Source organism: Protopterus annectens, chromosome 7.part0, assembly GCF_019279795.1.
Source record: "Protopterus annectens isolate FY-2018-M chromosome 7.part0, PAN1.0, whole genome shotgun sequence".
NCBI lineage: Eukaryota > Metazoa > Chordata > Ceratodontiformes > Protopteridae > Protopterus > Protopterus annectens.
This window is the reverse complement of record NC_056739.1, coordinates 1,365,269,224-1,365,413,402: the sequence shown is the minus strand read 5'-3', so window position 1 is coordinate 1,365,413,402 and position 144,179 is coordinate 1,365,269,224.

Genomic DNA, 144,179 nt, shown 5'->3' with positions numbered 1-144,179 from the left:
GGTACCTGTAGCCAGTATTCGCAAGCTCACACATACCTTTGTGTCCACTGGGATGGGCTCCCCTCTGTTGTCTCTTGTTCTCAGGCGCGGCCGGCACAGCTCCACTATTTGCTGTAACGTGTCCCTGTCCACCCTGTAGCGCTCTACTATCTCCAGGTCTCGCAGCCCCTGGTAGGTCACCCTTGGTCTGAACACTCTCCGTCTCCTGTGAGGCCTATGGTAGTTGTCGGCACCACCCTCCACAACTCCGTCTGTCTCTGCCACATACCTATGCATCACGGCCGCGGCGGCACCCAGCATATACATATTAAAAGTTCCCCGTCTGTTTACACCCTACGGTGCGGCATTTGGGAAATCGCGCTGTGTGTTGTGTGCATTCACATTTAATACTGTTGTGCTGTATACCCGGTGATGTCATTGGGTGTGTCTGTGCGGCCGTATCCACGGATTATTTCCGTGGTTTTACGCTTGCAACTGCAACGGTACTGCCTGTAGTGTTACATTACGGTTGCCTGCATTGCCTTCGCCTGGCATCTTACATTACTGCATCCTGCAGGCACATGGCATATGATGCATTTTATCTGCAGCCGCAGTTATGCTACCTCTGTACTTGGCTGTGCTATTTCGGTTCTTTGCTCTTTGCATTTCTACTACATCCCCTACTATCTTTGCACTCATATGCCTCCCTTTCCCGTTATGCAGGAGTCTGCATGCAGAGTTATCAGCTGCCGGCGTTTGCCCTTCCTGCATTGATTGGTGTTAATTGCTCATTACGGATCCTTTTACACTGCTTCCGCATTTCCTCGTATTCTCCGCATTACCTTCCTATATCCGTGGTTGTTGACGGTGAGGCCGTCACATGACTGGTTTAGGGAACGTAGTCATCCTCGTGCACATGCATTTGTACGCGCATTCTGTACTCTCAGCGCATCTATTTCCTAACACGCCAGTCCTGATGCTGTGATGTGCATTGTACAGCCCAGAATTGCTGACCTCCAATATCCTTCCTCCTACAGTGGCACACCCCTCTGTGGTTGACATGTATCTCGTGTAGGCCACTCCTCGGTGTAGTACTGCTACGCCGTTTGCTCCATCCTTACGCCGGCGCCGTTTTTGCGATTCACTATTATCTGCCTCATTTGCATGGAATTGACTACTAATACATGGTTACGGCGGACACCGCCACCACTCCTTGACAACCATTGCGCTGGGGTTGCAGCTTTACATACATACTATGGTGTGTGGTGGCTGTGCAGCTGATTTGTGTTCTACTGCTCTTTTAGGACATTGTCATATTATTTCATTGCTTTGCAACTTCTGTGCACATATCCCGGGGGTCTGCTGTTCTTTCTACATACGTGCCATTTATGTCATTTTTTACATTTTGTGCATATTTTCTTTGGACATTCTCGGTGCCTTTCCACATTGGCATATTGCACCTATATGATACCTGACTTTGACAGCCTTCCGTTACTCCTCCGGTATGTTTGGGTAAATGTAAACCGTTTTTTTTTTGGTTTACATTGCCGTGCCCTTACACTACGCCTGCGATCGCTATTTGCCCTCATTTGCATGGTGCAATACCGCACACAGTGTGTTTTGCATACCTACGCCGGGGGCGGAGACGGTCTGGCGCACGCCGGTAGTGCACGTGGAATTCATTCATACCTGAATCGCTAAGCAGCCATATTTGGCGTTATAACACCGACGCTATGCTGGCGCCTGGCGCAAGGTTCATGAATCCCGGGGTTTGTGTTTTATTGGAGACAGAGGAGTTGATCCAGGTTAGGGAGGAGGAAGATATGCTGAGATAAGACAATCCCCGGGTGAGTTTATGATGTGATACAGTATGAAATGCTTTTCACAGGTCAAGGAAGACTAGACAGAAGATCAGTGTTATATCTATTAATTTGTAAGGTGTTTAAGAAAGAAATTAATAGTCTGTACTGTGTGAAGAGAGAAATCCATGTTGAGATTGAAAGAAAATGTTATTAGATAGAAGATATTGAAGCAATTAATTGTAGATTTTTTAACACTTTTGTGTTATCAATTGAGACACAGGCAAACTTACATTTATGTAAACTTAATCAAACCATATTAACATATTTCCATTTTCTAGTAATTGCTTTTTTGGTATCCATTAAATTAAACATAACAAGGTCTTACTATGGCTTGGCAGTTCAGATTCTATATCCCAGCTCAAAAAATAATAATTTCCTTAGTTACACTCATTTGCTCACCCAGTATTACCAACACAGTACTCTGTATGGAGTTTTTAAAGTCTGCCAACTCATTACACTCCAAGAACATTTGTACTCAGGTATCCCTTTCTTTCCCATTGCACCTTCAACATTTGCCATCTACCTGAGGAAAAATTATTTGGAGTCTGCTTGTGGTATAAAAGTACCTATGCAAACACTTCCAGGCAAAAATCCTTAATGTTTCAGTTTTTTTTTTTTTGCATATTTGGGACCATAAGCATGTCTTTCCATTATTTCTTTATAATTTACGTATCTAGTCTCGTTTTCCAATCTTTTCTGACCTCATCTTAATGATTGCTATAGTTAATGGTGCAATGTTTTTATGCCCTACTAATTATCCCTTTTTTAACAGCAGCTTCTGCTCAATATTCAACTAAAAACTCAACGAATACAGGTTTTTCATTTAGGATTCCCCTATCCCTTTTTGTTTACCTATACTCTGATATCAATACCTGATAGAGAAGGCAATTTCCAGCCTGCAATCCAAATGTTTTCTTGGTCTCTTCCCATTCTTTTAACTTTCCCTCCTGAATTACTTGTTTCCAATACATTTGTTTCTTTGCCAGCCCCCTCTAGGAAATTCTAGTGTACTCTTACCTATTCTCTGTATCCCTAATTGCAATCATCCCTATCAGCAGAATCTCCTTTTCATTACTGTGTTGTCTTAGTTCTTAGCATACGTTCTGCAACTTTCTGGATATGATATTCTATATGAATGTTATTCTCCTTAAGGATCTGCATCTAAAATCCCACTCTTTCCCACTCTTTCATTATTTCTTGAATTCCCCCCTTACTTCATCATCACTCTTTTCCACTTTGAATTGCAACTTTTTGCTTATGTTATGGGTGACAGCCTTAACTGTGCAACTCTATAAACATCCCTTCAAATCAGGTATTCCTAAACATCCTTGTTTTTTTGAAGGTGTAATAATATGATGAACCCATTTAACCTGGGGCAATAACTAAGGAACCTCAATCCTCACCACTGAGGTAAGGGAGCGTCACTGAAAGCAGAGATAGAAACACATAATTTACCTAAAGAGTACACTGGTAACAGGCTCCAAACCTGGGACTGGATTTTATGCTTCACTCTAGGTCTCCAAATGAGTCTTCACATCAACCACTGCAGAGCATTGTGTCCCAGTTGTAGGCATTTGACACACTCACTTTTAAATATTTGATATTCACTCATGCAAACATTCTTGGGAAAGACTGGTACAGATTTACCTGCTATATTCTCTTTCCCAAATTACACAGTAATGGTTGCCACAAGTCAAAATGCCACAGTACTCTGCAAAAGAAGTGTTCAATAATATTGAGTAAAATAAATATAGATATAAAAAGTTAACATGCAATCCAAGCAGTAAGGCTTTTTGGAGTGGCCCTGGTGTTATCACAACAAGCATAAACACTATTAGGTTACTAAAATTTCTTTCTAAATAACCATTTACAATAGAAAGTAATAAAATACTTCATAAATAAAATGATTTAAAACATATATACACTGAATAACTGATTCCAATAAATCATAGCGTTTCACACACAGCAATTAAGAAAATAACACTGTAGGATAGGTTTCACATTGATTGAAGAAAGGCTCTAACTATCTAACTGTAGATCCCTAACTGTCTAAAGATTAACTGTCCCTGTATAATCTAATTAACTCAGCAAGGCAAGATGATATTCTTACTTCTGCAAAGCAAAATAAGAATATATGTCCACTGTTCAGGCTGTTGTCTGGTCCTCAGTGACTGGAATAGCAACTCCTACTATTTCTTTGAACAACTTTGGAAACCTCTGAGTGATAACTACTGATATGGAAAACAACTGACTACTACTACAAAATGCAAATACTGCTACAGCTACTGAACAACCGAACAACTACTGAACAACTGAATTTTGACTCAGGACCTGCTTTTATAGCAGAATTTTTTAAAAGTCACAGAAAGTCATTAAGATAATTTTACTCTCTCATATCAGACTTTAGAAAGTAAACAAAACAGCTGCTGTGGAGATTCCGATCCTTTCAACTCTGGCACATGATGACATCACATCTAGGTCAGCTGACTGACATAACCTACATTCAGAATTCTTTAAAAAAAACATGTACATTTGGTCAGCCAGAAGAATGCTGTTTAATTCAAACATTTTACATAAATCAAAGTAATAATCAAAAAACATCAACTTATTTTCAAAATTATAGCTAGTCTTGCTGGAATATATAACACAGGGTAATTTACAATTATTTACAAGTATTACAAAACCAGCCAGTCATTCTAGCACAGATAACAATATCTAATATCCTCACAAAAGGATCCAATTGTCCCACTTGAGTCATGCCTTCTTTCCTTCCCAGATAAAATCCTTCAAACCTTTATTAATTCCTATCCACAACTTTTTCTCTGGTTGATAAAAGTATAACTGACCTGTGTATAAATTTAAAGGGACTAAAAGCATTTTTAGTGCTTGTATCTTGCTATCCATATCTATAGGCAAGAATGTCCAGTTTCTCGGTTTTTTAATTATCTTTTGTTTAGTCTCTTCCCACATATCCTTAGCTGCCATACCAGAATCCTTTTTAAGTCATAATCCTAAAGACTTCATTTTATCATATCCCCCTAAATATGGGTATTGTTTAATATATGTGTGGGCACAGTTTACAGCTATAACCTTAGTTTTATCTTCATTAATTTTATACCTCCAAAATTGGAACTGTCTTAGAATCTTCTACAACACTGAGATGTCCTTTTCTAGGTCTATCAGGTGCAAAATAATATCATCTGCAAATAAAGCCAACTTTTCTTGAATACCATACAGTTATACCCTTGAACGTCTGAGTTTCTTATTTTCTTTGCCAATGGTTCTAAATATGAAACAAATAACTAAGGGGAAAGAGGTCACCCTTGCCTGATTTCTCTGTTCACACAAAACTTATTAGAGAGGAACCCCCCTTGATATTTGGCTCTGATCCCTTGTAAATCCTCTTAATTAACCTTATAATTGGATCAGGAAATACAAATGCTTCCATTGCCCTACTTAAAAATGTCAGTTTACTCTGTCAAATGCATTCTCTGCATCACGTCTCACCAACAACAGAGGTATTTTCTTACATTCTGCTTCCCTCTGGATCATCAATGTTCTCTTAATGTTGTTGAATGCTTGCCTCCCCACCACAAAGTTACACTGATCAATATCTATCAATTTTGGCATAACTTTTGCCATTCTTTAGCCATTATAGACATTAACACATTATAATTGTTGTTTAATATTGAAATGGGACTATATGAAGCTGAATCTGATGGTTTCTTACTGTCTTCATGTATTACAGCCACCACAGCTTTTTCCCCAGGATTTTGGTGCCGCCCCCTCCTTTTAAAATACTGGTAAACAAAACCTTCAAGATCTTTAACATTTTCTTTCATCCGAGCTTCCAAACATCCACTGAAATACCATCTATTTATTTATTTTATTATTTATTTGTCTTTTTTTGACTGGGAAAAGTCCAACTGGGTAAAAACAGGGTAATGAAGGCCTGGTGAGAAAAGATCCAAATTTAAGTTACACATGATGCACATTTATAGTTGCAGGGTAAAGCATGTGTACTTGAGCTTATTTAAAAGTTTTTAAATATTTCTTACATGAACATAGCATTTTAAAATAGAAAAGAGAGAAATTAACATATTAATTATGTATTGATGACTGGAGGAAAAAGATCAAACTGGGGTGCTTTTGAGGCTAATAATTTATAGACAAATAAGTAGTAATGTAGTTTAAAAGTTGATGATAAGAGAAATATAAAATGAGAAATTATGGAAATGAGCAGGAGGATAAATGGACAGAGGAGGAATTTTACTTAGTGGTGGGTTGTGAGAGAAGGAGGAAGAGTAGGCATTTAGGAAATTAGTGTAGCATGAGGAGGAATGATAAGGTACAAAAATTGGGAAGCAGAATGGTTGTAAGAGTTGGAGAAAAGTAATCTGAGTAAAGCTAGCCAAGTGAACACAGCCATCTTTGACATAGATGCTGTTTAAGCAAAGCTTTGAAGCTATTTAAGTTTTCTATCTGTTTTAACTGTGTCAGGATTTCATGCCAGACTTTGCCACATAATGGGTGCAGAGAGAAAGAGTCCCCAGCACTGTTATGTGCCTTACAGATTCATTGGAAGAGTTTATTGCTAGAGTGAAGGTCTGTAGTAGGTAAACAGTACAACAGAGTATTTTGTAATGCTGGACATTTGTCTGGAGAGTACAATACATTGTAGGAAATGATTAGTTGTGAGTATGCCAAATGGTTTGGGAGTTCAACCCAGTTTAACTGTTTTATTGCAAAACAGTTGTGTGTTTTATAAAGTTGGTTAGTTGCAAAATTAGCTATCTTGTCATTATTGGTTCATACATTTTGTTTCATTGCTTACTTGAAAAATGTTCAAAACAATAAATGAAAAACATGCTCTAACAAGTGTGCTGTATTATACAAGGAACATCATTTAATACAATCAGGAAGGTGAATCAAAGAACACATGTATGTTTGCACAGTCTTAAATATGCGTGCAAGGGACCTAAGATTTGAAAACAGCCCAAAGGTAAACTTTATCTGCCACTGGCCAGATGCATTTTCTTTGAATGTGGGTTTCAATGGTGTTTCAATGAATGTGAGTTTCAAGGGCAGAGAAGGTTTAATGCTAAGACTGTTTTCATTGTGAAACTGTATTGGTTTGTTTAGCAGATGTCTATCAGTGTTTGTGCTATAAAATTTAAAATAAAAGTTTTAAATGAAATCCAAATAATCATTATAGAAGTAAAGCATAAAGCAGTATACACGTTCCACTCTTTATGGTAAATGGAGTAAAATACCCAAGTAATGGGACACTGGAATGGCTCCAGGGGGGAGGGCTGTGTATGGAGGGACCCATTTGACCATGATTTTGTGAGTACTTCTGCTTTTATGTAGGGTAGGATCATTGATTGTTTCATGCAGTAAGGTACGAATGATTTTTCTATTGACAGGTTTATAAAGATCAATATGGGATGAATATAATGTCTGCAGCTATTTTAGGTGTTTGGGTTGATGGTTTACAGGAGTTATTATGGCAATTTACAGTTTAGAAACAGATCAGAAAAATGAAACTAGAAACTTCAAGACAAAGTCCACGGCATCAGATGCAGGACAGCAAACAAATCTTTTAATTCAAAGAGCACTTTATTTGCAGAAAAATAATAAAATAAGTTGATAAAATAAGTTGAATAGCAGCAATAAATCAGCAATAAATCAAACGCTTTTGTCTCTGTTCATTCAAAGACTTTTTCAAGATAAAGCACACAGTCAACAGTCCCTTTTTTAAAATAGTAAAAGACAACCCCCTGATTACGCTCCACCAATAAGTTACATTCATCAATTAGAATCTCATAAATTATTCAACAGCTGGATAATTCTTTTTTTTTAAAGTATAGAAACTGTATAAATTATAAATAACACTCTCATTGTAAACCATAAAATGCATGATATGTTGCAATAAAAACATTCACCATCTAAACATTTAAAATAAACTGTATGTATATATATATATATATATATATATATATACATACACACTTTTCTTTTTATCTATTTATCTATCTAGTGCCTTCAATTTGAGAAAACACGCTAAAGACAGGGCATCATTTATACCTGGCCAACTTGTTGCATTCATTCTAATTTGCCATATAGCCTACTGTTTTCTAATTGTAGTGTCCATGGGCCACCCCTTGGGTCAATTTCAAGTCCGTCCAGAATCATAAACTTAAAAGTATGGTCAGGGAAATCATTACAGTGTTTTGCAAGGGAATTTGTCTCTTTTTTCAATCTTACATCTCTAAGGTGTTCATAAATTCTAATTTTAAGCTTCCTTTCAATTTTTCCAATGTAGTATGCTGGGCATTTCATGCACAAAGCACAATATACCACTCTCTCAGTTTGGCATGAACCTTTCTTTTTTAACTTTATCATAGTCCCACTTATTACACAGGATGGTCCCTTTAAAATGTGTGTACACATTGTGCATGACCCACATTTTTTCATATAGCCTACTATAGGTTTCTTAATTTTTGCATCATGAATATTTTTGAGGGTTCGCCCCCTCCTTTATACTATGTTCGGTTTTTCACCCACCCATTCTCAAACATCGTTGCATGATGTAATAATAGCCAAATTCTTATGTACGATGTCTGCAATCATTTTACTGGACCTATTATAGGCTATAACCAATGCTGACCTGGAGTATGCTACTCCTACGGTCTCAGTTTCCAATGATAGGCCATAGCATCTACCACTCTAGCATCAGTTACCCCTATTGTCTCAGTTAATTCCTCAAGCTTATCTCTCTGTATATCCATTAAGGTCATCCATCCCTATAAGTAAATGTGTTTAATTTATATCCTGGTTAAGGATGGCTTTAAAGTGTTCTGTTCTCTTTCTCTTTTATTTACTACATCAATAAGTAGTAACTCATTCACTATACTAGTAGGATAACCCCTTTTAACAAACATTTCTTTCAATAATTCACATTCTCCAAGGAATGTTTCAATGTTTCAAAACAAGTAATCATGCAGGCAGCTCTTACAAATTGCCCCTTTACAACGGCCTTTTTCTGTTTGTAGGGGTGAGCACTGTCAAAATGCAGGAAGCTATTAGAATACATTTCCTTATGGAAAATTTCAGATTGGAACACACCTAAAGAGCTATTCTTTACCAATCTAACATCCAAGTATGCATGGAGAGTAATCAGGGGGCTGTCTTTTACTATTTTAAAAAACGGACTGTTGACTGTGTGCTTTATCTTTCTCTGAATGAACAGAGACGAAAGCGCTTGCTTTATTGCTGATTTATTGCTGCTATTCAACTTATTTTATCAACTTATTTTATTATTTTTCTGCAAATAAAGTGCTCTTTGAGTTAAAAGATTTGTTTGCTGTCCTGCATCTGCTGCCATGGACTTTGTCTTACAGTTTAGAAAGATAGGAACATATGCTGAGGTTGTTATTGGCTGCCTTCTGAAAGAGTGAGTTTTGCTATTGGCTAAGATGGAGTTGCAAATGTTGAGTGAATGGTCAGAACTGTGAGAGGAGTTATGTTCTGATACAGAAGTAGCAGCATTTATAAAGAGGGGAAATGAAAGTAGCTGTGTTACAATTGAAGATGTTAGGTTGAGGGTTTGGTTGGGAAAGGTTTTCTGGTTTTAATAACTGTGATACTGATAACCAAAATTATTTAGGAGATTTATTGTTCTGATCTTGATGGTTGGAAAATGTGTTTGCTAGTCAATGTGAACCTGGGATTTAATAACCTTTTCTGAGATGATGGCATGTTTGGAAAATCACATTAGTTTTGTTGGCTTGCCAGAAGTACTAGGGTGTGTCTCTTTGTCACAATTTTGTTGTAGCTAAAGACAACCATTTGGGTAGGTTTTGATTTAACCTGTTTTCATTGGACTAGTGTGTCTGCTTTGAACAATGTTTAGCAATGCCTGAATGAAGTATTATACGTCTTCATTTAGTGGTAGAAGTTTTTGAGGAGTTTAAGCTGTAAAGGCTAAGTGATTCATTAAATCTGCTAAAATTCGAGAGATTTCAGATGAGATTATATAGCTTTGGTTTAAGTGAAGTAGGGTGTGTATACCTGGTGAAGATAGGGTGGTAATCACTCTCACAAAGTACCTGACTGGATTATATTTTCAATATTGTTCATTAGGATCCATTCCAGAATAGTTTCATTCTCTCAATCTTTATTAAATCTAATGGCAGTGGAGTTTAGCTGTGAGAAATTAAAAAGATTATAAAAGCTGCAAACTGGTTGGGGAGGGGGGTTCAATAGTATAAGTACCAGGATTAGAAGAGTTCCAGTTAAACTTCGTATCTCCTAAGATGATTGTTTCATGAGATATATTGTTAAATATTCTTAAGATAATATCTTTCAGTAAAGGTATATTACATTTTTGCCTGGGAAGAATATAAAGTGCAATTATGTGTGTAGTTTTTGAATGTTAACTTGTAAGGTAGAATGAACAGTTTTGCATTTGAGAAATAAGGAATGCTTTATGGGTATAGGTGTGTTTCTGGGTTATTTGGGTATGCAACTGCCATGCCTTCAGCTCTTTTGTTGGGGTGATCTAGATGGAGGATGCTATAACCTGGGGGCAGGAGTTCCTCATTAGATACTGATGGTTTTAGTCAAGTTTCAATAATATAAAAATGCCAGGTAAATGTTGGTAAGTCCAAGTATGAAAAGAAATCATTTTACTGCAGATGGTATGGATGCTTAACCCTAGGATGTTATTAATATATATATGTGTGTGTGTGTGTAGAGTTATAACAGTGATACAAGTGTCTAAATATGATGATGGGGATGGAGGAACTGAAGTGTTAACTTATAGTAGGGCCTGGGTTAGGATGACTGTCCCACGTATTAAGAGTAATATGTGCTTATGGTGATAAAAAGCATAGAAGTAATAGTTTAAGTTACTAGGGGGGTAAGGGGTGAGGGGTGTAATTGACTTTATTATTTATGTTCCTGGGATGATTGAGTTGTAAAAAAAGTTAATATTTTAATGATCTGGAGAAATTAAAGGAAACGGAGGAAGATGTAAGTATAGCTTGTGCAAGCAGGGTTTAGTAGGTGAGGGTTGAAGGGGAGTGAGTGATTGACAGGTTGATGGGACAGATAGTTGTGAATGGAATGCTGTAAATAGTAATGAGTGGATCATGATAACAAAGTGTAAGAATGAGGACAATGCTGGTGGCTTAATAGGTAGAATAAATGCCTGTAAAGGAGGAGCAATTGAAGGGATGGGGCAAGACTGTAATGCAGGAGGATATAACAGTATTTTTGGGGTAGACAGTAAATTAACTATATACATTACAATTTAGTAGGATGAAGTTGGAAATATTAGGGATGTGTGAAACTGGATTAGAGCTGACAGGACAATAGAAAGCTGCAGTGTATGGAGTGGGGTTAGTTTTTCTTTGGGTTATCTTTGAAGTGTCTGTTGCACTAGTGTGTAATAACTGCAATTGTATGTAGGCAGATCTTACTGCTATAGTGAATATATTATTGTATGGTTGTTAAGAATGGTTTACTAGTTGTACACGTATTGAGCAGTATATGAGGATAGTCTATTTAAAACCCATTAAAGTAAATATAATATTGTAGTTGTTACAGCAGAAATTTCTTGTACTTTATATAGCATATTTAATTTTACTTTAATGGGAAACTTGGAGTGGGTAAGTTGTGGGAGGAGATTGTAGTGTTTAAAGTGGATGAACTGCGTGCTAGTTGGGGAATGGGGGCAGGAGGGAAGTAAAGTGGGCACAGATGCACACCCAGAATGGGAGACAATCAGTTTACACGTACACACCTAGAACGGGAGATAATCAGTTTGAAAACACTCAATGTGGGAAACTAACCCCCGGATTTACTATTCCTCCATGCAGGACTAGCTTAGTCCTGCACGTAGGTGGCCATTTAAGAACAGGATATCAGCGTGACATGCATATTAATGAGGCACGCTGCCTGAGCTCATAATCTTATACAGAGCGTGTAAGAGTGCAGGAGGTGTGTCTGAGAGCAGAGCTCTCAGAATGTACACACCTCCACAATGAAGAACAGCAGAAAGGGTTAAGAAATGAGTGAGACCGCTCATAGGAGTCCGCATATCCCCACCAACAGTCCCACTTGTGTACAACAAGTATAAAGAAAGAAAATGAGCAAACCCTTTTTTTAAAAAATCCGATTAAAGTTAACCGTAGGTGCGCGGGTGTACCCATCACTTAGCTATGGTTAATGCAGCTTAAATGGCTGAAGAGGATAACAAGGAAGATATAAGCAAATGAAGCAGCATATCAATAATGTAGTGGGTAGAGCATTCGCCTTATGAGCAGGCATTCCCGGTTCGAGTCCTACTGCAGCACATTCCATTTTCCATGGCAAAGCATGTTATGACTAATATTTATGTTGCATAACCCACTAAATAACATATAGTAATGAACTGGAATACTCCAGTAAATGCACATGTGAGGTGTCAGTATCATAATGAATAAAACACTAGTAAGCAGGTTTAAGCACCAATAAGCAGTAGTAAGCATATTTAAGCACTGGTAAGCAGGTTTAAGCCCATTTGCACGGGGGTAAGCAATGTGCACACAGGTTAAGCAATTTTGAAGCTAACTCTCTGTAAGCATATGTAACCAGAGGTTAGCATTGCTTACCCTTGCGCAAACCCGCGCAAACCCACTTACAAATGCTCAAAAATGCCCTAATCACTCTGTATCCAACGGCCCTTGTTCTGTCCATCAACAAAATAAACAGCCTTGCAGGTCTTGAACCCAGGACCCTATACACTATAGTCACAGTAGTTAACCACCAAGCCATCACAGAAGTATAGAAGAATGAGGTATCAGCAAACAAGTCTTCACCATAGTAAAATCAAACTGAACCTGTGAAAGGAATCAGTATATAGACATATGTGCCTCAACCCACTACATAGCATAAATATGTGAACTGGAGTACAGCAGTAAGCCCATAAGTCAGGTGTAATTGTAATAGAGTGTTGAAGTCCCCAATAAAACACAAGGACCCCATACAGTGTACATACACATGAATCATGGATACCACGCATACATATAAGGTGTAATGAATAATAAACCAATGCCAAAAAGGAAATATAATGCAAAGTCTAATATAAGCAACACTAATCATTGTACAGGCCAGCTTAGGCAGTATAAGCAATGTGGTAGGCTAGTTAACTCAGTGTGCCAGAGGTATACACCTTTAAACAATGCCAACCCTAGGTAAGCAGGTTTGCCCATAGCTTAGTCTTTTCAAAACCATCCAATCACGGAAAAGTGTGGGAAATCAACCCTACTTAAACCCAAGAGGTGGGAATACATCACATAACTGGTTGTAGATTCCCCTTGCAGGCACCCTGTCAGGAAGGGGAGAAGGTGTGCGTTTTCGGGAGCAGTGCTGGTGCATCCAGGATTCCAGAGTCATGGCAGGACTCCTTGTCAAAGACCATGATCAGAGACTGCTGCAGGGCCAGTACCAGGGCTCCTGGGACCATCTCGCCTGTGACCTCACCAGTGCCACTGGCATACCCCAAACTGGTGAGCAGATCAGGCATCACTATGCTGACTTGAAGCAGCATAAGGGGGACCTCTTAGACCAGTGGACCCAAGAGGCTAGAGTGGAAGGGGATGTCCCAGCTGTATGTATCACCCCACTATGTGTGTAATAATTGCCAGTTCATGTATATCATGGATAGGTATGGATAAATATTCCTCTTATGTCCCCCACAGCTGCAGTGGAGCAGGCTGCGAACCAGGAGGCCCAAGTCAGTTGCCTGGTGAGGTTGCGATGTGAGGCAGGTCAGTAATACTCATGTATTTACTGTCATAGGAAATAAAACTAAAAGTATTAGTAAATTACTTGCCTGTATAAAACCTGTATTGTTCAAGGCAAGTACTGCATACATCGGAGAATATGGCAGGAAGAGTCTCATGTAGTTTGTATGTAAATAAAGTGTAATAGTCTGACAATAACGTTCTAACTGCGGGACTGCATGTGTATACTCTGGTATCATTTGGTAATGTAGAGTTGCAATCATGTAATAGTACTGTTGTAATAAGCACTGCTACCCACACTGGGAACCATAAATAGAATGTGTAGGAATGCCTGTATATGGCTGGTGTAATCCCCGGAGACCAGTTAGTACAACTGAGAGACACATAGACAGAAAACAGGGAAAAGGCAGACAACAAAACCCAAATAGCACATGCAACTGAGATGTGAACTGTTATATTTTTAGCTCATACAGCCATGGTTCAAATCCTGGCATTTGGAGTAGTCTGCATACAGAATCATACCCCACAACTGTACTGATATGTCCAGAATGTCCAGTAAAGTGGCCCATATCTGGTGCCTGTCAACCTGTCCCCCTGTAAAATCAGTGGGATGATCCCAGACATATAGGCAGTAAATAGGAAATACAACTGATTGACACACATCTATGAGAACAAAGCTGGCACACTAGCAACTCCCTGAAACCATATGAGAGTAAGAAGCCACGTATGTCCCATTTACACCCCATGTTGTCAGGCTGTGGCCAGAGTGTGTACAGTAACAGAGTGAGATGTATGTGCATATTAGTAATGTGTAATTGCGTACTGTGTAAGGCAACATTCAGAGAGTGCTAACGAACAGTTCTCCCACAGGTCTGTTGGATACCAACACTGTGCACAGAAATACAAGAATGTTACCCTGTACTGGTACTGTTTACATTGGTATTGTATGGCATTGTAAGTGATGCTGTTGCTCTGAATAATGAGGTAGTAGTCATCACTGTTGCCCACACTGTCCTACAAAATATAACTGTCTAGGATATCTCTATAAGGGTGTTGTAATACAAGGTCAGAATGCCAAAGCACATGAGAATTATAAGACAGAAAGCAGATAGGAGATATACAGCGATATCAATATAGCACACATAACTCTGATGGACAGTCTTTAAGTTGTAGCAGACACAGCCATGGTCTGAATCGTGGGAGTGGAAGTAGGCTGCATACAGAATCATACCCCACAACTGTACAGATAAGACCAGGATGTCCAGTATATAGGCCCATATCTGATGACTGTCCCCTGGGAAGTTTGTGGGATGATCCCAGATGTTTAACCAGCCAACAGGGAATACAAGTGATTGTCAAACATCTATGAGAACAAACCTGTCACTGTAGCAACTCCTGAAACTGTAAGGAGAGTAATAAACCAAGTATGTTCTATCTACACCCCCTATGTTGTCAAGCTGTGACCAGAGTGTGTATAGTAACAGAGTGAGATGTATGCGCATAATACTAATGTGTAATCTGGAATTTTGTGCGGCAACAATCAGGTAGTGCTAACAATCATTGCTTCCACAGGTACGTCGGATACAGACACTGTGCCGAGAAATAAAACTCTTCACACCCTGTACTGGTACTGTTTACTCTGGTATTGTAAGGAATAGTGAGTCTTGCAGTTTCTCTGAATAATAAAGTATCACTGATCACCGTCACCCACACTGTGCTACATAATATAACTGTGTAGGAAAGCATGTATATGTGTGTGTCAAGTCAATAAAGGTTGAAGAGGACAATATGTCTACATATGTCCCGGTACACCTGCATGTGGTCAAGACATGGCCAGAGTCTGTGCAGAAAGAGTTGGATAACTATGTGCACAAGATCAACCTGGAATCTGGGGGTATGTGTAGAAGCAGTTAGTTAGTGTTAACAAACATTTCCTCTACAGGTATACCAGGTAAGAGGTGTATACTGCAAGTAAAACCAGTTCATGTATAAAGATGACAATAGCCATATCACTGTCCAAACTAAGGCTATAGGGTAGTGTAGTAATACTTGTAAGGTACAGATAACAGCACTGACTAGGAAAGTAATGTGGACTACAGGAATATACTAGTTGTTAATTGACATCTTTCCCCCCACCATATCTCCAACAATAAACTACATACCCACCCCAACCAGTATGTAATGTCTCCTATGTTTTGATTATGCCATATTGGTTAATAAATATTTAGATTGGTTTCCATGCATGTGCTATATTGAATTATTCCAACATTGGTGGCATGGTGCCATCAATGTACCTGCATGCTGTTGTTATTACTACTGTGGTCCCATATATGCATGTGTTCTGTTTGCTATGTAACTGTTCCATATCTGGTGTCTGGGTTAATGGGAATATCTATGCATGCTGTTATACCTAACCCTGGAATGTGTTGGCTATTACTAACCCACAGATGATGATAAAATCTAAACACTGTAGCACTTTTTGGAAGGCGGGTCCCATTGGACCCGCCTGTCCCACCTCAACTGGCCATGGCACCGGGCACCAGCATGTCTGGGAGCCAATCCAGGACCTCTTTGTCCATTGGTCCTTCACCACCTTTGGGTGGAACTGCCTCAGGGGATGGAGCTTGTCCCCCCCGGGAGTGGGCATGGACAGGTACCTGTCACTCATCACCAGGTCAGGGTTGTGGTGCATAGAGAGCTCAACCAGCAGCTTGGTGATCTTCTACACCAGCTCGAGGGCTGTGTGTTGTGACTAGAGCATCAGTCTGGCTCTGCAACTCAGCCCCCAGCACAACCACCATTGGGGCTGTGAAGGTGCAGTGGTGACTGTCCATGGGTGGGAACCTCAGTCCCACTGTTTCCACTAGGGGGCTCATGGGCTTCCGATTTTCTAACACCCATCCCCAGCAAGGTGTTTACCCCCCACATGTGTCATATACCACCCCTGTATGCATCTTGTTTGTCTTGTCTGTTAACCTACCAACCTACCTCCCCACATATACCTACTACCCCTCCCCAACATCCCACTCTCACCTTAAAAAAAGGGCAATCTGTTCCCAAAAAAAAAAAATCATGCCCCATACATAGCTGTCCATTTTGCACACATGTCCACTGGACACATGTAATCAGGTTTAATTGTCATCACAACATATTATTGTTGTCCTCACCCCTCTCTCAGGGGTTTGCAATCTAACTTCAAATTCAGTGTATATGCACAGCTGTTGCTGTAGAAGAAATGGGCAGCTATGGACCTTCCCTACACCCTTTCTGCACATCTCTAGCTATTTTTTAACTGTCTTTCCCTCTTTGTTCCCCTTTATCACTACTTTCCTATCAACCCTTTTTTCTTTTCTTTTAAAGAAATTAGCATGGGGTAAGCGGGAGTAAGTACTTTTAAGCAGCAGTAAGCGGGTTTAAGCCTGTTTGCAAGCAATGCCTACACAGGTTAAGCACTTTAGAAGCTGAATATAAGAAACTGTAACCGGAAGTTAGCAGTGCTTACCTCCATGCAAACCCATGCAAACCCACGCAAACCCGCTTGCAACTACTCAAAAGTACCTTAATCACTCTGTATCCAATGGCCCTTGTTCTGCCCAGCAACAAAATAAATAGCCTCTGCAAGGCTCAAACCCAGGACCCGGCACACCATAGCCAAAGTGATTTACCACTAAGCCATGTCAGATATACATATGCCTAACATTTATATGTATTATTTATTAAGATCTATTTATTGAAGGCACAACATTCTATGAGAACGTATACATTATGTTAATATGGTTTTAAAGAAAGTTTTAATATTCATGAGCTTTGTATTAACATTCATTGGTTCTTTTAAAATGCACTTATCTAAATTCATTGGTTCTTATTAAGTAATTGTAGTATAAATGATTAATTGATTCAAACACTGGTCATCTGATGAAGTCTTTTCTACTGAGACAAAAATGCGAATTTGATGTGTAAAAGCGTTTATGGAGTATATCTGCTGCATGGTGTGGATTAAATAAAAGAATTTTATATACCTCGTTCGACTTCCGATTTTACTCTAGCACTCTTTTACTTGCTTTATTGGTTATTTTGAGTGCTTATCCACAGCATTGTTGATTTATTTGGTTTATATTGTGGATTGGAGATGGAGGAGCTAACCCCTCCTGAAGGAAAAGGGTAGGATGAGGTAGGCCAATCACGCAAATTGATTGGCCAGCTTACGGAACTGATTGATTTATTGACACCACTTAGCCAATCCTTAGTAGGGCTTTGTGGCAATCTTGTTAACCAACATCTACCAGGAACCGAAGGGTTTAAATTGTTGAAAAGTATTGGAAATAAAGGAGAAAGGGAGCTTATTGGTGCCACTAAAGATGCCGGCGACCCTAAGGAAGTAATCGGAGGGATTTTTAATCCTGAAGCTACACCGAATATACTAAAAACTGGTGAAATTGCCACTTGCTCTACATATGGAGACATTCAAAATATAGCACCAGGTCAAAAACCACCGACTTCTATACAGGCAGCTGCAGGTACTTTTAAAGCTAATAATATTAAGGAAACCAGAGAATGGTTACATACTAAGTATTTTTTAAACTAAATGGTTCTGATAATAAACAACCACCTATCACTGATTCATATCGTACTAAGTTGGACAGACTGGCTAAATTAATGCTAAAATACAGAACTTTGGACATTGAAAATGAGTATTTAACTGAATGTATTTCAAGGGAAATAGTCCCTAAGGGACTACGTGTCTATAAATTCCCTAATAATGTGCAAATTGGTTCTGTATTTTATAATGAACTGATAGAAGTTTTTAATAGATGTGGTTTAGATATTTTAAGGCTTATTATTAAGGAAAATATAAGATGTCAGGATGATTTACAAAAAAGTATAGATGACCTTGACCAGTGTATTAAGGATGGCCTAATATTCACTATTTATGAAGAAAAAGAAAAGTATTTTAATATAAGAAGAGAAATTGATGACAAATGTGGTGAAATTGTAAATAGAAAAATTAAAAAATTGGAAAGAGATGTTTATGAGTATGAAAGTAACACCAGTTACCCTAAACCCCATTATGGATATAATAAGAATATGATGGAGAATAAACAGACTAATGAATTCTCCAACCATGATAATGACTTAAATTATAATCACCATCATGAAGATGTTGATAGAGATTATGATTAAGCCTTTCCACCTTTATGTAGATCGGAAAGACTGATGAATAAGCAAGAATATCAACAACCAAATTTTCAATGGAGGGGGAGAGGGAGATACTAGCTTATACCCATTCCACCTTTAGGGACCAAAATGTTATTTTAGTTGATGGGGTAAAAAACACATACAAAGATTTTTCTATATACAATTTTAGTAACATAACTTTAAAAAGAGAACATTTTGACCTACTTTCTAAAGGTTTAAAATTCATTCCATACAGAAAAGGGGACTTAACAAGATCATTGTTGGATGTTAAATTATTTTTAAGGAAGGTCAAATTAAGTATAATGTTTCCTATGGATAACATACCTATAGACCAAGGATTAAAATGAAAAAACATTTATAACCCCACTTTGCACCCGCAGTTAAAAATTTAGAGAGAATTATTGAGAAAGAACTTATAAATGAACAAAGTAAAACTAAATATAGGACCAATCTAAGTAATAAGGAAAAAGAAATATTAAATGAATTAAAGTTAAATTCTAACATAAGAGTGATGAAACCAGATAAAGGTGGTGGGGTGATAATGGATAGTATACAATATGAGGGTAAGATGAATCAAATATTATGGGATGATTCAAGATATTCTAGTGTTTCGAAGAATGAAGTGAACATAGCTTATAATAAAATAGATGTAATCTTAATGATATGTTACAGGAAGGTCTTATTGATCAAAAAATTCATACATATTTGAAGGTGGAGAAACCCAGGGTACCAACCATCTTTGGAATCCCTAAAATTCATAAAAATGAGAGGGACCCACCATTAAGACCCATAGTTTCTGCCGAAGGTTCTAAAACCTTACATCTAGCTAAATATGTGGATACCAAATTAAAACATATATGGGTTGGAAGAAAAGCTATATTAAAAGATTCATGGGACCGGCTGAGAGAAATTTCTACTAGTTTATATGATGAAGACCTTTTATTTGCAACTATAGACATTATAGACTTGTTTTCCTCTATACCCTATATCTCTGGGATGGAAATGTTTGAGGAAATTGTTTTTGAAGACCAGGGACTAACGCATAATGAGAAATTAGTAAATGTTTGTTTAATGGATATGGTTCTAAAAAACAATTTTATATATTTCAATGGAGAATTCTTCCAGCAAATCCAGGGAGTGGTTATGGGAGCAGCGTGTGCTCCCACTTATGCCAATTTGGTTTTGGCGAAATGGGAGGAAAATTATATTTTGAACTCTAAATTTAGTTTCTGCTGGATTCTTTATCGAAGATTTTTGGATGATATAGTCATTTTTTGGACAGCAGGTAAAAAGAAGTTTGAAGAGTTTATGAAATATATGAGTGAAACTACTAATTTTTTAAAGTTTACTCATAAAATATCAAATGAAACTTTGCAGTATCTAGATTTAGAAGTATATAAGGTAAATAATAAACTAGAAACCAAGATATATAGAAATCTACCTTTTGTAACTCCTTCCTTCATTATCAGAGTGCACATCCCCTACATTGTAAGAAAAATATAGTTAAGGGGCAATTTGTAAGGGATGTCGCATGACTAGCCTTGATGCAGATTTTCTAACAGAATGTAATTTGCTGGAAGAAATGTTTACTGAAAGAGGTTACCCCCTGGAATTTATTAAGAATATTAGATCTGAGGTTGAAGAAGGAAGAAACAATAGATTTAAACCTATCCAGGGGCATATGTAAGAAAGCAAAGAAGGGGATAAATATATGGAAAATAATAAAATAAATACTATTAACAACTATCAACAAGCAATGATCTTGGAATACAATACTTTGAACGACAACACTAGAAGAATTTTTCAAAAAGAATGGGACAGGTTTGTGTCCCTTACTGATTTGGATGGTGTTTCATGTTTTCCATTCAAGGTGGTATATAAAAACTCGCAGAGTATAAGAAATATTTTGGAAAATAAGAATAGGAAGGCTAACACTAATAGAAAAAGGTTAGGTACATATAAATACGGACATTGTTCCCAATGTACTTATATTATGAATACAGACAAGTTTTATTTAGAGAGTATAAAGAAATGGATTAATAGTACTGATTATTATAACTGTGAAACAAAAGGAATAGTTTATTTAGCCACCTGCCTAGTTTGTAGTTCCTTCTATGTCGGGAAAACAGAAAGAATGTTGAAAAGAAGGATCTATGAACATATTTATGATATGGCAGTTGGCAAGGAAACTAGTGCTTTGTTTAAACATTCAAAGGTATGCACAAAACCTAAATTCTCTTCCCTTGTGTTGGAGCAAATTAAAAATGATATTAGGGGAGGTGCATGGGAAGAGAAGATAGAATTTAGGGAATTATGGTGGCAAGTCACACTTGAAGCAGGAAATTTTCCTGGTTTAAATGATTATGTTTCAGTATTGCCACTTTTGAAATTAAGGTCTGTCAAACTCTGAAAGGTGTGGAATGTAATAATATATTTTGGCCAGGAGATGGCATTGTTCCCTTGTTTTTCCACAGTAGAATGCTATATAAAACGAACGGTTAAATTTTTAACTTATATATATATATATATATATATATATATATATATATATATATATATATATATATATGTATATATATATTTTATATTTTGTAAATAACATTTATTGAAAACTAAGTTTATGCCTAACATTTATATGTATTATTTATTAAGATCTATTTATTGAAGGCACAACATTCTATGAGAACGTATACATTATGTTAATATGGTTTTAAAGAAAGTTGTAATATTCATGAGCTTTGTATTAACATTCATTGATTCTTTCAAAATGCACTTATCTAAATTCATTTGTTCTTATTAATTAATTGTAGTATAAATGATTAATTGATTCAAACACTGGTCATCTGATGAAGTCTTTTCTACTGAGACAAAAACGCGAATTTGATGTGTAAAAGTGTTTATGGAGTATATCTGCTGCATGGTGTGGATTAAATAAAAGAATTTTATATACCTCGTTCGACTTCAGCTTTTACTCTAGCACTCGTTTACTTGCTTTATTGGTTATTTTGAGTGTTTATCCACAGCGTTGTTGATGTAACCGGAAGTTAGCAGTGCTTACCTCCACGCAAACCCATGCAAACCCGCGCAAACCCGCTTACAACTGCTCAAAAGTGCCTTAATCACTCTGTATCCAATGGTCCTTGTTCTGCCCAGCAGCAAAATAAATAGCCTCTGCAAGGCTCAAACCCAGGACCCGGCACACCATAGCCAAAGTGATTTACCACTAAGCCATGTCAGATATACATAAGCCTGATGTTTTCACAAACATATCATCCAGCCCAGTCATTCAACAGTACAGGGAATGTATTCTAACATGTATGTGTGTGTGTGTGTGTGTGTGTGTGTGTGTGTGTATATAGATATTATTATCTAAATAGATATAACATATATATATATATATATATATATATATATAGATATAATATAGAAATATATATATATATATATATATATATATATATATATATATATATAGACATATATACATACAAATGCATACATCTATAGATATATATGACTACATCTATATGTCTACACATATACAGAACGTTTTTATATATATATATATATATATATATATATATATATATATATATGTGTGTGTGTGTGTGTATGCAGATATATGTATCTGCATAGGTATATACGGACATACATCTGTAGAGAACAATGGGAACCTAACATAAACATATATGTCCACATGCACCATTACTGGGGTTGAGAGGCCTCAAACAACATACGTCTTGTACGATTAGGTATCCCCCCCTCCCCACAGTCAAACACGTCTGCCCTGCAATACACTGCCAACTGTTGCAGCCTCGATAACCAGCACCTGATACGACATGGGCACACGATGCTAACAGTACTCCATCCCACCTGTATGATGTCAGGCTGGTATCAGTAACATATCGTGCAGTACAGTCTGGCTCCCATAGGGGATGTACAATGTGGTAGCAATCAACATCCCTAGGATACATATACACAGACACATATATGCAGATACAGATATACAGATATATATATATATATATATATATATATATATATATATATATATATATATATATATATATATATATATATATATATATATATATATGTAACTACTCATACACACGTATGTAACTACACATACACACACGCAGAGATTTGTAGAAGGTGCACACAATATGGAACAGCCACTATTTCTACAGTTACCACCTTACCAACTGGAGACTGTATGAGCCACCCATACAAATGACAATCATTGCCTGCAACATATACCCACAGAGAGATCAAAGGATATAACACCACACACAGGTTTGCATAAATGGGAAAGCTGTATTTGTGTACTATTACAGTTGTATATGCCATGTCATATAGCTGTTTAGACACGGACATCCATATGAACTGAGTAATGCAACTGTGAAACAGTTATACTAATACAGTAGTCTGAAAATGTTAACAGATATTGCTGTCCAGGCCAAGGCCGTCAAGTAGTACAATAGTAAAGACAGACTGGGCCACAGGATACCAAACAATCAACAGTTAAGTAATGCAGTTGTATAGTTCAGCAGCCTCTATCTACACTCTGTAGACAATCCCTAGGGGGTAAAGATCTCAGTTGACACAATGGGATGTAACTGTTACATAACAAAGCATAACTGACACCATCACAAGCACACTGACAAATAGAACAGTCTTATGGCAGGTGGCAGTAGGCCTGCATTTACCCAAGGTGGATTGAATGGTAATGTACATCCATATACCTTAAGACAGCTCACCCCTGATGGTCTTCAGGATTTGGGCTTTCAGGATTCTGTAGCGCTCCCATATATATATATATATATATATATATATATATATATATGTATATATAGATATATGTATATGTATATATATAGCTATATATGTATGCACATCCTATGTGTACAGATATGCCTAGTTATGTTGGTATATATATAGATATCAATAACTATATATGCATACATATCTATTCTGATATACCTACTTCTGTCAATATATATGTAGATATCCATATGTATATGTACATATGTATCTCTATCTGTATATGTGTAGACATATATTGCTCTGTATATGTATATATCTGGGTGTTTATATGTATATCTATGTACATATACATATTGATCTATGTATGTCAATATGTTTATGTGTATGTCTGTATAGATATCTGGATAATTATATGTACATATATCTTCACCATACGTCCTGAACATGGAGTGTAGCCCTACCTCAGCCCCAATAGTCCCAACTTCGTAGTGCAAGGGGATGTCAGGTATGTATAGCAGGTATATTTGTAGAATATTGCTACTGTAATAGGGAGTGTCTTCACAGACATGGTGTGTGTGGGAGGTCACATCTGCATTTAACATATGCGCCATTTGCTACTGACAGACATCTTAAGGACACCATAGTACAGTACCACTGCTAGCACGTAATCCTCCTCTGGACTACAGCAGAGATAACAGCCAATATATGTGGACAGTCTGACACACTCTGGATGACAGTCCAGAGGTATGTACACAACCCCTTAGTGCAAGACATGTGGACCAATCCTGACAATGTGGATGTTAACAGCCATGTAGATGGGTAACACGTAACTACTGGTATACATGTGCCCCCATAGGTTATACATTCACACATCCCTTTCTGTCCTGCCACATAATAACCGCTGGTACAGAGGTGCCATGGCCAAATACTACCCACTAGATATTGACATACATCTGTACAGCATTCCACTGCTCTGTCTGACATACATGACTGTTATGGTGGTCTGGCAGCAGTACATCTGGCAAGTATCTGGACATTACATCTCAATGGGTAAGTACACTAAGCTGCTAGGCATGTAACAAAGCACTGTGCAGGCTACAGGCAGACCAGCTGAACACTGGCCTACATTTCCTATGGGGGAATGCACATGTACCTGCATATATAGCAGGCTCTACAGGCATGCCACAGCACAGAGTAACATACACCCGTGTGAAAGTGCATAACCACAACCAATGTGAGCACAGCCACAGCCACATATGGTATGCTAGAGTAGTATTGCAGTATATGGACTATCTGTTCAACATCAACCTCATATGTGCCATTCACACACTAACCCTGCATATACTGGGCCACTACACAGTGTGGTCCAAGGCCTGTCTGTGGTATGGGACATGTGCATGTATGGTCCTACAAACATGTAAGCCGATAGGGTAACATACAATGGAACAGCATGTAACATCAGATAGAACAGGACCAAGAACAAGGACACTATGCTCCAGACCAGAAGTGTATCCCTCACTGGTAAGATCAGACCATAAACTAATCTCACTGGATATTCACATCCCGACCCCACCCCCTGCCCAAAAAACCACAGTGAAAAACTTCTCTAAAGCAAATTTCACACGCCTCAAAACCGAGGCGAAATCCTTCAAAGCCCCCGGGCCTGTGGAAAATACGGCCCAGACCGCAGAATCCTTTATAAGCATTCTATGAACACCTTCAGGAATGCATGGATCATGTAAACCAAGACCCAATCCTCCAAAGGCAGACGTCCTGTCTGGTGGACCCCAGCCATAAACAAACTATACAATAGAAGGAGGAAGCTACTACATGACAGAGCAAAATCCCAAAAAGGAAAGGCATCTCTGATCAGTATTAGCAAAAACTACGGGCACTCATAAAATCGTCTAAGGCCAGCTTCGAGAGAAAAATTGCACAGGACACTAAGGATAATCACAAGGCTTTCTTTAGTTATGTTAGGAACCTGGGTGGGAATTCCCAGATAAGCTCAGAATTAGTCCAAAATGACAAAAATACACCGAGCCCACAGACATTGCCAACATCCTAGCTGACAGGTTCAGTGCAAACTTCTCCCTCTCCCCACCAAAGGACAAACATCTATCCCAACAGAGTGCTGCCCCTGACATCTCAGATGCTCAGGTAAGAGCCGCCTCTCCAAAGCAAAAACACAGCATCAGTGGGACCAGATGGTGTCCCGGCTCGCCCTACATGAACTCCAAGAAGAGCTAAACCCAAACATAAAACTACTGTTCAATCTTAGCCTTACTACAGGATATGTACCCAAAGAGTGGCGTACAGCAACAGTGGTCCCTCTCCACAAAGGTGGTGCCTCAACAGATCCTGGAAACTATCGCCCCATAAGCCTGACTAGCTTGGTCTGCAAAGCTATGGAAAGGATCATCATGGACCTCATAAATAAAGATATTGGGGACCTACAGACACTGGATCCCACCCAGTTTGGCTTTGTTAAGGGCAGATCCTGCCGCTTAAACCTGGTCGATTTCTTTGAAACAGTCACCAAGGCCATTGACGAGGGGAAGGTGGTCCACACAGCCTACCTGGACCTCGCAAAAGCCTTTGATACAATACCCCACTCGGGCATTATAGATAAGCTCACCAGCTTAAATATAAACCCCTATGTCACTAGATGGGTTGCAAACTGGCTCAAGGACAGAACCCACATGGTTAGAATTGCTGGAGCCATGTCAGACTCCAAACCAGTTACAAGTGGCGTCCCACAAGGCTCAGTCCTGGGACCTCTCTTGTTCGGTATATATTTCTCGGCGGTACAGGCCAACACGGAAGGACTGTGGCTGACCAAGTTCGCAGATGACTGCAAACTGGGCGCCATAATCAACTCTCCAGCCGACACAAGCATCCTCCAAAAGGGCCTCATAGAAACAGACAACTGGTGCCAGAGCCATGGCCTCAAGCTAAACGCCAAAAGTGTATAGTCATCCCTTTGGCAAAAACAAAGTGCCCACAAATTACCACATAGGTGGTAATCCATTAAGTACAGAAGAAGTCATTAGGGACCTGGGGACCCAAGTTGATAGCAATCTCTCATTTGACAACCACGTGGCCAAAGTGGTTAGAAAAACATTTTATATAGCCCACCTAATCATGAAGGGATTCACATCTAGATCAGGGGAGGTCATCGTATCTCTTTACTCATCCCTCATCAGGCCCATAATTGAGTACAATGCCCCTTTTGGGATGTACTTTACCAGACACCTGCAGCAACTGGAAAGACCTCAAAAGTACCTCACCAAGAGGATCAAAGGGCTCAAACAGATGCCATATGCTGCCCGGTTAAAGAAACTCCAGCTCTACTCAGTGGCATACCGCCTGCTCAGAGCGATCTGTGCCTGACGTATAAAGCCATGTCCAACCCGGAATTAATGGACATGCTGCACCTTAGAAAATCCAAATCCCATCGAGCTACAAGCTCGAGAGACTTGAACCTCAGCACTGAAATAAATAGGACATGCTGGAGGGACAGATTCATAACCCAGAGGCTCCCTTCACTCTGGAATAAAATCCCAGTCCAGGTTAGGCAGAGTCCCACATTGACTCTCTTCAAGAGGAATCTTGATGAGTGGATGGGAGATCGTAGGTTTACCCTGGCTATCACTTCTGTGTCACTGTTAGACAGAGGCACAGTATACTAACCTCAAAAAAAGGCATAGCAAAATTAATTTAAAATGGGTGGCGAAAGCCAAACACACTCTGGCTAGGCTTATAAATGCCCTAGGGCAGATAGCCTAGTATGATCCTATGAACCTATGAACCTATGAACATCTACCACAGTCTGTACACAGGCCAAGGTACATATTAACAATACACACACTGCCGACAATCACCATAAGTACACAGACCTCAATGCTGTACGCACAACCACAGAATGTCCAGGTTATGTCATCAAATATAACCCCTACTATACATAACATGTGTAGCAGTCTGATATCTCACTGGCTTGTTATCAGATATGATGTCACTAAGTATGGTGTACAGCACATATGCACTCCTTACTGCATGACATATGTATAAATGTTGACAGGATTGTGGCTGGAGGCACATACACAGGGCCAATATTGACATGTTGCTGTGATAACCTCATACATTTACTGTAACAGGGTTTGTTGCAACATATGTCTTATGAAAGATATGAAGTCAGTAACTCTCAAGGCTGCCACCATCTACAGACTGCAATCCTCACACTACCTTCTGCAGTTCACAGATAGGTGCTCTGTGGGTAACACCTGAAACAAAAGGCTCCACACACTGGCCAGTCTGCAGATGACCCTACAGATGGGTGTTTCCCCATAAACATAGCACTGACATGGCAGGTATTAAAACATGTAGGACAGCTATATCCACACACACCCTGTTAAACCAACAGTATTCCAAATGCAGTATAGCAGCACTTACAGTCTGTAGTCAGGTCAGGCACATCCCCCTCCTGTGTGTTGGCCTGTTTCCACAGTGTATGCTGTTAGAGGTAAATCCCCAGTCCATCTGAGATGCTGTTTGACAAACAACAGATCGAGTTCCTGCTCACAGTGAATGAAAGGCCCAACACCAACATGATGTTCCTAGAAATTGGAGTGTGTTTCCATGCAATTGGCTATGGGAATGTTACCACAGCTGTTCCACATGCAATCAGCTAGAGGAGGGCTGCAATTTGTGCAGAGGCCATAAGCTGATCATGAGTTTCACTTAAAATACACATGCTGCTGCCTAAGCAAAGCAGGTGTAAGTCTCCACATCCATAAGAGAGGGAGTGAGAGAGGCAGACAGAGGCAAAGAAAAGCCAGGGAGGGGTGAAAGAGTAAAACTTAAGCATGTTTGTGTCACACACCTACCAGTACAGGGTATCAAACCCTGATGACTATGTAGTGCTATCACATGTCCATACAGTTATTGGATGCACCACATAGGTTACATGTTGAGGAGCCCTCAGAACGTATATGTGATGGTGAGTGACATCTACAACAGGAATATGGTAGCTATGCGGTAGCTGTAGTACATGTGCCTGTCCGCATGAACAGGTGTCAGCATCAACACAGCCACACTCTCACATGGATGCACACACACTGACACACTTGGCAGGGCCAGGAATACAACTCATCACTAGTGGGATTGCCACAACACAGTATTGTGCAGGTATCCAACTGGAAAGGCCTCAGAAATACCTCACTAAAAGAATCACAGGCCTAAAGCAGATGCCCTATGCTGACCGCCTTAAAAAACTCCAGCTATACTCTGTCGCATATCGTCTACTCAGAGGCGATCTCTGCTTAACATACAAGGCCATGTCAAACCCAGAGCTGTTGGACATGCTACACTTAAAGAAATCTCAATCCCTCAGAGCTACACGCTCCAGGGATCTAAACCTTGTCATAACAATAAACAAAACATGTTGGAGGGATAGGTTCCTGACCCAGAGACTCCCCAGACTCTGGAATAGATTGCCCATACATGTCAAGCAGAGTGCCTCTTTGGACCTCTTCAAGAGGAACCTTGACGATTGGATGGGAGAAAGGAAATTCACCCCAGGGATCACGTCAGTCGCCCTGCTAGACAGGGGTCCAGGAAAGTAAATAATGTGGGAAGAAATATTCAGGGAATTGTTATGGCTAGGCTTGTATAGGCCCTAGGGCTGATAGCCTAGTACTAACCTATGAACCTATGAACCTATGAATCACATGCACCACAGGGGTCATATGGAGGTTATATGTGCAGAAGGTATGTGGAAGTGTCTGACATCAGACAGCAGGTTTCAGTATGCCAATGGAGGTTGTAGTGAGTGTGAATGTGGTCATATGCATCATCCAACACACACACAGTCAAGGGTCCCAGTACTGACATACATGGGTGCACTGCTTCACAGGTGTGTTGTGGTCGATGGTGCCATATGACTATACAAGGCTAGGTAATGGGTATAACTTGGCATCAGGCCACATGACAATGGTCTGCATTGTGGCTCAGGGGTGTAGTGTCTGAAGTTGCCCACACAGGTGGGTATTGTATTCACCATCCAGTCACCTGGGTGACTATTGCATGTGGCCAATGCTGTGCATTGCTTGCCATGTATGTGTTCCTTAGTCCATGATATGGACAGTGTCTGGGATGTGCACACCTCCCACATGCATGTACAGTGACATGTGAAGCTGTACCTGGGGCGTCTGGCCCGTGTTGTGTACACAGATTGTTATAATCAGATGTGCCAGTCCTGGCCTCATGTGATGGGAACTGTTAATGGACAGCAGGTTGACCCTGGACCTACATTGCTAACATGATACCAGTATTCCCTGGTGTCAATGGCATCTGTACATACAGGGCTTCTGTTTCCAGCATGGTATGTCCTTTGTGGGTCACATTTGATGGCACTGCAGGTGTTGCAGGTATCCAGTGGGGAACATGGGGGAGGTGCTCTGTCGGCATGTACATGCCTAGTGGACTGATGGACAGGGTGCCATGCCCTCTGTAGCCCACTGCAATCACACCATGGTTACTATCAGTGGGCAATATGCAGGGTACTACCAACATAGCGGCTGTTGCCTAGGCAAGTGTGTGTGTGTGTGTGTGTGTGTGTGTGTGTTTATGAGACACTGGTTGAGAGTGTTCCCTGGGTAATACAAGGGTTGCTAATGTTGTTCAGATGGCATTGATATCACATTTAAGGATATGGATCTGCACCCCAGCCTCTCGGCTATTTCACATCTATTATCCCTGTACAATGGACATTGTGATATATATTTAGGCCACCGTATAAGAAGTTTGCAAAACCCACTCCACATTGAGTCCAGTTGTTACACACTCACAACCACCTCCACACAGGATACGAATGACAAACACAGATACACACACACCTGTCATGTCTGGGATTAGAACTCCTACCTAAGTAGTATATTACACTACAGCACTATGCAGTTATAGGATGCACCACAGAGATTACTGGAGTACTCCTTCCCCAAAGGTGTATTTCACAGTGAATGACATCAGCAGGATTGTGAAAGTAGGGCATTTGAATTGTACTGAGTGTGACTAGCCTAAAATGCATTGTTCCCTACACAGACATATAAACACACACCAAACATTCATATCTGCCATGTGTGGGAATAGAACCCCTACCAGAGTTCTATATCACACTACAGCCTGATGCTGTTATAGGACGCACCACAGGGATTGCTGGAATGCCCCTTCCCCAAAGGTGTATTTCACAGCAAATGACATCAGCAGGATTGCCAAAGAAGGTCATTTAAATTGTACTGAGTGTGACTAGCCTAAAATGCATTGCTCCCTACACAGACTTAGAAACACACACAAAACATCCACAACTACCACGTGTGGGAATAGAACCCCTATAAGAGTTCTATATTACACTACTGCATGATGCTGTTATAGGATACACCATGGGGATTGCTGGAATGACCCTTCCCCAAAGGTGTATTTCACAGTGATTGACATCAGCAGGATTGCCAAAGTAGGGCATTTGAATTGTACTGAGTGTGACTAGCCTAAAATGCATTGCTCCCTACACAGACATAGAAACACACACAAAACATCCACAACTGCCATGTGTGGGAATAGAACCCCTACCAGAGTTCTATATCATACTACAGCATGATGCTGTTATAGGACACACCACTGGGATTGCTGGAGTGCCCCTTCCCCACATGTGTATTTCCACAGTGAATGACATCAGCAGGATTGCCAAAGTAGTGCATTTGAATTGTACTGAGTGTGACTAGACTAAAATGCATTGCTCTCTACACAGACAGAGACACACACACAGTTGCCATGTCTGGGATTAGAACTCCTACCTAACTATTTTATTACACAGCAGCAGTACACAGTTATAGTATGCACCATGGAGATTACTGGGCTACACCTTTCCCAAAGGTGTATTTCAAGGTGGATGACATCAGCAGCCTTGCCAAAGTAGGGCATTTGAATTGTAGGGAGTGTGACTAGCCTAAAAAGCATTGCTCCCGACACAGACAGAGACATACACACATACACAGTTGCCATATCTGGGATTGGAACTCCTACCTAACTAGTTTATCACACTACACAGTTATAGGTCACGCCACAGAGATTACTGGGCTACAACTTTCCCAAAGGTGTATTTCACAGTGGATGACCTCAGCAGGCTTTTCATAGTAGGGCTATGGGGAGGGCAGTGTGTGTGCATGGGCCATAACCCATTCATCTAGAGGTTGACACACCACATGCAGGCGCACGCAGGGTCATATTCCACAGCTACTTGTATACAGCTGCTAGATGACTACTTCCTTGTACAGTCATGTTGCACAGCTAGCACTTGCACCACAGAATCGGTGGCTAGTATCTACAGTTAGTGACATCTGAACTTCATGTTGCTGTGGCCCTTTGGCTGTGTGCTGGGTGGGACAGGCCTAGATGGCTCCTTGTCACAGTCACCCTCTTACACACATCTATGTACGTCTACTTTTAGCTTATTATAGTGTGTTGTCCTTAGATATATATCTTTATTCCTCTCCACTGTGTGTGCAAAGCATGAGTGATGCATACTGAGGAGTGTCTGCACTAACATCTGCGACTGCCATATATGTCTGGTCCACTGGTGTTTGCAGACATGGCCTTCATTTGTTTAAGTGTGTGAGCATACCCAGTATGCCAGTGTGTACTGAATGTGTGGATCGAGTCCAGGTAGTTTGTACTGCAGTGCAGACCTTTGTGCTATACACCTACAGGTAGCATACTATTTCTGCAAGGTATCCATCGATCATTTGGCAATATGGGGACAAACTGTGCAGGGGATAGTGTGTACTGTAGGTGATTGTGTCTGTGCTGCTTCAGCTGCATATTACTGCTGTTAGCAGAGATATTCAGACGTGTACTGTTATACACAGTAATGCTTTCTGTCCTCATGTACTGTCAGGTGGACATTCTTGCTCATAGTGATGTCTTGGGGGACAAGGGTGGCTGCAGCTGTGCCCAGTATTGTGGGCAGACACCTACGGATTCATGGTAAGTTATGCCATTCTGGAGGGGGAGCTGCAGACACTTGGTGCTAGGTTTTTGTATCCGGTTCAGCACCTTGGTACAGTGCTGGCAGAGGATCCCATACTTGTACTCCCATCAACATGACAGTATGAGCTTAGCTTGCTGTGGCAATGCCTCACAGCTGTATAGATTCACACAGGTTAGCCAGGGGCATGGGTCATGGGTCAGGACATTTACCCTATTGTGGTATAAGGGCAGGTGTGTAGCCACCCATGTATGTGTTTGCAGCCAGGGATAGTGTGTGCACACAGCTTGGTGTTGGACCTTGCATATTCCATGCTGCCCATGCTCCCACCCCTCTCTTTTATTCTAACCTCTTCCATACATTATGCATACATTCTCTGATACTTTCCCCTAAGGTATCACCCCATCAAAGGTGCGTGTTAGTGTTGGTCCACAGTTCATGTAGTGGGACATAGTGGACATGTTACTGTGGTTTGTCCACACGGCCTTGCATATGGCTTATGTGGCGTGTGTTATGTTGTTTGGGTGTCCTTGACATAAAATGCACTGGCAGTACGTGTGAGACACAGGCCTTTGACAGGTGCCTGTGGGGGATTAGGTGTTGCTGCATGACAGATGTAGCAGGTCATTGCATTCTGTCAGTCCTACAGTCCCAGACCACCATACAGTATATTCCCCTGGAGTGACAGGGTAGGTGTGATCGGTGTTCATGCCAATACCTCCTAACAGTCTTACTCAGGTGGTGTGGATGCTGGCAGGGTGCTACCAACAGCTAGGGACACACCTGCATGGGACACCTGCACAGCATGCTGCAGTCTTCCACTATTGCCATATACAGGTGGGGTGTTACTGTACCCATTCCTCACAGCAGGGATATGACCAGAGAGGTGTATGTGGGTGGTGTTTGCATGAGCTGGGTGCATGTGTGCTATGGACACTACTTGCATCTGACACACAGATATACATTGGGCATTCCAGTTATGCTTGCATATGCAGGTACATCAGCTGTTTCCCAATACATCAGTCCTACCTCCTTTGTGATCTGCAAGTGTTTGGGCAGACAACACCAGTATCCCCTACTACAGGACCAGATAATGCGATGCATACCTGTATGTACTTTTCCAAGGGTGTGCCCATTTCATAGTGACACAATATATACTGTATGTCTGGGGCACTTTCCCCTGTGTACTGCTTGTATATCTAGCCCAACAGCCATGCCATGTCAGTCTTTCAGATGGTGACACATATTACCACCATACATTTGCAATGGTTTACTGCTAGCTTGTGTTATACTGATGGGTATTGTGTATGGCACTGCATGCATACATACTGACCACTCTCACACGATATGAGACACACACCGACCTAACGCACACACATACCTGCATATTGTGCAGATGCTACAACCTATCCTGCTACCTTGGCCACTTCTGTGCATCTGTGCTCCACTGGTATTATACCTACACATACATGTTACTACATTTCTACATAGGGTTGTGGGGGGGCACACCTGACTGTTACAATGTGTGTACATCAGATTGGGGGGGCACACCAGACCATTACTACATACTTAAGTAGGGTTGGGGGGAGCACACCTGACTATTTCTGCATTCCTACACAAGATTGGAGGGGGCACACCTGACTATTTCTACATTTCTACACAGGATTGTGGGTGGCACAGCTGACTATTTCTACATTCCTACACAGGATTGGGGGGCACACCTGACTATTTCTACATTTCTACACAAAATTGGATGGGGCACACCTGACTATTTCTACATTTCTACACAGGATGGGGGGGCACACATGACTGTTTCTGCATTCCTACACAGGATTGGGGGGGCACACCTGACTATTTCTACATTTCTACACAGGATTGGGGACGCACACCTGAATATGTTTAAATTTCTACACAGGATTGGGGGGGGGGCACACCTGACTGTTACTACATTTCTACGTAGGATGGGGGGGCACACCTGACTATTTCTACATTTCTACACAGGATTGGGGGGGGGCACACCTGAGTAGGATGGGGGCACACCTGACACTTGTACACATTTGCTATGACTGTACTGGTATGTCAGGTACTCCATTTCATTCTGTATTTTAACCTATCATGCTGACTAGAGGCATATCAGTGTACTACATATCTTAGCTTTGATTGACCTACATATTAGTTTCTGACTTCCTACCCTTCAGAACTAACATCCCACTGCCTGACCGGCTGTAGTCTGTATGTGTAGGCCTGGGGGGAAGGTTACCCATAGGCATCATTCAGAGGCCATAGTCCAGCCTTTGTTTGTGTTTGTCTACACCTGTCCTACTGGCTGTGACTGTTGTTGGGTATGTGATCCCCCCTGACTGGCTTACCTTGTGGGTGTCCCAGTATTGAGGGTGGTGCTGCAGGGATGCCTATGTCAGATGCACATAGTACACTCCCTACACATGATTGAACACAGGTAATGTCATGTTTGGCATCCCTTTTACTGTATGTGAGAGTCAGAGAGAGGTGTAATTCCCTGGGTCCATCATGTGTCAGTGTATGTGCCATGCATTGCCTCTTTGCCAAGGCCAAGGCATACTGGGCACACCTCCTTCTGCCTACTGGGGCAGGATCAGGTTGTTCCTCCTCTGAGTCACTCTGTGCCTGTGCAGGCCTTGGCAATGGTGGGGAGCTGTGTGGCCCTGCCCTGTGCTTTTCCTGCTGCAGCTGTTTCTGCAGGATCATATTGTGTAGAATGCCCATACGATGACAATTTGGGTACATGTAGCTGGTGAGTGCTGCAAGGCTCCACCGGATGTGTCCAGGTACCGGAACCATGACTTGAGCATCCCAAACACACACTGTGCTATAATTCCGGTCTGTGTGTGTGCCTTATTATGGAGTTCTTGTTCGGGTGTGTGTGCATTTCAGATGGGTGTCATCAGCCATGGCTCCAGTGCTTATTCAGCATTCCCCACTAGGTGACCATGAGAGATGTCCCCATTGGCAAATCTCTGGTGCAGCTGTGTCAGATGCCAGATGTGGGAATTGTGATAGCTTCCAGGGCAGCCAGCACACACATTCATTATTATGCCCTGGGTATCACACACAACCTGGCAGTTGATGAAGGGGAAGCCCTTGTGGTTGATGTAGACCTTACCCCGCTCACCAGGTGGTGCTTTGATGCATATGTGCATGCAGTCTATAGCACCCACTACCTCAAGGTATTCTGCTATTTGGTGGAACAGTTGCATATTGCTGGCCAACACCTCCCGGATGTTGGGGAAATATAAGTGCTCACCAACATGTGCTGACATGGCATCCAGGAACTGGTGGAGTACCCTGGGTGCTGATGCCTGTGAGATCCCCATCATATCCCCAGTTGGCCTTTGGAAGGTACCTGTAGCTAGTGTTCTTAGGCCTACACATACCATGGTATCCACTGGGATGGGTTCCCCTCTGTTAGTTCTGTGTTAGGCATGGCCAGCACAGCTTAACAATTTGCTGTAAGAGGTCCCTGTCCACTCTATAGTGCTCCACTATCTCACTGGTAGGTTACCCTGGGTCTGTACAGTCTTCTCCGTCTCCTCACTGTAGGTTGGTCGACAGCATTCACATCCTCACCGCCCTCAGCCTCTTCCACATGTTGTTGTATGATAGCTATTGCAGCCCCTATCATTTTGTTGTTGTGTTTGTTAAAAGTTGCCCGCTTGTATACACTGGTGGTGTAGAGTGTGGGAAAAAACAGATAGGAAGGTGTTTGCATAGTTTATAGTAGTGTTCTGGGCTAGGCTGGTCTGCTGCCTGTGTAATTGGCTGATTCTGATACATTTCACCTGCCATTTATGCTAGTTCTCCTAGATTACCTTTCTACTGCTGTTTTCCTTTCCCATTGCCTTCCTGTTTAAGCCCTGGGGCGCACCATGCAAAAAGAGTGCTCATATGTGCATAGAGCTGCTATTTCCTGGTTTAACTTTTTTTTCCTTTAAAACCTGGTGCGCAGCGAGCACACCCGCTTAGGCAATGTAAAGAGTGCTAGGCAGACTCAGACACACCCCCTTGCTTAACTTGCTAGGAGCAAACCTGAGCCACAGGGCTCTAATCCGCTTACAGTATGGCTGACACCCCCCCCCCCCATGATGTCAGCTAATTCCTAGGCTTGCACCAAGCTATTCCTGCTCTTACACTGTTGGGACCTGACTAGCATGCTGGGGGAAACTGGGATTCACTATCATTCCCCTCATTTGCATAGGACTGCCTGCTAATGCATAGTTACATGTCTCACACTGAGCCTCTCCCCTTAGCAACCACTACTCACTGGCCATGTTGTCTTCTGCCTGCCATTGACTTTAATGGCAGAATAATGATTTTAGTTAGAATGCTTATTTTAGGTTTATTTTCTTATTTTCCCCCAGATCCTGTTCGTTGCCCTACGCTTAAACAACCGAGATCGGCTAAAAAAAAAATTAAAGTTGATTTTTTTATTTTTAAAGATGTTTTCAATGCCAGTAGCCTTATACTTGGCCATTGGCATACTTCCTGACTGATACACACCCTTTATTTGGAGCTGTCATCGCTCCATTTTGGAATTTGCAGAAATGTACTTGGTTATTAACAGAGTACATTTCTGCAGATTACACTAGTCCTGCAAGGCCAGTTTCCAGTTTCCTGGATTGCAAATTCACCTCATTTGCATGGATTTCTCCTGCAAATGGGGTAATTTGCATACAGGGGGCTTAGTCCGTGCAGGACTAGTGCAAGAGAGCTTCTGCACGCCCCTGCAGGCTATTCCTGGATCGCACAGCAGACATATTACCTGCTGGAGCTCCTGTACTAATGCTGCACGCTGTGCAAGGCTTGCAGAATCTGGGGGTAAGTCTTTTGGTGACAGATCAGATAGACTGGTAAGTATTAAAAATAAATAACTTGCTACTGAATTCACTCTCTGTTGATGGTACAACTTCTGTTTCACTTAAATTATGGTGTATAGTGACAAGAGGTGTTCAAACAGCCATAGCAATATACTTTTACATGATGTAGTAATGCACACTGTTTTAAACAATGCCTACATGATGCAGGCAGTACTATATTTTACTATTTTGTGTGTACACACACACATACACACACACACACACACACACACACACACACACACATATATATATATATATATATATATATATATATATATATATATATATATATACAGGTACAGGTACAGCTATAGCTCAATATATAACTGTAGACTGATAGATAGATAGATAGACAGATAGATAGATAGATAGATAGATAGATAGATAGATAGATAGATAGATAGATAGATAGATAGATAGATAGATAGATAGATAGATAGATAGATAGATAGATAGATAGATAGATAGATAGATGAAGTTATTGACAGATGTATGGCTAGATATTGATTGGCAGTCATCCAACTTGGAAGATTACTGCTCAATATCTGAGTTGTTTGGCTTCTGCTACATACCTACAATCAACTGCATTACTACCTGAGTTAAGTACAAACTTGCAGTGTTAAATATTGCACTGCATTTTAATTTTTTTTGTCTATTTAATTGTTTCATTGAATATTGTGGTCTGTGTTTCTCTGTAGTTATTTATTTTTCTATTTAAATGTTTCATAGAATACTGTGGTCTCTCTCTGTCTCTGTGGTTAGTTTCCCACCCACCCTTCCTGTTCTTGCTCTGGCATTAATCTTGGTGGCTTTGGAATTGCCCGCCCCTCCTGTAAATTGGTCTATCTCATTTGCTCACTTAGCCGAGTACAGTGAGATTATAGTTTGACTTCAGACACTCCTACCAGTCCCATCTGTTCAGCTCTATCCCAGCTCTATTCCAGTCTAGTGTCACTAGCTCATTCTACTTAATACATAGAGAACATTTGTGAAGGGCAAGCCACTTAGATCCTTAATTTTGAATTATCTTCTGTTTCTCCTTTCTCCCTTTCCACTTTCCAAAAAATAAAAAAAATAAAAAAAAAATCTAAGCTTGTTTCCTGCCTTTCCTGTAACTAGTCTAGTCCAGATACAGATTTGCTGTAACCAGGACTGTTTGTAAGCTTCTGAGCCCCCAAAGCCTTTCTGTGTTGGAGGGAAGCCTTCTAGCTTATCAGTGGGAGTGGTAAGCACTAGGTAGCCTATCTACCACAAGAGTGGTTTCTGGCCCAGAAATTGTAGTTTATTGGCCGTTTGGGCAATTTTTCCATCTCTTTCAACTTTCTGGTTTAAAAGCCTGTTTTTGCACTTGTTTCCCACCTTTCCTGTAACTAGTCTAATCCAGATACAGATTTGCTGTATCCAGGACTGTTTGTAAGCTTCTGAGCCCCCAAAGCCTTCTAGCTTATCAGTGGGAGTGGTAAGCACTAGGTAGTCTATCTACCACAAGAGTGGTTTCTGGCCCAGAAGTTGTAGTTTATTGGCCTTTTGGCAGTTTTTCCATCTCTTTCAACTTACTGGTTTAAAAGCCCATGTTTACGCTTGTTTCCCACCTTTCCTGTAACTAATCTAGTCCAGATACAGATTTGCTGTATCCAGGACTGTTTGTAAGCTTCCGAGTCCCCAAAAGCCTTTCTGTGTTGGAGGTAATCCTTCTAGATTATCAGTGGGAGTGGTAAGCACTAGGTAGCCTATCTACCACAAGAGTGGTTTCTGGCCCAGAAATTGTAGTTTATTGGCCATTTGGGCAGTGTTTCCATCTCTTTCAACTTTCTGGTTTAAAAGCCCATGTTTGCACTTTTTTCCCACCTTTCCTGTAACTAGTCTAGCCCAGATACTGATTTGCTGTATCCAGGACTGATTGTAAGTTTCTGAGCCCCCGAAAGCCTTTCTGTGTTGGAGGGAAGCATTCTAGCTTATCAGTGGGAGTGGTGAGTACTAGGTAGCCTATCTACCACAAGATCCAGGTACAGATTCTTAGTTTTAGCACTTGAATTTGCTTATTTGTGCTCAGCACTTGTTCAGAACTTGTTATCACTAAATAAGCTACAAATTACTGCAGCACTCAACCTTCCTCTTTACCTAGAGGAAAACAGTTTTTGTACTTACTTTCCTCACTTGCTTAGAGAAAAACAGCTCTTATACTCACTTTCCTCACTTGTTTTGAGGAAAGTATTTTTTTTATTCAGGCATGTCCAAGGGTCAGCTCCCAGTGTTCTCTCCTGTCTATCTGATGAATCTGGGCATCTTGGGGCAATGTAGCAATTGCCTCATGTACACAGACAGCTCTCTCCTCCTACCACCCAACACCACAACCTGTGAGAGATGTACTTATCTATCCAAACTGAAGGTAAAGCTCTCTCCAACCAAGACTGAACTTGATAGTCAAGAGGAGAAGATAAACATGTGCACCACACCACACTCATCACATAGTCCCACTAAACCTACACCACCAAAACCCACACATAGAAACACAAAAACATTCACAGAGGCTCTCAATAATAGTCTGCTCAAGCAGCAGAGACCTCCAAAGCAGAAATGCAAGCAACCTCCACCCCTCAACACAATCCAAATGACACATAGCCCACAAACTCAGTGTGCCCATAAGGCAAAACAATGTACCCAACACACTAGTCATAGGTGACTCTATAGTCAGGCACACTGATGTCGCACTCACCAAGCTAAACAAGGAGAAGGTTACTGTCAGCTGCCTGTTGGGTGCCAGGATCCACCACATAACCCACACACTCAGGTCACTCCACAACAAGTACAAATATGACTCTGTCATTGTCCATGTTAGTGTGAATGACCTGAGACATACCTCCCTGGACTACATGAAAAGAGACATGGAAGAGCTCTCTGATCTTGTAGCCTAGGCAGGTATGACCCTAGCCCTGAGTAGCATCCTGCCATCACCCAGAATGATACCGCAGTACAAGGACAAAATGATTGACTTCAACAATTGGCTAAGCTTCTGGTGTCATTCTAAGGGGATCCAGTATCTGTCTGCCTGGGATGATATGGTCTATAGACCACGATGCTTTGCCAGAGATGGCTTGCACCTGTCACACCTGGAATTCTGGATACTGGCTAAGGGTCTTGCTGCCCCTATAGTGCCTTTTTTAGGCAAGGTTCAAATGACACATTCACCACCATAACAAGAACAGGCAAGCAAAAACTGAGGGTAATGCTACTCAATACAAAGTCCAAATCTCAAAATACACTCACTTGAGGCACTCCTTAAAATGGAGAACATCAATATCTATGCAGTGACTGAGACGTGGTTCAACGCTCTAGGGAGTACCCCTGCATTACCAGCTATAACTCATACCACACTTTTCGGCCATCTAACCTGGACCAGAACACCAAAGGTGGAGGTGTGTCCATATTCATTAAGGATATCCACACCTCCAGGCTAGTTGCGCAGCATAATGCATCTGAGGTTATCCAAGTGCAAATAACTCTGGGCAAAACTGCAATCCAAATTGTAGCTTGCTACAGATCTTCCCACCATGTCCCAGGATTCCCACTCCTCTTTTCTTGATATACTGGAAAATATTAGGGTTCAACCAAACACCCTAATAATGGGTGATTTCAACTACCCCACCATTAACTGGGAAAACTACTCATGTACCAACTCCTTTGCTCAACGCTTTCTGGAATTCATAAATTCCAAAGCCCTGGATCAACATATCCACACTCCCACCAGGGGCAACAATATCCTAGACCTAGTCATTACCAACACGAATGACTGGTGTTCCACACCTGAAGTCAACTCCTTGTTGGTCAGATCCGACCATAAGCTAATCACCCTAGATATCCACATCCCACCCGCACCCACCATTAAGGAAACCACTGTAAAACATTTCTCCAAAGCCAACTTCATGCTTCTTAAGACAGAAATGGCAAACTTCCTGACACCCATGCAGATGGAAAATACAGTTGCGACTGCTGAAACTTACACAAATGTACTCTATAAGCACTTACACAAGTGCATGGATTGTGCTATCCCAAACAGAAACAAGACGCTATTCTCTAAAAAAAGGAAGCCAATCTGGTGGTCCCCTGCCATAAACAAACTCTACAACAGAAGGAAGAAACTGTTGCAAAAGAGAGTAAAATCCCATGAGTGGAGGAGCTCCCTGGTCAGCCTCAGAAAGAAGCTGAGATCCCTTATAAGATCCGCCAAAGCTAGCTACAAAAACAAAATTGCCACTTATTCTAAGGGCAACCATAAAGCATTTTATAGCTATGTTCATAGGTTCATAGGTTCATAGGTTCATACTAGGCTATCTGCCCGAGGGCATTTACAAGCCTAGCCCATAGTTTTGTGGCTTACGCCACCCCTTTAGTATGGGGAACTATACCCATTATTTTGCTGTGCCTCTGTTGAGCAGTGACACTGAGGTAATCCCTGGGGTATATCTGCGATCTCCCATCCATTGGTCAAGATTTCTCTTGAACAAGGCCAGCGAGGTGCTCTGCCTCACATATACCGGGATTTTATTCCACAGCATAGGGAGTCTTTGGGTGATGAATCTATCCCTCCAGCACGTCCTATTAATAGCCGTGTCGAGGTTTAAGTCTCCTGCCCTTGTGGCTCTGATGGATCTAGATTTATTGAGGTGAAGCATATTCATCAAATCTGGGTTTGACATGGCCTTGTATGTTAGGCAAAGGTCACCTATGAGCAAGCGTAAGCGACTGAATAGAGCTGGAGTTCTTTCAGTCGGGCAGCATAGGACAGATGTTTGAGACCCTTTATCCTTTTGGTGAGGAACTTTGTGGCCTCTCCAGCTGCTGCAAGTGTCGGGTCAGATACATTCGAATGGGGCATTGTACTCAATCATTGGTCTGATGAGTGATGAGTATAGGGAGACTATGACCTCCCTTGATCTAGATGAGAATCCCTTCATGATAAGGTGGGCAATGTAGAAGGTCTTCCTAACTACTTTAGCTACATGGGTGTCGAATGACAGACTACTATCAACCTGGGTCCCCAGGTCCCTGTTAACTTCTTCTGTACTCAGTGGATTGCCACCTATTTGGTAGCTAGGGGTAACCTTGTTTTTCCCGAAGGGTATGACTATGCATTTTTTGGCATTTAACTTTAGGCCATGGCTCTGGCACCAGTTATCCGTTTCTGTGAGACCCTTCTGAAGGATATCTGTGTCAGATGTGTTTTCTACTATGGCGCCCAGTTTGCAGTTGATCAGCCATAACCCTCCTGTGTTTGCTTGTACTTCGGAAAAGTAGATGCCAAACAAGAGTGGGCCCAGGACTGAGCCCTGTGGTACACCACTTGTGACAGGCTTTGAGTCTGACATGGCGCCAGCAACTCTGACCCTGTGGGTTCTGTCACTCAGCCAGTTTGCAACCCATCTTGTGATGTATGGGTTAACATTTAAGCTGATGAGTTTTTCAATGATACCCGAGTGGGGTATTGTATCAAAGGCCTTCGCCAGATCGAGGTAGGCTGTATGGACTGCCTTTCCTCATCAATGGCTTTGGTGACTGTTTGAAAAAGTCAACCAAGTTTAGAAGGCATGATCTGCCTTTGACAAAGCCAAACTGGGATGGATCCAAAGTCTGCAAATTCCCTATGTCTTTATTTATGAGGTCCATTATGATCCTCTCCATGGCTTTGCAGATAAGGCTTGTCAAGCTAATGGGCGGTAATTTCCAGGGTCGGTGGAGGCACCGCCTTTGTGAAGTGGGACCACAGTTGCAGTGCGCCACTCCTGGGTGCGTATCCAGAGGTAAGACTATGATTAAACAGCTGTCCTAGCTGTGGGTTTAATTCCTCGTTGAGTTCGTGGAGCACACAGCCGGGGACACCATCAGGTCCCATGGATGCTGTGTTTTTGCTTTGGGAGAGCAGTTCTCACTTGGGCGTTGGAGATGTTTGGGGGCTGCAATCGCTTGGTATAGATATCTCTCCTTTGGGGAGGGGAGAAGTTTGCACTGAACCTGTCAGCCAGTATGTTGGCAATGTCTGTAGGATCAGTAATCTTCACATCATTTTGAACTAGTTCTGAGCATATCTGGGAGTTTCCTCCCAGGTTTCTAACATAGCTAAAGAAGGCCTTATGATTGTCTTTTGAGTCTTTAGCTATTTTTCTCTCAAAATTTGCTTTGGATGATTTTATGAGAGCTCTTAGTTTTTTACTTATAGTGATCAAGGGTGTCTTACCTTTTAAGGATTTTGCTCTATCTTGTAGTAGCTTCCTCCTTTTGTTGTAGAGTTTGTTTATGGCTGGGGTCCACCAGAGTGGACGCTTGCCTTTGGTACAAAGAGTCTTTGTTTTGCTTGGGATTGCCTTATCCATGCAGTCCTGCAGGTGCTGGTAGAAGGCATTTGTAAGTGATTCAGCGGCTTGAGTACTGTTTTCCGTCGGCTCGGGGGCCTTAAAGGAGACCACACTAGTCTTTAGAAGTGTGAAGTCGGCTTTCGAGAAGTTCTTTACTGTGGTCTTTTTTATTTCAGGTGGGGGTGGGATGAGGACCTCCAGCGAGATTAGTTTGTGATCTGATCTCACCAGTGAGGGGTATACTTCCGGTGTTGAACATTGTGCTCCCATGTTCGTGATGATGAGATCAAGTATGTTTTCTCCTCTTGTGGGGATGTTAAGAATCTCAATGGCAACACCCAGATCTGCTCTGAGTTACAGCACGATGGCACAAAAATTGCAGACCCAACTGATATTGCCAACATCCTGGCAGATAGGTTCAGTGCTAACTTTACCCCCCTCTCACTCCCTAAAGGACCCATATCTATATAGGAAGAATGCAGAGTCCCTGTAATCACATATATGCAGATAAAAGCAGCATTCTCTAAAACCAAAAACACAGCATCCATGGGACGGACAACATCCCAGGCTGAGTTCTGTATGAACTTCAGAATGAACTGGCTCCCCACCTAAGCACCATGTTCAGTCATAGTCGCACGTCAGGCTTTGTGCCCACTGAATGGCACACAACAATGGTTATCCCACTCCACAAAGGGGGAGCCACCACTGATCTTGGGAACTATTGCCAAATTAGCCTGATGAGCCTGTCTGCAAGGCCATGGAACATATCATCATGGAACTCATAAACAATGAAACTGGTAACCTCCAAACTCTGGACCTCACCACGTTTGGGTTTGTGAAAGGCAGATCATGACTTCTGAACCTGATCGACTTCTTTGAGGCAGTCACCAAAGCAGTAGAGGAGGGTGAGGTGGTTCACAAAACCTATCTTGACCTCTCCAAGGCTTTCGACACCATCCCCCATTCTGGAATTATAGTTAAACTCACTAAACTAGGTATAAATCCCTACATCACAAGATGAGTTGCCAACTGGCTCACTGACAGAACCCACACTCTAAAAGTTGCAGACTCCAAATCTGACTTCAAACCAGTGACAAGTGAAGTACCACAGGGTTCAGTCCTGGGACCTCTCCTGTTTGGTATCTACTTCTCTGAAATACAGGCTAACACAGAAGGCCTTTGTCTAATGAAGTCTGCAGATAACTGCAAACTAGGAGCCACAGTTGAGTCCCCAAATGATGTGGACATCCTACAGAAGGGCCTCACTGAGACAGATGCCTGGTGTCAGAGACATGGCCTCAAGCTCAGTTCCAAAAAGTGCACTGTCATCCCCTTTGGTAAAAACTCTGTACCCATGAACTACCACATAAACGGCAGTCTACTTAATGCCAAATGTGTGATGAGAGACCTTGGGACCTAGGTGGACAGTAGTCTCTCCTTTGATAATCACATCGCCACAGTAGTCAGGAAATCCTTCTTTGTGGCACATCTCATCACAAAAGGTTTCTCATCCAGGAAAAAAGAGGTCATTGTTCCCCCCTACTCAGCACTCATTAGACCCATTATAGAGTACAACACTCCTTTTGGAATGTACCTCACAAGGCATTTGCAGCAGCTGGAAAGGCCACAGAAGTACCTCACAAAGAGGATTACTGGCCTTAAACAGATGCCCTACACTGAACCTCTCAAAAAACTCCAACTTTACTCTGTAGCATATCGCCTACTCCGAGGAGATCTCTGCCTAACATATAAAGCTATGTTAAACCCAAAGCTGTTGGACATGCTACACCTAAAGAAATCCCAATCCCTCTGAGCTACACACTCTAGGGACCTAATCCTTGTCAGCACAATAAACAGGACATGCTGGAGGGATAGATTCCTGTCTCAGAGACTTCCTATACTCTGGAACAAGTTACCCATCTACGTGAAGCAAAGTTCCTCATTAGCACTCTTCAAGAAATATCTTGATGAGTGGATGGGAAAAAGGAAATACACCCCAGGGATCACTTCTGTGGCTCTGCTCGACAGGGGCACAGGAAATTAACTTTCTTGGGTGGTGTAAGCCAGGGATCCTTGTTGGCTAGGCTTACTTAGGCCGTTGGGCCAAAAGCCTAGTACCTACCTATGAAGCTATGAACCTATGAAGAGAAAGGTGTGAGGACAGATAAAGAATCAGGAAATGGAATACCAAAATCAGTTTGTACCTGCAGCTTAGATAACAACAGATGAGCAGCAAAACCAAGACGTGACAAAGAAATGTAAGCATAATGAATTTTATACCAAGAAATTTGTTGATCCGAGTAGCCTGTTAGTTTCTCCTCCAAATGACTAAACTACAGATTTTACTTAAACAGCGTTGTTTTCTAAAATGCATCAGTAGAATTTAATACACCTGTTACAAACACTATTGAATGTATCTGTTTTTATTTGGCATTTCATAAAGACTGTTCAAGGTATCTGCAGCTTCTTCTGTGACAAAAGAAAATTTCTACACACAATGTTTGAGCCATTCCCTTATCTCAGCATACTGTGCCTCATTTTATATTTTCTTTTCACAGTGATAGCACATTCGTAGATTTTCTCAGAGTTTGTTAATTCTGTTGAATATTTCTGCCTTATTCCCAGTCTCTGTCAGATGAGTTCAAGAAGGTGTTTAACATGGCTGTATCTTAAACTCCTCTTCAAAGATATGCACGCACGGCAGTTTTCCAGTGTCATCACCGAACTTATATCTTTGCTTTCACTTACTGGAAAAGTTCATTACAGACTACATAAGATGAACAAAAATGATTAAAATTGCATTACATTGGACGTACGGCATAAAAAGAGCAGAAAAAACAAAAAAGAGTCCTAGTATGAATGTTTAATAATGGACTAGCTGCAATAGGTGTTTAAAAACCTTGGTGAAAAGGATTGCAAGTGAACTTGGCAGAGAATATTTAAATTGCTTTCCTTTTGAGAGTCGTATTTTGAGATTGTATATAATCCCTTATAATCTAGCTTCAGTAATGAGCTGCAGAGATACTACAGAAAGATAATTCTTTCTAGGATCACTAGTCCAAAAACATATCTGCCTTGGGGGAAGGGTGACACTAGATATGTATATGGAGGAATTAGGAAAGCATACATTTAGTATAGTTAGTCATGCCATGCTAGGAATCATGCAGTTTGCTTTTTTTCCAGTCAGATCACCAGAAAGTATCACTGACCCAAAATGTTAAGGGGTATGTACACAGGGATCACACAAGCAGGTCAAATTTCTCAGATAAAGACCAGGGGAGAAACAGCCTCGTGTGCTTGAGGTTGGTGAGCAGGGTTATTTACTAGCAGGATTCCCTTGTGGAAGTTATGGACAGCCCAGCGCCATCAACCCACTGCATTCCGCAACTACCTCAAGTCTAGCAGACTGTGTGCATGAGGCAGGGCATGTGGAAAAAAATGCACAAATTACTCCTTGTTGGCTGCCTCAGTGATGGTCCCTCCTGACCCACTCTAGCCATGGTGATGGGGATCAAATAGTCTGATTGGCCAGGAAGGGGCTGATGGCTGGCAGACAGTGGGGGCAAAGTATGGCTAAAAGATCTCTTTTACTCAATCAGCATCTACTTTTACCAAGATGGTGAATACTTACAACTGATGATAGATATGAGATTTGTAACAGAATGATTTTTTTAGACAGACCTGATGCCTGAGGCTTAGGCAGTATCCCTGCATCTCTAAACCTGGAAGTAATTAAGTAGTTTGCTAGTTTTCACTTTAAACATAAGATAATGCAGAACCTTAATATGAATCTCTTTAAGAGACTGCTTATATGCATATATTATCCCATGTGTCTAAAAATTGAGATCTATATTAGTTTGCTGAAGTCACTCTTCAGGGAACACACATTCATCGACCCATATTCAGGGAAAATCATTTCCACAATTCACTGAATACTCCCAGAGCAAAGAAATACTTGCCCTGCAGCACAACTTTAACCTTTTCTCCATTGTAGTGCAATCTCAGAGTTGGTACATACAGTTGGGGGTGTGGCGAATCCCCCCACTTGAGTAGGTTAGATTTAGTTAGATTTGGGTCCATTGTGCTGCGGGGCAAGTATTTCTTTGTCCTGGGAGTATTTAGTGAATTGCAGAAGTGATTTTCGCTGAATACAGGTCGATTAATGAGTGTAGACTAAAGAGTGACTTCGGCAAACTAATACAGACTCAAAAATTGCTATCACAGCACCATATCTGACATAAGGCACAGTACTGAGCTGCAAAAGGTGACATAGCAACAGACATAGCAAATATCACGTTATTAAATTTGAAATGTTATAAGAATGTGGTATTCCAGACTACAGACTATAGAAATGTTAAATGTATAAGTAAGTCTGAAGCAAAATTAGACATTGTGTATCTACCAGGTCATTTGACTACCAAATACTTCTACAACAGAATTAATGAGACATTCACCTGTTAACTCATTCCCTCCAGTACAGCTCTTTTGAGTGTGTGTGTACCTTTAACTCCTAGTGGGTGTGGCTTGAGCCTGTAAAAAAATGATGATATCACCTTACAGTTCTAACAGATATTCATTGACAAAGGTCAAATATCAATATAATTGTATTTGTTATCATGTATGTTTCAAGATAAAATATTCTGATACCTTGTATGTAGCATGGTTTTGGAATTATTAATGTAATTATGAAAAAGCAATATTTGATGCCTAGAGGCGCAATAGGAGGTAAATACAGAAACGGCTGGAGGCGCACTGGCTGTAATGAGACATTAATGAGCATAGTTCAACTGGAATGGGTACATTCACTAACAGTCAGGATATGCAATATCACCACTTCACAAAACAATATTACTATTTAGTAACACATGCACAGAATTTCTGTTTTCATTCCATTTATGTGAGATAATCTGTCAAGTATGTCTCCATTTTTAATTTCCAATCCTCAGTCCGCACAACTTGCTGTTATTAGATAAGACCTTAGCATTTGCTTGTAAAACAACACAGCATATCACATCATCTAAAGCCTATCCAAAGTGAAAACAAAATGCCATAAGTTACAGTCTAACTCTTTCCAGTAAAAGAATTAAACAGCATCCCTGATTTTTTCCAAGTGGCCAAAAATTATAGTCAGACCATTTTTATAAAGAGTACTGAAATGTTAAAAGCACATATGTAAAGTGCTGAAAAGACATATGGACAGTAAAAAATTAGCTGCATAGCTTTCCATAGCATCTTTGCGGCTAACAGAATTGTGTACTATTTTGAGGTGCTAAAATGGTCCAGATGAGATGCCAACTAAAAGACATAGTAAGAGTGATAGAGTGACTGTCATAAAACATGAATAGATGCATTACATATTTCTTCTGCACTTTTCCACTGTACTTAAATGATGAATATAGTGAATGAAGTATAGAGTCCTACTAAAATGTACAACAAATCGTTTGTTATATTGCTTGCCAGAGTCATCACCAGAATCAACGTATTCATTCAGGATGTCACAGACACTTACATCTGTTTTTCAGTAACAACCTTCTTAGCCATTCCCACACTTAGATGTGTTTTAAGCATGCAGAGTTCAAAGAAATTTCCTTCTGTACTACATGTGGTTACAATCATAGTTAGCAGAAGTGTAATGCAGTACACAAGGATAGATAAACTAGTTTATGTCATACGTCTTCATAAAATAGAGGGGTTTGTCTGCAATATGGTTCCATTCCGCCCTGTTAGATTCTTCTATAAGCATTAAAAACAGCTTTTGTGTTAAATTATTTGTAATGTTTAATTGTAGAAAGTTGTTTTTATTGTGCTTCTTATATCATCTCTTCTGTTCTGATGTTTTATTATTGTTGCCACCAATTTTGGCATAAAAGTATTAATTAAGGTTCAGCACTGACTTAATCAAAGAACAAATAAATCATTCTTCAACTAAATGATGTCATAAGTTACTTATGAAAAAAAAATCGGTACTGCTGTTTACTATTGCCTATCACTACGGACAATTCAAGTTCACATATAGGATTTTTGACATTTTACAAAATGGCCTGCAGTGTTCCTCATTTGTCCATGGTGATTGATCATTTTTTTTTGTTTAGAATGTATTATTAATGCAAACACTTTTATTGCTCACAGAAACAAAATCAGTTTATTGTTCTGCAGGCTAGAGAACATTGTCACAACAGTTTAACTCACTATGCTGGGTGTATAACATACCAAGACTATAGCTGCCTTCCTTATTTAAGAAAAGATGTTTAAGAGACCACTGTCACTTAAATATCAGCATGGCACTTGATTAGGAATCCACTTTTGCCCCCCCCCCCATTTATTTTTACTGGGAAAATTATTTATCTTAGACATTTGTCTCATACTGGGTAGCTCTCAAATTGTTATGTATGCATAAAGAGATCATGAGTGGAGAAAATATATCTGTGGTATCATAAAAAAGGTCTTGGTTCTCTGTTTCAGTTCCAACTCTGGTGCCATCACTGAAAGTTTATAACTCTTCAAATTGTGCCTTGTGTGCTTTTCATGGGTGCCCTAATCCCGCCCCTCCAATCCTAAAAACATGCCATCCAACAAACTAGCAATCCTTTAAATTGCCCATAAGTATGCATGCAGTGTGTGCGTGGGTGTATGCATGCATACATGTCTGTATCACTTCATACATATGTCCTGCAATGGAGTGATGTACCATTTATGATTGGTTCTCTGGCTTCTACCCAGTGCATAACAGGATAGGTTCTGTCTCATCAATGACCTTAAAAATAATAAAGTGGGACTCAGAATATGAAAGAATTGAGCATTTTTACTTAATGCAGTCTGATATAAAACCTTGAGTATAAAGGGTGAGATGGTAGCCAAAGCCACAATATCATTACAAAATATGCTATAAAGAGGAGAATCCATCAGTGCTTGTAATTCAGAAGCTCTCCACACTGGTGAGGTAACCACTGACTAGACATTTTTCTAGGACAAAAGCTTCAAATTCACTGTACCTGGGAGCTCCTAAGTGAGTTGGCTAATCTCACTAATAGAAATTTTATATGCTGTTCTGGAGAGATTAGTTTCCTGACAGGTTTGAGATGTAACACATTCCCTAACAACAGTAAGCAGAGGGTTTAGAAAGGGTTCACAGTGCAGAAAGTCAGCAAATCTAAGCAGTGCATATCAGTGGAGGAGTAAGAAAAATCCTGTCATGGCAAGTGCACAAAATGCTTTAATACTATAAGCAAATCTACCCAAACACCTGCTAGACTTTCTTAACTGGTATTTATTATGAAACCTATTTAAATAAACAAGGTTTCCTTATGTTTGCCTGCTTTATGCAAATTCCTAAATACTTTTCAGAAGACAATTAAATATGATGAAGAAGAATTTCAACAGTCATAGTGTCAAATGCAGACTTCAAATAATTGAGTGAAGAGTCCTGATCTGACACTGAGGCAACAGACTTTCCATGATGAACAACAACAGTGACCTCTTTTTCAACTAAATCAGAAGAGAAAATCAGGGCTGGTTGGGTAATGTTGGACCTATGCAAATCAACTTTACATGCTACATTCTTACATTTGACAAGATCCTAGGAATGAAAGAAAGGGGAGATGACATATACAGGAAACGCTCCCATCAAAACATGATCAGGATGTCCTGAGGCCTGGCTTGAATACTGCCATTTTTTTTTTCTAAAACAAAGAGATCCCATCAAAAGCCTCTCAAAACTGATGGCAAAGAAGTGAAAATGTGTGATTCAGGTACCACTTATTGCCCATTGCTACTGATGAGCCAGACCTGTTCATGATGATATTCACTCACACGAGTAGTAGGCTAGTACCACCCTGAACTCCAGAATGAGTGCAAGGCCCAAACACAGCCATCATCATTTCACCCCGCTGGTGAGAATGGGAGTCTTGCCATTTGTTTGCATACCACACCATTGCAGGAATGTATGATAACATGGAAAACATTCTACATACCACACTATCATAGGAATGTATGATAAATATGAAAAACATTCTACATACCACACTATCATAGGAATGTGTGATAAACATGGAAAATATTCTACATACCACACTATCATAGGAATGTGTGATAAATACGGAGAATATTCTACATTCTACACTGTTATAGTAATGTATGATAAACATGAAAAATATTCTACATACCACACTATCATAGGAATGTATGATAAACATGGAAAATATTCTACATACCACACTATCATAGGAATGTATGGTAAATACGGAGAACATTCTACATTCTACACTGTTATAGTAATATATGCTAAACATGGAGACCATCTGACATATCATAGTGACATAGTAAGGGGTCTGAATGGAGACATGATGAAATCAGAAAGAAAAAGAGAGTAATATTGCTGGAACTGAATTCACACTCAGGACTTGATGAGTACCTTTCACATTGTGGACCCTATTTTCACAAAATTGCACCAAAACAATACTGATATATAGACTTTATTTTAAATAGCATCTATCATGCATAGAGGTAGGTTAAAAATAAAAAAGACAGCTTGATGCACAGATCGCAGGATAAAAAAATGCCCAGTCCTGGTGTATGCTGTGGTGCCAGGACTGGAAAAAATGGCAGTGTGCAATCCTCAAGACACATAAACATTCCTACAATGGGATTAGGCCAGGTTCAGGGGGAGGATGGGCCTCATGTTGGAAGTAGTAGTCCACAAAATACACAAAAATGGACAGGCTAAAAAAGAGCCAAAAAGTTGACAGATTTGACTATTGAGGATAAGGAAGGAATTATGCATTGTTATTATTGTACAAGACACCCAGAATTTCCAGATGGAAGATATTCAGACAGATTAAGAGAGAAATTACAGGAAAGCAAAATCAATGCACAAGAAAAACTGTCAAAATCTTCAAATGCAAGTTTTCATTCATTAATACCGATCCATGAAAAAAACATTACACAGAGGAAGAAACTTTGGGCAACCAAAAGAAGCAAGAGTGGATTCTTAAGGTAGAAGTTAAACAAATAAAAACTAAACTTATGGAATATCTGTGAAGTAAAGCATTTTATGTAAAAAATCCCACACAGGTAATGTCACAACAGGTGGAACAATGAGTTCTCAAATTAAGGAGAAACAGATGGAGTGGGAGGCATCTGATGAAGAATGATGGACATGAGAATGAAAAGAGATCTGATACGGTGCAGTATTTATGCAAAGGAGAAAGCAAAACTATTCAAAACAAAAAAGCAGCACCAAGGATATTTGGAAAGAAATACAGGCAAATGAACCCAGATATGGAAAACTTCACAATACAAAAAAAAATGGGGAAAGTATAAACGAGGTTCAGTAATGGAGAAGTTAAAAAAAATAGGAACTGAATTTATGGATTACCTGCAACGTGAAGGATTTTGTGTAGAAAATGCAATACAGGTAATGTTATATCATGATAGTACAATGGCCTCAAACTAAGGAGAAAAAGGTGGAGCATGAGGCATTTGAAGACTTGCCACATGATTACTCGAGCATTCTGTAGGACACTGGTACAAACATTCAGCTGAAGTTGCATAGCAAGGGAAAGAGCAGGGAACAGGGGCAACTCTGACACAGGCAATGTTGTGGAGTGATGGGCCAATGAGTTCTCATATGAAAGAGCAGCAGATGGTACAGGATGCATCTGAAGAGGATATGTCACTGGAAGATATTCTGGAACTTTCTGTAGAATGCCCACTGTAAACAGAGAGCAAAGAATGTGCTCTTGGTTTAGAAGAAAATTATCTAAGGAAAGAGCCGCTTGATTTAATAGAGATGGATAGCTATATTAAGACCGATGAAAGCAATAGACAACAAAAAGTAAAATGAACATAGTAATCAAGACTATTAAGAGAAATTCATGTGATATAACAGAAGTAAATAGGATATATTACTGTGCAGATAAATTAATAACAGATAAACCCCTGGATTCAGCAAGCAGCCGTGCAGGAATAAGTTATTCCTGCATGGCAGGGACCATTCCTGTTCAGCACGGCAGCACACCATGCATATGTATGAAGGCACACTGCCATGCTGTAAAACAGACATGGTACCATGTACGAGCGCAGGTGGTGTGTCTGAGAGTAGAGCTGTCACAATATACATGCCTCCTACACTCCAGAATTCCCTTTCGGCAATTTAAAATGAGTGAGAACACTTGTAACACCCCCACCCCATTAGGATAACAAATCTGTTCAAAGCCATAAGGGACAATTGTCCCAACCAAGACAAAAGTTGTTAGAATAACAGTTAGCATAAGCACATAGCGCACACCTCCCAACCCGTCAGAGTAAGGAATGTGGACAAAGCCAAAAGGGACAATCGTACCACAAAGCAGAAAGTTGATAGAATAACAGGTTCACCATTAGCATGGATATTCTCAAGGGTACAAATAAAAAAACACAACAATTAATTTTTTTTAAACATGCAATAAAGTTTAAGAGTAGCTGCGCGGGTGTGCCCGTTGCTTAGCAACGCTTAGTCCAGCTTAAACAGCACAAGAAGTTAAATAGCAAGAGACATCCAACATAAGCAATACTGCAACAGTGTAGTGTTTAGAATGTATACTTTGCAAACAACCATTCCCAGTTCGATCCCCACTATAACCAATTTGCATTTTACATGTGAAACCATTACATAAACATTTTTTTTAATAATTAGCTATAAATAACATATATTTGTTAACCAGAGTACTGTAGTAGGCCCAGATGTAAGGTGTCAGTTTAATAAAGATGTGAAACCCCCATATAAACACAAGTGCCCCATACATTATAGTCACACATGAATAAATGTAATGAAAGCACATTTGGTGGTGTTAGGGACAGTAAACACATTTATAATATGTAATGAATGATGAATCACTCCCATACAGCAGATAGTTTATAAAATAAAAAATAAGCAATGCTAAGCATTGTACAGCTTTGCTGACTGGGTGTAAGCATTGTGTACATATAAATACTAAGCACTGAATAGCCCAGCTAAGAGGATTTGCCCATTGGTAAGCAATGCTGAACCTGCCCCTTTAAGCACTGCCAACCTTAGCTAAGCAGGTTTGCCCATAGCTTATCTTAGCTCAGCATATTCAAAACCGTCCAATCACGGCAAAGGGTGGGAAATCGGCCGTATGTAAACCCCACAGATGGGAATACAGCTCATAACTGGTTGCAGCTTCCCACTGTAGGCAGTATGGCAGGATTTTTTGAGGGCATGCTCTTCCGGGTGCAGTGCTGGGGCATAAAGGAGTCCAAGGTCATGATAGGACTCCTGCTACAAAAACATGACAAGAGACTGCTGCAGGGCGAGTATCAGGGCTCCCAATATAAAGCAGTAGCCTGGGACTGTCTCGCCCATGATCTCACCAGTGCTACTCGTGTCCCTCAGACTGGTGAGCAGGTCCGGCACCACTATGCTGATGGGAAGAGGAGGAAGAGGGAGCTCTTGGACGAGTGGGTCCAAGAAGCAAGGCAGAGGGGTGATGTCCCAGCAGTGTGTAAGTAGTCATACCAATAACTGTTTACTAATGTCCAGCCTGTGTATGTGATGGATAGGTATGCCTAAATATTTCTCTATTTCCCTTACAGCTGCAGCTGAGCGGGCTGTGAATCAGGAAGCCCATGCTAGTAGGTTGCAAAGGCTGCGTCGCAAGGCTGGTAAGTAACAATCCTGCTTGTAGTAGTCATACCAAATAAATATAAAGTAGTAGAAAGTCACCTGGCAGTATAAAAACTGTGTATGGGTTGTACTGAGTAAACCAGACACTACGACAGTAATAGTCGCATATAGGTCATATTTAAATAAAACTGTAAATGCCTGGCAATAAAGTTCTAAATCCTGGACTGGTTGTGTTTATTCTGATATTGTATGGCATTTAGTGTTGCATTCTCTGAATAGTAATGTTATGTTAACCATTGTTATCCACACTGTGCTACATAAAAAAAAATGTCTAGGAATGTCTGTATAAGACTGTTGTAAGTACAAGATCAGATTGCACAACCAAGAGAGACTTAGACAGAAAACACTGAAGGAATGGACAGCAATATCCAAATAGCACACTCTGATGAAACTTAAATTGTTGTATTTTTAGCAGACACAGCCATGGCTCGAATCCTGGGAGTGGTAGTAAGCTTTATGCATAATCATACCTCTCAACTGTACAGATTTTTGCAGAATGTCCAGATAATTGTCTCATATTTTCTGCCTGTTCCTCTGTCCCCCTGGCAAATCAGTGGGATGATCTCAGAATTGTAGTCACTAAATAATGACATACATTTGATTTTCATACCTCAAAACCTTCAGAAAATATATATTAAAACAAATCCTGTCACTCTAGCAACTCTCCAAGTTTATGAGAGCAATATTCAAAATATGTCCCTATTTGTACTCCATTTTGTCAAGTTTTGTCCAGAGTGTGTGCATTAAGAGATTAAGAGGTATGTGCATAATATTAACTAGGAATCTGGTGATATGTGTAGAAACAGTCAAGTAGTGTTAACAAACATTCCCTCCACAGGTCTACCAGGTAAGAGATGTAGAATTTAGCTATAAGACAGTTGAAGCATACACTGTGTACAAACATACCACTGCCCAAACCAAGGCCATAGGGTATTGCAATAATACCTGTAGAGTAATGATTAGAGCAATGATCATTAAAGTTGTAAGTACTGCAAGGATATATATTAGTTGTTAATTGACATCTCTCTCTCCCTCCCACCATATCTGCAACAATAATCTAAACACACAAATCAATGGGTACGTTTACACCAAACCTACTGTTGGGACATATGTCCTATTGTTCAACAAATAATGAAATGTGTGTCTATTAATGTTTCCTGTTGAAATACTATCATTGGTGGCCTGCTGCTATCAATGTAACCTGCATGCCGTTGTAATGGCCACTGTGGTTCCATATATGCATGTGTTCTGTTTGCTATGCAACTGTTCCAGATCTGGTGTTTTGGGTTAATGGGAATATCTATGCATGCTGTTATAACTAATCCTGGATTGTGATGACTATTACTAACCCATATATGTTCTAAAACTGCAACACCATAGTATGTTTGGGAAGGCCAGTCCCAGAGGACCCACCTCTCCCACCACATCTGTCCATGGCACTGGGCCCCAGCATGTCTGGGACCCACCCTGGGACCTCCTCATCTTCTGCACCACCTTCGGGTGGAACCGCCTCAGGGGATGGGGCTTGCTCCCCCCCCCAGGAGTGGGTGTGGACAGGATCCTGTCACCCAAAGTCAGGTCTGGGAATTTGTGCATAGTGAGCTCCGAAGGGAATTTGGAGATCTTCTATGCCGGCTTGAGGGCTGCATGGCAGATTTAGAGGGTCAGCCTGCCCCTCCTGGTCAGCCCCCAGCACAGCCACCTTCAGAACCATGAAGGTGCAGTGGTGACTGCCCATGGTTAGGGACCTCAGTCCCACTGTTTCCATTTGGGAGCTCATGGGCTTCCGATTTCCAAACATCTCTCCCCGTCCAAGGTGTTTACCTCCCACATCTGTCATATACTGCCCCTGTATGGTGTCTTGTCTGTCTTGTCTGTCTTCCTACCCAACCTACCTCCCCCAAATATACCTACTATCCTTTTCCAACATCCTACTCTCACCTTAAAACAAGGGCAATCTGTTCCCCCCAAAAAATTTCTCCCCATACATAGCTGTCCATTTCGCACATGTGTCCACTGGACACATGTAATCTGGTCTAATTGGCTTCACAATACATTATTGTTGTCCTCATCCCTCTCTCAGGGGTTTGAGTGTCCAAATCTACCTCCAAATTCAGTATATATGCATAGCTGTTGCTGTAGAAGAAATGGACATGCATGGACCTTCCCTACACCCATCCTGCACATCCCTAGCTACTTTCCCTATTGTCTTTCCCTCTTTGTGCCCCCTTTTTCAACACTTTACTATCATCCCTTTTTTCTTTTCTTTTAAAGAAATTAGCACGGGGATAAGCAGGAGTAAACACTTTTAAGCAGTAGTAAGCAGGATTAAGCCTGTTTCCGTGGTGCTAAGCAATGCCTTCACAGATTAAGCACTTTCAGGCTAACTCTTTGTAAGCATATTTAACCGGAAGTTAGCATTGCTTACCACTGCACAAATCCACTTACAACTACTTAAAAGGGCCTTAATCACTCTGTATATAACAGTCCTTGTTCTGCCCAGCAACCAAATAATCAGCGCTTGCAGGTCTTGAACCCAGGACCCTGCAAACCATAGGCACAGCAAGTTACCACTAAGCCATTTGAGCTGTAGATAAGTTTAATGTTTTCTCAAACATATCATGCAGCAGTCATTCAACAGTAGAGAAAATGTATTTATATATGTATATGTATGTATGTGTGTATGTATGTATGTATATATATATATATATATATATATATATATATATATGTAGACATACATGTCTATATATCTACCTATATATATATATATATATATATATATATATATATATGTGTGTGTGTGTGTGTGTGTGTGTGTTGCATTCAGATATCAGATCCACACTCTGATCCTCTCACTACAAAACATCTGACCAAAGGCACTGTAAATGGGGGGTGAAGGGGCCCAAAATAGGGATCTCTTGTAATTATTGCCATTATCCCTTCCTCCACAGCTGAAGTGATCTGCCTTGCAACAAAATAACCAGTACTTGCAAGTCATGAACCCAGGACCCTGCACAACATAGCCACTACAATTTACCAGTAAGCCATCTCAGCAGTAAGATGTTGGGATGATTTCTCCAACATATCCTGCAGAACAGTCAGTCTACCATAGGGAATGTACAATGTGGAAGCACTAAACTTTCTAATGATACACACACACACACACACACACACACACACACACACACACACACACACACTCACATATATATATGTGTGTGTGTGTGTGTGTGTGTGTGTGTGTGTGTATATATATATATATATATATATATATATATATATATATGTACACATACATATATATATATAAATACGCCTCACAGTAAGACGTTGGCCTGTTCGATACTCAGCTAGAGCGTCTTTTGTGTGGAGACATGCGTGAATGGGCGTACCTTCATTGAAGGTTGTGCGTCATGGCTGGCAACTTGGTACATAAAAATCTACTGCCAATCATTAGTGGACCGGAGTTCCACTGTGGCAACCCCTAACCAGGAAAAGCCAAAAGATACAACAACATAAATACTTCTAGAGATATATATAAAGAGAGTATATATATATATATATATATATATATATATATAGAGAGAGAGAGAGAGGATGCACAGCATATCAAACAGCCATTATTCCTACAGTTGCCACCTTTTCAAATGGCCAGTGACTGATTCTTTCCTACAAATGAGAATTATTGCATGAAACATGTACCCACACACAATGCAAAGAACACCACACTCAGTTTACATACATATGAATGTTTATTTGCATGCTATTTCAGTTGTTTATGCCATTTCATATAGCATGTAGGTGTTTGAAATACATAATAACTGATTAATGCACCTCTGAAAGAAAACATATGATACAGTAATCTGCAAAACATAACATACTTTGCTGTCTAGGTTAAAGCCTTCAAGTAGTACAACAGTGAAAAACACACTTGCCTTGAAGATGAGAATAAGTCAACACTTAATTACAAATGTAGTCAACAGCCTCCAATTACACTCTGTAGTCAGCCCCCTATGGGGAAAAGTATCAGTTGTCACAATGTAAATGTATCCGTTACATAGCAATGCTTAACTTAAAATGTCTCTATCACACTGACAAACAGAACTGTGTGCAAGACAGTAAGGTCTAGCCCACCACTGTTCCCATGGTGAAACATATGAAAATGTACAGCCATGTACCTTAATGTTTCTTATTACTGATATCCCTCACATGTTGTAACAGCCTAGATTAAAAACATTTAATACCCCTCCTCCATAAAATGTCTTACAAGGACATATAACAGTGTTCTCCATATACTGACCTCCAGACAGTACAGGGCCACACATGTTTTGTCCAGCTGTAGCCATCATGTATATGGACCCTACCCCACAACATGTGTGGGAGTCCACAACATCACTAAATGAAAGCAGGAATGTCAGCACTAAATAATGATAGACCATTAACTATCAACCTTCAACTGCATGACATCTGGACAAAGCCTGGTATATAGGTGGAGGACAGAGGCTGAAACACGGGGTCATATTTGAAATATTGCTGTTATACACTGTGAAAGTTGCTGGTGTTACATGACTGGTTGCAACATACCCTTACTCAGGAATATGAAGTCAGAAACAAAAATGGATGTTGCCATGTACTGATAGCAATCAACAGAGAGAATGCCACTGATATGTCAGGGGCAAGACCTGTGTGGGGAACAGACAAAACAGAACAGCCAATCCTCTGGCCATCATGTGGCTAGGCCCACAGTTGAGAGCTATGTAGACAGACTGCATTCCATGCAAGACTACAATGTACACACAAACTCTGTAAAACTAGCAGTATTCAATGCATATAACAGCAATACTCACATACTGTCCCTAGGTCTAGAACCTTATACAAACATGTAGTTGACCTGTGTGCACAAGCCCTGTTGTAAGGGGTATAGCTAACTGCTGTCTGTAACACTGCTGCCCACACACATGAAGGATGCCTTCCATACAGGAAAGGTAAAGGGACAATGCCCACACTGTCACTGCATGCAACAAAATAAAATGTGTACTGCTGCTGATTGTTGCATTGCCATGACACTGATATGGGTACTACAATAGGCATGCTTATCACATAGTAATCAGAGAAGTGTACAACTGTGTTATGACCCACTGTCCATGCCTAGCACTAACAGCTATATCAACATCCATATACATTGGATATCAAAGTGTACATACCGCTGTTGGAATGCCTGGTCTGTGTGCTGTATGCCAGTGAGACCACAGGAAGTCATGTCAAAATGTTTCTCACCTCAAATGTGACCCATAACCTGTAAAATTCTATTTAAAAAGAAACAAAGCTTTTTCATGGAAGGTGAGCAACCATTGTCAAGTGAAGATGTGCTAAGATGTTAGAGTACAAACCAAGAAACTGGATGCTGTAATTATCTCAGCAGGTGTTTACACAACATACCAGTGTTAGTGTGCACACACATTCAACTGGGTTACTGTTCTGAGTATTACTTCCCATATGCTGGAGGGGCAGGTTCATAACCCAGAGACTGCCCATGCAGTGGAATATACTTCCCAAACATGTCAAGCAGAGCACCTCACTGGCCCTCTTCAAGACAAATCTTGATGAGTGGATGGGAAATAGAAAATTCACCACAGGGATCACTCCAGTGTCTTTACTCAACAGAGGCACTGGGAACTAAGGTCGGGTGGCACGATGCCAGGGTAATCCCATGGGATAGGCTTGCAAAGGCTCCAGGGCCATTAGCCTAGTACACACCTATGAACCTATGAACCTAGACAGGTTGTTATGTTCCCACTTGAACTGAGCAGGCTATAGGACACATCACAGGTGGGGATTGTGTTGACATGTGCTTTTGTGGGGTCATGTTCCAATTGCACAAGTACCATGCATTGTAACAGGGGTGTGTACACTTCATATCCACTGTAGCTATATGGAATCAGCAGTACCTTACCTATACAACCATCCTCTACCAACGATAGAGTAATCCCCTTGGTGGACACCACCAAGACACAAAGCACATAATAGGTTGCTATAGTGGCTGTACAGGGACACATAGGTGCAGACCACAACTTGGAAGCAAGTGCACCTCTATCTGAGAAAGCATGTAGGTTTCCAGGTGACCTACTGTAAGTGTAAGGATGACTATGACTAGAAATCAGACATATGCACACCAAGGCCAGTTGCAACCATGTCTGCACATATGTACACAGTCTCAGAGCCAGTAACACAAGTCAAATTGTACTGGTGGTAAAGAACACCTCATACACACATGCCATGGATACAGGCAACCTGCATCAGACAGGATAGGTGGGAACAGTGGCACCCTGTCCACAACAGTAGTACAGGGGGATATGCACATCACCCACACTCCTGCCCACATCAGTGATGAGCATGGACATAATGCTGACTAATGGCAACAACAGCAAGTCTCCATGGGGCATGAGAGCATCACAGCTTGCCTCCTGCATTAACACAGGCATGTGCTCACAGTCCCATCACACACTACAGTCAAACACATTCATGCCACCATCCACACACCATCCACATGGAAGATGGCCACAGTTGTCCTTCTACACAGAAATGAATGGTGCGTAGTGGATTATGCCATTAAGTGTCCAACATTGGGGGAACTGGACAGGCCAGGGTCAGGGGTGTAATGCAAGATGTACAAGCCATGATAGCTTACAATGTTATTGTATAGTCTGGATTATTTGCAAGTAATACCCACTGTTGATGTGCATGTGGACAACTGTATGAGGTCCCCTGATCTTTTTTACTGTTTATGTCTTCCAGGTACAATGTCACAGGAATGCCTGACTGCATACACACCCCTGGAAAATGATGCTATAACCCAGTTCCACATAGTCCATCATGCCATCTTGTTTGGTAGCAGGGCCCAGGATCTGCAGGAGGGAATGACCTGTGGAAAGAGCTTGTCCACAGGGTAAACAATGTCGGCCTGCGCAACCGCAATTATGAGCAGGTGTGGCATTGCTGCATGGATCTGATCCACCACGCCCGTCAGTGTGCCACTGCAGTTAGGAGGGACCAGCTAGCCACAAGTGGGGAATCATGCCATCCAGCCTCCACTGACACGCACTGAGGAGCTCCTTGCCAGCCTTGGGGCAACCGCCCGCCCGCCAGCCAAGCCAACAAGCTGAAGACAGCATTGTGGAGGTGGGTGCCACCCACACAATGGATGAGGAGTGTGCAGGTAAGGCCCCAAGGCATATTAGTAGATCACTTTTGCTTATTCATTTTCATCTGTAAAGTATCAACATGCATATGTCAGATAAGATAGTCTGTTGCTGCAGTGTAATAATAAACAGATGTGCATAATCTCTACTATTGTGGGTTTGTACTGTAGATGTGCTGAAATGCTGCTGCCACCCTGTACCAATGCCACAGGTGTGACTACTGACATTACGTCTCTCACACAATTATTTAGGTCCTTCTGGTATGCAACTGGGGTAGCAGCCTGCAGCTGGTGAGTATGGAGCTGTTTTGTTCTGGTTTGCCAATACACTGGCCATGTTATAGCTATGCTATTTGCCATGCACACCTGTAACACACCTACCCATAATGCATGCTGTACATGTTCACTTATTGTTGCTGTTAACTGCACTGCATGATAGTGGTCACCATGGTGGCATATCTGAAGGGTATGTAAGAGTTATGCTCTATACCTAACAACTTGTCAGTGCAAGATGTGTGGACAGAGACAAACATAATGGTGGGACAAATGGCCTACAGTAGGGACATGTCTGAAGCATTACCCTTATACAGTGGTTGCAACAGTGTATACACCAGTATTACAATGGCAACTGTTCGTGATCTAAACAACGGCAAATCACAATACCACATTCCACACCTTTTGCAACCTTTAATGAGATCCTAACATGAGCAATGAATGTGTAATATGGAAACCTATGTTAGGTCAACAAATATAAGGAATACATACCTTAACATGCACTGGAAGCATATGTGTGCACACATTCCAAATAACATGTTGTGGAAGAAGCTTGTGAGGTACTGAAAGCATTCACTCTTCTTGAGTACAGACCTTCCATCAAGTACAGGGCCTCAATGTCACACCAAGTAATGGTCTGCTGTCCAAGAAACATGTCCATGCCATATGCCCACTCAACTGCAACAGAGGCAGCCATGGCTTGCACACATCTTACAAACCATGAAATGGATCCCATATCCAAAAGGTAGCAGTCAGGAGTGGGAAAAGTAGCCTTACCGCACCATTGCATATACCATGGCAAACAGTGCAGACAGTCATGTATGTGTGTATGAAGTATGGGACAACATTAATGTAGAAAATAAACAGATGCCCATCCAAAACAGATGACAACACATATTGCAAACTGGTCATGGAGGCTGCCCAGGAACATACAGCAACACTGAGGGGCTTGCAGAAATGTCTAGCAAGTACTGCCTGTGCAGTACCTGAGTCAAAAATTGCCTGGAATCTGCATACGTGTGGCCTATGGGTTAGGGTAATCAGACAGAAGAGTTGTTCCACAGGCAACATCATCCAGGGCTCTCTACAGATAGCATACGCATAACAACGAGTCTCCCAAAAGCATGTGTTGCAATGTGTAATGGTGTCATGAGACCAAGGCTGAAACCTACAGACAGTATTCATAAAGATACATGTGGTGCACAAGCAACACCTCACTCCACCTCAGGGCCACCATCCCCATTTTTACCTTGCTGGTGCCAATGTACACCTTTAGGTTTACTGTTCATTAACAGGAACTAGGCCAGTAGACATGGCGTTCGGAATTTGGAATACTGCAAAATAACACTCATGTGTGGCCCATAGTTGTCAAGCATCTGCAATAAGGCTGAGGATAGGGAGGGGTGTCATCCTGAAACACAACATTGAACTAAAGTATACATCCAAAGCTCGCTAAGAATGGCTGTATCTGAACACAGTAAAGGTCATGAATTGTGTTAGACATAACCCTGACTCCACAGCAATAGTGAAACCACTGTGTGACCTCCAAGGACTGTAAACATGAGCTGACCTTGCAATCTGGCAGAGTTTGTAGACATTTGTAGGGCGGAGTGACCAAATAATGGCAAGTGAAGATGGGTCATGCTGGTGTACCCCTTCCAGGAATAGTGACTGTTGTAGTTCACTTAACAGGTGTTGCAACAAACCATTGTGTTAAGGGTGTGCACACTTATACAACCCACATATTGTATGCATCTCATTCATCATCTGCATGACTAACACATTTGTTTGATACTGCATTGGATTTCACAGGTCATATCTCACATATCAGGTGTGTGTAATGTTAACATATGCAGTATTGTGGCCCCATTGCATACCATGGAAGAGGCTAGCATGTCAACAAGGGTGTGTGCACTCCTCATATCCACATTAAGCTTTGAAGGTTGTCAGTGTAATCAGATTTTATTGCTCATACATGCACTGCTGATGATGAGATCTGCAAATCAGAGATCAGGCATTAACTTGACATCAGTCCTCATATCATCCCAGGTATGTGTCAGACAAACACATAGGGGCTGTGAGCAACAGAGCAAACATAACTGCCACAAATATACACATTCAGCAATGGTGTGTACACTTGTGAGGTATGGTGCAGAGTACATGTCAGTGTGCTGCACAGGTGCTCAGCAGTACTGTGTACATGGATGTAGTGTGTTCCAGGGGAAGGGGCATCACCTACTAAAGCAACTGACACATCACAGAGATGTATAATGTTGGTAACAAGGATTGAATATGGCTGCAGTGCATGCTGTTGAGTGCCATATGTCATGCATGCTGACTGTTGAGTAATGAGACGTCTGTGTAATATCTTTGTGCCACTTCACCTGTCAGTGTGTGTGTGTGTGTGTGTGTGTGTGTGTGTGTGTGTGTGTGTGTGTGTGTGTGTGTGTGTGAGTGTGTGTAGAGGTAAACCTATTGCACAGGTTTTAAATTGCATATTTTGTTTGCCCCTCACAGGGGGCGAGGTTGGACAGGGTCCCTCCTGCAGGCAAACTGATGTTAGTGTCCATACAGACTCTGACAATGATGATAGGCATGGTGAGGCACAGGCAGTGTTGTCAGGGATTGAAGCTGTGCCATCGGTTGACATCCCTCTTTTATCCACCCCATCCACACACATAGTCTCAATGCCCATACATACCCCATCACTAGTGGCCATAAATGAGGGACAGTTGGTGGGTGGTGGCATGGGACAGGACAGCACTGCAGGGGGGGTACTGTCCACACCACAATGCAGCAGGCCATGTGCACGTGGTCCTGGCCAGTCCCAACAGGGATGCAGACCCAGTGGCAATTGTCATCATCAGGGGAGAGTAACATATCTGGGCTTCTGCCTGGTAGTGCCCGTGAAACTCCTGGCAGGTACAGTTCCCGTGTGGGTGGTTGGAGACAGTGAACTGTACACCCTGCCATCTACAGTCTGCAGCTGTCCAGCAAACCCCTGTATAGGGCAGCCACATGGCAGATATGTGTGCATACATACACAAACACTTCACCAACACAGCTTGGGCACCTCCATATCTACACACACCACATCTGCACAGCCCATTTAATAAAGAACCCCCTAACCCACACACATGATGTCAACCAAACGGCTCAGCCTAGGCCCCTGGCAAACCTGCCAAAACACCCTGTGCACATGGTGATACCTGTGCCACATCCCTGTCATCCAAACCATCGATGCAGGAACATGCTGATATGGTTCTGATGCACAGGGTGAATGTCCTAAGGTTTAGCAATGTAATGCTATTGAACATGTTTTCAGCTGGAATAATTAATGCTTACACATCAGGGTGTGTAGATGACCAGCCATGATGCATTATAGCTATTATTAACACTGAGTGATTGTGGTCTCCATAATGTATTCTGTTTGTGTTGTAGGTGTCTATGTGTCAGCAGGATGTTGGTCTGCTGTCCTGTCCTACAAGGGGTGAAGCACTGTGGTGACACATTGACTGTGTCATATCCCGGGTACAGCTGAACACAGGTAATAGGTCTGTATAACAGTTATTGCACATGCCACATGGCTGATAGGTCTGAGGGGTGTATACAGGTAAGTACATGGTGGCTGATGTCAGCAGCTCTTCTACAGTGTACCATCTTAAGTGTACTGGGTGGCAGACACCAAATGTTTGTGAATAACACACATACACACACAGAGGCTTTGGTGTTGATGCAATACACAGAACATACTGTACACATGGATGTAATTAATTTTGCAGTGAACTCATTTTGGCCTGTGTAATTCCACTCAGACCAAATTGCCAAAACATCACATCAGGAAATAATCAGTTCACCAGTTTAATGTCATTGACAATGGTACTGGCAGGGTATATGTCCTCTTCACCAATGTAGTGCAATCCTGGAGTTGGTAAACATAGGTGTGCTGGTGTGGGCGGCACAGCCTCCCACTTTGGAGGGTGTGGGGTGGCATAGAACCACACATAGTGTGATTAACAACTACTTAACCTGTTAACTTAAACTGTTATGTATAACAGCACACTAAGCGGGGGGGATACCCACAACAATAACCCCAATGTGGGTGGCTGTGTCCACAACAACCACACCCATGTATATATACCAACTCCTGTATCGCTGTACAGCTGTACAGTGGTGAAAAGGCCATGTACACATCCACTACTAGTTTTGCTTAAATGTATTTCCATAAGATGTTTGCTTTGAAATGTTATCTTTAGCCAGTAAGTTCTTGGACAAATGATCTCCTGGGACATATATTTTCTGCAAACTGAAGTAGATCCCTTCACATACACACACACTTATTTGGCAACACTGAGAATAGAACCCCTACCTAAGTACTTATTGCTACTAATGTGTTTGGCTTTAATTGCACACACCACAGTGCTTTTAGGGTGAGGTGTGTCCCGAGTTTCTTGTTAAGTGAAGAACATCACCAGGCCTTGTACAGTATGGTAATGGGGGATGTACTGGGTGTTAATGAACAATACATAGTATGACATACTGTTACATACACATTGACAAACACATAACAGTCATAAACACATCTGACACACCTGGGTTTAGCAGTGCTAACTACCTTGTCAGTCAGTCCATTCTGTTACAGAGAATTTGAACACAGCACATGCATCATTGGGCTGGATAGTGTAATCAGTTACCTGTATGGTTGATGGTGACAGCGGTCCTCATACAGTGGACCTTGGGACATGTACTGGGGGTACCATGCTGTAAAGACAGTATACCCAGCACCCACACCCCACATTGGATATTGTACTCACTGAAACCCATGATAACGCTCTGACATACCCACAATCACACAATGACCAGGACTGCAATACAACCCCTTGTCTGTCTAATCAGTGCTACTACAGGGATATGCATTTATTGCACATGTCACAGGGATAGTAGGGTGAGAGTTTGCCATGGCTCTTCTAATGTCAGCAACATCACTATCTGTTATAATGTATGTCAAGATTTATTGTATTCTGAGAATGTGGCCTCAGAATGCCGTCTCCTACAAATATACACACTCACACACATACACACACTTTCCATGACTCAGTGGGTAACCCAAGCCTATCTACCCATTTGTAGAACAGTGTTATGCTGGTACTACAAGTTCCAGGTAGCCCAAAGGGTGAAGAGTGTAATAAGGTACATTTAACGTCAATTACAGCAGCAGTCATTTCTAAGTAGGGCAATGGGGCATGTAGTGGGTGAGAAGGCCCTCAGGGTATTGTCAACTACAAGTTTACAAACACACAGACACTGTTATTCTCAGTAATGCACACTGACACATTTGTCAGTACTGGAGTCCATAGGTGCAGGTGTTCCTAGGTGTGTACCAGGCTAATGGCCATGGAGAGATGAGAAGAGTAGGGCATGTGGGTACACTGGTATCATGCCACCTGACATTTGTCAGCAGGCCATCTATCAACTGATGCCACTTGAGTGATCCCCAGGGTGACAGTTAAATTCAGCATCCAATCATCTGGTTTTCTTTTGCAGAGGGCCAGTGAGGTGCTGCAATTGACATGTATGCAACATATATTGCATAACATGGCCGGTGTCCAGGTTAGAGACCTGCACCCAAGCATGTTCTGTTGCCTGTGGTAGTCTGGTTGAGGTATCCATGGCATGTGGTGCATACAGGGTGGTGTTTCCTAGCTGTGGCATTCATAACACAGCTGGGCAGACATGTCAGTGTCAGTCAATCATAGATTGCCTGTAAGCAGCCAAGATGGATACCTGACATCTTCACATCTGTACAGAGGACAGACAGAAATAAGCCAGCTAACAGGTTATGCATTAGGATGAATGTTTTGACAGATAGACGTCTGACACTGATAGGTATGCCATTACTACATGACAGCAGACCTCAATGACATGTCCTAAACACATAGTAGTCTACAGTTAATATCCACATATCAGGTCAATATCCAGTAGCAGATACTTAATAACATTCAGCTCACACACCAAGAACATGATAGACAGTACTCAGAGACCAGCTTTGCATGCAGGGATGTATGGTTCCAGTACTACAGTCTGCAATCTACTCTTACTTGGAAAATCACTGTTAAAACTAGTAACGTAATGATACAATACATGCAAGTGTGACTGCATATAACCTGGGATACTACACATCTATGAAACACATACAAAGAGAAAAGATTGTTGTACTAGCCATGTATACTCAGGTGTCTCATACAGTATACTCACATCCCTTGCTACTGTAATGACAGCACATAGAAGCATGTTATGTACATGGAATTGAATACACTTATTAAACATGTCATTACCCTGCTATTTTGTCAGACTGGAATGTGATCACTGGCTATCAGGGCTGAGCTATGCTTAGCAGCTGTAAGCATTGCTTAATTGTAAATGCTAAGCACATTTGTGCACTGGTAAGCGATGCCTACATGGTGTAAGTGCTTATTCATTTACCCGTATGTTAGCATAGTTTACCGTCGGGCAAACCCACGCAAACCCGATCAAAACTGCCTTAACCACTCTCTATCCAACAGTCTTTGTTCTGCCTAGCAACAAAATAAACAGCCCTTGCCTGTCTCGAACCTAGGACCCTGTACACTATAGTCACAGTAGTTAATCACTAAGCCATCAGAGCTGTAAAGATGTCTGTTGTTTTTTCAAATATATCATTCAGTACACATACTGAACAGTAGTGAACAACTGCTTTGATTACTACAATTGTTTAGTACTTGTAAATGAAAATAGTGTTGAATAAGTCATGTTTTTATATCTAAATATAGACATATCAGATAAATATGGTGGGATACATCTGGAAAGGTATGTACAACACTTATGTTTACACATAACAAGGTAATATATATATATATATATATATATATATATATATATATATATATATATACATACATATGTAGATATATGTATACATGACATCTATATTTATACATGTATATATATATATATATATATATATATATATATATATATATATATATATGAATGTATAAATGTATGTATAAAACATATGCCCATAACATGTAGTGGAGTCATACCTCAGCACCATAAGTCACAACCTCTTAGTGCAAGGGAATGTAATGTAAGTATTGCAGGTATTAATGTAGAATGTTGCTACAGTAACAGAGGTTGTGTCAACAGACATGTTGTGTAAGAAGTCACTTCTGATACTGACATGTGCACCATCAGTAACTGACAGACATCATAAGATCATCATAGTGAACATAGTGAAGTACCACACAAATCACAGTAATGATCCTGTGGAATACAGCAGAAATATGACCAATAAACGTGGTTAGTTTAACACAATCTGGTCAGTCCAAGGGTATACACAGAAATCCTTAGTGCAAGACGCATGGACCAAGCCTGACAAAGGGGATGTTTACAGCCATGAAAATGGGGATATCACACAAATACTGGAATAGATAAGCTCACACAGTTGATGCATTCAAATCGTCCTGTCTGTCCTAACACATATTAACTGGAGGAGCAGAGGTCCCAAGCCCACCTACTTCCCACTAGTTAGTGACATACATCTTCACAGCATCCCACTGCTTTTTCAGAAATACACAACACATATGGTGGCCAGGCAACAGTACATCTGACAAATATCTGGACATAACATCACACTAGGTAAATACACTGAGCTGCTAGGCATGTCACAAAGCACTGTGCAAACTACAGGCAGACTGCCACAACACTGACCCAAGTTTCCTATGGGGGACTACACATGTACTTGCAAATATAGCAGGATCTACAGGCATGTAACTGCATGGAGTAACAGACACCAGTATGAAAGTGGATACCCACAACCAATCTCAACACAGTCACCGTCACATTATGTTAAGTCTAATTAATAGTACAGTATATGGACTGTGTGAACAAAACTATCCTCATATTTGCCACTCACACACTAACCCTACATATACTGGCCCAATACACAGTGTAGTCTGATGCCTGACTGTGATATGGGACATGTCTCAGTCTGGCCCTACAAACATATAAGCTGATAGGGTACCAGAAACTGGAGCAGCATGCAACGTCAAATAGAACAGGACCAAGAACACTGACATCTACCACAGTCTGTACACAGGCCAAGTAACATATTCACAATACGCTGCTACACAATACTGTCAACAATCACCGTAAGTAAACAGACCTCACTACTGTACAGACTACAATGGAATGCCCAGGTTTTGTCCTCAAATATAAGGCCTACTATACATAAAATGCCTAGCAGTCTGATATCTTGCTGGCTTGTTATCAGGTATGATGTCAGTAAATAATGATATACTGTACATATGTACATCCTACGGCATGACATATGGACAAAGGGTGACAGACTTTGGGGACAGAGGCACAAACACAGGGCCAATATTGACATATTGCTGTGATAAAATGAGAAAATTCCTGGTGTAACAGGGTTTGTTGTGACATATCTCTTCTGAGGGATATGAAGTCAGTAACTCACATGGATGTCACCATGTACTGACTGCAAGCATCAGAGTATACTACTGCATTTCTAAAGATAGGAAATGTGTGAGTAACACACCACATCTAAGACTCAAAACTCTGGCCAGTCTGCAGGTGAGAGTTTACTCAACCACATAACACTGTCATGCCAGACTTTAAATCATGTAGAACACCCATATCCACACAAACAGTGTTAAACCAACATTACTTCAAATGTAGAAAAGCAATACTTACATTCTTTCCCCATGTCTGGAACATCCCCCTCCTGTTTGCTGGCCTGTCTCCACAGTATCTGTTATAAGAGGTATTTCCAGCTACCCTCTGTGATGCTGTTTGTCAGGCACCCCCATGAAGTCCTGCTCACAGTGAAGGAAAACACCCACATGAAGTGCTTAGTTATAGGAGTGTGTTTCCATGCAATTGGCTATAGGAATGATACCACAGCTGTTCCACATGCAGTTAGCAAGTGGGAGACTCCAATTCGTACACAGGCCATCAGCTTATCATGAGCATTACTTACAAAACTCAAGTTGCTGCCTATGCAAAACAGGTGTACTTTTCCACATCCACCAGAGAGGGAGTGAGAGAGAGAGAGAGAGAGAGACAGAGAGAAAGTAAGAAAGGAAGGGAGTAAGAGAGTAAGAGCCAAGTGTGTTTGTGTATGATCCGTGGGTGGAAGGGGTATCTGGGTATTATAACAGTTGCCTATATTGTTTACTAATCCGTACTGTCACATAGTAATTGCACATGGCTGTTCACATTTATGACTGAGGATTGTCTACAACAACCTCTACAGTGTTTGAAAACTGTTGGCCTTGTAATGTGGACATTGGGGCATATAGGTCCTCAATATAATGATGTAGCAAAACCCACACTGCAATGGGTCCTGCCATTACACAAGCACCCCAACAGGATACTGATGACACACACACACAAACACACACTTACCAGTACTGAGTTTCAACCCCCTACCTGACTATGTATTGTTATTACAGTGTTACGCAGTTACTGTATGCGCAACAGAGCTTACATGTTGGAGAGCTATCCAAAGGTATTTTTGAAGGTGAGTGACATCAGCAGCAATGCTAAAGGAGGGGTAAGGGAAGTGTAGTAAGTGTGAATGTCCACAAAATCAGGTGTCAACAAAGAGACACACACACACACACACACACACACACACACACACACACACACAAACTATCACAGTTGGCAGGATCAGGATTAGAACTCCTACGTAATTAGTTTGCTACACTACAGTATTACGCAGTTATCGCAAGCACCATAGAGCTTACAGGGCTGAAACATGGCCAAAGGGTTATTTCAAGGTGAATGACATCAGGAGGCGTGCTAAAGTAGGGCAATGGGAGATGTAGTGAGTGTGAATGGCTTCAAAATAATTCATCTCCACACACACACACACACACACACACACACACACACACACACACACACACACACACACACACACACACACACACACATGCATGCGCACACACACACACACACACACACACACACACACACACACACACACACACACACACACACACACACACACACACACACACACACACACACACACACACACTTGCCAGTACTGAGATGCATAGGTTCATTGCTTTACAGGTGTGTAGTAGGTGAATGGGCCTGAAGGCTGTACAAGACTATGCAAAGGGAATACCTTGGCATTAGGCCACATGACAATAGTCCCCAGTGTGGCTCTGGGGTGTAGTCCCTGGAGTGGTCCCCAGGGATGGGCATTGTATTCACCATCCACTCATCTGGGTTACTATTGTGGTTGGCCAGTGATGTGCACTGCTTCCCATGTATGTGATCTATATTCCATAATATGGACAGTGCCTGGGTTGTGCACATGTCCCACATGCATGTTCTTTGACATGTGGAAGTATACTCAAGGTCTCTGGGGCATGTTGTGTGGACAAATTATCTTCTGATGTAGCATTCCTGACCTCATTTGGTGAGACCTGGCTATATAACTGAGGTTGTGCTTGCACCTACACTGACAGCATGATACAGGTATTCAATAAAGTCAGTGGTGTCTGTCCATACAGGGCATGTGTATAAGGTATGGTATTCCATTTGTGGGTTACATTTGCAGACTCTACAGTTGTTGCAGGCATCCAGTGGGGAACATAGCATAAGGACCACTGTAAGCATTTATTTGCCTACTGCAGGGATGGAACAGGGTGCCATGTCCTTTTACTTGCTGGATAACACACACTCAGTTAGGAGATGTAACACATCAAAGTACTTTCTGATGTCAGTGGCACTGTTGTGGTCAACAGGCATGTAGTCCACTGCAATCACACTGTGGTTACTATCTGTGAGGCAATATGCAGGGAACTACCAATATAGTGGCCGTTGCCTAGCCAAGTGTGTTTGTGTATGAGATGTGGGTGGAGAGTGTTCTCTGAGTAATAGAAGGGTTGCCTATATTGTTCACCAATCCATAATGTCACATGTAGGACTATGGATTGTCTACACCAACCTCTCTGGTGTTGGACATCTGTTGTCCTTGTAAGGTGGACATTGTGACATATATTAGGTCGTCAACGTAATAATTTAGCAAAACCCACCCCCAATGGATCCTGTTATTTCACAATCACAGCAACCTTCACATAGGATACTGCTGACAGACACACACATACACACACACACACACACACACACACACCAGTACTGAGATTCAGACCCCTACCTAGCTATGTATTGCTACTATAGTGTACCACATTTATCACATGCGCCATGGAGCTTATAGGATGGATGTTGTCACAAGGTAATTCTAAGGTGAGGAACATCACCAGCCCTTGTAAATACTGGCATTGGGTGATGTAGTGGGTGAGTGATCCCAAAAATAATTTTACCCTACACACTTTCTTTTTTCTTTGGCTGTTCCCATTAGGGGTCACCACAGCAGATCATCTGTTTCCATTTTTTTCCTGTCCTCTGCATCTTGCTCTGTCACACCAACCACCTGCATGTTCTCTCTCACCACATCCATAAACCTTATCTTAGGCCTTCCTCTTTTCCTCTTACCTGGCAGCTTCATCCTTTACATCCTTTTCCCAATATGCCCAGAATCCCTCCTCAGCACATGTCCAAATCAACACAATCTCGCCTCTCTGGCTTTGTCTCCAAATAGTCCAACCTGGGCTGACCATCTAATACACTTATTCCTAATTCTGTCCACCCTCGTCACACCCAGTGCAAATCTTAACATCTTTAAGTCTGCCACATCCAGCTCTGACTCCTGCCTTTTTGTCAGTGGGACTGTCTCCAACCCATATAACATAGCTGGTCTCACTACCCTCTTGTAGACTTTCCCTTTCACTCTTACTGGTACTCATCTGTCACAAATCACTCCTAACATTTTTCTCCACCCACTCCACCTTGCCTGTACTCTCTTCTTCACCTCTCTTCCACACTCGCCAGTACTCTGAACTGTTGATCCCAAGTATTTAAACTTATCCACCTTCATTAACTCTACTCCTTGCATCCTCACCATTCCTCTATCCTCCCTCTCATTCACACACATATATTCTGTCTTAGTCCTGCTGACCTTCATTCCTCTCCTCTCTAGAGCATATCTCCACCTCTTCAGGGTCTCCTCAACCTGTTCCCTACTCTCACTACACATCACAATGTCATCTGCAAACATCATAGTCCATGGGGACTCTTGTCTAATCTTGTCTGTCAACCTGTCCATCATCACTGCAAATAAGAAAGGGCTCAGAGCTGATCCTTGATGTAATCCCACCTCCACCTTAAATGCATCTGTGACTCCCACTGCAGATCTCACCTCTGTCACACTACCCATGTACATATCCTGTACCACTCTTACATACTTCTCTGCCATTCCTGACTTCCTCATACAATACCACAACTCCTCTCTAGGCACCCTATCATATGCTTTCTCTAAGTCCACAAAGACACAATGCAACTCCTTCTGAGCTTCTCTGTACTTCTCCATCAACACTCTCAGGGCAAACATTGCATCTGTAGGGCTCTTTCCTAGCATGAAGCCATACTGCTGATCACTAATCATCACTTCCCTTCTTAACCTAGCTTCTACTACTCTTTCACATAATTTCATGCTGTGACTGATCAATTTTATTCCTCTGCAGTTACTACAGCTCTGCACATCACCCTTATTCTTAACAATCGGTACCAAAACACTTTTTTTCCACTCCTCAGGCATCCTCTCACTTTCCAAGATTTCATTAAACTATCTGGTTAAAAATTCCACTGCCATTTCTCCTAAACACCTCCCAAGCTTCCACAGGTATGTCATCTGAACCAACAGCCTTTCCATTCTTCATCCTCTTCATAGCTATTCTTACTTCCTCCTTGCTAATCCGTTGCACTTCCTGAGTCACTATCCCATCATCCAGCCTTCTCTCTCTCTCTCTCTCTTTCATTCTCTTCATTCATCAGCCCCTCAAAATACTCTTTCCAACACACTCTCCTCACTTGTGAGTACATTTCCCTCGTTATCCTTTACCACCCTTATCTGCTGCACATCTTTCCTAGCTCAGTCCCTCTGTCTAGCCAGTTAGTACAGGTCCTTTTCTCCCTCCTTAGTGTCTATCCTTTCATACAACTCTCCATACGCCTTATCCTTAGCCTTTGCCACCTCTCTCTTTGCCATGCACCTCATCTCCTTATGCTCCTGTCTACTTTCTTCATCTCTCTGACAATCCCACTTCTTCTTCACCAGCCTCTTTCTTTGTATACTCTCCTGTACTTCCTCAGTCCACCACCAGGTCTCCTTGTCCTCCTTCCTCTGTCCAGATGTCACTACACACACATTTACATTTTCCAGGGGTGAGGTTCAAACCTCTATCTAACAATCTTTAAGGACCATTATGTTACGCATATACCACATGCTCCACTGACCTGACATGGTTTAGGGTTGGCAACAGGTACTTCTAAGGTGGATGATATATGCAGGACTGTTAAGTCAGGCTCTGAGATGTGTACTGGGTGTAAATGGGACCAAAATCTTTGAGGTACAGACATATATATGTACACACACAAACACTTGCCACAGATGAGATTCTAACCCATACCTATGTAGTTACTGCTACTACATTGTTCCACATGTATGGCACATGCCATGGAGCTTACATGTTGGAGAGCTCTCCACAGGTATCTTTGAAGGTGACTAACATCAGCAGCAGCGCTAAAGGAGGGGTAAGGGGAGAGTAGTAAGTATGAATGTCCATAAAATCAGGTATCACCAAAGACACACACACTCCCTCACACAAACACACACAGTTTCATAATTGCCATCTCAGGGATTAGAACTCCTACCTAACTGCTACTCTATAGTATTACGCAGTTATCACAAGTGCCATGGAGCTTTTGTGGCTAGCACTTGTCCAAAGGGTTATTTCAAGGTGACTGACAGCAGGCTTGCTAAAGTAGGGCAATGGGAGGTGTAGTGACTGTGAATGTACTCAAAATCATTCATCTCCACACACACACGCACACATGCACACACACACACACACACACACACACACACACACACACACACACACACACACACACACACACGCACACACACACACACACACACACACACACACACACACACACACACACACACACACACACACTCTCACGCAGTTTCCATGTTTGGGATTAGAACTCCTATCTATCTAGCTTTCTACATTACAGTATTACACAAGTATTGCAAGTGCCACGCAGTTTATAGGGCTGAGATGTGGCCAGAGAATTATTTCAAGGTGACTCACATCAGCAGGAGTGCTAACATGGGCAATGCGAAGTGCAGTGTGTGTGAATGGGCCATAAACCATTTCTCTGGAAACACACACACACACACACACACACACACACACACACACACACACACACACACACACACACACACACTCAGTCACAAACAACTTTACATTTGACAGGACTGGGTATACAAATGCTAAATTAATATTGATTTGTACTATCATGTTACACAGTTATCACAAGCACCACAGACACTATAGGGGTGAGGGCTACCAAAAGCAATGTCTACAGTGATTGACATCAGCAAATCATGTGATATTGGCCAATTGGATGTATGGTGGGTGGGACAGGCCTCATGATGGAAATCTCTCTGTCACTGTCTGTCTCTCTTTTCCCCACATCTCTGTGTGCGTATATTTGACATATTATAGTGTGTTGGCCTTGGATATGTGAGAGAATTCCTATCCAATGTGTGTGCAAGGCATGAATGGTGTACAATGTGGTATGTGTGCACAGACATCTGCGACTGACAGATATGTATAATCCACCATGTTGTCAGACATGGGCTTCATTTCTTAAGTGTAGAAGCATGCCCAGTATGACCTTCTGTATTGAGTGTGTCAATTAATTCCAGGTAGGTTGTACTCCAGTCCAGGATTTGGTGTTCTACACCTACAGCTAGCAACCTGCTTCTGCTGGATATCTGTAAGATAGGTTGACAATATGGAGTCAAAATGGGCAACAGATAGTAGGATACAGTAACTATTGTGTCTGTGCTGCTTGTGTTCCATGGTTGGTGTTAACAGAGATATTCAGACATGTGTACTGTTTTACACTGTGATGCATTATGTCATCAGCTACTGACAGATATACTTATTTTCTCTTAGTTATTTCCTGGGAAATACAAGATGAATGAAGCTGTGTCCAGTATTGTGATCTGCAGCCTACATATTCTTGCACACTCATGCCATTGTGGAGGGGTAGCTGCAAACACTTGCTGATGTGTCTGTGTAAATGGTCCAGCACCTTGGTACTGTGGTGACTGAGGATCCCCTACTTGTACATATATCAATGTAACAGAATGGCCATACCTCTCAGGTGTATAGATTCACCCAGGTCACCTAGAGGCAGGGCTTATATATCTGGTCAGTTACCCTTCACATTGTGGTTTACAAGTAGGTTTATAGCCACCCATTACTGGGTTTGCAGGCAGGGGTAGCATGGGCACACATCAGAGTTTCAGACTTCACACAGTCCATGAAGGCCATGCTTCTACACCCCCACTGTTATTCTATCCTCTTCTAACATTATGCGAGCAATATTGGAGAAGTATCCCTATAGTTGTCCCTTCATCCCAGCGGTATTTAAGGGTTGGTCCACAGTTCATGCAGTTGGACATGGTGGGCATGCTTCTGGGATTTCTCAACATGGCCTTGCATTTGTGTTCTGTTGACTGTGTTATGTTGTTAGTTGGGACCCCATGAGATAACATACATTGGCAGTATGGGTAAGGCACAGGCCTTTGGCAGAGGACTGTAGGGCATTTGGTAGTGATGCAGGCCATCAGTAGCAGGCCAGTGCATTCTGTCACTCCTACATTCCCAGGCAGCGAGCCACTGGATTCCCCTGGGGTGACAGGGTAAGTGTGTGAGGTGTTAATGGCAGTAGTTCTTGTCCATATTAATCCATTGGTCTGGATGCTGGCAGGGTGCTGCTTACAGCTAGGGACTCACCCTCATGAGACACCGCTTCAGCATGCTGCATTCTGTGAGTATTCCCATATAAAAGTGGGGGGGGGTCATACTGTACTCATTCCCAACAGCAGGTATATGACCTGTGATAAATCTCTGGCTGATGGTGGAGTGAGCTGAGTACATGTGTGATATGGAAGCTTCTTGCAGGTGACTCACAGATATACCTGGGACAGTCCCCTTATGCTACCTTGTGTGGGGACATAGGCAGTCTCTCATTACTTCATAACTGTGCCTTTTGTGGTCTGCCACTGATTGGCCAGACTACACCAGTATTCCATACACAGGCAACTAATGTGTTGCTAACCTGTATGCACAATTCCAAAGGTGTGTGCAGTTGACAGTTACATTTTATGTACTCTGTCTAGGGTACTTCCACCTGTGTACTGTGTGTATGCCTGGGCCCACATTCATGGCATGTCCATCTTTCAGACGGTGACAGATATTGACATCTGGACAGTGTGTATGGACGGCTGCTGACATGGGTATTGCAGATGATGCATTGTGGTTGGCACTGCAGTTGCTGGAACATGGCCCTGTCATCAACAGTACTGGCCATAGGCCACCGATACACAATCCTCCATGCCTACATGCTGACCACTTCCAGCCAATATTTAACACACAACAACCTAACACATGGATCCCTGCATAATGTACACATGCAACAATCTATCCTATAAATTGGGCCAGTTCAGGTAATCTGTGCTCCACTGTTATTAAACCCACCTGTACATATTACTGCATTTCTACATAGGATTGTTGGGGGGGGGGGCACACCTGAGAACTGTAAACATTTACTATGACTGTACTGCTATTTCAGGTACTCTGTTAGCTTCCATTTCATTTTGTATTCTGACCAAACATGCAGAGTAGTGGCATATCAGTAAAGTACAGATCTTAAGTTTTATTGACCTACATTTCAGTTTCAGACTTCTTACCCTACAAAACTAACATACAATTGTCAGACCTGTTGTAGTCTGTCTGTGTAGGTCTGGACGGGGGCTGTTCACCATTGCCATCAATTGGAGGCCTTAGCACAGCCTTTCTTTATGGTCATCTACACCTGTCCTGCTGGCTGAGGCTGATGTTGGGTATGTGAGCCTTACTGACATGCATGTGTGCATCCTATGGACACATTTGGGCCACCACATGTACTGCAGTGGGATTTGTCACCTTGTCTAGTACTTCCTACTTTGTTGACACCAGTATTTGTTGTGGATTTTGTGCTTACCATATAGTGTCCACTATCTGCTGCCATCCCATTCAGCCACCCGATTCCCTTGCATGCTCACATTCATACCATAGATGTAACTAGCAGAACATACTACTCCATTCAGCAATTGATAGGAAGAGTGACTTACCTTATGGCCATGCCAGTATTGAAGATAGTGCTGGAGGTCTGACTATGTTGGATGCACATAGTACACTGCCTGTACATGGTAAAGCACAGGTAGTGTCATGTTTGTCATCCCTTTTACTGTATGTGCGAGTCAAAGAGAGGTGTCATTCCCTGGGTCTCTACTATGCCAGTATATGTGCTATGTGTTTCCTCTTTGCCAAAACCTGGGTGTACTGGGCATGCCTCCTTCTGCCTACATAGGCAGGCTCAGGTTGTTCCTCCTCCGAGTCCCTCTGTGCCTGTGATGGCCTTGGCAATGGTGGGGGGCTGTGTGGCCTTGCTCAGTGCTGTTCTTGCTGCAGCTGTTTCCACAGGATCATATTGTGTAGCATGGCACATACAATGAAAATTTGTGTACATGTAGCTGGAACTGCAAGGCTCCACCGGATATGTCCAGGCAGCGGAACCATGAGTTGAGCATCCTAAACACATGCTCTATTTTGATTCTGGTTTGTGCGTGTGCCTCATTATGGAGTTCTTGTTCAGGTGTGTGTGTATTTCTGATGGGTGTCATCAGCCACGGCTCCAGTGAGTAACCAGCATCCCCCACAAGGTGGTCATATGGGATGTCCCCACTGGCAAATTTCTGGTACAGCTGTGTCATATGCCAGATATGGGAGTTGTGATAGCTTCCAAGGCTGCCAGCACACACATTCAAGATAATGCCCTGGGCATCGCACATGATCTGGCAGTTGATGGAGGGGAAGCCCTTGTGGTTTATGTAGACTCTACTCTGCTCACTGGGTGGTGCTTTGATGTGTATGTGCGTGCAGTCTATAGCACCCACTACCTCAGGGTATTCTACTATTTGGTGGAAGAGATGCATATTGCTGATCAACTCCTCACGGGTGCTGAGGAAATATATGTGCTCATTGGCATGTGCTGACATGGCATCCAAGAACTGGTGGAATATCCTGGATGCTGATGCCTGTGAGATCCCCATGATATCCCCAGTTGGCCTTTGGAATGTAGCTGTGGCTAGTATTCTTAACCCTACACATACCTTGGTATCCACTGGGATGGGTTCCCCTCTGTTGGTTCTGTGTGTGAGGCATGGCCGGCACAGCTCAACAGTTTGCTGTAGAATGTCTCTGTCCACCATCTAGCGGTCCACTATCCCCAGGTTATGTAGCCCCTGGTAGGTTACACTGGGTCTGTCCACTCTTCTCCTCCTCCTCACTGTCGGTTGGTCATCAACATTCACATCCTCAGCACCCTCAGTCTCTTCCACATATTGATATATGAGAGCAACAGGAGCCCCTAATATTTTTTTAGTTTTGTCAGGTAAAATGTCCCCATCTCTGTACACCGGTGGTGTAAAGTTTATGGGAAAAACCAGAGTGAAAGGTATTTGCATAGTTTATAGTAGTGTGCTGGGCTGGGCTGCTGCCTGTGTAATTGGCTGATTCTGATACATTTCACCTGCCAGCTATGCTAGTTCTCCTTGATTGCCTTCCTACTGCTGTTTTCCCTTCCCATTGCCTTCCTGTTTAAGCCCTGAGGCGTGCCACACATACCCAGTGCTCAGATGTGAACAGAGCTGCTATTTCCTGTGTTTTCTTTTTTTTTTTTTGGTTTAAAACGTGGTGCGTGCACCTATTTCAGCAATGTAAACACTGCTAGGCAGCCTCAGACACACCCTCTTCTTTAGCTGTGCTTAGCTAAGGGAAAACACTGGCCACAGAGCTCCAATAAGCTTACAGCATGCATGACACTCCCCTTTATGAGGTCATTTGCCTTTTATACTTATACCATGGTGTTGCTGCACCTACACGGTTGGGTGCAAGCTAACACTGAGAGGAATTCTGTGATTCAGTATCAAGCCTCTCATTTGCATAAAACAGAATGCTAATTCATAGTTACCGCACTCACACTGAGACTTCCCCCTTAGCAACCACTATTCCCTGGTATTGTTGTCTTATGTACGCTATTGACTATCATGGCAAAATGCTGATTTGGGTTTAAAAGCTTATTTCCAACTTTTTTTCATATTTTCAGGCCGATCCCATTCGTGCACTGCTGTCCTACACTTAAACGGCCGAAATTGGCCAAAAGAAAAAAGTCATTTTTTTATAATTTTCCAACTATTTCCCATGCTAATGGCCATATATTTGGTCATTGGCATGCCTACTACATTGAATACATGCTTTCTTTGGAGTTGTCATGCTTCCATTTTGTAATGTGATGAAATGTATTTGATTAATAGCCGAATACATTTCTGCAGGTTACACAATTCCTGCACAGATGCCTGCCTGCTTTCTGGAATGTTAATTCATCTCATTTGCATGGTTTTCACCAGCAAATGGGGTAATTAGCATATGGCAGTGGTTTCCGTGCAGGAATATTGTAGGAGCGCTCATGCATGTCCCAGGAGCTCGTTCCTGGATCGCTCGTCAGCCATATTGCCTGCAGCAGCTCTTGCACTCTTCCTGCACTTCATGCAGAGCTTGCTGAGTCCTGGGGAAAGTATTACCTCAAAAACATGGAGCAATAAGGGAAAGGAAGGGAAGAAATATAATGCCACTTTGGAAGCACTGAAGAAAGAAAACTATAAAGCAGTTAAGACAAGAAATATCACTTTTAGAAGAATAAAGATGAGGGAAAGATCAACTAAAATATTTAGAAAGTTAGAAGTGGTAAAAGCAATTCACAACATCAAAACAGACCAGGATTTATCTTACACTATTGCAAATAATAAATTAAAGATATCAGCATAGGCAGAAAAACATGGATGATGAACAGATAAATATAAAGGAGGATTACAAAATAAAGAATTCATTGATGGCCACAAAAAAGTTATAAAGAACTGGTAATCAATGCAAAAGGAATAGAAACACCACCAAAAAAGAAGAAATTGACACATTTTGGAGAAATACTTATGTAGACTCTGTGGAACATAACAAAAATGGAACGTAAAACAAACATAACAATGAATAGAAAAAAAACAGCAAATAGTTGAAACATAGCAGATATGAAATTGGATGAAGTAAGAGCCAGAGAAATTGTGTCAAAATTAAGAGAATTTCCTAACTAGAAAACCCCAGAGCCTGATGCAATACCTAACTTCTGGGTAAAAGTATTAACATCTTTACACAAAGCTTTAGCCCTGAGTAAGAATTACTTACATGGACCTGAACAGACACCAACCTAGTTAACAACAGGAAAAATGATATTCCTCCTTAAGAGTGAACCTGTAACCCACCCTAAAAACTATAAACCATTAACTTACCTTCTGTTAGTGTACAAACTACATACTGTAATTGAGGCAGAAAGAGTTTATAGTCATTTGGAAAAAAAACTCAGTCATGGCAATAGAACAAAAGAGCAACAAAAGAAAGTCATATGGAACAAATGATAATTTGTTGCTATATAAAACAAAAACAGAAAACTGTAAAAATTGTAGAATCTAAGTATGGCATGGATAGATTACAAAAAAGCATTTGGCAGCATCCCACATTCATGAATAAAGGAGTGCTTACAAACATATAAGATACATCCTACATCTATCAGTTGGATTGCAGTGACCATGAAACAGTGGAAAACCACTTTGTTGTTAAGCCATGACAAAGGGAAAATTATGATCCCAGGGATAAAAATTCAAAGGAGGATATTCCAGTGTGATTCTTTGTCTTGCCCTTGACCTATTAATTTGTTTACTTAACAGATTAGGTGATAGTTACAATTTGGCTTCCAGAAAACAAGAAACTTCTCATCTACGTTTTGTGGATGACTTAAAACTGTAGAGTTCATCAGATAAAGAGTTGAAAGCACACCTGCAAGAGGATAAAACTTTCTCAGATGAAATAAGAATGTCATTTGGTCTTGATATATGTGCAAAAGCTATTTTAACTCATTGGCTGCAATGGAGCTCAGGAAGTTTGCACTGTAACTTCCAATGGGTGAAGCCTAAACCTTTACACAGAGTCAAATTATATCTTCACATTTCAAACAAATGTTCTTATTTCTGGAACCATAAGGATTATGAAAGAAGTATAAATAGCAAACTCTATAGCACAAAATATTTTTATAGTGGTGGTATTCTTTAGGCTCTAGGACTTAAACTGAATTTTATAAGTCACAATAAACGCAGTAACTATTACATTTGTAATATTTTGTAAACAACTTATAATATCTCAGCAACCACTCAAGTTACATATATATTATCAACAACGTTTTATTCATTTAGCTGAAAGCTTCTATATGAGGCTAAGGAGTTCTGTCTGTGTTACTTGGCTGTTGAGATATTTAGAAAAATGTGAAAATTATATCTATATAAAACAATATCATAAAAACAGCAGTTAATCCCCTGGATTCAGTAAGGTTCTGTGCAGGAATAGCTTATTCTTGCACGGGAGCGATGATTTAGGAGCAGCATGGCAGTGCGCTGTGCATAGTAAATGGACACAGAGGGTGGACGAGTGCAGGGGTGTGTCTGAGAGCAGAGCTCTCACAATACACATGCCTCTGCACTCAGGAAGTGCTGTTCGGCAATAACAATGAGCGAGAATGCCCAAAGGAGGTTGCATACCTCCCAACTGTAAAAATCATTGCATAATGTCCACACATTTGTTGCCCATACAGTTGGCCTGTACCCCAGTTGTACCCTGAAATCACAGAATGATGTCAGGAATGAAGCCATAAAATAATGGCATACATATGAGTGTCATACACCACAATCCACCAGAAAACATATATTAAAACCAATCCTGTTACTCTAGCAACTGTCCCAAGTTTATAAGAGCAATAATTAAAATATGTCCGTAGTTGGACCTCATGTTGTCAAGCTTTGTCCAGATAATGTGCATTAAGAGGTTGAGAGGTATGGGGGGGGGGGTTGCTAGGATGTCTACCAAATGTGCAGATGCATGCAAGAATCCACAGCAATAAGTGAAACCTGTCCTTTCCAAGAGAAAATAGCAGTAGAATTTTTTTTTTATCAAACAGATTAAATTTAACCGTAGGTGCATGGGTTTGCCCATTGCTTAGCTACACATACTGCAGCTTAAATGGCAGAAGAAGATAAATATCAAGATACATGCAAATGAAGCAGGAGTGCAAGAGTGTAGCGGTGAGAGTGTTTGTCTTCCGAGCAATCATTCCCAGTTTAATTCTCACTGTAGTAAATTCCATTTTCCATGTCAAATCACTTTATGAACATTTTTTTTGCCATATAACCTATTAAATAACATATATTTGTGAACTGGAGTACTGCATTAAATGCTGATGTGAGGTGTCATTGTAATAATGTTATAAAATCCACAGATAAACACAAGTGCCCTATACAGTATATGTACACATGAATCAGGGATACAAATTGAAGGTATAATGTGTAATGAATAATAAATCCATAGAGTGTCCAAATCCACCACTTTCCCAAGAGCCACGTTACATTTCTGTCTAAATTAGTGCTGGGGTAAGTGGGAGTAAGCACTGGTAAGCAGTAGTAAGCGGGTTTAAGCCCATTTGCATGGGGTAAGCAATGCGCACTAAGGTTAAGCAATATTGAAGCTAACTCCCTGTAAGTATATTTAACCGGAAGTTAGCATTGCTTGCCATCATGCAAACCCACTTACACTTGCTTAAAAGTGCCTTAATCACTCTGTATCCAGTAGCCACTGTTCTGCCCAGCAGCAAAATAAACAGCCCTTGAAAGTCTTGAACCCAGGATCCTGTACACTATAGTCAAAGTAGTTAGCTAGTAAGCCATCACAGCAGTAGATAAGACTGACGTATCTCCAAACAGATCCTCACTATAGGAAAATCAACATTTACACGTGAAAGGAATCTATATACAGTTTTATGTTGTATAACCTACTACATAAGATAAATATGTAAACTGGAGTACTGCATTAAGTCCAGATGTGAGGTGTCATTGTAATAAAGTGTTGAAATCCCCCAATAAACACAAGGACCACATACAGTGTACATACCCATGAATTATGGATACCAAACACATATATAACATGTAATGAATGATAAATCAATGCCAAACAGCAAATAGTGTGCAAATTTAAAATTAAGCAATGCTAAGTAGTGCATACCCCTGCTTACTAGGTGTAAGCAATGTGTATGCCAGCTAAATCAGTTTGCCCATTGGTATACCCCTTTAAGCAATGCCAACCTTAGGTAAGCAGGTTTGCCCATAGCTTAGCATTTTCAAAACTATCCAGTTATGGCAAAGTGCGGGAAATAGGCCTTATGTAAACCCCACAGGTGGGAATACATCTCATAACTGGTTGCAGCTTCCTCCTGTAGGCACTATGGCTGGTGTGGGTGAAGGATCGCATTTCCGGCGTAGTGCTGGGGCATCCAGGAGTCCAAAGTCATGGCAAGACTCCTTGTTAAAGACCATGACCAGAGACTGCTGCAGGGTCAGTACCAGGGTTTCCAATATAAAGCAGAAGCCTGGGACCATCTCGCCCGTGATCTCACCAGTGCCACTGGCATCCCTCAAACTGATGAGCAGATCAGGCATCACTATGCCGACCTGAAACAGAGAAAGAGGGAGCTCTTGGATCAGTGGATCCAAGAGGCTAGGCAGATGGGTGATGTCCCAGCAGTGTGTAAGTATCAGTCTACTACCTGTTTAATAATTGCCAGCTCATGTATATTATGAATAGGTATGGCTAAAGATTCCTCTTATGTCTTTGACAGCGGCAGAAGAGTGGGCTGTGAATCGGGAAGCCCATCCCTGAAGACTGCAGAGGTTGTGTTGCGAGGCAGGTTAGTAATAATCTTGCATGTACTGTCATAAGAAATAAATCTAAAAGTAGTAGAAAGATAATTGCCAGTATAAAACCTGTATTGTATATGGCATGTACTGAATAAATGAGATAATATGGCAGGAAGAGTCTCATATAGGTTGTATGTAAATAAAAGGTTAACAGCCTGGCAATAAAGGTCTAACTCCTGGACTGCTTGTGTTTACTCTGGTATCATATGGTAATATAGTGTTCCAATCTCTGAATAGTACTGTTGTATTAAGCACTGTTACCCACACTGTGCTACATAAATAAAATGTGTAGGAATGTCTGTATATGGCTGTTGTAATCACAAGGTCATATTGTACAAGTGAATGAGACTTAGACAGAAAACAGGAAAAAGATACACAATATAATCCAAATAGCACACTCAAATGAGACGTGAAGTGTTGTATTTTTAGCACACACAGCCATGGTTTGAATCCTGGGAGTGGTAGTAAGCTGTATGCAGAATCATACTCCACAACTGTACAGATATTGTCAGAAAGTCCAGATAATTGGTGTAAGTCCCCTGCCTGTCACCTGTCCTCCTGGCAAATCAGTGGGATGATCCCACAAGTTTAGGCAGCAAATAATGACATACAACTGATTGTCAGACATCATAACTGTCAGAAATATATCTATAAGAACAAACCTGTCACTCTAACTCACCAAAGTGTTATGAGAGTAATAAGCAAAGTATGTCCCAACTCCACCCCCATGGTGTGAAGCTATGACCAGAGTGTGTGCAGTAACAGAGTGAGACATATGTGCATAATAATAATGTGGAATCTGGTAACATGTGTGGCAACATTTAGGTAGTGTTAACAAACATTCCCCCCACAGGTCTGTCAGATACGAAAACTGTGTCTAGAAATAAAAGATTGAAATCCTGGACTGGTAATGTTTAGTCTGGTATTGTATGGCAGTGTTAGTGTTGCAGTATCTCTGACTAATAAGGTATTACTCATCACTGTCATCCACACAGTGCTACATAATAAAACTGTGTAGGAAACCCTGTATAAGAGTGTTGTAATTACAAGGTCAGATTGTAAAACCACGGGAGACCTATAGACAGAATTCAGAGAAAAGATACACAGAAATATCTATATACCACACTCAACTGTGATGTAGACTGTTTTATTTATCCTGGGAGTGGTAGTAAGCTGTATGCAGAATCATACCCCTCAACTGTACAGATCTATCCAGAATGTCCAGATAATTGGCCCATATCTGCTGGCTGTTACCCTGTCCCCCTGGCATATCAGCATGCTAATCTCTTGACATTTAGGCAGCATTTAACGTAATTTAACTGACTGTCAGGCCCATAAATATTTGGAAAATGTCTATGGAAACAAACCTGTCATTGTACAACTCACCAAAGGTTTATGAGGGCAATAGTCAAAATATGTCCCAGTTTCACCTGCATGTTGTCAAGACATGCCCAAAGTGTGTGCAATAAGAGATGGAGAGGTATGTGCATAACATCAACCTGGAATATGGGAATATGCATAGAAACAGTCAGGTAGCATTAACAAAAAATACCTCAACAGGTATACCAGGTAAGAGAAGTATACTGCAGGTAAAACACAGTTCATGTATATAGTTGTCTACATCCATACCACTGTCCAAACTATGGCCATAGGGTAGTGTAATAATACCTGTAAGGTACAGATCACAGCACTGACTGGGAAAGTAATGAGAACTACAGGGATATACAAGTTGTTAATTGACACCCCCCCCACCATATCTGCAACAATAAACTAAATACACAGCTCAAATGGTATGTCTACAATTAAATCTACTGTTGGGACATATGTCCTATTGGTTGATAAATATTGAAATTTGTTTCTATGCATGTGCCATGTTGAAATACTTCCATATTAGTGGCATGCTGCCATCAATGTACCTGCATGCTGTTGTAATGGCCACTGTGGTTCCATATATGCAAGTGTTCTGTTTGCTATGCAACTGTTCCATATGTTTTAAAATTTAAACACTATAGCATGTTTGGGAAGGCTGGTCCCAGCGGACTCACCTCTCTCACCTTATCTGGCCATGGCACTGGGCAACAGCACATCTGGGGCCCACCCAGAGACCTCCTCGCCCGCTGGTCCTGCACCACCTTCCGGTGGAACTGCTTCAGGGAATGGGGATCACCCCCTGGGAGTGGGCACTGGATACTGTCACCCATCGTCAGGTCCGGGGTCTGGTGCGTAGCAAGCTCTGCAGGGAGTTTGGAGATCTGCTACGCCAGCTTGAAGGCCATGTGGCACATCTAGAGGGTCAGTCTGCCCATCCTACTCAGCCACCAGTGCAGCCACCTTTGAGACCATGAAGGTGCAGTGATGACTGCCCATGGGTGGGGAACTCAGTCCCACTGTTTCCACTAGGGGGCTCATGGGCTTCTGACTTCGAAACACCCCCTCCCCATCCAAGGTGTTTACCCCCAATTGTGTCATATACCCCCCTGTATGCTGTCTTGTCTGTCTTGTCTGTTATCCTATCCAACCTACCTCCCAAAATATATCTACTATCCCTCCCCAACATCCCACTCTCACCTTAAAAAAAAAAAAGAAAGAACAATATGTTTCCAGAAAAAAATCTTGCCCCATACGTAGCTGTCCATTTTGCACACATGTCCACTGGACACATGTAATCTGGTCTAATTGGCTTCACAACATATTATTGTTGTCCTCACCCCTCTCTCAGGGGAATGAGGGTCCAACTCTACCTCCAAATCAGTGTATATGCAGAGCTGTTGCTGTAGAAGAAATGGGCAGCTATGGACGTTCCCTACACCATTCCTACAAATCTCTAGCTATTTTCCCTACTGTCTTTCCCTCTTAGTGCCCCCTTTTCACCACTTTCCTATCAACCTTTTTCTTTTCCTTTAAAGAAATCAGTGCGGGGGTTAGCGGGAGTAAGCACTTTTAAGCAACAGTAAGTGGGCTTAAGCCTGTTTGCGCAGGGGTAAGCAATGCCTACACAGGTTAAGCAATTTAGAAGCTAACTGAGTATAAAAAACTGTAAGTTAGCATTGTTTACCTTTGCGCAAACCCACGCAAACCCACTTACAACTGCTTAAAGGTGCCTTAATCACTCTGTATCCAAGGGCCCTTGTTCTGCCCAGCAACAAAATAAACAGCCTTTGCAAGGCTCGAACCCAGGACCCTGCACACAACAACCAGAGTGATTTACCACTAAGCCATGTCAGATATACGCAACCCTGATGTTTTCACAAACATATCATCCAGCACAATCATTCAGTAGTACAGGAAATGCATTTATACATGTAGATGTATATGTGTGTGTGTGTGTGTGTGTGTGTGTGTGTGTGTGTGTGTGTGTGTATATATATATATATATATACATGTGTAGATATATATATATACATGTGTATATATATATATATATATATATATATATATATATATACATATGCATACATCTATATATATATATATATATATATATATATATATATATATATATATATATATATATATATATATATATATATATATATATATATATATATATATATATATATATATATATATATATATTATATACACACACACACATATATATGTAGATATATATATATATATTATATATATATATATATATATATATATATATATATATATATATATATATATATATATATAGATCTAGGAATTATGCATGAATGTGTAAAAAAGTCCCAAATTCATAATCACCGAACATATATTACCGAAAGCGCTTTCACCGAAAAAGCGCTTTCATTAATATATGTTAAAACGTTTATGCAGGGGGGTTTTACCCCCCTGCACCCCCCACACCTTCCCTACTTTAATATTCTCACTCTGTGACCACACTACAGTGAGGAAAAGGGAATGTTCCCTTATCCACACCATAGTGCGGTCTCGCAAACAGGCATACTTACGCAAAAGTGCTTCTTTGGTGAAAAGTATGCCAAACCGAAATTAGTTTCGGTGATTTTATCTTCGGGGATCTATACGGCTCCAAAATATATATACAGATATATATCTATAGATATAAAATATCTATAGATATAAAAGATAACATAACAAATACATATATGACCAAAGGCACCGTTAAGGGAGGTGAGGCGGCCCAAGCTAAGTACCTCTTGTAAGTATTGATATCACCCTATCCCCCACAGCCAAACAGATCTGCCCTGCAACACAATACCAACACTTGCAAGTCCCAAACCCAGGACCCTACACAACATAGCCACAAGAAGTTAACAGTAATCCATCCCGCCTGTATGATGTCATAATGGTATCAATAACATATCATGCAGTACAGTATGGCTACCTTAGGGAATGTACAATGTGGAAGCAATAAACATTCCAAGGATACATATACACACACATATATGCTGAGACATATATATGTATATATATATATATATATATATATATATATATATATATATATATATATATATATATGTAAATACACATACACACATAGATATAGGAAGATACATATTTAGAGGGTGCACAGCATATTGAACAGCCAGTATTCCTACAGTTGCCACCTTTTATAATGGACAGTGTATGATTCACTCATACAAAAGACAATTTTTGCATGAAACATATACCTGCAGAGAAGTCAAAGGATATGACACCACACACAGGTTTGCATACATAAGAAATGTTTATTTGTGTACTATTACAGTTGTATATGCCATATCATATAGCTGTTAGGTCTTTGAAATACATACTAACTGAGTAATGCAACTCTCAAGCAGATCATTTTATACAGTAATCGAAATGGATACCATATGTTGCTGTCCAGGCCAAGGCCTTCAAGTAGTACAACAGTAAAGAAAGACTGGTCCAGAGGATAACAATCAATCAACAGTAAGTAATGCAGATGTAAAGTTCAGCAGCCTCTAATTACACTCTGTACTCAACCCCAAGGGGAAAATAATTAAGTTGCCACAATGAGGATGTATCTGTTACATAACAATGCTTAACTGAAAACATCACTATCACATTGTCAAACAGAAGAGTTTGTATGACAGTAAGCACTAGGCCACCAATGTTCCCAAGGTGAAATGTATGAAAATGTACAGCCATATACCTTAAGGCATCTTACTACTGATATCCCTCACATGTTGTAACAGCCTAGGTTACATATGGTGCATACCCTTCCCCCATAGACTGACTTACAGGGGCATATAACAATGTTACATACACTGACCTCTGGACTGCAGAAGGGCACACATGTTTTGTCCAGCTGTAGCCCACATATATATGGTCCGTACCCCACAATATGTGTGGGGACCACAACAGCACTGGAATGATTGCAGGAATGGCAGCATCACATAATCACAGGCCACTACATAACAACCTCTTACTGCATGTCATGTGGACAAAGCATATAGGTGGGGGACAAAGGCCAGAACACAGGGCTATATTTCAAATATTGTTGTTATACACTGAGAAAGTTTCTGGTGTTACAGGATAGTATGCAACATACCCTTAGTCAGGAATATGAAGTCAGAAACACAAATGGATGTAGCCACATACTGATAGCACTCAACAGACACAATGCCAGTGATATATCTGACACACGACCCGTGTGGTGGACAGACAAAACATAACAGGCAATACTCTGGCCATCATGTGGATAGGCCCACAGATGAGAGCTATGCAGACAGACTGCATTCCATACTAAACTAGTATGTACACACAAACCCTGTAATACTGGTGGTATACAATGCATATGACAACACTACTCAGACTGTCTGTAGGTCTGGAACCTTATACAAATATGTAGCTACCTGCTGTCTGTAAAACTGCTGCCCATACACAGGAAGGATGTCCTCCATACAGAAAAGGTAAAGAGACCATGCCCACATGATGTAGGAATTTATATTAGTGGGTTGCCACGACAGTGGTAATTGGAAGTACTACACAGCATTCTGCATGCAGGTAGCAAGTGGTGGACACTGATTGGTGCAGAGGCCATCACCTGATCATGTGCATCACCTACAAAATCCATGCTGCAATCTATTCAAAGCAGCTCAATCCATTTAGTGGAGAGAGAGTGAAAGCAAAAAAAAAAAAAAAAAAAAAAAAACATCCATACAGCCATCCATACAGCAAACTGTCCAGAAGAGACATCATTCCCACAATGGGTATGTGATGTATATATATGGTGGGTAAACACCCTGGATGGTCATTTGTGATGTGAAAGCCATGAGCCCCCATATGGAAACACTGGGACCAATGTCCTCACCCATGGGCAGTCACAACATCAGCTTCACAGCCCTGAAGGTGATTGGGATAGAGGCTGAGCAGGAGGAGCATGTGGACCGAGTGTGTACTGAGGGCCTCAAGGTGCTGTAGCATATCCCCCAAGTTTCTGTGGAGCTCCCTATGCATCAGACCCTGGACCTGACCTCGGGTGACAGGATCTTGTCTGTGTGTGCTCCTGGGGGGGGTGAACACCATCCCCTGAGGTGGTTCCACTTGAAGGTAGTGCAGGACTCGTAGATGAGGAGGCCCTGGGGTGGGTACTACATGTGATGTGGCCTGGTAACATGGGCAGATGAGGTGGGAGAGGTGGCTCTGCTGGCATCTGTTCCCCACACATGCTATTGTGTCACTGTTATAGAACATATGTGGGTAGAAATAGTCCACACATTCCCAGATCATGTCCAACAGCATGCATAGATATCCCCAATAACACAAAACAACAGATGTACAGCAATCAAATAGCAAACAGAACACATGCATATATGGAACCATAGTGGCCCTTACCATGGCATGCAGGTGACATTGTCCATAACAGGCCACCAATGATAGTGTCCCCACAGGGATCATGACTACAAACACATAGCGCAAAGTGTTGTACAATACGATATATGTCCCAATGGTAGGTATTCTGTAGACATACCTGTTGAGTTGTGTGATCAAATTGTTGTTGCAGATATGGTGGGGGTGGAGACAGAGATGTGTATTAACAACTATAATAACTTTGCAGTATGAGGTCCTCAGACCTGTTTCCATCTTTATGTCTTTCAGGCAATATGTCCAGGGAGAGGTTGCCCATTTACACAGCAGAGGAGAATGATATCATCATCTCACACTTGGTGCAGCACTACCAGGTGTTGTTTGGCCAAACAGCCAATGATCAGCAGGAGCTTACTGCCCTGTGGAATGATCTTGTCCACAGGGTAAATGATGTTGGCCTGCATAACCGCAGTTATGAGCAGGTCCGGCATCAGTGCACAGATCTACTTCACCATGCTCGTCGGCGTGCTGCTGTAGTGAGGGGGGACCAGCTTGCAACAGGGGGGGGTCAGTCCATCCAGCCCCCCTAACACATGTTAAAGAGCTTCTTGCCAGCCTCGGGGCACCTGCCCACCCGCACACACAACACCTGGCGGAGAACATAGTGGAGGTGGGTGCTACCCACACAATGGCAGAGGAGTGTGCAGGTAAGGCCACAGGGCACATCAGTAGACCACTGTTGCATATCCATCTGCATCTGTACAGTTAGATCATGCATATGTGAGATGAAATATATATATTCTGTTGCTGCGTAGTAGTAATAAATGGATGTGCATAATCTGTAGTATTGTGGGCTTGTACTGTTGATGTACTGTAATGCTGCACCCACCCTATACCAATGCCATAGCTGTGGCTACTGACATCACATCTCTCACACACTTATGTAGGTCCCTCTGGTATATCTCTAGGGCAGCAGCCTGTAGCTGGTAAGTATAGTGTTTGTTCAGGTTTGCCAATACACCGGTCATGTTATGGCCATGGTATATTCCATGCATACATTTAGCACACCTACCCATAATGCATGCTGTACACGTGCGTGTATTGTTGCTGTTAACTGCAGTGCATCACAGTGGTCACCATGATGGTGTGTCTGAAGGGTATGTCAGACTCCTGCAATATAACTAACATCCTGGGATTGCAAAATGTGTGCACAGAGATGAACATAATGGCCTACAGTAGGGACATGTGTGAAACATCACCCTTATATAGTGCTACAACAGTGTATAATGCCAGTATTACAATGGTAACTGTTACAGATTTACACTATGGCATATCACAATACTGCAATCCACAACCCTTACAACCTGCAATGTGGTCCTAACATGAGCAATAAGTGTGTAATATGGAATCTTATGTTAGGACAGCAAATGGGGGAAACCATACCTTCACAAACACTGAAAGTATATGTGTGCACACACTCCAGATAAAATATAGTGGAAGTAGCTGTTGAGGTACTGACAGCATGCATTCTTTATGAGAATGCACCTTCCAGCAAGTACACGTCCCCAATGTCACACCAAGAAATGGTCTTCTGTCCAAGATGTTTGGCCATCAAAGGTGCCCACTTACCTGCAACAGAGGCAGCCATGGCTTGCACACATCTTACATGCCATGGTGTGGACCCCATACCCAACAGGTAGCACCCAGGAGTTGGACATGTAGCCATACCTCATCATTGCATATACCATGGCAAACAGTGCAGTCATGTATGTGGTGAGGATGTATGGGACAGGAGTAATGTAGGAAATAAACAGATGGCCATCTAAGAAAGATGATCTCACATGTAGGAAACCTGTCATGCAGGCTGCCTAGTAACATGCCACAGCACTGAGGCAGTTGCAGGAATGTCTAGCAAGTACTAGCTGTGCAGTACCCGTGTCAGAAATTGCCTGGACTCTGCATACATGTGGCCAACAGGTTAGGGTAATCAGATGGCGCAGTTGTACCACAGGAAACATCAGCCAGGCCTCTCTACAGGTAATGTATGCATAACAGAAAATGTCCCGAAAAGGCATGCGTTGCAAAGTGTACTGGTGTACCAAGACCACGTTGGAAACCTACAGACAGTATCAAGTAAGATATATGTGTTGCACAACCAATACCTCACCCCACCTCAGTCCTAATATCCCCATCTTTACCTTGCTGGTGCCAGTGTACACCTGTATCTTTGCCATTCATTAGCTGGGACTAGGCTGGTACACATGGTGTTCAGTGTTTGGGACACTGCAAAATGACACACATGTGTAGGCCATAGTTGTCAAGCATCTGCAAAAAGGCTGAAGGTGGGGAGAGGGTGTCATCATGGCACAACAGTGCACTGCAGCAGGGATCCAAGGGATGCTACAAATGGCTGGCTGTATCTGCACACAGTCAGGTTCAGGAACTGTGGCAGACATAACCCTGACTCCACAGCAATAGTGACGGCAGTGTGTGAACTCCAAGGGATGTGCACATGCGTTGAGCTTGCAATCATGCAGAGTTGGGGGACATGTGTAGGGCAGACTGACCAAATACTGGCAAATGCAGATGGCCCATGCTAGTATACCCCTGCCTGGATTAGTGACTGCTGTAGTACATATAACAGTAGGTGCAACAAACCATCATGATAAGGGCGTGCACACATATGCACCCACAAAGTGTATGTATCTCAATCAACATCAGAACAACTAACACATTTGTTTGACACTGCATTTGATTGTACAGGTCATATGTCACATAACAGGTTCATGTAGTGTTAACATATGCAGTAATGTGGTCCCATGGCATATCAAGGAAGAGGGTGTCATATCAATAAGGGTGTGTTCACTCCCCATAGCCATGGTAAGGTTTGAAGGTTGTCAGTGTAATTGTATCGTATTGGCCATACATGCACCGCTGATGATGAGATCTGTAAATCAAATATCAGGCATTCACAAATGACATCTGTCCACATGTCATCCCAGGCATATGTCGGACAAACACATAGGGGCAGTGAGCAGCAGAGCAGACATAACTGACACAGTAATACACATTTGGCAATGGTGTGTACACCTGTGAGGTATGGTGCACAGTACATGCTAGGGTGCCGAACAGGTGCATAGCAATACTGTGTACATGGGTGCAGTGTGTTCCAGGGGAAGGGGCATCACCTACTAACACAGCCCATGCATCACACACATGTATGCTCTTGCTAGCATGGATTGACTATAGCTGCATGTCATGCTGTTGAGTACCATATGTCATGCATGTTGATAGATGGGTAATGGGAGGTTTGTGTGTAACATCTTTGTGCAACCTCACCTGTAAATGTGTGTGTGGGGGGTTATTTTGTCTGTAAGTGCAATCTGGTGGAGTGGAGGGGGGGGTTGATGTATGTAGGATGTGTGTGTGTGTGTGTGTGTGTGTGTGTGTGTGTGTGTGTGTGTGTGTGTGTGTGTGTGTGTGTTTGTGTGTGTGTATGTGTGTGCGTTTGTGTGTGTGTCCATGTATGCACATGTATGATTGTGGGGTTGTTCATACCTCTCGACTTCCCTTTGCAATTGTGCAGTACATGGACATGGACAAACACATGAGACACCAGGAATACTTGTATGACATGTCATCTCAGGATAGCTGATAGTATAATAAGGTCTGTAGCATGGAATATGCATTGGGAAAGAAACTAGACACCAGGTATATTGTTATAATTTTAATCAGCAGAAATGTGAAAGAATACCCACGTATGCAGCACTACAAATGCATTGGGAAATTACTAGACAACACCAGTGAGTGTTTCCAAACATTATCGTTGTCCACATAATAAGTTAATAGAGCAACAGATCTTGCATCTATTGAGCAATAGTTACATATGACACGCCAGTGCATGACATTATTGAGTGACTGTAGTAGCTCCTAACATATGGGGGCCATGCTCATGATGTCTAGACAAACCCAGGGTGAACACTGGATGACAGCAGTGAGTCTCTGTAAAACTGACTCAAATCAAGTCAAAGAGGTAATGGAGTAACAGGTCATGTTTTCTGATCACTTGTCTAGGCAATTAGAAGAATGATACGTTAATGATTGGTATTAATGAGTGTAAGTTTCCAAGTATGACGCAGGATGGGGAACTTAAGAGAATAAACTTGGGACAGTCTGTAAACTCAGGGACAGGTAAGTATTATGGTGGAATGTCAGTGTGTGTGTGTGTGTGTGTGTGTGTGTGTGTGTGTGTGTGTGTGTGTGTGTGTATGTGTGTGTGCGTGTGTGTGTGAATGTGTGTATAGTTAAGCAATGATGTACAGGTCTTAAAGTGCGGTTCTTGTTTTCCCCGCACAGGTGGCGAGGTGGGTCAGGGTCTCTCCTGCAGGCGATCCGATGTTGGTGTCCATACAGACACTGAAAATGATGATAGGTGTGTTGAGGCAGAGGCGTGGTTATCAGAGGCTGAAACTGCACCATCGGTTGACATCCCACTGTTATCCACCTCATCCCCGCACGCAGTCACAGTGCCTATAGATACCCCATCACCAGTGGCCATAGCAGAGGGACAGTTGGCAGTTGGTGGCAGTGCACAGGACAGTGTGGTATCTATGGCCGCTGTGTCTGGACACAGCAGCCATAGCCGGATGTCTGGCAAGGTACCACATAGGGAGATGTAGAGAGGTGCTCATTGGAGGGCTGCTGGTCATCATGCCCCTGGCAGAAGTGTCACATCTGGTACCACCAGACACATATTTCAGGCTGTCATGGAGGCACAGGCACGTATGGAATGGTACACCAGACAGGGTCTGAGGCTGCAGAGACTAGTCTTTCAGCTGTAACTGACAACATCTGTGATCTTGCAGGTGCCCTCCATTATTTTACAGAGGTTATGGATAGATGGTGGGGTGAGATGGTGGGACTCATCGACCATGGATTGTCCATGGTAGAGCATGCAGTGGGAGTGGTGCGACAGCCATGTGGACGTAGACCAGCAACACCAACAGCTGGAGGTCGACGTGGATGTTCAAGGACATTTAGCCGCTCCCACAGTGGCAGTACCAACCCCAGCACTGCAGGGGGAGCGCTGTCCACACCACACCACAACAGGTCACGTGCATGTGGTCCTGGCCAGTCCCAGAAGGGACTTGGTTCCAGCGGACATTTGTCATCATCAGGGGAGAGTACCATATCGTGGCTTGTACCTGGACATGCCCGTGGAACCCTTGGCAGGCACAGTTCTTGTGTCCATGGCTGGAGGAGGTGAAATGCACACCCTGCCAGGTATGGTCTGCAGCTGTCCAACAAACACCTGTATAGGGCAGCCACATGGCAGAACTGTGTGCATGCATACTCACACACAATACAAACACACCTCGGGCAACCCATACCTGCACACACCACATCACCATGGCCATATCAGTAATTAAAACCCCTCACTCACACACATGGTGTCTAATGTATGGCTCAGACTAGGTCTCTGGCAAATCAACAACACACCCTGTGCATATGATGATACCTGTGCCACGTCCCTGTCATCCATAACATCAATGCAGGGACAGGCTAATATGGTTCTGATGCACACGGTGACTGTACTACAGTGTACCAATGTACTGCTGTGTAACATGCTGTCAGCAGTAACATTTAATGCTTACATGTGAGGAAGTGTAGCTGTCCAGCCATGATGCATTATAGCTGTTATTAGCACTGAGTGATTGTGGTCTCCATAATGTTATCCGTTTGCGTTGTAAGTGTCCATGTGTCAGCAGGAGGATGGCCTGCTGTCATATCTCACAAGAGGTATGACACTGTGGTGACACCTTGGCTGTGCCATATCCTGGGTACAGATGAACACATGTCACAGGTCTGTATAACAGTTACTGCCTGTGCCACATGACTGATAGGTCTGGGGGTGGTGTATACAGGTGAGTGCATGGTGGCTGATGTTAGCAGCCCTTCTACAGTGGACAGTGGTAGTTGTACTGGGTGATACATACCACATGTTTGTGTATAACACACACAGAGGCTTTGGTGTTGATGCACTACACACAGAATACTGTACACATGGATGTATGTACCTGTGCAGGGAATCCATTGTATGTAATTATGTAATTCCATCAGGCCAGACTACGCACAACAACACATTGTGGAATAAGCAGTTCACTAGTTTAATGTCATTGATGATTGCACTGGCAAGGTATATGTCCCCTTCCCCAATATAGTGCAATCCTCAACTCGGTAAACCACAGATAGTGTGATAGACAACTACCTAACCTGTTAACATGTACTGTACAGTATTATGGCCAGCTACGCAGGGGATACACTCAACAGTAAATGCAATGATATTGGCTGTGTCCACAACAGTGACACCCAGCTATATATACCAACTCCAGTATCACTGCACATCTATACAGTGGGGAAAAGGCCATTTACACATCTAACACTAGTTGTGATGGAATGTATGCCCACAGGATGATACCTGTGAAATGTTAGCATATGCCGGGCAATTCTTGGATAGATGACCCCCTGAGACATGTATATTCTGCAAACTGAAGTAGAGCCCTCCATATAAACACACACTCTTACATGACAGCACTGGGACTAGACCCCTACCTAGTTATGTAGTGCTACTGATGTGTGTGGCTTTAATTGTACACACAGCACAGCTTTTAGGATGAGGTGTGTTTCAGGTTACATGTTACAGGTTACATGTTACATGCAGAACATCCCCAGGCATATACAGTATGGTAATGGGGATGTAATGGTTGTTTTTGGACAATACATAGTGTGACATACCGTCATATACACATTGACAAACACATAACAGTCAGACACACATCTGAGAGACCTGGGTCTATACCTTGTCAGTGTGTCCATTGTGTTGCAGGTAGATTGCACACAGCACATGCATAACTGGGCTGGATAGTGTTGCAAGTTAACTGTGTGGTTGATGGTGACAGTGGTCACCATACAGGGGTACATAGAACATGTACCGGGGGTACCATGGTGTAATGACAGTATACCCAGCACCCACACCCCACTGTGGATATTGTATGCACTGGAACCCATGATGACATTCTGACATACCCACCATCACACATTGACCAGGACTGCAATACAACCCCTTGTCCATCCCAAGAGTGCTACTACAGGGATATGCATGTAATGCATATGCAATAGGCATAGTAGGGTGATGCATTGTCATGCCTCTCCTACGGTCAGCAACATCACTATCCCTAATACTGTGTAGCAATGCATATTGTAATAGGAGTATGTGGCCTCAGAATGCTGTACTATACATATATACACACATACACACATACACACACTTGCCAGAAATCAGTGGGTATCCCATGCCTATCAACCCATTTAAACAACAGTGTTGTGCTGGTACTGCAAGGCCCAGGTAGCCCTTAGGAAGAACAGCATAACAAGGTACATGTAATGTCCAATACAGCAGCAGCCACATTTAACTATGGCAATGGGGGGGGGGTGCGGTGGATGTGAAGGGCCTTAGGGTATTCCCAACTACAGGTCTACAAACACATAGACACTGGTATTCTCAGTAATGCACATGTACACATTTGCCAGTATTGGGGTGCATTGGTGCAGGTGTTCATAGGTGTGTACCAGGCTATTGTCCATGGAGAGATGGGAAGTTTAGGGGATGTGTGTACAGTGGTATCATGCCACCTGCCATGTGTCAGCTGGCCATCTATCAACAGACACCACTGGGGTGATCCTCAGGGTGAGAGTGACATGCATAAGCCAATCATCTGGGTGCCTCATGTAGTGGGCCGGTGAGGGGCTCCAGTTGACATGTATGCAACATGTACATAACATGGTTAGTGTCTGTCTTGGAGACCTGTACCCAAGCATGTTCTGTTGACTGTGGTAGTTTAGTTGAGGTATCCATGGCATGTGGCACATACAGGGTGTGGAGTCTTATCTGTGGCATTTATAACACAGCTAGGCAGACATGTCAGTGTCAGTCAAGCATAGATTGCTTGTAAGTATCCAGGATGGATACCTGACATCTGCACATCTGTAGAGAGGACTGACAGACATCAGCTAGCCAGCTATCTCTGCTTTAGGATGAATGTGTTGACAGATAGACGTCTGACACTGATAGGTATGCCATTACTATACGACGGCAGCCCTCACTGATATGTGCTATGCACACAGTAGTCTACAGTTATTTTCCACATGTCAGATCATTATCCAGTAGGAAATATTTAATGAGACACAGCTCACACACCAGGAACACAACAGTCAGGACTCTGAGTCCATCTTTGCATGCAGCGGTGTTTGCTTCCAGTACTACAATTAGCAATCTACTCTTACTTGGGAAAGCACTGTCAACAGTAGTAACGTAATGATACACTACATGCCAGTGTGACTGCATATAACCTGGGATACTACCCATGTATGTAATATATTCACACAGATAAGAGTGTTGTACAAGCCATGTATACTCAAGTGTCCCAGACACTAGATTCACACCCCTTGCTACTGTAATGACAGCACATAGATGTATGTTATGTACATGGCATTACATACACTAATTACAGATGTCATTACCCTACTATGTTATCAGACTGGAATGTGAGCACTGGTTACCAGGGCTGACCCATGCTTAGCAGGTGTCAGCACTGCTGCAATATAACAGCTAAGCACATTTGTGCACTGATAAGTGAAGCCTATACGGTGTATGCACCCATACATTTAACCATAAGTTAGCACCACTTAGCTTCGCACAAACCCACGCAAACGTGCTTAAAGCTCCTCAAAACTACCTTAACCACTCTGCATCCAACAGCCCTTGTTCTTCCCAGCAACAAAATAAACAGCGCTTGCAGGTCTTGAACCTAGGACCCTGTACATTATAGTCACAGCAGTTAACCTGTGTGAAAGTGCATATCCACAACCAATGTGAACACAGCCACAACATATGGTAAGCAAGCTTAATATTACAGTATATGGACTGTCTGATCAACACCATCCTCATATGTGCTACTCACACACTAACCCTACATATACTGGGCCACTACACAGTGTGGTCCAATGCCTGTCTGTGGTATGGGACATGTGTGTTTTTGGTCCTACAAACATGTAAGCTGATAGGGTACCATACACTGGAGCAGCATGTAACATCTGATAGAACAGGACCAAGAACAATGACATCAACACAGTCTGTACACAGACCAAGGCACATATTCGCAATACACACTGTCGACAGTCACCATAAGTACACAGACCTCACTACTGTACATGCTACCACAGAATGCCATGGTTATGTCCTGAAATATAATCTCTACTATACATAACATGTCTAGCAGTCTGATATCTCACTGGCTTATCAGGTATGATGTCAATAAATAATGGTGTACAGAACATATGCACCTCTTACTGCAGGACATATGTACACAGGTTGACAGAGTTGTGGCTGGAGGCACAAACACAGGGCCAATATTGACATGTTGCTGTGATAACCCCATACATTTACTGTTGTAACAGGGTTTGTTGTGACATATATCCTATGAGGGATATGAAGTCAGTAACTCTCATGGCTGTCACCATGTACTGACTGCAATCCTCGGACTATGCTTCTGCAGTTCTAAGATAGGTAATCTATGAATAACACAAAACACATAAGACTCGAAACACTGGTCAGTCTGCAGATAACCCTACAGGTGGAAGTTTCCTCAAACACATAACACTGTCATGACAGGTATTAAATCATGTAGACCAGCCATATCCAAACAAACCCTGTTAAACCAACATTACTCTAAATGCAGAAGAGTAAAACTTACATTTTGTAGTCATGTCTGGAACATCCCTCCTGTTTGTTGGCCTGTCTCCACAGTGTATGTTGTTAGAGGTATATCCCACTATCATCTTTGATGCTGTTAGCCAAACACTGACATGAAGTCCTGCTCACAGTGAATGAAAAGGCCAACACCCACATGATGTTCCTAGTTATAGGAGTGTGTTTCCATGCAATTGGCTATGGGAATGTTACCACAGCTGTTCCACATGCAGTCAGCTAGTGGGGGACTTCAATTTGTGAACAGGCCATCAGCTGATCATGAGCATCACTTACAAAACACAAGCTGCTGCCTAAGCAAAGCAGGTGTACTTCTCCACATCCACCAGAGAGGGGGTGGGAGAGACAGACAGAGACAAAGTAAGACAGGGAGGGGGTAGGAGAGTAAAAGCTAAGCATGTTTGTGTCACACACTTACCAGTACGGGGTTTCATACCCTGCATGACTATGTATTGCTATTACATCTCTTTGCTGTTATTGCATGCACCACAGAGCTTACATATGGGGGAGCTGTGTAAAGGTATATTTGATGGTGAGTGACATCAGCAACAGTGATAAAGCAGGGATAAGGTAGGTATAGTACATGTGGAAAGCCAAAATGTAGCAAGCTAGCAGAACAGAAGGGACCCAGTACTCAGGCAGTACAATTCAAACTTTTAATGTGAGCGCTTTCGTGGAGATCAATGTCCCCACTTCTTCAGACAACTTTTACCACATAACTAGCAAGCTTTTTATATGCTTGCCTGTGATTACTTATTATTTAATTACCAATCATTTGCTACTCCCCCCCAGGTTTAAATGAGTTCACGTCTATTAAGTGTATTTTGAAGCTTAGGGCATTACGTAGATAATTGTCGAATATATAGAATATGTTAGCAAGATGGGCAAGCAGCCACTAAAAGCTAGCAATGAATGGTTATTTAAATATGAAAACCTAAAATGATAATATAGTGTTATTTTTCAGTGTGTAGACATATACATGCAATGTTTTAAGTAGGAACTTGGTGATATTTAGATTGTAAATAAAGGTTTTATATTGATGGCTTATATATGCAAATCATATTTTGTTAAATTTTAGAAGGTTAGCTTAATTGAAAGCTCTTTTAATTGTTTTATGAGTAGCAAATGATTGGTAATTAAATAATAAGTAATCACAGGCAAGCATATAAAAAGCTTGCTAGTTATGTGGTAAAAGTTGTCTAAAGAAGTGGGGACATTGATCTCGACAAAAGCGCTCACATTAAAATCTTGAATTATACTGCCTGAGTACTGTGTCCCTTCTGTTCTGCAAGCTTGCTACATTATGGATTTCCACCGTTTGTTCAGTTTTTTTGGTGTTGTAGGTGTAGTACATGTGCCTGTCCGCAAGAACAGGTGTCAAGAACAACACAGCCACACTCTCTCAGGGACTCACACACATTATCACAGTTGGCAAGGTCAGGATTAGACTTCCTAACTAACTGGTTTGCCACACTACAGTAATACGCAGGTATCACATGCACTGCAGAGGTTATCAGGCTGATATATGGGCAAAGGATATGTCAAGGTGTCTGACATCAGAAGGCATGCTTCAGTAGGCCAATGGGAGGTGTAGTGAGTTTGAATGGCATCCAAATCATTATACTCCACACACACACACACACACACACACACACACACACACACAGGTTTGGCAGTACTAACACGCATGGGTGCATTGTTTCACAGGTGTGTAGTGGTTGTGCCAGAAGGCTGTACAAGGATAGGTAAAGGGTATACCTTGGCATCAGGCCACATGACAATGGTCTGCAGTGTGTCTCAGGGGTGTAGTGTCTGTATTGGCCCACACAGGTGGGTATTGTATTCATCATCCACTTATCTGGGTTACTATTGTGGGTGGCCAGTGCTGTGCAATGCTTGCCATGTATGTGTTCGATATTCCATAACATGGACAGTGTCTGGGATGTGTACAAGTCCCACTTGCATGTTCTGTGACATGTGGTAGTGTACCTGGGGTGTCTGGGGCATGTTGTGTAGACAGATTGTTATCATCAGAAGTGCCATTCCTGACCTCATGTGGTGAGAACTGGCAATGAAAACCAGGTTGACCCTGCACCTACATTGACAGCATAATACAGGTATTCACTGCTGTCAGTGGCATCTGTCCATACAGACCATGTGTATAAGGCATGGTATGTCCTTTGTGGATTACATTTACTGACTCTACAGTTGTTACAGGTGTCCAGTGGGGAACATTGTGAAGGACCACTGTATGCATTGATTTGCCTATTGCAGGGATGGGACAGGGTGCCATGTCCTCTGTAGTCCTCTGCAATCACACCATGGTTACAATATGTGGGCAATATGCAGGAAACTACCAGCATAGTTGTTGCTGCCTAGCCAAATGTGTTTGTGTATGAGACATGGGAGGAGAGTGTTCTCTGTGTAATACAGGGGTTGCCTATATTTTTCCCCAGGCCATGATGTCACATGTAGAGGTATGAATTGTCTACCCCAGCCTCTCTGCTGTTTGACATCTGTTATCCTTGTAAGGTGGATATTGACATATAATAGGCCCAACATATAAGACATTTGCAAAACCCGCTCCACGATGAGTCCTGTTATTACACAATCAGCAACAATTGGCCAGCATAATGTGAACCTAGGCACTGGAAATAAAAAAACACCCAAAAAAAGCTAAATGAAGTACATAGCTTTTTATTTGCAAACCGGTTTCGGCTAAAACGCCTTCATCAGTGAAAAAAGTCTATATTACATGTCATAAATCACATAAATATTTATATGCAACCCCAACCAATGGGAAATATAGTATGTTCCCGCTCCTAGTCCTGATTACATATACAATGAGATAAAAAATAAGTAATAAAAATGTTCTAAGCAAAAACAAGGCAAGAAGATAATTCCTAAATAATGATATCATAGTAATTATATACATAAAATGTATATGTATATAAAAATACATATCTTATTGGTAATAAGAATAAAAATCAAAATAGGAATAAAAAATCTGAAATGTAGGCATCCCTAATGTCTGTGGTTTAACAAAGTGCATACCAAAGGTACTGGAAAATACATATGGGTAGAAACCAAGTATAATATAGCCAACATCATTATAACTTAAATGATGTTGTATCCCTGAGTATAAACAAAAGTAATATAAAGATGCAAGTGTAAGAAATCCAAATAACTGACAATGATACACAGATAGATAACAAAAATTGGAAACCAGAATGTAAGTAAAAAATTATCATTGCAAAAGACAGTGAATAAATACATATGTTAAACAAGTACATCTATTAAATAAGAAATATCTAACAAACCATATCTCAAGATAAGAGTGTTATGGTATAGATATGCATAATGTTATGTAACAAAATCATAGTCCACAAATATAAAGAAGCTTGACATAATCAAACGAATAATATAAATGAAATATATAAATGAGGCATGACACAGAGTCCCATAAACTGAAAGACATTGTGAGAAATTTTTTTTTTTACAAATGGTCATTTAAGCCTGGGGGAAATAATGCCCCCAGGGTAATAATCCAATATTTCTCCTTATGGTTGAGAATACTGTGCCATCCTTGTGAGTTGCTTCTATCTCCAATGATTTTGTCGATAATCATAAATCTAAACTGAGCATTGTGATGTTTCAGAGTATGTCTGTAAAGAGCATTGGTTTCCTTTTTTGTTTTTGAAAAATACATTCTTTTTCTTCCAAACAAATTCTGCCATAAACAAACTTTACAACAAAAGGAAGAAACTTTTGCAGAAAAGAGGAAAATCCCAGGATGCAAAAAACTCCCTTACTAGCCTCAGTAAGAAACTGAGATGCCTCATAAAATCCTCCAAAGCTAGTTACGAAAATAAAATTGCCAAAGATTCCAAAGACAACCACAAAGCATTCTATAACTATGTCAAGAATCTAAATGGCAATGCTCAGATCTGCTCTGAGCTAAAACAGAATGGCATTAAATATACTGATCCAAAGGATATTGCCAATATCCTGGCAGATCGATTCAGTGCCAACTTCACCCCCTCTCACCCCGTAAATGGCCCATCTCAATACCGGAAGATTGCCAAATTCCAGTAATAACGCCACACAGGTAGCACTCTCTAAAGTCAAGAATACAGCATCCATGGGACCAGATGACATCCCGGGCTGTGTACTACATGAACTACAATATGAACTGGCACCTCACCTAAGTGTCATGTTTAATCATAGCCTCACCTCAGGTTTCATGCCCACTGAGTGGCAGAGCTACAGTTATCCCAATCCACAAGGGGATCCACCTTGATTCGGAAACTACCGTCCCATCAGTCTGACAAGCATTATCTGCAAGGCCATGGGCGTATTATCATGGAACTTATAAACAAAGACATTGGCAACCTTCAAACACTGGACCCCACCCAGTTTGGGTTTGTGAAGGGCCGATCTTGTCTCCTGAACCTGATTGACTTCTTTGAATCAGTCTCCAGAGCCATGGACAAGGGTAAGGTGGTCCACACAGCCTATCTAGACCTTGCCAAGGCCTTTGACACCATCCCCCACTCTGGAATCATAGATAAAATTACTAAGTTGGGCATTAATCCCTATGTCACCCAATGGGTTGCTAAATGGCTTACTGATAGAACCCACACTGTAAAAGTAGCCGACTCCAAATCCAGCTCCAGACAAGTGACAAGTGGAGTACCTCAGGGTTCAGTCCTGGGGCCGCTCTTGTTTGGCATCTACTTCTCTGAAGTACAGGTCAACACTAAGGGACTCTGGCTAACAAAGTTTGCAGTTGACTGCAAACTGGGAGCCATTATTGAATCCCAAATGATGTGGATACTCTACAAAGGGCCTTACAGAAACAGATGCTTGGTGTCAGAGCCATGGGCTCAAGCTCAATGCCAAGAAATGTATTGTTATCCCCTTTGGGAAAAACATGTATCCATGAATTACCATATAGGTGGCAGTACACTAAACACAGAAAGTGTGATAAGAGACTTAGAGACACAGGTGGACAGTGGTCTCACCTTCGATAACCACATCGCCACAACAGTCAGGAATTCCTTCTATGTGGCACACCTCATCACGAAGGGCTTTTCATCCAGAAAAAAGGAGGTCATTGTCCCACTGTACTCATCCCTCATTAGACCCATTATAGAATACAATGCCCCATTTGGTATGTACCTCTCAAGACATCTGCAACAACTGGAAAGGCCTCAGAAATACCTCACTAAAAGAATCACAGGCCTAAAGCAGATGCCCTCGCTGACCACCTTAAAAACTCCAGCTATACTCTGTCACATATCGTCTACTCAGAGGCGATCTCTGCTTAACATACAAGGCCATGTCAAACCCAGAGCTGTTGGACATGCTACACTTAAAGAAATCCCAATCCCTCAGAGCTACACGCTCCAGGGATCTAAACCTTGCCATCACAATAAACAAAACATGCTGGAGGGATAGGTTCCCGACCCAGAGACTCCCCAGACTCTGGAATAGATTGCCCATACATGTCAAGCAGAGTGCCTCTTTGGACCTCTTCAAGAGGAACCTTGACGATTGGATGGGAGAAAGGAAATTCACCCCAGGGATCACGTCAGTTGCTCTGCTAGACAGGGGTCCAGGAAAGTAAATAATGTGGGAAGAAATAGCCAGGGAATTGTTATGGCTAGGCTTGTATAGGCCCTAGGGCTGATAGCCTAGTACCAACCTATGAACCTATGAACCTATGATATCACTCTTGTATTCATTCATACGGATTCTAAGGGACCGGGAGGTTTGTCCAACATAAAAAGCTGAACATTGGCAGGTAGCCAAATAGACCACCCAGCTACTGCTACAGTTACCAAAAACTTTGGATTCATACACTCTGCTAGTATTCCTACTGGTAAATTGTTTAAGTTTGCTAACCTGTTTACAAGACCCACAGTGACCACAGGGGAAAGTGCCCAACAATTCATCTCCAGACATAGTCATTTGTTTATATATGGCTCCCCCACTTTCTTTGTTCTTAAAGTGAGAGAACAAAGAACCCAGTGTTTTACCATGTTTATGGGACTCTATGCCGTGCCTCATTTATATATTTCATTTATATTATTTGTTTGATTATGTCAAGCTTCTTTATATTTGTGGACTATGATACTACCAATAAGATATGTATTTTTATATACATATAAATTTTGTCTATATAATTACTATGATATCATTATTTAGGAATTATCTTCTTGCTTTGTTTTTGCTTAGAACATTTTTATTACTTATTTTTTGTTTATCTCATTGTATATGTAATCAGGACAAGGAGCGGGAACATACTATGTTTCCCATTGGTTGGGGTTGCATATAAATATTTATGTGATTTATGACATGTAACATAGGCATTTTTCACTGATGAAGGTGTTTTAGCCAAAACCGGTTTGCAAATAAAAAGCTATGTACTTCATTTAGCTTTTTTTGGGTGTTTTTTTATTTCCAGTGCCTAGGTTCACATTAGGCTGGCCAATTGTTGCTGATTTGGTATATTTGGGCCATGCATACCCTACGTGCATAGCATCGTGTTTTGTTCCTGTTATTACACACTCACAGCTACCTCCCACAGGATACTAATGACAAACACACACACCGAGTCTCACAGTTTCCATGTTTGGGATTAGAACTTCTACTCAACTACTACATCACACTACAGCATTATGCAGTTATAGCACACGCCACAGAGATTACTGGGCTACTCCTTCCCCAAAGATGTATTTCAAAGTGAATGACATCAGCAGGCTTGCCAAAGTAGGACAATGGAAGTTGTAGTGACTGTGAATGGCCTCAAAATTATTGATCTCTACACAGACAAACATACACAAAGTTTTACAGTTGCCATGTCTGGGATTAGAACTCCTACCTAACTAGTATATCATACTACAGCATTACGCAGTTATAGCATGTGCCACAGAGTTTACCGGGCTACACCTTCCCCAAAGGTGTATTTCAAAGTGAATGACATCAGCAGGCTTGTCAAAGTAGGGCAATGGAAGTTGTAGTGACTGTGAATGGTCTCAAAAGCATTGATCCCTACACAGAGAAACAAACACACACAGAAAGTTTTACAGTTGCCATGTCTGGGATTAGAACTCCTATTAAACTAGTACATTACACTACAGCATTACACAGTCATAGCACGTGCCACGGAGCTTACTGGGATTCTCCTTCCCCAGATGTGTATTTCAAAGTGAATGACATCAGCAGGCTTGCCAAGGTTGGGCAATGGAAAGTGTAAGTCATAGGTTCATAGGTTGGTACTAGGCTATTGGCCCTAGGGCCTATACATGCCTAGCCATGACAATTCCCTGGCAATGTCTTCCCACAATATTTACTTCCTTGGACCCCTGTCTAGCAGGGTGACTGACATGATCCCCGGGGTCAATTTCCTATCTCCTATCCATTCGTCAAGGATCCTTTTGAAGAGGGCCAAAGAGGCACTCTACTTGACATGTACGGGCAGTCTATTCCAGAGTCTGTGGAGTCTCTGGGTCAAGAACACATCCCTCCAGCATGTATTGTTCGTTGTGATGACAAGGTTTGGATCCCTGGAGCATGTGGCTGTGAGGGATTTGGATTTCTTTAAGTGTAGCATGTCCAACAGTTCTGGGTTTGACATGGCATTGTATGTTAAGTAGAGATTGCTTCTGAGTACACGATATGTGACAGAGTATAGCTGGATGATTTTCAGATGGTCAGCATAGGGCATCTAGTTTAGGCCTGTGATTCTTTTAATGAGGTATGTCTGCAGCCTTTCTAGTTGTTGCAGATGTCTTGTGAGGTACGTACCAAACATGCCATTGTAGTCTGTACTGGGTCTACTGAGAGATGACTACAGTGAGACAATGGCCTCCTTTTTCCTGGATGTAAAGCCCTTAGTGATAAGGTGGGCCACATGGGTGGATTTCCTGACTGTTGTGGTAATGTGGTTATCAAAGATGAGACCACTGTCCACCAGTGTCCCTAAGTCTCTTATCACACTTTAGGTGTTTAGTGTACTGTCACCTATGTGGTAATTCACAGGTACATGTCTCTTCCCAAAGGGGATAACTATACATTTCTTGGCATTGAGCTTGAAGCCATGGCTCAGGCACCAAGCATCTCTTTCTCTAAGGCCCTTCTGTAGAATATCCACCTCATGTGGGGATTCAGTATTGGCTCCCAGTGTGCAGTCATCTGCGACCTTTGTTAGCCAGAGTCCCTTAGTGTTGGTCTGTACTTCAGAGTAGTAGATGCCAAACAAAAGCGGTCCCAGGACTGAACCCTTAGGTACTCCAACTATCACTTGTCTGGGGCTGGATTTGGTGTCATCTACTTTTACAGTGTGGGTTCTGTCAGTACACCGGTTGGCAGCCCATCAGGTGATGTAAGGATTAATGGCCAGCTTGCTATGTTTATCTATGATTCCAGACTGGGGGATGGTGTCAAAGGCCTTGGCAAGGTCCGGATAGGCTGTGTGAACTGCCTTACCCTCATTCACAGCTCTGGAGACTGATTCAAAGATGTCAGTCAGGTTCAGGGGACATGACCGGCCCTTCACAAACTCAACCTTGGTGGGGTCCAGTGTTTGCAGGTTGCCAATGTCTTTGTTTATAAGTTCCATGATAATACATTCCATGGCCTTCCAGATCAGGCACGTCATACTGCTGGGGTTGTAGCTCCCAGGATCTAAGGTGGATCCCCCCTTGTGGAATGGGATAACTGTAGCTGTGCGCCACGCAGTGGGCATGAAGCCTGAGGTGTGGCTATGATTAGACATGGTATGTAGTTAAGGTGACAGTTCATTTTGTAGTTCATGTAGTACACAGCCCAGGATGTTGTCTGGTCCCAAATATGCTGTTTTCTTAGCTCTGGAGAGTCTGTTTTTTACCTGGGTGGCTGTTATTACCAGAATCTGGCAATCTTCCAGTGTTGAGATGGGCCCTTTAGGGGGTGGGAGGGGGGTGCAGTTGGCACTGAATCAATCTGCCAGGATCTGAGCATTGCCATTTAGATTCCTGACATAGCTATGGAATGGCTTGCAGTTGTCTTTGGCATCTTTGGCTATATTATGTTCGTAACTAGCTTTGGAGGATGTTGTGAGGGATCTCAGCTTCTTACTGAGGCTGGTAAGAGAGTATTTTGCATCCTGGAAATTCCCTCATTTCTGCAACAGTTTCTTCCTTTTGTTGTACAGTATGTTTATGGCAGGGGGCCACCGCATTTGCTTCCCTTTCTTGCTGGGGAGTGTCTTGGTTCTATATTGGATAGTACGATTAATACACGAGTGGATGTGCTCGTGCAGTGCCTTAGTGTAGGATTCAGCAGTCATCCTTTCAGTTCCTGTCTGCATGGGTGTCATGACATTAGTCACATCTGATATGTGTAGCATGCTGTTGGCTTTGGAGATGTGTGTTACGGAGGTTTCCTTACTGGGATGTGGAGGAGGGATGTGGATGTTAAGGGTGATTAACTTATGGGCAGACCTGACCACCGATGGGGTGACCATAGGTGTGGAGCATTGATTTCCCATGTTGGCAATGACCAGATCTAGGATATTGGAGCCCCTGGTGGGACTATGGGTTATTTGATCCATGGCATTGGGAATTATGACTTCCAAGAATAGTTGGGCACATGTGTTAGTACAAAAGTAGTTTTCCCACTTAATGGCAGGGTAGTGTAAGTCACCCAGTATTAGGGTGTTTGGTTGTATCATAATATTTCCAAGTATGTTTAGAAAGGTGTAGTGGGAATCTTGGGGCATGATCGGGGATTTGTAGCAAGCTATACAATTTGGATTGCAGTCTTACCTTGTGTTAGTTGCACTGGGGTATTTCAGACGCATTCTGTTGGGCAAGTATCCTGGTGGTGTGAATATCCTTGGTGAATATGGACACTCTTCCACCTTTAGTGTTTTGGTCCTCATTTGGTGGCCGATAGGTGTGGTGAGAGCTGTACCTGGTATTGCAGGGGTGCTCTCTGGAGCCTTGGATCAGGTCTCTGTTACTGCACAGATATCGATGTTCTCCATTTTTAGGAGTGCCTAGTGACTGTGAATGGCCACAAAAGCATTGATCCCTACACACACAACCAAACACACACACACACACACACACACACACACACACACACACACACACACACACACACACACACACACACACACACACACACACACAGTTTCACAATTGTTATGTCTGGGATTAGAGCTCCTCCCTAATTAGTACATCACACTATAGCATTACACAGTTATAGCATGAGCCACAGAGCTTACGGGGCTACTCCTTTCCCAAAGGTGTATTTCAAAGTGAATAACTTCAGCAACCCTGCCAAAATAGGGCAATGGAAATTGTAGTGAGTGTGAATGACCTCAAAAGCATTGATCTCTACACAGACAAACACACACAAAGTTTTACAGTTGCCATGTTTGCGAATAGAACTCCTACCTAACTAATACATCACACTACAGCATTACGCAGCTATTGCATGCTCCACAGAGCTTACTGGACTACTCCTTCCCCAAAGGTGTATTTCAGAGTGAATGACATCAGCAGGCATGCCAAAGTAGGGCAATAGAAATTGTAGTGAGTGTGAATGGCCTCAAAATAATTGATCCCTACATAGACAAACACACACACAGTTCTACAACTGCCATGTCTGGGACTAGAACTCCTACCTAACTAGTACATCACACTACAGCATTACATAGTTATAGGATGCACCACAGAGCTTACTGGGATACTCCTTCCCCAAAGGTGTATTTCAAAGTGAATGACATCAGCAGCCCTGCCAAAGTAGGGCGATGGATATTGTAGTGAGTGTGAATGGCCTCAAAAGCATTGATCCCTACACAGACAACCACACACACACACACACACACACACACACACACACACACACACACACACACACACACACACACACACACACACAAAGTTCTACAGTTGCCATGTCTGGGAATAGAACCCCTACCTAACTAGTATATCACACTACAGCATTACACAGTCATGGCATGCATCACTGAGCTTATAGGGCTACTCCTTCCCCAAAGGTGTATTTCAAGGTGAATGACATCAGCAGGCTTGCCAAAGTAGGGCAATGGGAGTGTAGTGACTGTGAATGGCCACAAAAGCATTGATCCCTACACACACACTTGTTGTGTCTGGGATTAGAACTCCTCCCTAAATAGTACACCACACTGTAGCATTACACAGTTATAGCTCATGCCACGGAGCTTACTGGGCTATGGCTTCCCCAAAGGTGTATTTCAAACTGAATGACATCAGCAGCCCTGCCAAAGTAGGGCAATTTAAATTGTAGTGAGTGTGAATGGCCTCAAAAGCATTGATCCCTGCACATACAAACACACAAATGTCTACAGTTGCCATGTCTAGGAATAGAACTCCTACCTAACTAGTACGTCATACTACAGCATTACGCAGTTATAGGATACACCACAGAGCTTAGTGGACTACTTCTTCCCCAAAGGTGTATTTCAAAGTGAATGACATCAACAGCCCTGCCAAAGTAGGGCAATGGAAATTGTAGTGAATGTGAATGGCCTCAAAAGCATTGATCCCTACTCAGACAAACATACACAGTTCTACGTTTGCCATGTCTGGGACTACAACTCCTACCTAACTAGTACACCACACTACAGCATTACACAGTTATAGGATGCACCACAGAGCTTACAGGGCTACTCCTTCCCCAAAGGTGTATTTCAAAGTGAATGACATCAGCAGCCCTGCCAAAGTAGGGCAATGGATATTGTAGTGAGTGTGAATGGCCTCAAAAGCATTGATCCCTACACAGACAACCACACACACACACACACACACACACACACACACACACACACACACACACACACACACACACACACACACACAGTTCTACAGTTGCCATGTCTGGGAATAGAACCCCTACCTAACTAGTACATCACACTACAGCATTATGCAGTCATAGCAGGCCCCATGGAGATTACAGGGCTACCCCTTCCCCAAAGTTGTATTTCAAGGTGAATGACATCAGCAGACTTGCCAAAATAGGGCAATGGGGAGTGTAGTGAATGTGAATGGTCACAAAAGCATTGATCCCTGCACACACACACACACACACACACACACACACACACACACACACACACACACACACACACACACACACACACACACAAATGTCATGTCTGGGATTAGAACACCTACCTAACTTGTACATTACACCATAACATTACACAGTTATAGCACACACCACAGAGCTTATCGGGCTACTCCTTCACCGAAGGTGTATTTCAAGGTGAATGATATCAGCAGGCTTGCCATAGTAGGGCAATAGGGCATGCAATGTGTGTGCATGGGCCATAAACCATTATCTGGAAGCAGACACACAACACTCAGGCACACACAAGTTTATATTTCACAGGTAGGTTTATAGAACTGCTAGATGAATACTGACTTGTACAGTCATGTTACACTGTTATCATACACATCACATACACTATAGTGCTGAGGGATACCAGAGGCAAATGTCTACAGCTATTGATATTTGCACATCATGTGGTTTTAGCCAATTGTACGTGTGCTGGGTGGGACAGGCCTCATGATGGGAGGCTCTTTGTCACTGTCTGTCACTCTCTTCCACACATCTATGTATGTGTAATTTTGGCCTATTATGGTGTGTTGCCTTTGGATATATGTGTGTATTCTTATCCAGTGTGTGTGCAAAGCATGACTGGTGTGCAATGTGGAGTGTGTGCACAGACATCTGTGACTGTCAGATATGTATAGTCCACTGTTGATGCCAGACATGGGCTTCCTTTCTTTAAGTGTGGGAACATGCCCAGTATGACCTTTCAGTATTTTGTTGTCAGACATGGGCTCTGTTTCTCTAATTGTGGGAGCATGCCCAGTATGACCTTCTGTATTGAATATGTGAATCCATTCCAGGTAGGTTGTACTCCAGTGCAGACTTTTGTGTTCTCCACCTACAGCTAGCAACCTGCTCCTGCGGGATATCTGTAGATCGGTTGACAATATGGGGTCAAAATGGGCAAAGGATAGTGGGTTACTGTAGGTAATTGTGTCTGTGCTGCTTCTGCTACCTGGTTTTGGTGTTAGCAGAGATATTCAGACATATGTACTGTTTTACACTGTGATGCTTTATGTCATCAACTACTGTCAGGTATACATATTTGCTTGCAATAATTTCCTGGGGACCACAGGGTGAATGCAGCTGTGTCCAGTATTGTGGTTTGCAGCCTACATATTCTTGCACAATCATGCCATTTTGGAGGGGAAGCTGCAGACACTTGCTGATGAGTCTGTGTAAATGGTTCAGCACCTTGGTACAGTGGTGGTTGAGGATCCCAAGCTTGTACATCTATCAACGTGACAGTATGGCCATATCCTGCTGTGGCCATACCTCACAGCTGTACAGATTCATACAGGTTACCATATTTCTGGACATTACCCCTTCACATTGTGGTTTACGAGCAGGTTTGTAGCCACCCATTCCTGTGTTTGCAGGCAGGGATATTATGTGCACACAGCTGAGTTTCAGACTTCACATACTCCATGCCATCCAAGCTCCTACCCCCCCCCCCTATTATTCTATCCTCTGCCAAACATTATCTGATAAGTTCCCTATAGTTATCACTTCATCCCAGCAGTAATTTGGTGTTGGTCCACAGTTCATGCAGTAGGATATGGTGGACATGTTACTAGGATTTGTTGACATGGCCTTGCATTTGGGTTCTGTGGACTGTGTTATGTTGTTATTTGGAGGTCCATTGCATAACATACACTGGCAGTACGGGTGAGACACAGGCCTTTGGCAGAGGACTGTAGGGCATTTGGTAGTGATGCAGGCCAGCTGTAGCAGGCCATTGCATTGTGTCATTCCTACAGTCCCGGACTGCAAGCCACTATATTCCCCTGGGGTGACAGGGTAGGTGTGCAAGGTGTTAATGTCAATACTTTCTATCATTATTGGTCCAGTGGTGTGGATGTAGGCAGGGTGCTGCTTACAGCTAGGGACACATCTGCATGGGACACCTCTTCTGCATGCTGCATTCTGTGGCTATTGCCATATAGAGGTGGGGGTCATATTGTACTCATTCCCAACAGCAGGGCTAAGAACTGTGAGGTACCTATGGGTGATGGTGGGGTGAGCTGGGTGCATGTGTGCTATGGATGCTACTTGCATCTGACTCACAGATATACAGGGGGCATTCCACTTATGCTGGCTTGTGCAGGGACATCAGCAGTTTCTCAATATGTCATCCCTGTAACCTTTGTGGTCTGCCAGTGTTTGGCTAGACGACATCGGTATTCCATACTACAAACCCAACTAATGTGCTGCTAACCTGTATGTACAATTCCAAAGGTGTGTCCATTTGACAGTAACATATTATACACTGTCTGTCTGGGGTACTTCCACCTGTGTACTGTTTGTATGTCTGGGCCCACATGCATGCCATGTCCATCTTTCAGATGGTGACAGATATTACATCGAAACATTTACTATGGCTTACTGCTGGAATGTGTTTTGCTGGGATGCATTGTATTTCACACTGCAGTTCTGAGAACTTGGCCCTGTCATTGGCAGTACTGGCCAATGGCCACCAGGACAAACCTCACCATACCTGCATGCTGACCACTCTCACACAATATACAACACACACCAACCTAACACACGCAGCCCTGCATATTGTACATGTGCTACAATCTATCCTGCTACTTTGGCCTGCTCAGGTAATCTGTGCTCCACTGTTATTATACCTACACATGCATGTTACTACATTTCTACATAGGATTGGGGGGGGGGGGCACACCTGACAACTGTACACATTTGCTATGATTGTACTGGTATTTCAGGTACTCCATTTCATTCTGTGTTCTGAACTATCATGCAGACTAGAGGCATATCAGTGTACTACAGTTCTTAGGTTTGATTGACCTACATTTCAGTTTCAGACTTCTTACACTTCAGAACTAACATCCCACTGCCTGACCTGTTGTAGTCTGCCTATGTAGGTCTGGATGGGGCTATTCTCCATAGCCATCAATCAGAGGCCTTATCACAGCCTTTCTTTGTGTTTGTCTGCACCTGTCCTGCTTGCTGAGACTGTTGTTGGGTATGTGAGGCTCCCTGACTGGCATGTGTGTGTCCTATGGATACACATTTGGCCCACCACATTTCCTGCAATGGGTTTTGTCACCTTGTCTAGTACTGGCTACTGTAGTGACACCAATATTTGTTCCAGATTTCATGCTGCCACTATAGGTGTCTACTATCTGCTGGCATCCAATTCAGCCACCCACTTCCCTTGCATGCTCACATCCATACCATCGATACAAGTAACAAAACATACTATTACATTCAACAATTGATAGGACAGTGAATTACCTTGTGGCTGTGCCAGTACTGAGGATGGTGCTGGAGGGATGACTATGTTGGATGCACATAGTACACACCCTATACATGGTTAAGCACAGGTAGTGTCATGTTTGGCATCCCTTTTACTGTATGTGCGAGTCAGAGAGAGGTGTTATTCCCTGGGATTCTACCATGTCAGTGTATGTGCTATGCGTTGCCTCTTTGCCAATGCCTGGGCATACTGGGCATGCCTCCTTCTGCCTACTGAGGCAGGCTCAGGCTGTTCCTCCTCCGAGTCACTCTGTGCCTGTGCAGGCCTCGGCATTGGTGGGGCGCTGTGTGGCCCTGCCCCATGCTGTTCCTGCTGCAGCTGTTTCCGCAGGATCATATTGTGTAGCATGTCACATACGATGACAATTTGGGTTCATGTAGCTGGTGAGTACTGCAAGGCTCCACCGGATATGTCCAGGCACTGGAACCATGACTTGAGCATCCCAAACACATGCTCTATTATGATTCTGGTTTGTGTGTGTACCTCATTATGGAGTTCTTGTTCGGGTGTGACTGCATTTCTGATTGGTATCATCAGCCAAGGCTCCAGTGTGTAACCAACATCCCCCACTAGGTGGCCATAAGGGATGTCCCCACTGGCAAATCTCTGGTACAGCTGTGTCATATGCCAGATGTGGGAGTCATGATAGCTTCCAGGGCAGCCAGCACACACATTCATTATAATGCCCTGGGAATTGCACATGACCTGGCAGTTGATGGAGGGGAAGCCCTTGCTGTTGATGTAGACCCTACCCCACTCGCCGGGTGGTATTTTGATGTGTATAGCACCCTCTACCTCAGGGTATTCTGCTAATTGGTAGAACGGATGCATATTGCTGGTCAACGCCTCACAGCTGTTGTGGAAATATACGTGCTCACCGGCATGTGCTGACATGGCATCCAGGAACTGGTGGAGTACCCTGGATGCTAATGCCTGTGAGATCCCCATGATATCCCCAGTTGGCCTTTGGAATGTACCTGTGGCTAGTATTCTTAGGCATACACATACCTTGGTATCCACTGGGATGGGTTCCCCCCTGTTGGCACTGTGTGTGAGGTGTGGCCGGCACAGCTCAACAATTTGCTGTAGGAGGTCCCTGTCCACCCTATAGCGCTCCACTATCTCCAGCTCATGTAGCCTCTGGTAGGTTATCCTGGGTCTGTATACTTTTCTCCTTCTCCTTACTGTGGGTTGGTCATCAGAATTCTCATCCTCACCACCCTCAGCCTCTTCCACATGTTGATTTATGAGATGTAATGCAACCCTCATCATTTTGTTGCTTTTGTTTGATAAAATCTCATTGCTTGTGTACACTGGTGGTGTAGATTTTGTGGGAAAAAACAGAAGGAAAGGTATTTGCATAGTTTATAGTAGTGTGCTGGGGTGGTCTGGGCTGCTGTCTCTGTTATTGGCTGATTCTGATACCTTTCAATTGCCTGCTATACTAGTTCTCCTTGATTACCTTCTTACTGCTGTTTTCCCTTCCCATTGTTTTCCTGTTTAAGCCCATAGGCGCACTACACAAACACAGTGCTCAGATGTGCACGGAGCTGCTATTTCCTGGTTTACTTTTTTTTTTCCTTTAAAACACGGTGCACGGCACGCACAGCCGCTTAGGCAATGTAAAGAGTGCTTGGCAGCTTCAGACACACCCCCTTGCTTAGCTCTGCTAAGCTAAGGGCAAACCCAAGCTACAAGACTCCAATAAGCCTACAGTATGCCTGACACACCCCTCTATGATGTCAGCTAGCTCTTAGGCTTGTACCATGGCCTTCCTGCACCTACATGGTTGGGTGCAGGCTAGCCATGAGGGGGAATCTGGGATTCAGTATCATTCCCCTCATTTGCATAGGATTGCCTGCTAATGCCCAGTTACAAGTCTGACACTGAGCCTTCCTCTTTAGCAACCACTATTCACTGGCCATGTTGTCTTCTGCCTACCATTGAGTATAATGACAAAATTCTGATTTTGGACAGAATGCTTTTTTCAAGGTTTTTTTTTTATTTTCGGGCCGATCCTGTTTGCGCGCCACTGCCCTATGCTTAAACGGACAAAATTGGCCAAAAAAAAATAAAAGTTATTTTTTTTATTTTTGCAACTGTTTTCCATGCCAATGACCATATATTTGGCCATTGGTGTGCTTTACACATTACATACACCCTTTATTTGGAGCTGTCATGGCTCCATTTTCTAGTTTGCAGAAATGTACTCAGTTACTAACCGAGTACATTTCTACAGATTACACTAGTCCTGCATGGCTGGCTGCCAGCTTCCTGGATTGCAAGTTCACCTCAAATGGGGTAATTTGCATACAGGAGATGTGTCAATGCAGGAATAGTGCAGGAGCGCTCATGCACGTCCCGAGAGCTTGTTCCTGGATCCATCTGTGGCCATATTGCCTCCAACAGCTCCTGCATTATTCCTGCATGCCATGCAGAGCTTACTGAATCCTGGGAATGTCTATTTACCTGGACTAGACAAAGGTCAAATATTAATGCAGTTGAGTTTGCTATCATGTAAGCTTTAAGATGAAATATTTTTAAACCTTGTACATAGCATTGTTTTGGAATTATTGATGCAAATATGAACAAGCAATATTGGACACCTAGAGGCGACAAAGGAGTTAACTGCAGATACACCTGGAGGCATCACTCAGATGTAATGAAGCAGGAAAGTTGCAGTACCAAGAAAATATTAATCTGGGAGAGGAATGTGATGTAAAGGAACTTGAGCAGGATGGAATGTATAAATATTTGAGAACTGCTGAAGGATCGGCAACATACCTCTCAACCATACCAAATTACTCAGTTTTTACCAAGTTTTGGGGTCCAAATGAAGGGGTGCCATGATTCCCGAGTGGCACCCCTTCATTTCCGATTTTTAAAATTTTCTTTTCTTCTTCTTTCGGCTTTTTCCTGGTTAGGGGTCGCCACAGGATCACATGTCCGCTCATGATTGGCAGTGGATTTTTTTTTACAGTGTCGAGTTGCCAGCCCGGCACACACATGCACACACTCATGCCTAGGGCCAATTTAGAGTGTCCAATCCACCTACAGCATGTCTTTGGGATGTGGGAGGAAACCGGAGCAGCCCAAGGAAACCCACATGACCACAGGGAGGACATGCAGACTCCGCACAGAAGGCACCCCAGCCGAGGATCGAACCAGAGAACCTCTTGTTGTGAGGCGACAACGCTAACCGCTGCACCACCGTGGCCACCCAGTCATAGTAATTTATTTTTTTTTAAATTTTTTAAATACCGCTCTGTCGGAGCTGACGTCATCACGTGCGCAATGATGTCAGCTCCGTCAGGGCTACCATCCAGACGGCATTGAGCTCAAAGAGCTCACGTTGTCATTTCCGGCTCCTGGTCTGGTTGCAAATGTGAGTGGGAAAGCTTGGCCGTTCGTTTTAACATCAGGGAATTAACCGCAACAGCCCTCGTTTTGGAAATCTTGGCTATACGTTTTAACAGCAGAGAATTAACAGCAACAGCACTCGTTTTGGAAAACTTGGCCGGCCGTTCGTTTTAACAGTAGAGAATTAACAACAGTGCTCATTTTGGATTACAGGGCTCCTTTGTTTTAACAGCAGCACTTCACAGGGATTTTGAACAGCAGAGCGCTTATGCATGAACAGCCGTTCATTACATTTGGACCCAGGTTTGGATTTACCGAAGGGGTGTGTGTGTGTGTGTGTGTGTGTGTGTGTGTGTGTGTGTGTGTGTGTGTGTGTGTGTGTATTTGTACACAGGCACTTTTGTGTTTTGTTTTTTCAATAAATGTGGCTTTCATTTGCTCTACGATAGTGGTTTCATTGAAATGATTTCAGTGAAATTACATAATTCCTTCTGCCAAAAAAGAATAAATAGAAATGGAATTATTCTTCCTCAAAAAAAAAAAAGCATGTCCATGCATCACGTACGGCAATAAAATAAATATATTTTGGTGACTGAACAAGAATTGTCAATTCACCATGAATACAGTCATGGGATTATTAAAAAAATATACTATATCACAGAGGGAATTATGAAGGTGCTTGCACATAACACAGAAAACTAAATTACAAGTATTGCTGTTCCATCCGTACACTGACTCATCTTCTTAGTCATGGAAAGAATAACCATAAATAAAAAACAATGGAAATGTTATTTGAAATGTGAAAACAGCAATTTTCAGCTTAAGGCTACAGTTCATAAATGATAACACCAGATGACCAGGGTTTTGTTCATGGCATAAAATGCAATCGAGCTGAATGGTCAGAAGCAAAGTGCCAGTGAAGATTTCAAAGCCATAGAGTCCAGCCACCATCTGTTGCCCTGTCAGGGATCATGAAAAAATAGGGTGTTTGAAGGCTCTGATTCTTCTTATGTAAATGAGTCTCCAACACGGCCCCTGAAGGCTACAATACATATGCTGCAGGAGTCAGCAGACCATACTTTGAGTATGATAAATACAGGTGCCATCTGCAGTACCACTAATCTTGCTTGGGCGAGAATGGTCCTGTTGTAGTCAAAAGGGTGCTAGAAGCTGATGGCAAGCATTGTCTTGCAGTGGGAAAAAACAAAACTCTCCACTCTCATTCCATATTATTAGGTAATTTTCTGAGTTGCAGCTGCACAGACAATAAAAATGCTGAACAATATTTCTAAAAAATCCTGTGAAATGTTTAAATAATCTGTGTAATAAGATGCATGTTTGAACTGCTCATGCTTCTTATTTGTAGCTGAATGAGTTTGCAAAGGGACATTCATGTTTGTCTATGTTTTGTACAGAAAGGGTTATACTCATTTTGAGTTATGGTCTGATTTATTATGTTCCCAGGGAATACAATGGTTATCATGTACTGCAGGCCTCTGTCATGCCACACGTTAAATGCCCTTTTGGTGGACAATGACCAAACTTAATTTTAGTTTTAGACTCAGAAACATACCGCTCAATTATCCAGATTTTCACAGAACATTCCGATTTTTGTCTCGTATTTTGGTCTGTTCCTCATAAAATTTGTGAATTTCTGGCAAATCACAGAGGATCAATGTGACTAAATAATGACATACATTTGAGTTTCAGACTTCCTATCCCTCAGAAAATGCATGCTAACATAAATCCTGCCATTCAGAAACTTGATAAGTTTATAAGAGCAATATTTAAAACACGTCTCTTTTTCCTAGACCTGCTCCCATTATTTTAGGTATGTCCAGACTTCTTGTGATAAGAAGTTGAGAGATATACTCAGAAAAGGTGAAAGTAGGTTTAATTACTTAGTAAATAAACACTCATATGTATGGTTGTGCTTTCCAACACTGACTTTGCCTTCTACCTTCCATATATTATCCAGGAGGATAAAACTAGTGAACAGTAAAAATACAGAAAATTCAGTTTGTGGAAAGTGAGAACATAATTTGTATTCCCCCATTATTGGCTTTGTTGTTTGTCCAGGTTTTTTGTGCTAAGAGTTGAGAGCTATGGTGAGTGAGAAGTGAGAACTGAATTTGTATTCCCCCATATTGGCTTTGTTCAGTTTTTTTTTTTGTGCTAAGAGGTTGAGAGCTATGGTGAAAACTGAATTCACTAAATGATAGCCATTAAGTTTCAGTCTTCCTATTTTTTAGGAAACTGCTGATTTGGCATAGTGGTATGTTGTTCTAACTGTAGTGCACAGGGTCCTGGGTTCAAGGCTTGCCAGTGACATGCATGGTGATAACAACATGTTATTTTAGCAACTTTCCAAAATTATACAAGCAATGTTAAAAATGTGTCCCTGGATTTTGACCTTTTGCCCCCCCCCAAAAAAATGAACTTGAAAATAAGTGCAAAAAGCTGTGCAAGATGCCTATGGCTTACACCACTGTCATTCTATTTATAGTGTGGGTATGGAAGTAAACTTTTATGATGGAAATGTTCTGAATTGGGCAGTTTTGTCATTATTGGTTCATGCATTTTGCTTCATTGCCTACAGTGCAGCCTACTGGAAAAATATTCAAGCAATAAATTTAAAATGCGCGCTAACAAGTATGTTGTATTATACAAGAAATATAACTTAATAAAGTCAGGAAAGAGTATCAAAGAAAAGAACACATATATTTTTCTTGTTTTGTGTGCAAGGGGCCAATGATTTGAAAACGGCCCAAAGGTAATCTTTATCCACCACTGGCCAGATGCATTTTCTTTGAATGTGGTGTGGGCTTCAATGCTATTTCAATGAATGTGAGTTTCAACGGCAGAGAAGTTTTAATGCCAAGTCTATTTTCATTGAGACAGTATTGCTTTGTTTAGCAGATGTCAATAAAATCCAAATAATCATTGTAGAGGTAAAGCAGTATGCACACATTAGTGTTTATAGTAAATGGGGCAGAATCGCCAGGTAATGGGACATTGGAATGGCTGCAGGGGGTCAGTGGTGCCATATTTTGGTTGTCTGTTCTTCAGTTTGCATTTGAAAGTTGATATCCCACAATTCCATTGGAGTGGGTGGGGTTACGTAATTATGTATGCAAATTATATGTTAATCAGCGTACAGATTTGTACCTATTTTCATGGGTCTTGTCCAGATTTTTGATGTTTCCAGGTTGAGAGGTATGATCGGCAATAAAACATGAACAAATGCAAATAAAACTCATTAAAAATAATTTGGAAGACTAAAACTAATATTGAAAACAGTCTTGACATCTAGAAATAGAAATAAAGTCCAAGCTATAAGCCAATATGCTCTTCCTGTTCTAACTTACAGTTTTTTTAACTTACAGTTTTGGGGTGAATGAGTAGCCCCAAAAGGTACTGGATCGTTTGGTCAGGAGAATAAGAAAAATGCTTTGTGCTTATTAAATGATATATAAAAATCAGTGTATGCCAAGATTATATATTCCCTGCACTGAAGGAGGTATGGGCCTCCTCGAAATTGATTACATGTACAGCTCTGAAGTCATGGGACTGCTTACATATCTGATGATCTCATTATACCCAAACATAGAGAAAGTTGTAAAACATGACAAGAGGAAGTCTAAGATGACCTCTATGCTTAGTTTAGCAGAAGCATTCTGGTGTTAAGCAGGAATGGAAACCAATCCAGAAGTTGACAAAAATTAGAGAGCAACAGAATGTTCCAAAAAAGAAAAGAAAGAATATATGGAGAAGGATTAGTTGAGAAGGAAAGAAATGTGGAAAAGGCATAAATATTGTGGCAAGTACAGAGATCTCATGGAACAATCTCATGTCGATCAGCATTTGAAGCAGGTATGGTTAAGGAGAGGTGAGTTGAAATCAAAAGATGAAAGGTTACTAGAAGCAGACCAGGAGAGTGGACTATGTGCACACTGTTTTCCAAAGTCTGTAGAAAGGAAATGGAAACAGTCACACATAACTATTTTTTTTTAGTTTACTCTTTTCCTCAATGTAGTATGATCTCGGAGATGGTATATTTAATTTGCTGTGGGGGGTGGGGTACAGGGGGGCTTTTCCACTGCAAAAATAAAGAAAAGAATCTGCACATACCAGTGTTATTGGACTTTATTATTTACAATTTGTGTGACAGCATATTTAATGTTTGCTGTTTTAGCCAAGTAAAACATTAAATTTGATGTTTAGGTCATTTGATGAATAGGAACTTCAGGAATTAGGGTTTGATGATTAGTTATTTGATAAAATAACAGTTCAACAAAGTGATAGAGACCCTTATTGCTAGGTGTGATACACTCATGGAAGAGGACCTGTACGCTGAAAGGCACAATAATGTGTTAAGACTGTTGAAATGGGGATTGTGCAAACACTGCAATATAGAAGTAGCTGAGAAGCATTGGAAACATGAACCACAAAGCACTGCAGAAAATAATTAAGTGTACTTCACATGGAATCACCTTTTACCAACAGTTCAAGTAATAGATGAAGAAAACCAGATATAGTAGTCCATGAAAAAAAGCCAAAAGTAGCATCAAACATTGAAACTTCGGGTTCCTATCAGATGACCGAAGAGGCACTCTATCGAATGCATCTTGGTCGAACTTAAAACAACGAAAAAGCAAAATAGCGAAGCGGCTTTTAAGTGAATTATTTCCCAGGGAAAGAATTTGCTTGGCTGCTTCCATTACTTTGCCATTTTCATGCAATCTCGGAGTTGGTATATTTAAGTAGGGGGGTGTGAAGGGCAAAGCCCCTCACTTTATGTATTCTTTCAATTTTGTTTTTCTTTTTTTTTTCTTTGGAACAGCAGTTTTTTTCCCTTGGAAAAAAATCACTGTTCTGAGCTTTTGAGATTGTAAGCTTTCACTTACATGGTGTTGATTATTCATTGTTCGTTTTTTTTAAGCCTTCGATGATATAATATAGACCTGAAACTTCAGTACCTAATGATTACAGTGTCTTACGTGCAGAGTAACACAAAGTCATAAAATATCAGGATTTGCAGGCAGAGATGAGAGCAATATTGAAGAAAGATACCCAGACAATTCCAATAGTAGTAGGAGTAATGGGTCTAATAAAAAACAGTTGAAAGTCATATTTAGATATGCTACCAATGCAGATAATGCCATAAGAATTACAGAAGTAGTCAGTCCTGGACTAATTGCAGGAGCTGACAAGAGCACTTTTGCCTAATATCAAAGACTGAAACTATACTAATGTCATGAACTTTAATTATACTCTAACTTAGGAACACAGTTCATTTCAGTCATGGCTTTAGTAGCCCAAAAAACCTGAAAAAATTAAACTGATACAAATCATAGCAATGTATGATAAAAACAGAGAGCATCTTACATACCCAAAAAATTCTTGCTTTAATAGTAATAATTAGTATTAAAGCAAGATTTTTTTTTTGATTTGTGGCTATGGTTCTTGTTTTTGCCTTATTTTTTTACTAGTGGTTTATAAGCATCTTACATACCAGACTGTGATAGTAATGTATGATAAACATGGATAACATTCTACATTCCACACTGTGATAGTAATGCGTAATAAACATGGAGAACATCTGACATACCATACTACCACAGTAATGTATGAAAACATGGATGACATCCTACATTCGACACTGACATAATAATGTATGATAAACATGGAGAACATCTGACGTACCACACTACCACAGTAATGTATGAAAACATGGATAACATCCTACATTCGACACTGACATAGTAATGTACGATAAACATGGAGAACATCTGACATACCAAACTACCACAGAAATGCATGATAAACATGGATAACATCCTACATTCCACACTGTGATAGTAATGTATGATAAAGATGGAGAACATCCTACATACTACACTGTGATAGTAGAGTATAATAAACATGGAGAACATCCATTATACCATACTACATAGTAATGTATTATAAACATGGAGAATGTCCAACATACCACACTACATTGTAATGTATGATAATCATGGACAACTTTGTACATACTACATGGCCATATGAATGTATGATAAACATGGGGAACATATTACATACCACACTGCCACAGGAATGTATGATAAACTTGGACAACATACTACACAGAATATATGATAAACATGGAAAACATCTGACATACCACACTGCCATAATAATGTATGAAAAACACGGAGAGCATCCAATATACCACACTACTTAGTAATATATGATAAACATGGAGAACATCCTACATTCCACACTGACATAGTAATGTACAATAAATATGGAAAACATCTGACATAGCATACTACCACAGTAATGAATGAAAACATGGATAACATCCTACATTCCACACTGTGATAGTAATGTATGACACACATGGAAAACATCTGACATGCCATACTACCACAGTAATGTATGAAAACATGGATAACATCCTACATTCAACAGTGACATAGTAATGTACGATAAACATGGAGAATATCTGACATACCATACTACCACAGTTGTTGTTGTGTCTTTCGGCTTTTCTCGGTTAGGGGTCACTACAGCGGAACTCTGGTCCGCTAATGATTGGCAGTAGATTTGTACATGCCGAGTTGCTGGCCCTGACGCACAACCTTCAACGAAGGTACGCTCATTCACGCATGTCTCCACACAGAAGATGCTCTAGCTGAGAATCGAACAGGACAATGTCTTACTGTGAGACGACAATACTACCGCAGCACCACCACCGCAGACCATACTAACACAGTAATGTATGATAAACATGGATAACATCCTACATTCCACACTGTGATATAGTAATGTATGATAAACATGGAGAACATCTGACATACCATATTACCACAGTAATGTATGATAAACATGGATAACATCCTACATTCCACACTGTGATAGTAATGTATGATACAGATGGAGAACATCTGACATACCATACTACCACAGTAATATATGATAAACATGGAGAACATCTGACATACCATACTACCTTAGCTCATAGGTTCATTGGTTCATAGGCGGTTACTAGGTTATTGGCCCTAGGGCTTTTATAAGCCTAGCCATGTTATACCCTTGTTCCCTTATTGACCAAGCTATATGGTCTATATTTGCAGTGCAATTCTATGACCAGCACTGACTTCTCTTATCCAAGAGAGACATAGGTGACACCACTGGGGCAAATTTACGATCTCCCATCTGGTTGTCTAAGTTACACTTAAATAGGGTCATTGAGGAGCTCTGTTTTACGTGAATTGGGAGTTTGTTCCAGAGGAGTGGCAATCTCTCGGAGACATATCTGTCTCTCCAGCATGTCCTGTTAATGTTGCAGGCTATGTTAAGATCCTTACAGTGAGTGAGTGAATATTGTACCATTTGACTTGTGGATGTGCAGCTTTCCCATTAGAGCAGGGGTCCAAGATTGCTCTGTAGGCCAGGCACAAGTAGCTTGAGCTTTCCAGCAGCCTATAAGATACAGAGTACAATGACAGGGCCTTCAGTCTGTCCATGTAGGTCATGTGTTGAAGGCCCTGAATTTTCTTGGTGAAGAAGCTCTGAGGTCTCTCCAGCTGCTGCAGGTGTCTGGTGAGGTACATACAGAAGGGAACATTGTACTCTATAAGTGATCTGATGAAGGATGAGTACAGGGGAATTATAACATCCTTAGCTCTGGGTGCGATGTCCTTACTTATGAGATGTGAACATAGAAGGCTTTTCTTACCACTGTAGACTCATGATGATCAAAGTTAAGGTTGCTATCAAACTGTGTTCCCAAATCTTTCACCACAGGGTCTGAGCTAATGAGGATACTATTACTATTGTTATTTGCAGGGACTTCCCCTTTGCCAGAAGGGATGATAAAGCATTTTTTGCATTTAGTTTAAGTCCATGGCTTTGGCACCAACCATTTGTCTGAGTAAGCCCTTTTTGTAGTATGTCAACATCGTTGGGGGACTCAATGATTACATCCAGTTTGCAGTCATCAGTGAACTTGGTAAGCCACAGGCCATCTATTTTCACATGGACTTGTGAGAAATAGATGCCAAACAGTAGTTGGCCCAGCACAGATCCTTATTGTACACCTCTGATAACTGGTTTGCTGGTAGAAGTGGAATCCTCAACTCTGATTGTATGTGTTCTGTTGTTGAGCCATTTGGCTACCCATCTAGTGACAAATGGGTTAATTCCCAGCTGGGTGAGTTTCTCAATGATAACTGAGTGGTGGATTGTGTCAAAAGCCTTGGCTAAGTCAAGACAGGCTGTATGTGCTGTTTTCCTATCATGCGGGGCTTTGGTGACATTCTCAAAGAAGTCCACCAGGTTTAGTAAGCATGATCTACCCTTAACAAAGCCAAACTGGATCAGGTCAAAAGTTTGGTGATCACTTAAGTCTTTGTTGATAAGGTCCATGATGATTCTGTCCATGGCCTTGCAGATAAGGCTGGTTAGGCTTATTGGTCTATAGTTCCCAGGGTTGGTTGATGGACCCTCTTTGTGCAAGGGAATTACTGTTTTCCACTCTGCTGGACAAAGCCAGTATTTAGACTGTGGTTGAAGACAGTACCAAGTGGTTCCACTAGGTCCTGTTTTAGGCAATTTAGTAGGCAGCCTGGGATGTTATCTGGTCCATAGAGGCTGTGTTTTTGGCCATGGAGAACGCTGTTATGACCTGCTCTTTGGAGATACTGTGTAGAGGACTGGTGACAGGTATGCTTTGAGGTATGTCTGGTGGAGACAGGTGGGTGAAGTTTTTGCCAAATCTGTCTGCTAGCAGGTTGGCGATATCCTCAAGGTCAGTATGAGTGGTACCATCCACTACTAGTTCGGCACAAAGTTGAGCCTTCTCTTTTAGATTTCTGACATAGCTAAAGAATGCCTTGAGATTATCCTTAGCTAGGGATGCTAGTTTAGCTTTGTAATTGACTTTAGAGGACTTTACAAGATATCTAATTTGCTTGTTCATGCTGTGGATGATGTCCTTCCTCTGCTGAGTCAATTCTGTCTTGTTCACTGACATTAATTTCTTCCCTTTGTTGTATAATCTATTAATACTTGATGTCCACCAGGGTGGCTTGTTTTTTTGTGAAGACTTTGTTTTGATTTGTTGAGGTACAGCCGAGTCTATACATTTGTATAGGTGTTTATACAGGGCATTTGTGTACACCTCTATATAGGAGTCACTGTTGACAGTGGTAGCAGGGAGTTTGAAACTATTTATGTTATCGCTTAGGAGGCTATAGTTTGCTTTGGAGAAATTTTTCATCCTTTTTGCTCGAGGGGAGTCAGGTATGATCATTAGTTTGAATGAGACTAATTTACAATCAAACTTTACCAGTGAGGGCAACGCACAGTAGTTTTCTCTACTGGCACTGACTCACAGAGCAACATTTTCTACAAAATTAACTTATTTTTTTTGTTAGATGAGGTTTGTCAGCTAAAACTTTTACAAATACTACAGTCACTTTATAAATACCCTACTCTCAAACATACCATATACATTTCATGTAGGTCATCTGGGGAGATCTTGTGATAACATCTTTGTACTTTCTGAAGCCTAGCTTGGGATCTTTTTCCATTACTAGACGCGAAGGAAACTGACACCAACCGTACCACAATAAAACAGAAAACTATCAACTACACAAGCACTCAACAAAGAATATTTTTTTATCAGCACAAAGTAAAGTGAGAGTTTTTTTAAAAAAAAGGTAGGGGAGGAAATAAAAGGGAGGAAGTCAGTGGATCGTATAAGTGTAGAAAACAACAATTACAAAACAAAAGTAGATGTAGAGAGTTAGTAATGAATTTAGGAAGCAATAAAAAGGCAAAAAAAATATTGGTAGCAGAAGACTTCTAAAATATTCCTGCAAAAGATCTTGCTTCCTCAGGAGATGTTGATTTGGGAATGAGATCTGAAGTATTTCCTCAGGTCAGGGAGTTACAAGATACAGGAGAAGCTTACGCTTGTGAGGATAAAAAGAGATGATAAGGGGAAAGAACCAAACCACATCATCTCATCTACAAATAATACACATTCCGAGCACAGTTGTCAGAGCATGATGGCTTACTGGGCTGAAGTGCTTGGATAAATACATGAAGGGCACCAGAGTCTCACAGAATGTCTCAAAAAAGCTAAAATGTAAATGTGGTAGACAAACATTAATTTGGGTTTTGAAAAGCTTGTGTTACTGTGCTATTTCTGTTGTCCATAAATAATTTAAAAGATCAGTGCCATTAATGCTGACAGCGTTAAAAAGAAGGCCCTCGCAAAAAAGATTGTGACTGACTTGAGTGAGTTCAAGGGCAAGCACTACATAATAGTGGTGGACTATGACTCTTGTGTCATAGAGATATTACATTTATGGTATATCACCATTTAAGACCATGTTCACAAGATATGAATTATCCAACAAGCTGGTTACAGACAATGATACACAATTTGTGTCAATTGAATTCAAACTATTTGCTGACAACTATAGGTTTACTCAAACTACATCAAGTCCTCACAAATAGAGCCACAGGGAGAGCATTGCAAACAGATAAAAAGATCTTGAGGCAGTCTTCACAGGGCTCTTATGTCGTATTGATCTACTCCACAAGTATGTCAGGAGTATGTCAATTTCAGTTAATATAACCAACAAGGACTAATATGTCAATGTTAGAGTCCAAATGGGAACCAAAAGCTATTCTTTACAACTGAATTAAATAAAATGTGGGGGGGGGGGGTATTGAATTTGCCACTGTTTTTGGTCTTCATGAGCATGAACATGCTTGGCATAGCTGGCTGCATGTCCCAATTCCATTTGGGTTTAGCATGAGAGAATTTTGCGATATTGCAATGCATTTGCAAAAAGTTATCTTTTTTGAAGTCTTTAAAGAGGTTAGTGTTAGTAACCATTTGAGAGAATGTACTCAGGGTAAAGGTAACCAACTAATGATCTGACTTAACAACTGAGGGACCAAAGAATGTGAGAACTAGATCCAGGCTACATCTGCCCCGAGTGGCATACAGACAATTTGATCCAGCGAATTTTTGTTCACCCAGTGTAAGAAATATTGTGCATAACCAGTGTTAGAAGTATAAGTACTGCAGTTTATGGAAGAGCAGTTGAGGTCTCCTGGGATTAGATCTCATTCTATAACAGGGATATTGTTTAGGAATACCTGGATCTTATATGGGTCACGTAGGGGCGTGGAAGGGGACCTGGAACGGTATAATATGAAGATCGATGAGCTCACTTGGAGGTTCATTAGGTAAGTACTGAAATATCTGATGAAACTGAAACATTGACACCATTTCCAGTGGTCTTGAAGGCATGATAGCCACAGATACCAGGCATAAAATGGGGAGGAGTTCTCTCATTGCCTTTGAACCATGTGCCAGTTGCTATTCAAACACAGACTAGTTCTAGACACAGAATTATCTCCATAGCAGGCTGTTTATTATTAACATTTCGGACATTTAAACGAGCCAACATGATGTTGTCTAGTTTATGTTAGGTTTGTTTTTTAGGCTGGGATGTTCATTAGATTAACTTTACCTAAAAAAGGCACAATGGGGTATCAATGGCTTTGGCCAGTATGCAGAAGCCCAGCCCTTGAATGAGAGGGTAGACCATCCTTGACAAAACAAGTAAGACTGTCAGTCATTTCATCCCAGGAAAAGGCATACTGAATCACTCTAGGAATGACACCAGTTATTTAACCAGCTGCTTTCTTTGAATCTAGCCATTATTTTCAGTGAAGGGAGGATACCACTCAAGACCAGAGTTTTAACCTCGATGGAAACATGTACAACATGTACAAACAGGTTCTTGCCCATGTCTTTCTTGGGTTTTCATGCCAGCCAGATCATTCCTACAGCATAGATTATGATCATGCCGTAGAAATAGTTAGTGGAGGAGAGCATTTTAAGGGCTCTTGAGATATCATCAACCCTAGCTCCCAAGAGACAGCTAACTGAACCCTGTTCTTGTTCAGCCAGGTGAGCATGAAGACAGTGCAACTAAATTGGCATCATTAGTTACTACAATGTTTCCAGAAGTTGATTTACTCTTGTATGGCTTAGGACATCTTTTTTTCGTTTTCTTGGTACCTGTTTGATGTCCTTCACCAATGGTCTTTTCGGATTACTCTTGTAAGGCTCAGGGGTGTTTTGTTGCTTAAGACATGTTGATGAAGGGAAGTGTGTAGTAGATGTATTTGGAATGTTTTGTTGATGTCTACTTTTACGATTTCCAGGAGTTAGGTAGTAATGTCTTAATGGCATCAGCATATGACTGCTTAGCACTAATAGTAAGAGGATGTTGCAGTTGCATGAGTCGTGGTGAGACAGTGTGATGTTCACTAAATACATGGTATTTTGAGAGGGCTGTCTCCAAATAAGCTGTGTCTACAACTCTTGCATACAATCCTTTATCTCTCTCAGCTAAAAATTAAGTAATAAATTATGCACTTTAAACACTTGCAGGTGTATAAAGAGAAAAGAGAAAAATAGTCAACAGCACACAAGGAAGAAGTTAAAGGTTTTGGCATGGAGAAGAATGCAGAAAAGATTTTAAAAATATTTTCAGAAATGTACAAGACACGTCTCCCAAACATGCAACAAAGCCTAGAAGATTTAGGATCTTTGCTTGGAAGTGTTTATATAGGTAATTTTATACCCCAAGTAGACCCCAAACAATGTTTCCTCAGGTAGACAGCAAATGTTGGAGGTGTGAAGGGAAAGAGAGAGGCAATTGTGAACATATTTTCAGGGAGTATAATGAGCTGACAGACTTTAAAGTTTCTATGCACTTCCAGGCAAAAATCCTAAAATTTCTAGATTTTTTTGCATATCTGGGAGCCATACATATGTCCTCCCATTGCTTCTTTGTGAATTGCGTATCTTAGCTTTCTTCCTAATCTTTTCTGACCTCTTCTGATTGATTACTATAGTTATAATGCAATATTTTCTATGCCCTACTAATTATCCATTTTAAACAGCAGTTTCTGTTTGAGATTCAACTAAAGACTAAACCAGTGCTGGTCTTTCATTTAGGTTTCCGCTATCCTATTGTCTTTGTCTATACTTTGATATCAATCTCTGACACTGAAGACCGGCGCTAACCTGCAATCCATATATCTTATTAGTTTTTTTCCCATTCTATTACCTTTCTTTCTCTAATTATTTGTTCCCAATGCCTTGATTTCTTTGTCAAAATTCCAGCCCCCTCTTGTCTATTATCTGTACCCCTAAATGCAGTCATCCCTATCAGCAGAACCTCCTTTCTCCATTTGCACGCTGGCTTAGTTTTTAGTATACTTTCTTCTACTTTATAAATAAAATATTCTGTATGGCTGTTGTTAAAGGATCTGCATCCAAAATCCAATTCTTTCCTTATGTCTTCGATTAGTTTCCACTTCATCATCATCTCTTTTCACTAAAGAGAGAAAACATTTGGGAAGAAGTAAAGAGAAGTAATGGATTTAAACTTAGTAAAAGTACCTGTTAAAGTGTAACATTATATAAGCAGTAGCTGAATTAGAGAGATGAGAGGAAAATAAAACAGAGGCATATATATGAATGCTGTCAGTATGAAAGGTGAACTTAGAGTGCAAAAACAAAGTGATGGTGTTCATCTAGGAATAGGAAGGAGGGTTCATGTATCCCTGCATCAATTCTTAATGGTAGGAGTGATAGTAAGAACAATTTTCCAAGGCTGGGATGGAAGGAAGTGTAAGACTTCTTCCTGCCTAGACTGTGTGTGCATATGTTTTGTGTGGGGGGTTAGATGGGTGCAGTAGAGTTCTAAAGTTTAGAGAAGAGTGGCCAAGGGGAGTGGTGAGATTTGTATTTTGGTTTTATTTGTATTTCATTTGTTAATTGGAAAGGTGATCAAATCCCGTGAATAATTTCAGACACAATCTGGGCAACTTTGTATACAAGAAAAATATATCTATTAATTTGTCTTTATTGACTGGAAAAGTTTGACTGGGCAGAGTCCATTTTCAGCCGAGGCCTGGGGAGACATATAGTTCAGAATTCACAGAGACTATTAACTTTGTGAATGAGTTAAGCACGGTATAATATTCTAGCACATTTCACAGTATAACATTACTGGGTAAGTGATGAATATCTCTACTTCAGCTACCACATGTATGTGCATGTTAATTGCATATTTACATTTTTACAAGAATCACATTTTTAGCAGAGTTGTATTTTATTACTTAGTGGGCTTGATGTTCATTAGAACCTGTTAGGCCAGTAAGTTATCCATTGTCAGTATAGAAGTTACATCTATAGTTGTCCTTAAGGTAGCTAATTAATTTCTTCCTAAGAGATGGATTTTTTGTTTGGAATCCAACATCTTGTGGTAGATGATTGCACTTAGCAGATACTATTTTGCTGAGGTATTTTTCTCCTACCACCTGATTGAATTGGGGTCATTAAAGGCTTTGAGTTTTGTCTAACAAAAGAGGGATTTTTATGTCTATGTGTAATTGTATTTATATGTCTATGTGTAATTGAAAACAAAGTGGGTGGTGGGTACATCCTTATTAAAATCCTCATCCAGGAAAAAAGAGGTCATTGTTCCCCCTCTACTCGTCACTTATTAGACCCATTATAGAGTACAATGCCCCTTTTGGTATGTACCTCACAAGACATCTACAACAACTGGAAAAGCCACAGAAATACCTCACAAAGAGGATTACCGGCCTCAAAAGAGATGCCCTATGCAGACCGTCTCAAAAAACTGCAGCTTTACTCCGTTGCATATCGCCTACTCAGAGGCGATCTCTACCTAACACACAAAGCTATGTCAAACCCAGAGCTTTTAGACATGCTCCACTTAAAGAAATCCCAATCCCTACGAGCTACACGCTCTAGGGACCTAAACCTCGTCACCACAATAAACAGAACATGCTGGAGGGATAGATTCCTGTCCCAGAGACTTCCCATACTCTGGAGCAAACTACCTATCTATATCAAACTAAGCTCCTCATTAACACTGTTCAAGAAAAATCTTGATGATTGGATGGGAGATAGGAAATTCACCCCGGGGATCACTTCTGTGGCTCTGCTCGATAGTGGCATAGGAAAATAATTTTCTTGGGTGGTGAAAGCCAGGGTACGTTTTGGCTAGGCTTATATAGGCCCTAGGGCCAATAGCCTAGTACCTACCTATGAACCTATGAAAAGAGGAAAAAAATGCTTTTAAAAATGGAGGGGAAGAGAGAGGATAAAGACCTGATTCAGGATATGAATCGGAAGCTGGGGAAGTAATCAGACTAGGGGGTACCCAAGTGCAGAAGGTGGCTATGCTTAAGTCTTGAGGAACAGAGAAAGGAGAGTAACCAAATTCAGGAAAGGTTTGAATATCATAAGTGGCAACACAGGAAAGAGAAGATACTGAAAGTGGATTTATTGGTCAATGTAGGATAGACACTAAATTACTAAAAAATGCAAAGAGATTTTTAGAATATTTTTTTAAGATGTAGGAGAAGATGAGAAGAGAGTTGGAGGTGGAAGTACAAGGAGAAAAACAACTTTATATGTAATGTTGGATAATGTGAGATACAGGAGGAAAAGAAATATAGTCAGGTAAGCAATGAGAACTGTGAAGGGAATCAGAGGAAACAGATAGATATACACAGGTCTACTATGGTTGATTAAAAACTCACTTGATTGAAAGTGAAATTACTAGGACCACTTCACTGAAAACTCACTTGACTGAAACTCATTTCATTGAAAGTCATAAATGGCCTTTTCCCCACTGTAGTGCGACCCTGGAGTTAATATATAAAGTAAGGGGGGTGTGGGGGGTGAAGCCCCCCACATATCTTTGTTATATATTCTCTTTTGGAAACAGTTATTTATTGCATTTGTAAGTATCACTGTGTATAGTTTAAAATGTTTATAATGTGCCCCCCACACCCCCCTTACTTTATATACTAACTCCAATGTCGCACTACAGTGGGGAAAAGGTCATTTATGACTTTCAATGAAATAAGTTTCAAAGAAATGAGCTTTCAGTGAAGTGAGGTTTCAGTGAAGTGGTCCTAGTAATTTCATTTTTAGTCAAGTGAGTTTTCAATCAACCGTAGTAGACCCATATACACAGATAAAGAAAAACAGAGACTTTTTCAAAGGGGGAGACAAGCAAGAACCAACCAATAAACAGTTAATTAAGTTGGTATCACAGAGAAAAAAAACTTTATTCAGACTCAGACCAGTCACATTGTTTTAGAGACTTACTCCAAGGATAACACTTCAAAAGCATACAAACTAATTGAGTAGACTAGACCAAATTAAGCACTCAACCTTGTAATTGAAGAATCACATTTACTGCAAAGTTTGCCAAGTTATATATGTATTTATCTCATTAGGAGTACATGCGTTGTACTTTACTATATATATATATATATATATATATATATATATATATATATATGTGTGTGTGTATATATACATATATATATATATATATATATATATATATATATATATATATATACAGATGCCGTCTTTTTAACAGAGTAAGCCTATAGCCTTGGATAAATTTGTGAAAGCACTTCTCATAATTAAAAAGTTAAATTAAGTAATATCTCCTTGGTGGACCACATGAAAATGTTGGGTCACACTGCTATACCAGTTTCTGTTTTTAAGATACATAGATCTTACTCTTTACTTATGCAATATAAATTGCAAATATGTGCACTTAAATTATAAAAGTCAAGCTAGCACATGTGGGATGTCATGTGACTTTGCCTTTCTTAGCCTGTTGCTGTCATTACAATAAGGAGTATGGTTACTTACCATCTTGGCTCATGTATGCCAATGTGATTATTCTATTTAGTGTAGATGCATATAGATAAATACTGAACCTACATATAAACAGTAAAATTTAGTGACACAGTGACACAGTGATCTTGTAGGCGTTACCAGAGAATCTAATTCTAGGCAGTTTGCAATCTTTAATCATCCAAACGCCACTGCTTTACCATAGTTTCAGATACGAGACAGTCTTGATTCAAAAACTGCAGCAATGCTGCACAAGCAATCAAATACACAAAAAAAGAAACAACTCATAGATAATGAGAGGAAGCCACCAACCAACAAAATGACAATTCTTTAAAAATAAGGATGCAACAAGAAGGTGCCAGAATTCCACCAGTTATCTGAAGGAAAAAGTATGCCAGCAGCAAGATCTAACCCCAGAGAAATGCCAGTTTGACAAAAAAAGAATGTCATTCAGCAGAAATGGGTATGAATAATCCAAAATACATGAAACATCTAGCCCTAAGCTATAAAAAATTTAAAAGCAATAACATTAATGAAAAGCACAACTCGGCTGCAGAAGCCATAAATCATACAATTCCAGATATCAGTACTTTCAGAATCAATGAAACAAAAGGAATCTTGAAAACATCCACTATTTTCTTTTACATAATAGTTACAATGTATTTGTCATGGGCTATATTCGACAATTAACACTGCCAGCCTCAGTCATCCTTCAATGTGAACTGGTAGAATACTGGAAGCAACGAGTGCAGAATTTTATTCTTTACAGCACTCTGATTTACCATTAAAATAAAATAACTTTCAGGATGTATTGTGAACCTAAAAATAACTTGACATGTATACATATGTATTTTTTCATTAGAATCCAGGGTTTACAAGAATCTGTTGATAGAATATATACAACTGAGCTAAAGCCATACCTCTTAACCGCTAAGTACAAGAAATCTCAACAAAGCCTGAAATAATGAGGGACAAAGCCCTAAAATAGGGACACATTTTAAATACTACTTTGGTGATTTTAATTTGTTTCTGTTCATTTTTCCCCTGGTGGCCAAGTGGTTAGTTTCTCAGGGAATGAAATTTGGCCGTCCATGGTTTCGATAGAATGCAAGTTTGCTGAAGCAGAGTCAGCTGTCTGAGATGTATTTATATCCATCCATCCATCCATCTACAATCCCTTTTTCCCATTTTTGCACATGGGGTCAGGGTGTCACTTCAACAGTGACATAATCTAGACCAAAGGTGTACACTGCCATGTGGACAGCTCTGCTGCGATTAGGATAGATAGAGATAGTTTTCCAGCGTCAAGCTATAGAGGATGAATGTAATGTACAGTGTGGTGTATCTTTAAGAATCCCATAAGGCTAGCATGTATGCTAGATGTCATGTTATTCTGCTTAGGAAGCTGCTGCCATTTACACTAAAGGGTATGATTGCTTATATGTTAGCTACTGTGTGTAAGTGTGGCTATTCCCAGGCTGTACATGCCTATAGAGAAATACTGAATCTACAAGTAAACAACTGAATAACTATACATTCCATTAAAACAGTTTTCTTTGACCAGTCCTCCTTTCTAGATGCATGCTTTTTTATTTCAGTCCTCCTTCAAGATACATTCTTTTTTATTTCTCAGACATTAAGTTATTACCTATATTATCAATATAAACTCCACAGTCCTTTTGACGTGCCCAGTCAGATGCTTTTACATGCTGGATATGTAACAGATACAGACAGGTACTCCATAGATCCAGTTTGGTGTATCTCTTTAAAGTCTGCACATATAGAGGTAACACTTCTAAAACAGATTGTATGTATTATCCAGCTTTATTTTTTGCTGCATCAGCCTATAATAATTGAGAATGACTGTATGCCATTTTTAAGCTTTTGATACATGAGTAAATGAGTGTGCTTCAGGCAATTTAATTTTTTTTCCATCAAGGAAAGGAAGGCCCTGTCAGTATCTTGATCCAAAAATCAATTTTTCACAAATAAACAAAATAAAGTAAGGGTGCCATGGATACATGAGTTGTAGCCACATTGATGTGTGATTCCTGGGTAGCTACTGCAGTCCACAGAATGATGCAAACTAAATCAGACAGTCTTTATGTCAGAGTCAGAACTCAGAAATTCAGTTCTAAAAATTCAGACAGACAGCCCAAATTTATGGGTTGAGAGCCAACAGAAAATCCTGTCTTAGTCATTCTTTCATTCATTCATTTTATAAAAAGATACTTTCACAAGTGCCAATTAAACAAACCCAGGATTTGCAAAAAACTAAGTACGTCAACAAGATCTTTTTTCAAGGCCTATATTTCAATGAGTGCACTGTCAACCATTTGATCCTAGCTATATATAAGTTTGACCTCAGCTACTACAACCTTAAAGCTTGTTACATTAAGTACATGCTCTGCTGTTACTTTCATGTTAAGTATAAGCTTTGAAGGGGAAAATGTCATATTTAGTTTCCAGCAAATCTTGACTTTGGAAAATCAGTGCTGACAAACCTGTCTTTGACCAGCTGTATTTCATTTATGTACAATACAGCCTTTCAGTTACATTATCTGCTACTCTTGTCCTTGGCATGCCTTTATTTTTTTATAGGTCCATAGGTAGTTAGTAGTCATGAAGTCCAGCAGACCATTAAAGAGCCTAGCTCAAATTCCCCATTGTGCCAAAATGTTGTTTTGTTTAGTGACTAGCTCAAGGTTACACAGGAAAATGAAGGCTAAGGGAGTCAAACCTAGTATCACAGGAAATAGCTTGGTAACAGCTCCTAGCCTTAATCCTCTGCACTAGCTGTCAGACATTCAGAGTCTTGCTTACATTTCAAGCAACCTTTCATAATTTGGTATGACTTCTACTAGTTCAGAATCAGTTGTTTAGATATTCTGCAGCATACCATGGCAAACACTTAAAGGAGGTTCTAAAATTAGAATTCTACCTTGATATTCAAAATAGATGGCTTTTATACTGCTTAAACTACACAAATGTATTTGTCTATGGAGGACTAAGGTTACTGTGTGCTGCAGAAGGTTCAATTTGGGAATCTTTATGTAGTCATGAGGTAAATTCCAATGTGTTTTTTTTTTAGATTGGGAAGCAAAGTTGTTGTGCTGGATATACGAGTTTGAATACTGTGGAAGAACAACAAAATGCTTATGTGGCACATGAGATTTAATGCAAAATATATTTTTTTAAATTATAGCACTATGCAGGCATAATGTGCTAAGGGAAAATACATAAACCGAATGTTAGCTAATAGAGGAGATAACAGTTTAGACTGACCAGAAACATGTGGGATTATTATAGTCAGTAAAATTGCCTTTAACAGTTAGCTGAAAAAAGTAATGCCAGTGTAAGCACTATTTCTAGTTAACTATACCTACATAAAGGCTGAAGCCATGCAATGTAGCTTGCTTAGCCTGTCAGCCACAAAAAAGCTGCCAGAGGCAGGCAAAGCCTGCATTTTCACTTTGATGTTATTTCTCTGCGTTCAGTTTGTTTATTTTTTGCACCCTACATTTTTGCATGTGGCAAGCTGCTATGGTTCATCCCACAGTACCACGTCTGCGGCAAAACATGATGAGTTTACACATTAGCAAACAACTTCCAACTATATAAGTACAGTTGTGGACTTAATCTTTCCAGCTAAAAAGGCAGCTGTGCTAAACCACATTAACTACAGAAGATGTGATGCCTGAAACAGCCAAAAGATTATTTTCAACACATTAAAACCTTAAGTCACACTGCTGAAACACAGTGAACAAGCACTTTCTTGTAGCAGTAATAAGCTGTAACATTACACCCCCTTCAAAAAATAATACTAATAATTATAACTACACAGACAAGAATTGCTATTGCTTTGACTTATGTTAATTTCAGGGAGAAAAAGAGATTGCTGGCAGTGGGCAAAGTCTGAATATCTATTAATTCTTTTAGTTGTTGAGTTCAGCATACACTCCAGGTACCAGCTGACTCAATTGTTGTTTAACATTTTGGTAAAAATGAAAATGAAGTATTCACCTTTCATGCAAATTGGTCAGTAGCATTTGTTAAAATGTCATGCAGCAGTTTATGGTTACAAAGATCACAATGTGAACATTATAGCTAGTGACAAGCAAAAACCTTCAAGCTCAATGCCAGTATAGTCTTCTTCTTCCGGCTTTTCCCGGTTAGGGGTCACCACAGCGGATCATCTGTCCGCTCATGATTGGCAGTGGAGTTTTACAGTGTCGAGTTGCCAGCCCGGCACCAAACCTTCCACAGAAGGCACACACATGCACGCACTCACACCTAGGGCCAATTTAGAGTATCCAATCCACCTACAGCATGTCAGTAAAATCGTTTAATAAATCAAGCAAAGCTTTCAAGTTAATCACCCTTTCTCAGTGCATAAAACCATACATAGAACCAGCAATTCATTTAAAAAGACAATTATTCTATTAACCAATCACATTTTATTAACTACTATTCACTCAACAATTTATCCAAGTGCATTAAAACACAATGTTATACTACATTATTCATAGTCAACAAAATAAATTAAAAATAACCTAGAAGCAGCGTACAAACATAACAATAAAACTTTCATACCATACTTTGTTTCTTTTTTAATAGGGGTTTTCTATATATTTCTGTATAATTTTTTAAATCTCCACCCCTTTTATTCTTAGTACTTGCATGACTCTAAATTTAAACTTATGTGTATTATCCTTTTTTATCATGTTTTGCAAGAGAGTTGGTATCTACTCCTCTTCTAATGTCAGAAAAATGTTCAATTGTTCTGTCTTTCAATCTAC